Source organism: Scomber scombrus, chromosome 12 (assembly GCF_963691925.1).
Source record: "Scomber scombrus chromosome 12, fScoSco1.1, whole genome shotgun sequence".
Lineage (NCBI taxonomy): Eukaryota > Metazoa > Chordata > Actinopteri > Scombriformes > Scombridae > Scomber > Scomber scombrus.
Window position 1 is genome coordinate 13,116,808 of NC_084981.1, and position 144,179 is coordinate 13,260,986.

Genomic DNA, 144,179 nt, shown 5'->3' on the forward strand with positions numbered 1-144,179 from the left:
TGTCAGTTGATGCGAAGCAGCCTACCACCGAGTACAAACATGATAAAACGTGTTACAGTGGATAAAACTGAGATCTGCCCACTCTACAGATAACAGTTTCTGCATTTCTAACAACTTCCAGCTGTTCCTGCAGAGAAAGGACTGCAGTAGCCTTTTCATACCTTGTTCATTGCTGACTTGTAGAACATGATCTGCTGTCCATTTGGGTGATGAAGTTGAATGAGATTTTAAATGTGGCATAGTGGAGAAATCCAAAAAGCACTTCAGGTTCTGTTGAAGGTACAGTGTACATTATGTGTGTCTCAGTATACTGACCCAGTGCTTGTCCTGCATCCAGAAAACTCCATGTTCTCTGGTTATGCCACTAGCAACCCATACACGATCCAAAACTTAACATTTGGAAGGAGGTTGCTCTCATTACTATTATTTTCCTTTTGGACTGTCAGAGATGGGCTGTCTGTTTCACTATTTCATGCTCTCCTTATCTGCTTCTCTTTCCATCCATGGTAATTGAGGGTGGCTGTAGGCCAGTAAAAGTCCGGAGCGAGGGGGGTGGAGAGGAAGAAGAAGGACAGAAACAGAGGAGAGGGAGCTGCTGGAAAGGGCAGGCTTTCATTCACCAGAGAAACATGTGCACTTCTCCACAAATTCAGTTTCTGTAAACCCAGGGCTGTGAACAGTATTGATTACTGGCTCTCAATGAGAGGATTAACGGAAATTCACTCAAGGGCTTGGACACTTACCGGTAACTTTTTGCTTAATTTGTGTCATTTTTGTGAGTTTACTGTATTTCTGACATTAACACATGCTGTTTTGCAGACACAGATGTTTGGTATTTATATGCATGAAGATACATGTGTCATATGTCGTTTATCATCAGACAGCAAATTTTAGATTGTCAGATTCTATGGAAGATGATTTTGCACATTCAGTTGCAGAAGCTATTGACAGATTTTAGTGCATATCATTTATTTTTCAATGTGCAGTTTGTTATGATGCGGTAACACTGTTGAGGTTTGTAATAATCCAGCACTGCGTCAACATTTACTTTAGTGTCCTTTACTCTGTGCTGCAGCAGTTGCATATTGAAGACATTAAGTTCAGTTATCAGTCCCTTGTTTGCGCTACTGTCATGCAAAGAATGAATGGAATCATCTCAACATTTTTTCCTGGCCATTTCACTTCTCGTAAATGGATTTTTCTTTCGTATTTTTTGACTCTGTGCAGGCATTTGTCTAGTGCACCACAGTACATGTATTGTAGTCATACAATTTTGACAGATGTCAACATTATATGTACAGCATATGAAGAACAATCATTTTTGTGACTAGTGCAAAAAATATTTAAGAATCTAAAAGTGTCTAAAACAAGACCCCTTCGATCTGGTGGTTTACAAGACATTATTTAACCATTTGGGATTAGTTGAACAATTTTCTACGGGGGAACAACTGATAGGGCTTGGCTTTCCCTTGTTGCTTGAAGAATTTGGCAGCAATAAATTCCCCTGATCTTGGCAAGTGCTGTTCATGCTGAACAGCAGTTGTTGTTTCTGGAATGGAGCAACTTCCTTTTGCCAAATTTACAGCAGATAACTATAACTTCAACAGTGCAAGTGGAGTTGAAACCTGCAGTTACATAACACAAACTACAGAATCTAAACATAAGAACATTTTATGTTTTACTTTACTAAGTCCAATAATTCAAACACGATATTACAGTTTCTGCAAATAAAAAAATGTCAAATTTGAATCTGTGGTCGGATACTGTGGACACAATCTGTGTAATAACTCAGTCGCCCACCCTCGAAAACTGAAACATAATCATTTGTTCAGCAGCTTCCTGAACATCATATTCAGCTGGAACCAAACTGCTACTAAACCATAACTCACATAAATCTTAAGTTTGCAAAGTATTGCAGCAAAAAGTTGAGTACAGGCTTTACAATACTCAACACAGAGTTCATGTCATGTTTTAGTTAGTTTTAGTTTAGTTAGTTAGTATTCAGGGCAAGGATGTCTTTTTTTAAACTTCTGAAGTAGGTATTCTTTAATAGTTTGCATTTGGACATTGCAGATCTTCCATTCCATCACCATGACCAACTTGTAGCTACACAGTGTTTGCCTAAGAACATCTGAGATTAGTGGGGTCTAGTACTAACATGCAAGACAAGCGCACCTGTTAGTTTTGCTACATTATGCATGCAGTTCGTCTCTAGGCATTATAGCACAGCATGTGTAATGTTGCGTTTTTATTCCTGGATGAAGGTTGCTTCCCTTCATCATGACTACATGTGTTTGGTCACTGTCCATAGCCGGAATTTCACTGTCTGATGGTGTAAATGAATTCCATGTGGCTCAAGCAGAGGTGTAGAAATACTCAGTTTGGGGAAAGTCAGTCGAGGGGAAAGTCATCCTGGCTGGACCCTTCCAGTGAGGGGGTTTTCCAACAACCTCCTCCAGCTCTCTAGTGGGGAAAATTCTGAAGAAAATGGCTTGCACAACTGCAGCAGCTTAATGCCTCGTTCAACTGTATTACTTCAATGCAGTGTTAACATGGTGGAAAAATGCTGTCATGTTAAAGTCGTGACCCCTCTTTGGCTGCACAAGAATAAAGGCATTTGGGGGGGGGGCCAAGGGTTACATCCTGGCCACTGTTTTGTTGACCTTTACGTGTCCTGAAAGAGCTAAGAATAAGGTGTATGGTCAAATTCCTTCCACAAGTCCTGCTTCTTACAGTATATGAGTAATATCTGGTCCTCATTTGCAACTGCTTCCTTTCAGGACGTCAGCAGTTTCTTTCACGTGCTTGAAACCACTGTAAAAAATAATTTAATAGAGCAGCCACAGAAACAACATACAATCAAATGTCTGCCGTCGGCTCAAATGGAGCTCTAGCTCATTATCACCAAGTGTAAATATGACTCTCATTGTTTAAGCCACTACTTAAAATCCCATTTCATCTCTAATTTCATGAGCATGGACATGCAACCATTATTAAACTGCACTATACTGCTACATGTTGTTTGCAGCACTTGCAATAATATTAGTTAAAAATTTTCAGAACTTAATTTGATGATACCGCATGCATTTATGTAACATGCCTTTTTATTTTTTTTACTTGACATTAGTTGATGTTAAAGGACAAATCCAGCATTGTGTCATGTGTTGCACTTGCCTTGACATTGCTTCATTGGGATTTGTTTGCCATTTCTGAGTGGGTGGAAAATTTAACATCTTGATAACCAAGAGTATCTGAGTCTTCACCAGAAAAACAGCAGCATTCATTGATTAAAATGACCCATGACTTTTTTGTTTTGCTGATAAGTGATGTATTGGTAATACAAAAAATCTTCCGAACAGGACTTAAGAGGCTGCAGCCACACTAGCAACACCATGTGGCTAAACATAGGTACAACAGAGCTAAATGCTAACAGCCATATGCTAACATGGTCACGATGATAGTGTTCAGGAGGTAATGCCATGCTCACCATCCCAGTTTAATGTGTTAACGTGCTAAAGTTTGCAAACTGACACAAAAAATGTGGTCATAAACCAAAGTACTGTAGAAAGTCAAATTGTGTTATTAAATTCTGATGTTATTATAGTTAAAATATTTCAGTCTGGACCAAGTGATTAATTAACCAGCATTGACATTTAGCTACACTGCTAATGTGGCTAAAACTAAGGACATTTGTAATTTTCTCAAATCCATGCAACGCATGACTTTTTCAAAACACTATGAAAAGAGGAACATGAAATGTATCTGACTTTGAAACTATACCAACTTGTTTCAGAGTCTAAATTTACAAAAATAAAGTTTGCCTTCACTTCACCCCACTAGTGGAGTACTAGGTCAGGAATATGTGGGTTGTTTTGGAGTGTACAAAAGACCTGCTGTGTTGTTTCTGTGTGTGAACTTGTTGTAAGATCTAGATCAGATAGATCATTTAGGCTACATGTGGGAATTCTATCATTCAAATCTGGCAACCACCTTAAGTAAAGGTTAGATTGGGACACAAACTCATATATTTGGAAATCTGTTTGTTTTGAGTTGAATCCCAGAAGTATAGCTTTGTACAGGAAAGTCATTTTGGACCCACAGGTAAATCTGAAATTGCTTCCCCATTCAAATGTAAAAAATAATAATATTTGAGATGACACTGGCAGTCTAAAAAGAGGAATAGTGCCTTCTGTATTAGCCTCCTAAAACTCAACCCATCGAGAAATATTTCAAAATGCAGCACTCAGCCATACAGTAGTGATGTTGTTGTAGCTGATTGGGAGCCTTAGGCTTGAAATCACTAGGGATTGAGTCAATCAGTAAGGTAAAGGAAAGATGGCTGTAGGGCAAAACATCAGTACAATGGAGGTTGTCTTAGCAGAGCTGACACGGTGGATGACTTAGAAAAATATAAAAGAAGAGCTGGAGGGAATATGGATACAAGCCAAGTGTTTAGCCAGCATTTTTCCAAAATGTCACTTTCCTATCGTGTATGTTCAGGCATGCCTACACTCTGGTGTAAAATAATCCTACTCCAATGACACCACTTGTGACATAACTACAGTAAATGATGTAGCAGCATTTGAAACTGGTTAAAATTACTTCATCTGTTGATGGGAAGGAAGATATTACAATTGGTTTTATCCATGAGAGGGAAAAGTGTGGGAGTGAATCTTTCCTGGGCAGCCATTTTGTTGCTAGGCCAGAGGTGGCCAGAGATTGGCAAATTGCAACAGATTTGAGGAAACAGTTGATAATCCCACAGGAAATAGTGAGCACTAGTTTAAGTGTAGTTGTGGTCAGAGGTCCAGTGAATTGTTTACTTAGTAAAGCTGACAGTGCCATGTGAGGATGTGGTAGATGAGGCTTAAAAGGAAAATGCTTTGGTGTACTAAGGCGGTAGAAGCTGAGCAGCAGGACTGGAAAGATGGAAGATGGGCGTACTTAGTGGTGCAAGTAAGTAAATTATGGATTTGTAGGGAGTGACATCTGAGGCAGCAGTGGGAGGTAGATGGTGGCTGTTACTGGGAATTGCACTGGATAACTCCAGTGACATACCCACACTCGCAATCAACCAATATCAATGTAAGGTTTGCACAGATAATATAGTATATACTGCACTATGTGTATGCTTGTATTTGAAAATTGGAATTCAAGGAAGAAATTCACATTTTATATCCAAATTGTCTTAAAAAAAAAGAAAGAAGGAAAACTGTATTATATCTTTCTCCATTTTTTGGTACTTGGAGGCCTTTTTCAGGATTGTCTTTTATCTTTAATATTCACATCAGTTACTATGGTCGCAAATAATCAATGTACTGTCCTGTATGTCTTGTGCTTGGCTTGCCAAGTGCATTGATTTACAATGATGTACCAAATCAGTTTGTATGTGCACACTTCTCTGCATTGATTCCAAACTTATAGATACTTTCTGCCATCTAAAAAAATGACATTTGAAGGTGAATGTCCCCCAGCAACAAGTATTTCTAAGACACTTCTATCCATTCCCACTGTAAAACAACTAATCTCCACTAAATAATTAATTGAAATCAGTATCAAATACCTCAATCTGGACATACTTTGTTCAGTGGTAAAATGTAACCAACAAAATCGAATAACTAACCTGAATGCTGAAAAGGTCACAAAGTTAAAATAAATCAATCTTACTTTGTGCATGCATGTATGGACTTCCTGCTGTCATGCCATGAGTCATTAACAAAGTTTCATCAGATCAGCTTCATCTCACACTTTGTTCATCTTTGATGCATCATTTAAAGAGACAGCTTGACCAGGGTCTGAGATTTCTACAGAATCATACTCGAATTGTTGTTTGAACTAATGTATAGGTTGAAGAGTCTGATTAAGAGCATGGTCACAGACAGTAGACGTAGAAAATACATGTTGCTCAAGGTAACATTTCAAAATGATCAGTAGCAGGATAGATTTGTGATGTTTTTTTATTTCAAAGTGGAAGGAATTAGAATGGCAAGCAAATATGGAAAATAAAGTCTGAGGTATTAACTTCTGTCAAGGCAAGAATAACATGGGGTCTACATGTCACAAATGCTTGCATTGTCCTTTTCTTTTTTTACTGAAATACAAAGCATGTTTTTTCCTTTCCCTGTAGGTGTACATTTGGAACTTGGTACTGCTGCATAATGGGTTACAAAGCGACATCCATGCATTTTGTCTTAAGATGCCTGTGCTTCATGCTTCTCCATTTGTTTAGTGCAGCACAAGATGAAGAAATAAGAAGTAAGAGTGCTTCTGTCTTCATTTTTCTCACACTTTGTTATGCATGTTGTCCATACATTAAACTGTCACAGGTGGCAAAGGTGAATTCATGCACTGTAAATATCTTCCACCAAAGTAGATATCATTTATTGAAACATTGAATCATTTATTTTACACTGCTAATATTGTATTTTTTGTCTGCTTCAGGTTGTAGGACTGCACAATGTGATTTGGTCTTTATTCTAGATGGCTCATGGAGTGTCGAGGATGTCAATTTTGAAATAGTAAAGCGATGGCTAGTCAACATAACCACAAGCTTCAATATCGGACAGAAGTTTACCCAGGTTGGAGTTGTCCAATACAGCGATGACCCTAGAGTAGAAATACCTCTGGGGAAGCACTTCTCTAACAAAGACCTCATCAAAGCCATGGAATCCATTGAGTACATGGGGGGAAACACAAGGACAGGGACCGCCATTAAGTTTGCTACAGACAAACTGTTTGGCCTCTCTGAGCGCGGCCCAGCAGGCATTTCCAGAATAGCTGTAGTCCTTACAGATGGGAAGTCTCAAGATGAGGTTTTGAAAGCAGCAGAGGCAGCAAGGAAAAAAGGAGTAATTCTGTTTGCGATTGGTGTTGGGTCAGAAACGGAAGCGGCTGAGTTGAATGACATTGCGAACAGGCCATTTTCAACTTATGTCTTCTCTGTTGAGGACTACAAAGCTATTTCCAGGATCATACAGGTCATACGACAGAAACTTTGTGAAGGTAAGCAACTGCTGATCCCAACTGTTGAAGTGAACTCAAATGTTATGACGTCAAATATAACTTGTTCTATGTTTGTCTTCTGCAGAGACTGTCTGTCCCACAAGAATTCCTGTAGATTCCCGTGATGAGAAGGGCTTTGATATTCTCTTACATTTAAATTTGGCCAAAAAAGCAAAGAAAACACAGGGGACATATCATGGCACTAAGGCCTATGAAGTGACACCTCGTGTTGACTTGAGTGAAGCTACAAGGTAATCAATGCTTTCATTCTTCTTCTTCATCAGTGTATTCAGAGTTGACTAACTTTCATATATGAACATCCAGGACACTTTTTCCTGATGGCCTGCCTCCATCGTATGTGTTTGTGTCCACGCTGAGGTATAAGGGATCAGTGGCAATTGAGAACTGGGACTTGTGGAGAATACAGACAGTTGATGGAAGACCTCAGATGGCAGTGACTTTAAATGGAGTGGACCGCACCGTCATGTTCACCACAACCAGTGATTCACCAAGTGGAACTCAAACTGTCACATTTTCACAACAGACAGCGAGGGTACGTTAATACCCTTTATTATTAGTTTGAGAAAGACTTCAAGGGAAATGTTGTATTAGTATTGTATTTGCATTGTAAGGAATACTACACAACCTACGATAACATTTGCATAATGATTTCTTTACATTTCCAACAGGAACTGAACACAGTTTGGGTTACTTGCTTTGTGGGAAATGTCAGATCCAGGATTCTAGACTAGATTAGACTAGATAAGTAACTAGAGATAACAAAATGTTTTAAACCAATGCACCTTCAAGGTTTAAGCATTTTTCTTCAGCAACACACACACAATACTTGTCATATAACCAATCAGCTATAATCCTCTTATTCTCACATAGCATGTGTAAGCCTGCAGTAACCTTTGCAAGTACAAGTAGGAGCAAATAACAGGTTATATCCCTGCCCTTGAAAGGCAGCACTACCATATAATTGAATGGTTTAAGACAGACTACATAGTCTATCTGCAGTGAAGCTTAATAGCTGCAGCAGGTACATAAAAGGTTGTTCGTAGGAAATAAAATACTTTGACTTTTGTAGCCCCCTTTTAGGCGCTTAAAAGCAAATTGTGTTTCTCCTCATTAACTAAAGGTGCTGTATTTGGATTTAATACTATATTTATTTTAAGGCACAAACTGTGGGAAGAGAGAATGGAAATTCGTCTGGGAAAAGCAGGTGGAAAACTTTCATTCAAGCACCATTCCTTTCCCGACATGCGCAATGCACTTCAAAACAGTCCAGCATCAGCTCTTACTTTGTGGCACTTTTTTGCAAATCAGATGAATTGCGACTGGACTCATTTACGTCAGTAAAATTTGCAATGATGCAAAAGTTTGCTCCCCTGAATGTAATTTGCAACATGCTAGGTATATATTCCCCTTAATGGAATTTATTATTTGTAAGCCTATGGTGACCATATCTCTCAACATTAGGTCACTTCGAGTAGGGACATTTCGCTAATCTCCATTACCAACAAATGTCATATCAAAACTTTTATCTCGCCTCCTTTTCAGTGGAGAGTTTGACTATTCTCTGGTGTCTGTATTCAGCTGAGCATTGTTTGTGAATGAAAAGATACATCACACTGTGAGACCAATGTGTGACCACAAGTACTATAGATGATGTGTTTTTGTATTTCAACAGGGACCAATAGATTGGTGGCACCAGAGAAATGAACTCCCTTATTGCCTCACATCAATTTAAGAACGGAATTAAACCTTTATTCATATTAACATTTTAACTTTATCATCTCAATAGTTCTAAGTCAGTAACTTGTAAGTACCTCATTAAGTACAGTTGTCTCCAGCTCTTGAACATGTGGTATGCACATGATTAACATTTTATATGATTTTCATCTCATTTTCAGGTTATAGGTACAGATTGTGAACATTAAATATGCTGCCAAATTGTTGTATTTCCTCATTCTCAGCCAACAAAAGGTGACGTAGCATCTATAAGTTTTATTTTAGCCTATGGTTAATTGCAGTTGTTGAAAGGTAAACATAATACGATTCAATAAAAGATTAAAAAGAATTCAGATTTGATACTGGATTGGATTTTGACTAAATGCTATCGAACCCCAGCCCTACCAGAAATATAGATAGTAGTATAAATAGTATAAATAGTATATAGATATCCCAAAAACAGGTGAAAAATGAATCAAAGTGGGATTGCATGTTATTACAACATCAAGATTTACTTTTACAGACATCATTTGAGGTTATTTACTGTTGGCTCCCGTGGTAGTTTTTCTATCACTGTTTCCTGACCATCCCAAGCCAAGTATCTCAGATGACTGTACACACACACACACACACACACACACACACACACACACACACACACACACACACACACACACACACACACACACACACACACACACACACACACACACACACACACACACACACACACACACACACACACACACACATTGGTGGTTTACATTAGGAAGTTCATAATATTTGAATAAATGCTTCTGATTCGTTTGTATTGCCCAGGTTCAAACTCATCAGATTGCCCCAGTTACATCCATAGTGTCCATCCTGCTTCCTGCTGTGGAACCAGATATAACCAGATTTACTATACACATTAACTCTTTTCTTGTTCTCTTTGTCTTTTATCAGCACACTGCCAGGATGTACCATTGTTTTAATGACTATTTCCTGTTCTTCTTTTTTTATGGCAAAATAAGCTATTTGATGAGAAATGGCACCAGCTGCGACTGCTGGTCACTGAAGAGGATGTTACTCTTTATGTTGATGACCTGGCAATTGAAACTCTGTCCTTGGAGCCCCCTGTCGGCATTTTCATCAATGGAAAAACCCAAGTTGGAAAATATGTCAGTAAAGAAACAACAGCTCCAGTAAGTTCAAAATCAACGACTCTATTGTCAGAAAGCACACGTTTTTTGGTTACGTCATTTAGTCAGAGTCGAGGGAGGAAAAATACAAAAGTAAGATAACTTAGCTATAGACACAGGGAACAATTTGTTTAATGAGCAGCTGAGCAAATTCATTACTGATATACTGTATTTCTTTAACAGCATCACACAGCAAAATGTAGTTTATTGCTGCCTCCTCAGAGACATGCTTAACTCTGAGGATAATAAATCTTTGGGAAAAATGAGTATTTTCATCCACAAGGTCTTATTAATCTTTGTTTTATTTGTCTCAGTTGGCACTATCTGTGCCAAAAATGCTGTATTTGTAATAAATTATAATTGTGCTACGTTGGAATTTTCTTTGCAGAAGATAATATAGCGTGCTGTTTCTTGAACATTGATGCAAATGCACCCATGCAAACTTAATTAAAGATTTTAATGCAATAAAGTTATGGAAAAGAAAAATAACTGCTTTCTGCACAATACATTCTTTTATACTAATTGCAAATTTGATGTATCACATTTTCTTATGAAACAATAGCACAAATCAACCATTTAAAATGTGTTAGACACATATGTCAGCAATTAGGGCAGGTTGGGCATTGTTACATTTCTGGCCATAAGTATGACCAATGGAATAACATTTATTTTAAATAAAGTATAACAAGTTGTGCATGATAAAGGAAGAAAAGTATAATTTATTCACAAACAGCATTACATGCAATGAGAAACAATATGAGAAGGTCTGTGCAGTGCAGATAATCCTTTAATTGAAGTGAATGTTATGGTGTTTACTGAGCCATTGTTCCAAGAACAAAGTGAATAATACTTGTAAGTATCATCTCTGTATAAAAACTTACAAGTGGAAGCAATTTGTTATACCCTTAAAGCCACAGCAGAATGGGGTGTAATATAATTTTGAATAACATTACAATCATTAGCATGAACCGTCAGACTTTATCATGTTTAAACCTAAATACAAGTCACTGTAATGATTAACAAAATGTAGACGATATTGCTGTAGGTTGATCAGTGCCCCCAGTCACGCAGATGCACAAATTTTTTCACGAGGCTGGAAATAATATAAATCATGTCATTTTTCTGCTCGCATGGTAACTGAAGAAAAACAGTCTTTGGGACATTCTGGAGCCATTTTAACAGCAACATCAACAAAACACCAAATAAAGGCTTTCTAATGGAAGAATAGTGCCATGTCGCTTCAGAACATTTCCAAATACTGAGGGAGGTCTGGCAACATGTAGCTCCATGCCCAATTGGGCACTTATCTTTTCTTTTAGTTTGGCAGTAATACAATAGCAGTTTCAATAAATAAGTGGCAAAGTACTGATAAAACTGAACTAAATGTTACAAATTACCCCCATATTACCATTTGTTTGTTTTGTTAGCTTGCTTGGAATAGACAACAGTGGAAGTTTTCTCTTTAACATGAATTTGATCATTTTTTACATTTTGTTCAGTTTGAAATTCAGAAACTTCGCATCTACTGTGACCCTGAGCAGAATACCAGAGAGACAGCATGTGAAATACCTGGAGTCGTAAGTACAAGATTCTTCTTGGCTCTGGATGGTTTTTTGATGTTTTTAAGTCAAAAGGCAACATAGATAACTTCTTCTCACCTTGTCCAACCACATCTGTTTTCACTTTGAAACACACCGCACTATGTCATCACTAGTTAACTCCATGCCTTATACTACATGGCATTAAATAATTTTTTTGTCGTATACTTCATCAGTAAAGTGAACTGTGGTATTTTGTTGTAGGAGTGTAAACTCAGCAGAAATTCACTTGAAATCACATCTGTTTATGAATAAAATAATATGTTGGAGGAGGACCCATGGCTCTGCTTCAAACATTTTGCACTCAGTGTATTTTTTTTATTATCTGCTGGCTCTAACTGTGTTTGTGAAGCAGTGGCCCATTGTTATGTTGGCTTGGAAAATGCTGTAACTACAAAGCCAGTGCCAAATTACTGTTTTTAATGCAAAGCTGTTGGATAAAAATATCAAAAGAGACAAGATGAGAAGCATAAACGTCTGCCAAGTACCAACTCTCTCTCTCTCTCTCTCTCTCTCTCTCTCTCTCTCTCTCTCTCTCTCTCTCTCTCTCTCTCTCTCTCTCTCTCTCTCTCTCTCTCTCTCTCTCTCTCCTGTCTGCCTTCATTTATGATCAAATAACCAAGTTCAGTTATCAATCTCCTTTTTAATGGAGAATCAGATGATAATAATCTCAATCCAGTTTATTTCAAAGAAAAAGGAAATCCAGTTTACAGGTTATATTTCACCAAAAAGATCTGATCATATTCAGAGCTAAAGACAGATTAAATAACATTAAATTGGTCATTATATTTATTTTTTTAATCTATTAACAGGGTTTCAGATTTCTTATTGGATTTTGTGAAATGAACAAACATTATACTGATACAAATAACAATATTATGAAAGGAGAGACATGATTTACAACTAGTGTTGGATAAGTATATAATTCTGTACACTATGCATAATTCTGTATGTGCAATTAATGTCTTGCCTATTGAGTAAGAGTCTTGTTTTGTTTATACAGTGCTCAAACAGTCCTGATTACACTGAACCAACTCAAGAACCTTGTGTTTGTCCTCCTGGAGCTCCCGGACTTCAAGGCATGAAGGTCAGTTACTCCAAATATTTTTTCTTCTCTTTTTTTCTTTTTCTTTTAATCGAAAAACAATGTCACGAGCAAAGTTTTCCGCCCACACTTTGGCAAATTGATGTTCAAGTGTTACCTAGAGACTTACCTAACCTTAAATAGTAACTACTACATTCCTGCTTAACTGTAAAATTGAATGATTAACTATGGGGGCCACCCTGTTGTGCCCAAATAAGATGGAATGCCCTATAAGGTGATTATTGTCCCCACGCTGTGATTAATAGAAATACACACACAAAAACACACTATGTACTGACAATCGAGTCTGTGTTGTCCAGCTCCCCAGTGTTCAGACAGTTGTTTAAATATTTACTTTAAACAGTGATGGAGATTAAGTATAAGGAGATAACTAACTATGTGTAAACATAGAAATGACAAAGACACTAATCAGCTTCTGTTGGGGGACAGAGAACAAACTTTCTCCCTCTTATGGCATAGCCTTGAAGAAATATGTGCTGAATTCCCAGGTGGTGTCTGAATATTGTTCTCCACGTTGCATAATTATGTGATGAGCGCATGAGGTTGCACTTTAACAATAGGTCAAAACCAAGTGCAGTCATTACAGCCTATAAACAAAGATTTCCTTTGTGCAAGAAACTGAGCTGTGTGGGAAGTTTTAGCACTTTTATCTCTTTTCCAATCCAAATATACACACGTACCTGCTGATCTCTGCTTACTGTTTAACGAATTACGGATGCACCAAATAGGCTCTTTTCTCCAGTAAGTCAAATTGAGGCTTGCCATAGTGCGTAAGTTGTGGTTAGTCCTGTTAGATCCCGTTGGACTACACTGTTTGCTAAAGCAAACCAGACCGCTGTCTGAGATAAATAATGGGTAAAATGGAAATTTACTGAAATAAGGAATAAAACCTACATGTCCGTCTTTATTGATCACAGGGTATTAAACAATGCCGGTCATAAAAGCCTTTCCACAAGTACCTCAGAGAGATATTACCTTAGCAACAAAACTCTTTGTTAATAAAACCTACATGGTTTCGGGCATGTTTGTGTTTATAAGGTCACCAGTACGCTTTTACTACATTTACTAATAGATCCAAAATGCTGGGACTGTTGCTGGCTTGCAGATGGTCCTTGTAACCCCACATAGTGCTCTAAGATTACTGAAACTAGCATACTCGGCACAGTTTATAGATAAATTAAATCAACACTCTACCCCTGAGAAGGCATATTGTTACCATGTTTTTGATTTATTCATTTATGCTGCTCTGAGGTTGGCGCCTGCGTACGACTGACAAAGACGTAAAACAACTTGCTTGACACACATGATTAAATTACCTCATTTTGTTGTCTTTAGGGGGAACAAGGAAACACAGGCAAACCTGGTCAACCTGGACCTGCTGGTGCTGATGGTAAGCCTGTGAGTACTACATAGTTCAATATACAAACATACAGAACATAACCACTACACTGTTACAGCATATTCACAACAGCAGCTCAGAAAATGCCAAAACACACTTCAGTTAATGTATCCATTAAGTCAGAACATTTATGCTTGTTAATTGTGTATGGTAACGGATTGCTTCCGAATGCTCAAACACAGTGCTAAATATACTTGTTTACTCATTTTTCTAAGAGTCTAGACTCATCCGGAGAACATGCACACAGTTGCAGGATGCAGCTGTTTAACCAGGTTTATGTATCTCCCATCTTTTTTTCTTGTTAAAAAAAAAATCAATTTAAGGGTATCCCTGGCATTAGAGGAAGTCCAGGCCTGACAGGTCCTCCAGGAGTAGAGGTAAAATCATTATCATTTCATCTACTGTATCATTAAATCACTAATAAGCATCAAGTGTGGACATTTTCCCCCATCTTCCTTCTGTCAGGGTCCACGTGGGCCAGATGGGTACAAGGGAGAGCAAGGGAGGCCTGGTGTTTCGGTAGGATGGTCAAAAAGCACATTTGTGGCACAATTGGTTTATCATCATGGTGCAGTACTAAATTGTGACCATTATAAAGCCTATTTTTTTAATGCATTTTTTTTCATTCAGGGTGAGAGAGGTATACCTGGATTACCAGGCTCACCTGGACAACCAGGAGAGAAGGTGAGGATATTGATTATTCAACAACGGCACTTGTGTTTTTGCTAGATAAAACAATGTATTTGTCAAAATGTTCATATTTTAGATGCTTTTTCATGATCCTCTGTAACTTCAGTTAAGGCATGGAAGATGAGTCAAAATGAGAATGCATGAAACAGAATGATTTCTGTAGAACAAACGTGTGATAGTCAAAAAATACAAAACCCACATTGAATTACTGAGAGTAAATCTTCTTTTTATGAGATAAAGTGTAGGATTAACAGGAAATCCCTGCTAGACACATCAACTTGAACCGTTTGAACATTGTTGCATCAATCACTCTGGTAACCATATGTTATGAATATAAAGCCAGTTCCCTCGAGAGGGTAAAAAATACAACTTTCTATGCTGCAGGACAAGAGCACTTTGCAAAGAGAGCATGAGGGCCATCAGAGACTTTTAAAAAGTGTTCATAGTTCCTGACTTTAGTTCTGCCCTTTCCTTAAAAAGCTCAAACAGTCTTTATTTTTAAGGAGCCAGAGTTATGGTATGTCTTTTCACTGTTGGTTGTGCTTTAACCCTCACTTGCATCCACCCCTGCTCCTTGGCTTCCCAGTTCAAATATGAGTTGCAGGTCCAAAGAAAAGATGTGAAGGTACAGGAATCAAAGCAACATGTACACATCACTTTTTAGTCGCCACTGCATTTTAATAACCTCAGATACATATAAATTAGTTATCACAGTGAGGATCATATAATATCCAACACTAGAGGCCATCAAATTGAAATAAAATCTCATTCAGTGAGACCAACCTGGATGCAGTGTACACCACCTGCTGCAATATTCTTTTATATAGCAGGCACATAAATACATCTTGGATTAATTTTCTTTTACCATATAAAACCTGTCAACTCAGCCTCACAATAGTAGGACAAAAATCTCTACACAGAAGCCTTCAGTGACAGCAAAACTGATTCAAAGTATCCAGATGTTCTGAAATCAGTACACGATCTGAAGGCCGGCCAGCCCACAGTATGTGTTGCCTTACTCTGGGTGGATGATTGCCTCTTCCACTGTGCAGTCACACAGACTAGAAAATTTACATATGTGATTAGACTCAATACAGTTGGTGCCGCATGTTAGTATTAGCTGTCAGGATATTTAACAATGCTGAAGAAGCCAAACACATGCGAGCCAAAAAGAGAAAGCACCTGTGAGCTGAAACGTGTCGGCTGCTCACATCAGGTCAAACTGATACAATAACCCACACAAAATGGAGACTCTTTAAGGGAATCTGCCAGTATTCCTCGGAAAAATGCAGTGTCAAATAAAAGTAAGCAGTGCCTAAGTGATCCAGCAGTAGTAGAAAGACATCAACCACAGGCACGGCACACAAGCAAAAGCCTGACAGTCCTACAGCTTTGTCTAGAATTTTTTTTTTTCTCTGATCACTTTGATGTTCATCTAAACAACTTTTTGCTATCAGCGTTATTTTGAAGTACAGTGACATAATGCATCTTCTCTAAACTACATCACGTCTGTCATATCATCCTACGTTGCAATCATCATGCTTGGCCAGTTGGCTGAAGTAGAGAACAATTCAAGCAGTTATTGTCATTTTGAAAATTTTCTCAGCTGGACACAGACACGTCTGCACCTGGAGAAAGGTCTGCTATAACATCTGCCCAATTGTTTTACTCACAAGTCCAGGATGTATCAAATTAAGTTTTTACTAGTGCTTGGACTGTCTTTTTAACTTTCTTTGATTAAGTCAAATACTTTGGGTTTTGGCCAGGCAAAAACACGAAGAGCCAAGTATTATTGGCGCCTGTCCTGTTAATGATCAAGAGGATTTACTGTATCTATCTAATTTCCAGTTATACAGCACTTGTGCATAAACTTAGTAACACAAAAAAGTTCATTTAGCTATTTGTGGATCCCATTTGATGTGATCTGGGTACATTAAGTGCTCAATATTTTCCTGAAACTAGTTAAATGTGGTCAAGTTGAGCTCAAAATTACCTGTAATCTAACTATATCTACCTATAAAACCATCATCCTCTAGAGGCCATGTTCCCTCTTGTGCCAACCAAACAAGAGCGGTTTCAAGACATTACGTCAATCAGTAAAATACTTTTACAGTCAGGCGAGACATGTCACACACAGACACTCACAATACACTGAAAAAGTGTTTGATCTCAACATCTACTAAAATGAGTCACTTTTTACACATCACTGTGCCATTAAACCAGCACATCTGATCCAAAAACAACTTGAATAACGGCAATAAATGGATCAATAAAATGACCCCCTACATTTCTAAAACGGTATGTAAAGCACCACTTTTATGTGAAACAGTAAAGGGCTCAGTTGCCTTTTGCTCACATTCAAACTTTATCCATTTGGCATTCAGCTTTTAAATGATTTCTTGTTGACGCCAAGTGAAAAGACTCCAAAACTTTAGACTTAATTACATTTTCCTCAAGTCTGAGTCAAGAGGTGTTAGCTCTCAAGGAAAGTCAAAGGTCCTTCATGCAAAACAAAACAAGGACGAAGATGTCTTCAACCATTAGAAAACAGTAGAAAGCCACTTAAGCTTCACTTTAAGTTAGATATTCACACTACCTTCTCTCCACACATACAAAACACATTTACATTTAACTTTCCAAATTTTTCCAATATTGAAAGACCACCCATGGACATATAGTAGTTTTATTTTCCTGGCACAGGATCTGGTGAACAGAAACATGAGTCTGTTGTATTAAGACAGAAGAACATGATTCAAGGACACATGAGGAAGAAGGACTGTTAGCAACTTCCAATAAAAGTGGCTATGTTTGTGTATTCAGTCTGTGATAGGTGTTCATGACCACAGTCATTAATCATGTTTGACAGGATATTTCATCGCTAATTATGTGGGCGCATCTAGTCTGTGCTATTGATCTACAGTATGTAGTTCATTTACTATATAATTACCTCCTTAGCTTTGATCAACAGAGAAAATTGTTCTTTCTGGCAAACAGGTGTGACTTTGATTTTTTTTTCTTGCTCTTGGGGTGAACATGTTTATACACTGTCGCTCATAAAGTTGAAGAGCACAAACACAAGCTGTTTGGGGCGGCTGTGGCTCAGGAGGTAGAGCGGTCGTCCACCAATTGTAAAATTGGCCGTACGATTCCCAGCTTCTCCAGTCCACATGTCAATATGTCCTTGGGTAACGGTGTGTGTTAGTTTCCCTCTGATGAGCACTGCATGGTAGCCCCTGCCATCAGTGTATGAATGTGTGTGAATGGGTGAATGAGATGTAGTGTAAAAGCACTTTGAGTGGTCATAACGACTAGAAAAGCGATATATAAGTACAGTCCATTTGGCTTCCATGTTAATCCCAGAGGTGTTGCTCTTAACCCTTCTGGCAAACTAAATAGTAGTGTTGACCAGAAGAAGGTGAAGAAAACTCCAAGCCTTTCTTACAGGCTCCATGCTAGCTGCATGACTCTAGGGATTGGTCAGTTCACCACTTTGGTCCAGACTGATATATCTCAACAACTATCAGAAGGATTGCCATAAAATCCTGTAAAGACATTTATGGTCCCAAAATAACTTTGGTGATCCTTGATTTTTCATCATGGCTACCACATATCCTGTTAGATATCTCAGCATCTCAGCCTATTAGATGGAATGGCACAAAATGTTAAAATTCATGGTTTATTCATGATTCCTAAATTTCTCAACGACTATCGGATTGATTATCATGACATTGGTTCAGACACTCATGCCCCAACCTCTATGAATTGTTATAACCTTAGCGACCACCCACCTTTGACTTTTCATTAAATACACTCAAGTAGAGCTCTCATTTTGTCCAATGTTTTGTTTTATGACCCTGCAAAACTGTTTTTATGAGTCGTTGGTACTTGTTTATGCTAATTAGTAAATGTTGTAACATGCTACATTAAGACAATGAACATATTAGACAATATACCTGCTTAACATCAGCATGCCAACATGAGTATTTAACTTAAAGAACTGAGTTGCTTCTCTTTTTAAATACAGTTTTATGGGGGAATGCATCCAAATACAGTCAAGTCCACAGTAAAAATGTCATTCACAAATGTCCCTGAGCCAATCAGTAATAAATGTCATTTAGTTAAGTTGTAAAGTAATTTTTTCCTTCATGAGTTGATTAGTATAATTTTCAATGATAGAGTGCAAAATCTGCGAAAAGCAGATGCAGTAATGTCCCAGCTGTTTCCAAATCTATGTTGTTTTCCCTCCCAAAAATGTGAAAATGCAGTGACGCATCATTCCTCCATGTTTTGGCAAAATTCTGCAGATACAGTACTTAAAAAGCGTTCTGTTTTAGGTCATCCAGTTCAACTCTCAAAATACCAGAATGATGTAATGAAACATGTCACTCCCTTATGTTTCAGTCCAAATATCTAAATTAATTTTCTCTACTCGAAAAAAATACCACTGCTGACTAACACCAAGCACTGACTGCACAGTTGAGAATGGGTAGTGTCTGTGAGGTGCTCTTGTCTCTCCTCATCTGACTGACAGAGACTTGTTTAAGAGTTTAACAAACTATTTTCTCTATATTAGAAACAAGGATATTTCAATGAGTGATGAGATTCTAATACTGTACATATATTGTGATCGTGACTGGAAAGTTGACCTAAGCAAGGCCAGCTTCGAAATAGCATGAAATACAAGAGTTATTTTTACATCACTTCTCACGATCTTTCGAAATCTTTTTTTCTGTTCTCAGGGCTCAGTAGGATCCCCAGGGACGGCAGGGTTGCCAGGAAAAGATGGCCAAATGGTGAGGATGTAGGCAATCCTAATGGTGAAAAACTGACTGAGTCACTGATCATGACACAAGAAAATATAGTAATTTTAATTGGGTTGAATGTTATTTTCAGGGAGAAAAAGGAAGTGTGGGACCTCCTGGGCCATCAGGATATCCAGGAGAACCCGTAGGTGTCAAACAATTTAGAAATATGTCCAGACCTCATGTGTGATTATGATAATGTGTGAAAATCTCTTTCTCTCCTTCCAGGGTCTACCTGGGAGGGATGGAAAGGATGGATTACTGGGGCGGCCTGGTCAAAAGGTCTGTTTGTAGTGACAATACAGAACAGTATGTTACAAAGCTCTTTCAGGGATTAGGGGAATAATAGAGGAATGAGGTTGGATAAGAGGCACATTCTTAAAAGATTTAGCTGTTCCCAAAAGTGCTGTTGTTGATGTTTGGCAAAACATGCAAATGTAGTCATACGGAGCTGGTGTCCCCCTTGTCTTTTTCCAAACCCTATTTGACAACTTTCATAAACATAAAAGTTCTTCAATGTTCTTAGATTGATGACTATTTAATGAACTCCTTATTAAATGTAAAATATATGAGTACTTGTCAGATCTCATAACTATCAATCTGGATGAAAATAAAATGTGTTTATAATCAAAAAGCTGAGCTGTTCTGTTTAGTGTGCTTTTAGTTTAGCTGTTTTTGTATTTGAATAGTATAATTTTATTGCTTTGAGGTCATTATTACTTGTGTCTTCCTGCTCATGTGTGTTTCTCCTATTTATAGCTTGTCATCTGTCCCTTTACCATTATTTTTTTCTCCAATGTATGAAGGGAGAAGTGGGGGCCAGTGGTATCCCTGGTGCTGATGGAAGGCAAGGCCACCCTGTAAGTCATAACACAGACAGTACTCATTAAACATGTTTGATATTTTGTAGATTGCCTGCGCTTCAGGCATTGGCTTAAATCATTACTTGGACTCCAAGAGGTTTCAATGCAAAATATCAAATGAAATGTGCAATCAATTACTACAATATAAGTTCTTGTTAAGATTTTGACTTTTGAGCAAAGCATCTACACATTTGTGTGTGTGTGTGTGTGTGTGTGTGTGTGTGTGTGTGTGTGTGTGTGTGTGTGTGTGTGTGTGTGTGTGTGTGTGTGTGTGTGTGTGTGTGTGTGTGTGTGTGTGTGTGTGTGTGTGTGGTACTTAAAATACAACAGTTTAAGGTTTGTCACAGACAATAATAATCAGCAACAGAAGAGGGAAATTAGACAAATACAATAGTTGGTTTGATAGAACACACAGATTTGCATGCATTATGTTTTTACTGTACTAAGACTGCAGTGTGTTAACATACTGTCACAAGGACAGAGAGCACCCCTGGCAGCCAGAAATGTAGGGGTATTTCCCCTGTAGTTCATCCCAGGGTAACCCTGTTATGTAACAAGCAAGCTAAGGCTATAATTGAAGGCAGTGAAAGTAACTCATCGAGGGAATGTTGTGGTGCTCTGGCAAATCTGTTTTAGGAAGAAAGTGTTTCAACTGGGCAACCACCCCAATGATCATGGTTGTAAGTGTCGTCCAAAAGTTTGTGATGGGTCTACAAAAGATGACTCAGTTGCTCCACAAGGCTGTTAGCTATTTTCCTCCACAAGAACAATAGAGTTAGCAATGTGTCAAAGAAAATACAGGATTAGTACTGCATTTCCTCAAGTTAAACAAGATGCACTTAGCACTTCAGTGCTAGGCTGCAACACAGATTTCTTCACCTATATGTTGGTTGTACATGTTCAGGCAGCTCTAACTGTCTGTCTGCCTGAAAACTTAGCTCATGTGCTACCAAAAACTTAAGTCTGAGGCAACCACTAAGCATCTGCAACCATTTATCTCAGAAGAAAATAAACTCAAACAAAAAAAACTAAAGAGGCTTTCCAGGGTAATTCTGCTGTATGTGTTGACTTCTAATGTATTCAGTATTTTTTTTAATACATTTGTATTTGCTTTCTTTTTTTCCTCAGTGTATTTTAAATATCAATTACTTTCCTTATTGCAAGAACCAGCAAATAAAATATTTGCAAAGCCCTTTTGCAGCATCTAAAGAGCATACCATTTGACATGGTAATGAAAACAGTGCTCTACTATTGTAAAAAGCCTTGTAGTTCAAATGAATAAAATGGAACACTATGTTTTATAGTGATTATATTTAGAAATGTATCATTAGACATAATCTAGCCTCAAAAAATTGAAAACCATGTTTCTCCACTCTTGCTGTCTACAGCTAGCCTAATCTTAGTTCAATCAGTTGCCTTTATAGAACATTTGGCTTCAATTGTCACTGACACAGTGAAGTCATTATGACAGAAATGAAACTGGAACGTCTCGTTCTTCACACTGTTTTTAGATTCAGTTCAGAAGCACCCTATTAAAAATGCGACTTCTGTTATATCATTTTAACCTTTGACAGTAAATGAGTAATGCATACAGTAGACCAAAATATGAAGACATCACACAGACCTTCTTAATAGAAAAGGGAAAACCATTCCAAACAATTCAATTTCCATGATCTTGATTATATAGTGTACCTAAATTTAGCATGCAAGTTTTTTTTTGTTTTTGTTGCCATTCTTAAATATAGTGATGATCTGCACTACAGTGAATCTCTTTTGTTGGTCCTAGGGTATGCCTGGCTTATCAGGAACAGAAGGTGTGAATGGACAAAAGGTGAGCCCCTGCTTTGGTAACAAGCTCCTTAATATGTATAAGAGAAACTGAGCAATGATTTTTGCATCACTCTTTGTGATTATGTTTGACTGATATGTTTCTTCTCTAAGGGGGAGCCTGGTTTGCCTGGACTAAGGGGCTTCAAAGGATTGACTGGACCACCTGTGAGTTGATAACTTATGACCATTTATTAACAGGTTCAATGTGTTAATATTGAACAAAAATGATTTTCTCACTCTCCTGCAGGGTGAGATGGGTTTGCCTGGTGTACCTGGTGTAAAAGGACCAAGTGGACTCAAGGTAATCATTAATGCCTGCATGAAAAGTCACTTCCAGCTTCTTCAAATGGCTGTGTGCAATGCCGTTTGCAGAAACAATGGCTGAATTTCATCTTACCACGAGACATAAATAAGATGCAACACAGCCTCCAAAATGAGCAAACTGTACACTACATAAAAAGTGTTCATTTGTACACTTTCCATCACTGGGGCTGTGAGAGAAAAAATGAATGGCTATGTGACTTATATTATCCAGTTTACTCCTCACATGAGATTGTCCACTCTGTTTAGCTGCACAATTTGAAACTGCAACCCAGAAAAGTCAACTGTACAGATCAGCTCAAAAGCTGGCATGAGCAACCAACAAGTTGCAGGATGAGCCATGTCATAATTTAAGTTGACCACAAGCACAATGTAATACAGTTAACCTGCTGCCAACATTTGCAGGCGGACCTGGACAGCATGACGTCACATGACAGTCCCTTCCAAAGCCATTTCTTACTAAAGAATACATAAAGAAAGCCTCTTGGGTCAGCAGCATTACGTGTTTTGTTTGGTCACTGTTATTCTAAAAGACATTTCAGCAAAAGTGACGATCTCTTGGCCTGGCAGCAGTGCTAAATTAAGCAATGATCCGGTCTTATTGCTTTCGTCAGTGGAATTTTGGTGGAAATGTAAGCAGTGTGTGCTTGTTTGGTCTGGACGCACTGTCTCCTAATCACTTTTCATTAGCTGATCCGCCTTTAACAAGCCAGTGTGTATTGGGTGAATGGCACACAAGTCAAAACCTAGTTTATGGACAGGCAGGCAATACTTTGATTTTATGGCTGAGCTTCAGACTGCAATTACTGAGGCTTGTTCAACTGGATGGAAAAGAAAGCATACGACTAGACATAATCAAACTTTAAGCTTCAATACACCAAAACCTCATGAAAGCATGCTTCAGTGAAAATGAATTACAATAAGAGAGTGAAAATTCCAACTACAATCCAGTCAGTGATATAATGTGGATGCTGATTCATTGTATGTTTTCTGTAATATAAGACGTGTTTTATTTCCTAATCAAGGGGACTAAAGGCGAAAGTGGAAGTCCAGGTACACATGGGACAGCAGGGCCTGCGGTATGTTGATACTGAATTTATCTTAATGTGAACCTGGCGACATTATCCCTAATTTAAAATACTGTCGTCATTTATCATTAAAACTGCAAGTGAATATTCAACAACTGTTTATCGACAATGGTTACAGTGTGTTCCTTTGTTTTCATATTTAACTGAATGCTTTCCCAGGGAAGAGCAGGGGAACCAGGACAAGCAGGTCAGCCAGGGCACCCGGGCATGACAGGCCTGAAGGGCAGCAAGGTATTTCCTCTGTGATTGTCTCTGCCGGTACTGTCTCTTCGTCTCTTCGGCTGTATCCAGTTGACATCTTTAAAGATATATGATTATTGATTATAAGAAAATGTTGTTGACAAGTCAGGGTTAAACAATTATATAATCAATGTGTACTTATATTTATTCAGACTCCTCTCCTCCAATAATGACTCAATGTTTATAAGACAAGAACTGTAGTTGTTTTTCTGGACAATTTAATCGTTGCGTGTCATTTTGAATAAAAGACATTTAAACAAGGTGAGTTTAGTTTTCTCTGTAGCCCCAAGCATCAAGACATGTTATGATGCTATCTTATTTCCAGTAAAGCATTTGGACTCTGTGTTTGAGGTATTATCCATGTCTTTTTCAGGGTCAAAAAGGACATACAGGTGAAAGAGGAGAGATGGTAAGGTTTGAGACAAAATTACACTGCTGCAAACACTTAATTAGTCACACACAGATAATGCTATGATCATGTTGACCTCTGTAATGCCAATATAACATAATAATAATGGACTGAGAGTATATTTGAATCACAGCGAGTGTAATTTATCACCATTACTGAGAGTTATATTTTGGTTTGGCACCAGAAAAGGTAGAAAACACATGAAAACAGAACACATGGAAAAACATAACCAGCTACACACTGACAAAAACTAATCATTATGATTCTGTGAGTCACCTTATGGAATTTATCCAATAATTGTTTAAGATTAAATATTGTAGCTATTCAACACTGTAGTGAGTTTGTAAGTAATGTACCACTGTTGGTGGAGAAATATAGTCTTTATGTAATTTGACTATATATATTTTTTAATCCAGTGACAATACAACTTAATTTATCATTGCATGTTATTGAGCCTTTTGGAAGTATAACTGCATATTTGCTGTTCTATTGACTTCAAACATTGTTCGCCCCATTTCATCAAATTGCATTAATTTCATGCCATGAAAATAAAATCTACTGTGTTATTCAGAGAATTAACCCAGGAAAGGTTTTTATATCATAAAATCACATTAAATTGGTGTTAATATGTTATATTTAATCATGTTTTATAGTGCACTCTGCTTTAAATGCCAGTTATGTCATGCTTTGAATGCATGTTCACATCTAAAACACTGATTGTGTTTGCTTTCATTTGGTTAATCTGATTATTTTCTCACCAGGGAATGAATGGTGAAAAAGGAGAGCATGGTCGGCCAGGGAATCATGTAAGTTTAATTTAATGTGTTCTGTTTTATGTTGAACGTATACAATCAAATCGGCACCAGTAAAAATACACAGTATATCGCTCATGCTTAATATGACACATTTGTATACTAAAAAAACAAAAACAGGCAAATAAATACTGAATCACTAAGATATTGCCAATAAAAAAAGTTGCATTTCTATTTATTCAAATTAAAAATGCACATTTTTTTAATCAAATGCAAGTTTCTAGTTCATGAAAAGAAAAGAAAAGAAAAGAAAAGAAAAAATATATTTTAAAGCACAGGTGTCACATTGTTCAAACATTTTCCAAAGCTAAGATTTAGCTGAACTTATCTGTCTGTTTGTCTGTTAGATATCAGCACAGCTAAGAATAGTTCATGAGACTTCATGAGAAGTCAGGTCATGGGCCAAAGAAGAACTTATTGGTCTTAAATGTGGTTAGCGCCACCATGTGGCTATTTTTGAAGCACTTCAAATTTTCACACATAACTCTTGAACAGTGAGGCTTGATTATACTATTTTCCTCCTGGATTCCTTGGTCCAATACGTTTAATCTATTCTTATAAAGTACAGCCATTTTTATGTATAATGATTTTCTGCCATTTCATTTTTATTGTATTGTAAAACATCTTCGTGCAAATCCAATCTTCACCAGATTTGGTACATATTTATAATTAATCTTCCACACGCTTTTCCATAATTGTGGCCAAGTTCTCAAAGGCATGGCCTATTTGACACAAATTACCATCATTTTTCCAACACATTTAGCCACTGTATGCTGTTTAGCCTATTGCTGGTGTTTAATATTTACAGATGGTCAAAACTCAAGGTCTTGATTTTTGATGGGTGAATTATGTCTGACTCATTTCAAATGTTCCAAGTAGTTTTGATAGTATTTTGCCATTCCTCAAACATCTGTATTGAAATTTTTATATAATCAGAATAACACATTTTGCTTTCTAATTTTTAATTACTTATCCTGATTTTGATTGACAGGGCTCAACTGGTCCAACTGGACTTAAAGGAGAGGTATGTCAAGCTGAATGGGTCATGACCTGCAGCCAAACTGAAATATTGTGTATACTGCTAACACTGGGCTTGTATTTTTGCCAGAAAGGGACAACAGGGGATACGGGTCAGAGAGGTCAACAAGGTCAAGTGGGGCCGCCTGGACAGCCGGGTAACACAGGCCCATCTGGCCCCCAGGGGCTAAGGGGAGGCGCTGGTCCTACTGGCCCACCTGGACCTGAAGGCAGATCTGTATGTGTCATACAGATGACTATTATTCTTTTTAAAGCATTTTTATTATGATGTTATATCTGTTTTTGACTGACATATTGGCATTCAGTGAAAATCCATGCAATCAATCACTTTTTATTACAGGCGAGTGAAATATCTGATGTGCACATTCGTCAAATTTGCAGAGACATTATTCAGTGTGAGTATCTTGTGTCCAACTCTTGACATGTTTATGTGTGTTCTCAACACATATCTGAAATATTTTCATTGTCTATCATCCTAGCTGAGTTGCCTTTGCTAATGCTGAGCCACCAGCAGAGTAGCTGTACCAGATGCCACAGTCGGCCTGGATCACCAGGTGTGCCAGGTTCAGCTGGGCCCCAGGGCATCAGGGGTCTTCCTGGTCTGTCTGGGTCCAGAGGACAGCCAGGTCGTCCTGGTCTGCCGGGGCACCCTGGTATTAATGGGATTAAAGGTAAAACCAGCATCAAATTATCAATATGTTATCAAAGCTATTTTGCAGTATGTTCTCACAAAGGCACTTGTGTTCATAGGAGATCCAGGTTTCAATGGTGAGAAGGGGAGCCCTGGTCGAACCACATTTGGAGACCAAGGGCCACCTGGGCCTCCAGGTGAGCAATTTGAGTATTATCAAAGTTTTTCTTAATTTAAGAAAGTCACATGTACTCTAATTGGCTGAGAGATATAACAGATGTCTCATGTTCAATGTCACCTTTTGAAGTGATCATGGGTTTTATTTCTACAGGTCCAATGGGTCCCCAGGGATACGGTAAGCCAGGTCCTCCAGGTCAGCCTGGAACCTCTGGTCTAAACGGGGCAGAGGGTAAAAGTGGTAATCCTGGCATCCCTGGTCAGCCTGGGGTGTGTGATCCATCCATGTGCTATGGTAGCATGATGAGGCGGGATCCTTACAGCAAAGGGCCAAACTATTGACGTAAAGCAACATCAGTGCAGGCACCAGTCTAGAGCTGATGTGGAACAAACAGCCATTCTCAGGAAGATCTCATCTTTACAATTTCTCTCTGTAGTGGAAACAAAACGGACCTCTTCTAACACATTTTATGTGATCTCAGACAATCAGCAGAGCTAGATCCTATCACATTTTCTCTGTTGTTATGTTGTATTGTTATCCAAATGTCTTTGAACAAGCTCTGAGTGTTTAATGGTGTGAAGAGAATTCATCATTGGTTGCATTTAATACCTCTCATCTGAACACCCTGAACTCATGTACTACAGTGCATGTATGTGGTTTGGATCTTTCTCTGGGCAGTGTGGCTGGTACATTTTCCCATATTGCCCCCTGGTGTTGCTTCGTTGCATGTCGCTCTCTAATTTTTCAGTGCACATTGAGTTCAGTAAAAACACATCATCCATAATCTATAAATTCCATGTTCATTGAATAATTTCACCTTGAATTACATCTGAAATTGGCCTGTTTCAGCACAAAATTCTGTACGAGTTCCTGTAGCTGATTATGAGCTGCTGTAATCCTGTGTTCCTAAAGCATTCAGTTTGACTCTATGAAGGTAATGTTATGTATCACCCAAAATAAATGATTATTTCCCCCTATCACAATACCTATTCATTCACAAATAATTGTATTCCAGCTAGTAAGTAAAATGTTTTACCATCAAGAAACCACTGATATTTTAGTTTTAAATTATGTCCTTTATGCCCCCTAAAAGGCTTATCTTTCATTACTGTAGCAGGTATTTTATTGTTATTTATGAAACTGAGTCATAACTGTGTATTTTAGCATTGACATGTTTTAAACAGCTTTTGTAATTTTATTATTTTTGTCTTAAGGGGACGTGTATGAATCTTTTTCTTTTTCTTTTTTTTTTTTTTTTTTTACTAGAATTAAAACATCTTAATGATTTATCGATTGAAGTTATTTTTGTTATTTGTGCTTCAGACTTTCAAAGTTTCTGATTTATTCCAGGACTCCATCACATCATCTGTCTCCTTCTCTTTCTACTGGAAGTTTTGGATGTGGTGTTTGTGTGCTGTGAACTCTATTTCCAATTTGAATGAAGTGTCAAAAAAAGGAAGATGTTTGATGGCTGTGAAACGAAACAAAAGAGATCACCACTTGGGTCTTCACACAAAAGACACAGCACTAGAAAAGTTGGATAAAAATGCTGAAAAGCATCTGTAGGCGGTGTGCGTGTGTGCGCTAAGTATTTTTCTTACCTCTTGGGGACCTTTTCCAGTGTAAACACCAACGTTGTCTGGACCAGTAGGCCTCATGGAGCCTGGTCCTAATTAGGCAAAACGTCATTTCTGAGGGCCTGGTAATGGGTTAGGGGTAAGGTGTGAATTGAGGTTAGGTTAAGTTTAAGGTTAGGGTTAGGCTGCCCACAATAAATGGAAGTCAATACAACGTTCTAACATGGACTGCTGCTCAAACTTTGTGTGTGTGTGTGTGTGTGTGTGTGTGTGTGTGCGCGAGCGTGCATGTGTGTGTGTGTGTGTGTGTGTGTGTGTGTGTGTGTGTGTGTGTGTAATAAAGAGAGAGAGAGAGAACAGTAAGACCTCTGATATAACAATTTAATCATTGTACACTAGATGGCGCTATGTGGTAACATCACAGCATGTCCAGGAGTTGCTTTACCTGAGGAGGAGGCTTCCTTTTTTTACATTTTGGACAGTAGCCATCCATCACATGGAAACCCTTTGACAATTTATGTTTTTAATTATCTCAGCATACATACTTCAAGATATTGTTTACTTAATGTTCCTTTGAGAATGGAGCTTCCTGCGTTAAGACTATTTGCTTTTAATTCACTTGTCTATACTCAAAGTCAGTTTATGCTCTTAAAGGAATTCAGAAAATTAAACAGATGAAAATCATTGTAGCCTATACATAAGTGTAGTGACTTTGCCATGTGGTTATCAGTCTTGGAATATTTTACAATGTATGTGAAAATGATGGTGTCAGATAGATATCTTTGTTTGTTGGTGTATTTAATGAAATCATTTCACAGCATCCTTGTGGATCGTGTTTAAGTCAATGCTGTGCAAAAACAGGATCCTTTTTGGTGCCGGTGAATGAAGTTGGAGCCCTCTCCTCCAAACACGCAGACTTCAATAACTTGAGGTGATTAAAAGGCTCTGTCATTATTCTTTCACTCGTTAAGACCGGCTCTCGGATTTCAAGTGTCTCCTTTTACACTCCTGAGCCGCCACATTCATCATGGGACCGGGCTGAAGTTTTATTGCGGCCGCTAGAGGTGGATGCAAAAACAAAAAAAGTTTGAGTGTGGGATGGACTCAGAGGGCAACTAGCCCCAATACGCTCTCAGAGGAGGAGAAAAATTGCGCGCCCAGGCATGAGTCGAGTGCTCTTCTCTGCTCTTTTTTGACACAGTTCAACACTTTGCATTGACTGGAAACTCCGGGTTATCCCTCGACGTTAATGGGCGTACCTACGTGTTTTTTTCATCACAGAGGAGTGAGGTGAGGGAAGGGGTCATAACTCCATAAATACTTGGTGGAGCAGAGACTTTGGATGGACCCTGGAGGAGTAAATACTGCTGGAGAAACCAGGACCACTCGCACACAGGAGAGGAGCGCCGACTTTACTGCAAGTTGATACCTCATTTGTAGAAGGGCTGACTGGTTTAAAAAAAAAAAAAAAAAAAAAAAAAGCCTCCTCTGTTACCACCGTGAAAGTTGTGGTGTCTCTGGCTAATATGGAGAGTCTATGAATCCGTATTGGCAGATATATATAGGCTATTATTTTAGTTTTTCTACAGAGTGCGATGTAGTTCATCTTCACACCCCAAAGTGAGCTATTTGTCAAGATGACAGCGCTTACACCTTTGAACCGTGCTGTACTTGGACTTGCGTGGAGCTGCTTGAGCTTTCTGTCCTGCGCTCATTGCGGGTTAAGTGACAACCATGTGCACTCCAGTTTTATTTACAGGAGGTTGCGCAATCACGAACGCAGGGAGATCCAACGAGAGATCCTCTCCATCCTGGGCTTGCCTCACCGTCCGAGGCCCTTCTCTCCCGGGAAGCAGGCATCCTCCGCCCCGCTGTTCATGCTCGACCTGTACAACGCCATGGCCGTGGAGGAGGAGGAAGAGGAAGAGGAGGAGAGAGCGCAGCAGCGGGGCGCAGGGAAGAGCTTCAGTGCCAAGGCTCAAGGGCACTCCAGGAAAGGTTACTACAGTCCCCAGCATGCCGGGTACTCCCATATGGCTCAGCCTTACCGTGCGGCCCCTCTGTTAGGCCACAGCCCCGCTCTCACCACAGCGCACGACACCAACTTTCTCAATGATGCCGACATGGTCATGAGTTTTGTCAATTTAGGTAAGTGGCATTAAAGCAGGCTCATTTAATCAACAGGTTTTTATAAATCGAAAATGATTAATTATGCCTAATCGAAATTAGCCTGCAGGTGCATAAATATAGTTGCAAAATCTACATTTTAAGTTTAAAAATCCCCCTTCAACTCATGTTTTCCTTAAATCTCCTTTCCCTCCACGATGAGGGAAATTAATAAGGGTTTTACCTGGATTCACGTTATCTGTAATGGAAAGCCTAATATTTTCTAAACAATGCAGAGAAAGAAATATATAATAAGACATTTTTAAGGCCTTAGTATGAATGCTTTTAAAATGTATTCTTATTTAAATCCATAATATATGCGACTGTCTGTGGACGTCAAATGTGTTGCAATCATCACGTGCAGTTCATCAATTTTGTATAATTTGACACCTGTATCTCTAAATAATTAGTTAGGTTCCTAAAAACCCTAAATTGTGCGGAGCTTTTAAATTTGTTTTAAGTAGTTTCTTCCTCTTGTTGAACTATTTTTATTGAATAATTCATTTGTCTAAATGTTAATGTCATTTCGACATCAGCCATTACCTTCTGAAGTGTTCAGCAGCTCCTGTGAAACATTTCGTATTTAACAGAATAAAGCCCAACATTTTGACCCCATCAATTTGTGCTGCTTCCCATTAAAAAGCAGCTGATGTGTATAATGATTGTGTTTGTTCAGTAGCCACGACCCTTGACCCAGCAGTTCAGAGCAACTTATCAGATGACTGTCTGACCTTCAGAAAATTGGTCTAAATGATTTCCTGTTGTTTAAGGGGAGTGATATTTCTTGAGGTTGTGTCACTATAAGAGAAAGCAGTAGCCCTGTTCTTCATACTTGTGCTATTTGTAGAATTGATTGTTCTTGATCAAAAATTAAAATACTAAGCATGTCACATGGAAAGTTACTAAAACATTGAATATAGTAATGGTAAATGAATGATAAATACCACCATAAAAGACATTACACAATGTTGGTACTGTAGTGGTTAGAGTTTCCTTTTTGAAATTATGGAGCAAAACATGTAAAAGTGAATTTGTGTGGAGTTGCCTGGAAGTATAATCCCTCACCTTGGCCTGAGCCCATCTGTTTCCACTTACCACTATACCAGGGCATGTACACTGTCAGCCTTGAAAGCTCTACTCTCGTTCTGGGGACTGTCAGTGAAGTGTTCAACGGGGCTCTGTCTTTATTACAGTACACTCAAACACAGCTACTGAACACAACTGTTTAAAGTTTAAAAAACAGCTATGAGGCATTTTGTGCAGCTCAATACGCTTACTGTGGCCATTTTAACTTTCTATATATAATAAGTCAGCTTTTAAAAATCCAAATATCTGAAAGCATAAGAGGAATAAATATGTATAACATGTAATATGTAACACAACAGTTCTGTATTAATCTTGATAACACATTTATGGAAATTTTCCTGGCAGAAGATGATCCAATTAATACATATCACATCAAGAATGCACATGGCTCACCCTAACCAACAAGTAAAGTCATTATTATTTAATCTTTAGCTATTTAAAAGTTAAATGCTCTATGCTGTCAGTAGCACCTCTGCTTCAGATTACTGCCTGTAGCTAGTATAATGGAACATGCTCAGTGGGTAAAAGTCAGACCTGACCTCTGACCTGTTTGTGCTAAGTAACTGCAGGCGCTCTCTCTCGATAAAATATCAGTGAAAATGCACTGTGTGATATCACCGCGGATGTCAGAAAGTCCACTGACCTCAGTCCCATGGCTCTTTTCTGTGGCCGAGCATAGGTGAGAGACAGTTGGCGGTCACTTTTTAGCAGCATCAAAGTTTTGTCAGTTGTTCATATTGTTGATACGGTCAGGGTCTTTGGTGCAAAATTGCTGCAATGAGGGGCTTTATTTTATCCCCAATAATATATGCAACCTCTTTTATTAATTTATATGCAGAAAAAATGATGTTCTAATTTGTTTAACTTTAGAAAAAATGAAATGTTAATCTCATGTAATTATCTCATGTTACTCCTTATATTACTAATACTTATTTTTAAAGGTTAAGGGCCATTAAAAACTCTTAGCATATTATATGAAACCTACAGGAGGTCAGTAAAAGGTCAGAAATGAGGTCAGAGTAGACTCTCACATGACGTTGAAGAATCCTGTCTGGTCTTTTCTCTCACTTGAAGAGCAGACGAAAGTGTCTTTAATTGAAATCAGCCTGTTATTCTTAACTGACAGCCCATTCATCATGGCCAGAGAATGCAGTTAGGCACACAGTAGAGGGCCTGTCTGGGAACTGCTACCTGTATTCAGTTGACTGATTTAATGAACTGGAAAGTGCTTTTGTTGGTAGTCAAAATGTTTGGATTGGACCTGGAATGTAAAAGAAGATGTGATAAATTACTCTTTTTCTGTGCGTGCATGCAGGCATGTTTTCTCTTTTGAGCAACACACGCAGTGGTTCAGGAGGTGAAGTCATATTTTGTGATTGGTGAACGTAAAAATGAAACTGCTGCCAGTAAAAATGAAATTCATCATAAAATATTTTCTTCCCCAGTGGAGAAAGATAAAGATTTTTCTCACCAGCGGAGACACTACAAGGAGTTCCGTTTTGATCTGACTCAGATCCCAGATGGAGAGGCAGTGACTGCAGCAGAGTTTCGCATCTATAAGGATCGCAGTCATGCCCGCTATGACAATATTACTCTGAAGGTTACCATATATCAAGTCATCAAGGAATACCAAAACAAGTAAGTGCCTAATCAACCAAATCCAAACTGTAAAATATATATTACTGCTATTTATTTACGATGCTGATCTTTGACATGCACGCAGTCAAGAGTCATCATCAACACCTTCCTTGTTTGCAATTGCAAATTTATGGGAAGAAAATAAATATAGTTGCTACTTCACTATAATAAAGGTAAAACTAAACAAATGTGTTGTATTTTGATCCTGCAGTAATCTTATAGTATCTACATAGTTTAAAAAGGCAACAGCCATTGTCTTGTGCTGCTGAAACTTTCCACTCGCGCAGAATGTCCTTCTATCGCCGACTCTGTTCTCCTTCATTCGCACCATGTCTGCCTTACAAATATAGTACTTGGATAAAGAGAACTCCATTAGCAAGTTGGCCACTTATGAAGCTTGGAAGGTCCATCAGTTATCACTCGTCTTGTGTTGCTTGCCAAGCTGGCCGCAGCCCAGATGAAACCATGAGGGCCCATATTAGGGGGAGAGGGGGCTCCCTTGGGTGCACCCGTGGTTACTGTTATGCCCACCACCTGCCTGTCTTAACAATATTCCGGAAGTTTAAAGCATGACATAGCTGAATACACAAGGGTGTACTCAGAAGTGGCCCCACATTTGCTTGCCAAAAATGTGTGTGGGTGATTGAAGGGGAGATATGGCCCTCCAGGGCTTTGAAAAGGTCCAAGTCAATGGACTCTGCCATCTTAAAGGGGAAGACTGCTTGACTGCTAGTTTTCACATACTTTTGTGTAAGGAGTATTTTGTTTCAGTTAGTTTTCACAAACAGTTCTTAGTAGTATGTAATTTTATGACAATCGGTGGACCAGCTGACAGTGAAAAAAAGGCATACCCATTTTTTCTGAACTTAAAAAGCCGTAATGAATGAATTCATTTACATATGAGCGCTATTAATTAGTAAACCATAATCTACATACACACCCTTTTATGTTTTTCTTAAACGTATCACACAAAATGCTATTATTAAACGTATCTACAAAATGTTTTTTAGTTGTTCATTCCAAAAAAATCTGTGCGCACCAACTAAAAGAAAAGGTTAGTCAATTCAAACCACTTTTTTAAGGTTCAGCAAATAGTGGAGTCATTGTAAAATAAGTCTCAACGCTCCCTTCTACTATGAAATTGGATTTGAGATGCTGGTGTTGAAGCCGACCTCCAGAGGCTTATGTCTCACTCCACAATATTAATATCACACAGTGTCTTGCACTGGTACTGAACTTTGTCATTGAACATAAATTGCTGATGGAGAATAGTAACATATGAATATAATTTGTAGATAGAAGATAAACTACCTCTATTCCTGGGATTTTCTCTAACTGATTTTCTGTGGAACAGTACATCCTGAAATATCAAAGATTAAGAGGTGGTATAAACATTTTTCCTCTTGGATATGGCTGTGAGAATAGTGAATTCTTACCTACACAAACTGTATTATCACAGGACAGAAGTTTAATACTGTACATTTAAAAGAGGAAGTTCAGCGGTATGTCACTCATAAGGACTAACCTCATGTGGAATTCCACATGTTTAAGTTTTATTACACCTGTAATAAACACTATTGGGGCCACATGGAAAATCTTGTTCCTCTCTGACCAGCACCATGTAACCACATAAGCTGAACAGGCGCTGCCTTATCCGATCTGCCCCTTGAAAAGAATCCAATGCAATTGTGAAGCGGGACTTTTTCAACTTTGGCTAGATTGATGCCTTATCTCAGGCTCATGTTAAAAATATACAAGAGCTGATATACTTGATTCATAACTTTTGAAATGCTTTGCCCATCAAATAGCTGAAGTCTTCGTTTTACCACAAAATCCTGCAGTTTATGAGGTGTCGCAACTTCCTAGCATTGCTGCCTTCTTTTTATTTGCAGCACAATGCATTCAAAAATTACCAAATTACCAAATCACCTGTTTTTAATATTGAAGATCTTTTTGGTTTGTGTGGTTTTCAAAGGATAAAGTACAAGTGGCACAGATAAAGAAACAAATAAAAGTTACTATCCATTAGTGATCAACAATATCTTGTTTATCTCTTCCATTCTAACTGGTTAAGACCTCTTGAATTCAAAATTGAAATGCTGTCGAAGAGCCATATGGTTTCCTTTCTGTGTCCCGTTTCGCAACATTTAGGTGCACAGACAGTTTCTATTTGTTCTACAGCTTAAAGCACCATAATGGTTTGTAATTTGTTTGTAATGTAGCAGCAAAGTGGCCACATTCATTACACTGCCCAAAAAACCTTAGTAATAATCTTGAAAACCAACTCAACCACAGAGACCAAAATTGTAATTAGTTTTCACTGAATTATGTATTTTGAATTATTACAAGACATATTTTTGTGTGCATATTGCATGTGTACAAACTGTATAAAAGCATTTCTTTTTAGCACATTTATTTAATGCAGGTGTTTTTTTCATTGTCTGCTCTTACCTTTAGAGATGCAGAGACATTCTTGCTTGACTCCAAAAAGGTCCAGGCGTCTGATGGTGGTTGGCTAGTGTTTGACATCACGGCCACCAGTAACCACTGGGTGATGAACCCACAGCAGAACTTGGGCCTTCAGCTCTGTGTGGAGACTATAGATGGCAAGTGAAGCTCAGTTTTTCTTACTAATAACTGGGCATTTGCTTTTTGGTTGTAACCTCTCCTGATTTTTTTAGGCGCTCAGAACAAACATGACTTGTATATCCGTAGACTGTAATAAGCCACACAAAAGATTAATGGCTTGAACTAGTCTTTGTATTTGTAAAGATGCCGACCTTCACACTTATCTTAAAATACAATCATAAAAATGATAAATTATCTATTCCTGTCTTCTTTATTTACTTTTTCTTGAAGGACGAAGTATCAACTTAAAATCTGCTGGAATCGTTGGGAGGAATGGGCCCCAGTCCAAGCAGCCGTTCATGGTTGCTTTCTTTAAGGCCAGTGGGGTGTTGCTTCGCTCTGTCAGGGCTGCTGGTGGAAAAAAAAAGAACCACAATCGCAATAAATCTGCTAATCAACAAGAAACATCTCGCGCACCAAAAAGTGGAGGTGAGTGTACTCTTAAGATGTAGCAAAACATTTCAGATCTTTTTGTCCCTCTAACAAACTGGCCTTTGTTTGTGTGTGTGGTCAACTACAACATTTTCTTAAGTGGATATTTAAAAAAAAAAAAAAAAAAACTAGATTTTGTTAAGTTTGTAACTTGAAAACAAAGATCTGTTTCATCATTCAGTTCTGATCTGCATGTCAATTGTATTACATGGGGAAAACCTTCCTGCAAATATATTAGCAGTGATTGAAGGATAGTGACTGTGAGATACAATGGATAAGCGGGTCTGTCATATTCAGTAATGTGTTAATCATAATCATGAATTATTTCAAGGAATAATTGATGATTCAGCAAAGGCTTGCTGGTTGCAGGTTAATTTGCCTGTAATAAAGATTTATGGTCCTCAAAGTGACTCACCCCAATGTGGGAAACTTACTACAACTACAACTACAGCTCAACATCTTTACATCTTTTTATTTATTTATTTATTTTTACCATTTATGTTATTTAATAGTAGAAGACACCTTTAATTTATAGTTAAATATTGTGTTTATCAACAGTACTCGCACAAACAGCATAAAAAAAGAAGAAAAAAACATACTGCATGTATGTACTGCAAATGTTCTCAAGTTCTTTATTACTTTTCAGCAGCAAGCAAACAGTCTGATATGAACAAGAATTATGTTCTACTTTCATAATGAGAACACCCTTTTCCTTTTCAGATTATAACACAAGTGAACAGAAGCAAGCCTGTAAGAAGCATGAACTTTATGTCAGCTTTCGCGATTTGGGTTGGCAGGTAAGACATAAATGATGTCCTACTGAACAAAACATTGATAGAAAGAGCACAATGAATGATATATTTTTAATCAGACTGGTCTGTGACACTTAGAAAACTCATCACCAAGCACTATAAATAAAGGCAATACATTGTCCTCTTTTGGTCAAGGATTGGATCATTGCACCTGAGGGCTATGCTGCTTTTTACTGTGACGGTGAATGCTCGTTTCCACTCAATGCGCACATGAACGCAACAAATCATGCAATTGTGCAAACCCTGGTAAGTACTCGCTGTGTACTGTGTACTGCAATAAAATCATGTTATAAGCTACCATAATGTTCAGAGTGGTTATAATTCATTTGAAACTAGACTTTTGTGCCTCTTTTAAACCAACTTTATGCTCTCATTTATAGGTCCATTTAATGTTTCCTGAAAATGTGCCAAAGCCATGCTGTGCCCCAACCAAGCTGAACGCAATATCAGTACTTTACTTCGATGACAGCTCAAACGTCATCCTCAAGAAATATAGAAATATGGTAGTTCGGTCTTGTGGCTGCCATTAGTGGCGGGGCTAACTTTAATTTATGCTATCTGGTAAAGGAATCGCTGGAAAACACATCTGCTGCAGGTGTGATGTGATGTACAGTATTATGTATATAAAGCTTTATTACCTAATTTATTTTATTTTGTTTTTTAATAGCACTGAATATTGTGATATTTAAATGATTAGGAAAAATGTTGGTTTTACTTTACGTCAGTTATTACTTAACTTTTGTGTCCGTTGGCATATACTCCCTCTTAGTTACGTCTGTATAACTTTTATGAGTAAACTATTCACTGGAGTCATCATGATACATAAGATTGCTTCCCCCTCTGCTTGTTTTTCCCTTTCCAATACACTATAAAATGTGCTATAAATGTTTACTGAACTGTGTTGCATTATATTGGGAACTCAGTGTATTTTTCTCCTCAGTGCTAATTTTGTGATTATTTCTTCGTCATGGACCAACAATTATAAATGACTGATGTACAGGAAGAAGTATATTCCAGTTTCACTTATTAATTGAAAAAGAAAAATGTAGATGTCAAAGTGATGCCATTAAGACTAGCATCACAACTTTTAACAGGATATATTCTAAATCAAGTTGGATCACTGGGAGGAAAGAAATGTGAGTGTTGTTTAATATAAACCAAACTGCACAAAGCTATTTTCAAGCTGTCACTATCTTTCAGCTCTTATACTGTTTCACCTTTTCCATGACAGCTTTTTTACTTTAGTTAGGGGATTATGTCAGTGTGGAATTAAGCTCTTTCAACGTTGAGTGTTCACATATGAATGCTTTGCAAATTATGTCATTTCTACACAATGTTTATGCAAATCTCTCCCATAAACACTATTTCTCATTCCTATGTGGACTTTCTTGTTGCTGCAAACATCTCTCTCCACATTAGTTCTAGTTTACGTTTGGGGAAAGTATATCTTAATGTAGAGTGTTGTGTATTTTAATAAATGTACCACTTGAAAACTCTTATCTTTTGCTTTGCCTTTACTTGACCTTAAAGTTTTTCTTGCTCCATTCATCACCCTAAACTATATGTAGAAATGCATTTAATCTTGGGAGCTTTTTCCCCCTCCCACAGCTGCAAGTCCTCAAACCTTTCAAATTCAAGTTGTCCTTTTGTATTTGTTTTTGGAGAACTACGGATGTTTTACACACTGTTGCTGGACTACCGTCTCAGATTTATAAATGTTTGACAAGTATGATATAAACTAGGGGTCCACCCATGGAGACTGTTGACATGGTCTTGGGGAGTGGTAGTGCTAGTGGTACAATGCATGCAGTAAAGCAGTGCTGTGACCTCCAAAGTCAACCCAAAAGGGTGATTATCATGAGGCTGCCAGTAGAAAAAAGGTATATCATTTTTAAAAAAGTAATCCCTTACAGATTATGTGGGAACAATAACATACATCACATTGATTTATGTGATATATACTGTATGGCGAACCTTTGCTCACTTGCATTTTGTAAAATCATATTTTGGAAGCTGTCATCTGCTCCGAGCTCAGAATTCACCTTTGGAAACAAAGTGGAGACCATAAACTAAACCGAGCTGTTGTTGCATTCCCGTCATGATAAGCAGAACTTCCAGAAAAGTGCAAGGGAACTATTTCCAGAGGAGTACTATGGTTACGCAGGGATTTTCAATGGTCTTGGAAATGTAGGGATTAGGTTAAGGATTAATATTTATTTACACAACTGTGTTGACCTTCACTGAACACAGGATATGTACTGTTGCACTTTTTCTCCTCCCACTCTCCCACTTTTATAACATTTTTTTCTCTGACATGGCAGAACATTGAGTGACTGTATTTCACTTAATTAAAAGCAGTGGCTGGCCTGCCCAGATGTTATGTGGGCTCCATCTAAAAGGAGTGTTGACATTCAGTGAATAGAAGAGGCCACCTGCTAACTTAACTCTTGGCTTGAGGGGTGATTTGCATTCCTGCGGCCTGTTGCCTGGCATGATTACTCCTAGCACTTCACAATCCCATCTACTGTTTAATATCATGGATTCTTTCCAATTCAGCTACATTTCTTCCTTTTTCTGTAACGCAGGAGCTGCTATGAATGAGCTCCTATTTAAGTTCTCCAAAACTACGCAGCCCTCTCGACAGCAACCTCCTGACCACATGAAAGGAAAAGGTAACAATTGCCATACTCAGGGCAGATTAATATAGTGGCCCCTTTTCCTCTGAGACCCCCGCGGTCAAAAGCAGCCTGCAGTGAGTCAGAGGTGCCTTGACATTTATCAGATCAGTGGTCACTTCCAGTTGCCACTTCTGAAACATGTTGGAAAAAGGTCACAACCCACTGCAGTTTACTGTTCATGAAGGTTTTTTTTGTTTTAATTAATCATACATCATGCTGTAAGGTTTATAGGATATGTCACAACATACTGTTGGGTTTACATAAACACAGTTACATAATGTCAAGATGGGTTTCCAGGTGCTGATATTAAGTTTTCTTCTACCACAAACATGTTTATTCCCTTAGCCTGATTGAGAAAACAGACATGTCCACATGAGAGGCCACTAAGAATATGCTCTTTTGTTCAGCAAATGTGATATATTTAGTGGAGGGAGATCATCTTGAAGCTCTTAGCAGGCCAGGACTGGCTGTCTGTCAAAAATTGAAAATGCTTTATGATTCTGGTCATTATTTATCTAATCTAAACCATCACCAGCAGGAAATACTTCATTGACAAATGTTGCAAAACAAAAAATATAACGCTGATGTAACAACTCACTGATTCAGAGAGATATGCACACCACTCAGAGACGGCCTCTAACAATACAAATATCACTGATTCAATTACAGAAGCTGCAAACTGCTGTATGTGAATGCATCTTTTGTTGCCTATTATTGATAAAAGCTCAGACTTAGCCATCCATATTCAACTCTACAATCTACAAATAAACTAAGATAATTAGAAACAGTTTCTAAGTATGTGAAAAGATATATCTTTTAAAAGATTTAGAAACATGGAAAGGAAAAAGTATTGTTTCCTTATTTTGTATGGGCAACCAAAAATAATAACCTCACTTCATATTATTAACAGACTTTGTATTTTTCTATGTCAATCGCTCCTAAACCTCTAAAAAACTCTACAACCTTGTTGGACATGGTTACTTTAATGATTTATTTAAGGGTATTAACTTGTTTGTTTCCAGGATTTGGTGTATAGTTAAATGGTGTATTTAAAGTATTTTGAGTAGTTATCCATTTTGTAAACAAGTGCTCTGACTGAGAACAGAATTTGTGTGCTAATATTTAAATCAAACGTGGTCTGTAGTGCATGAAAGAAAAGTTAGATTTAACACAAACACATCCATGAACTGTGAAACTAAACATTTGTTCAAGTTCTTAGTGGAGTTTAATAAGCCAGGTAGGCTTCACTTTGATTATTACTGGTACAGTCACCTCTAATACAGGCAGTGCCGAACTTGATGCTTATTTTTATCATATTTTGGTCAACCCAATAAAACTGGAAAGCATAATGTTTTCGTTCATATGGTTAAGTAATTCCTGGTTTTATCGATTTACGCTCTGTTAACCAGAGGTCTTTTTCTTTCTGTGGCTCAAAGTTTATTTTCAAAGTGTCACCTTGCAGTCCATCCACAAGGCAAGTGAAATTGTATCTAATAAAAATGTTGTGCAGTTTACCTAATTCATCTCCACACATATGGTTCTCCTTATTTGTGTTCTGTGGGTGGGCTATGACTTCCATACAGCTCAATCAGTCCCTCTTGAAAAGGGAGACCATATGGGTCACATTTTTACATGTTGTTTGGTATGACAAGGCTGCAGCAGGACTAGCGAGGAATGTGTCCTCGCTGAGGGCAACGCAGAAACACAGTTATGTTTGCTTGTTATTCACATATGCACATTAGCTTCCCGAGAAAAGAGGGTTACGAGTTCTCAGAGTTACAACAGACTGTTTGTGAGCTCAACTGTCACTTCCCATTACTATTAAAGGCGGCACCTGTGCATGAAACTGTCTGAGCAGTCTTGTTTTAAGCACATTTAATAAATATACTAGAAACATGAACTTAAATCTGTTTACTTTGCACAACTCTATAAAATAAATTTACACACGGTTGTTTTTATTTTGATCGGGCTTTCCATTCGATTTTTTAAATTATTGTGTCCAGCATTCGTGAAACATATTTTCCATTTGAATCCCAAAAAACATTTTAACATTCTTTTGCGGTTTTGTCTCAGTAGCTATAAAAGCTTCTGACGCGATATGCTAACAATGTCTGTTCTCTTCTTTTTGTCCAGGTCCCATGTTGTTATTCTCTAGTTAAAGAGGTTACTTATGTCCTCCTGTTGCCCATCCATTGTACAATTTATGTCAAAGAACACATAAAATAAAAAAGGGGTTTAAAGGAAAATGCAAACCAGAGCAGATGTGCAGGATATTAACCTGTTTCTTAGGCCAAGGATGTCTCTATCCTTTATTAATCATTCTGATTTACTATATCGCCTAGCTTTCAAACTAACGTTTAATATGCTGCCAAAACAGGGTACAGCAGAATTGCTTATCTGGGCACAATTATGAACTAAAGAAAGAAAGAAACAATTCAAGCAAGAAAGAAAAAACAAAATTCACTCTGTAAAGTTAAATCTCTTCTATGAAAACCTGCTGGTCTGTTGACTCTCAAATGAAAACACTCTCAAAAAAACCTTTTTGTCCAAGTTTTTAAATTCAAGGTATTGACATGCTCTGAGTTAATCATCATCACAGTGGTAGCCAAGACAATTAAAGGTATCTAGTTGTGTTTATACTGTAGATTGGAGGTAATTTGCAGAACAGCAAGTACAAGTGTATCATAGCAACCTCTCTGCATTTGATTACAGAAAAGACAATAGCAGACAAAAGCATCTTTTACTATTTTTTTTCAAGAACGTCTTGATTCAATAGCTCTTGGATGGGTATTTGAAAACTTCTTATGAAGTTCAAGAGTTTAAATATTAAAACCAATCATTCTTTGATTCCCAGGGTCTGAAACTGGGTAAATGTCACACAAAAAGTACTCATAAATTGCTTATGATTAAGAACGCATATGCAAACCATTATTCTGGTTTATCTGAAGGTCGTTTTTTCAGTTCTTGACTTCAGGTTTTTTTTCTCATTTGCACAGTACACAGGACTAAGATCAGGTAAAAGGTGACTGAAGGATGGCACACACACACTGTCCTATATAGCAGGAGGTTGTGTGTCTGATGATGACAGCCATACAGACTTTCATACTTCAGTGTAGGATCATGCTGTTATCTTCAGTCAAGTATTTTCTTAGTGTTTTCTACGTTCTAGATTATTTATTTCATTATTACTTTATTATTATTAATATTGTTGTCAGTATTTTATCATCATCATCATTCTGATTTCTCATCTCCTTTGTTGTGTTTGTTTATTCCTTTGTGTTTCCTGTAGAACACTTTTGTTGAATATTTTTTGGTACCAACTGAAATGTTTCCATAGCTCAGATTCTTTCTTATTTGTTTTGACGCTTTTTTGATGCTTTTTAGACGCTTCCTGATTTGAATAACAAGTTTGCCAATTTTATACTGTTTTATTTAAGCAAATTTCATGCACAGTAGCTTGTGTTGAAACAGCTCTGTACACTTGAGAACACTTTGGTTAAATGAAAAACAGGGTTTTATTGTAAATATGTATTTAAAAAAGTGTAAAAAATAAATAAATCTGTTTTTATACTATAAAAAATAATACTGAACCCTGGTAGTTTCATGATCAAAATTTATTACCAGGCTTGTTTGTCTGTCCTGTCATCTTCTCACACCACCATAAAAAATAATGAACTAAATGTGCTATTATGCCTATTTAGAAAGGAAACAGAGACGTCAACAGCCACCATTTAACCCAATTCAAGTGTATTTTGACTGTTGTAAATTTTACTGTGAAATTCAATTCCTCTCACCGAGGATATGGATATAATTAAGGACATAGCTGGCTGCTTAGAAACATCTGCCTGAAATGTATCCGTACAAAACATGTGTTGAATAGTGCCTTTTTAAAAACAAATTAAGATTGATTGAAATTTTTAGCATGTCAGTATCTATTGTATTGTTATGCTGCAGCCAATTCACTAACAGGAGATAATTTACATGTTTTTGATCACTCTTCGTATCAAATACGGTGCTGTTCTCAATTCTGAACAAACACGGTGCACACCTTATGCTGCATGTGCGGAGCAGGAGGAATTGTATTTTATAAATCAACACTCAGCAGTCCTGTATATGATCATGTGTGGACACAAACCCAACACAGGTCAGTGGCTTTTGTGACTAAAAGCCATGGGGCGCTCTTCAGTGTGATTACTGTGAGGATAATCTGTAACACACATGCTGTCTCTAAGGGGAGCTGTGGAAAGTTGGCTCAGAGCAGCCAGCCTTCCTGAAAGAACTGTAAGGTAGGCTGCTATTTTTATGAAGGCTTTACATTTTAGTCATAAAAGTGTTTGTGGTCATTTTTTTCTTTTGGTATATAGTCGAATATAATGGATATGCAATGTGATGGTGATGCTCTTCCTGACATGAATGGTATATTTATTCTAAATCAATGTTCGCTGTTTTTGTGCAGCATCTCTTATGCATCATTCAAGTTCAATTACACAACAACAAATGGTCTGTTGCGGGTGTTATCATAACTTGTATCCTTCCGTTTTCCTTAGGTATGAAAGTCATGATTATTGCTTCCAGTGTGATCATAATGTGCGCTCAGCACCAGGACTCTCTTGTTGTTACAGTTCAGTTAAATCCATGACGTAGAAATTGAAGACGGATGGAGGATGAAAATTGATTTAATCTGGTTCCTGTTTTTCTTTCTTCCACTTTGTTTTCAGTATATATCTGAGAGCTTAAAACTTCCTTCATGTCATGCCGAAACCTGTACTCTATAAAGTGCTGTTTTTCACATCTGTTTCTTTCTTACTACAAAAAAAGAGAAGTCCCTTTCTCTTTTGTGACTTTTTCCAGTTCAAAAACATGTTGAGACATTTGCACTGTTTGATTTTTATTTAATATTTAGAGCCATTCATGGTCTCCAAAATCCTCATGTGTAAAACATATTGTTCTCAGGAGACAGCTTACAAACTAGCACAGAGACATCCCTTTTCCTGTCAAGGCATATCTGTTTGCCTAATCTAAAAAAGTATTGTCCCTTTGCAGTAGAGTTTAATCTAGTAGTAAATGTCTTAAGTTTGTACAGTTTGTTCAGTTGTTTCTTTGACTGATGATTCAATGGAACGGCCATTTTGTTTGACTTCATTACTCCTCTCTTTGCTATGGAAATCTAAATGTGTGCATCAATTTAGAAGTCTGAAACCTTCATGCTAGATTAATGCTGTGTTAATGCTGTAATCATACAAAACTCTAACATTTGATTGTACAAAATGCCAAACTCTGACACAGATAATCTCCCATCCTGTATCTACTTAAATAACAGGAATTTGCATAATTTAATCAAAATTGCTATATCTCCAGAATTAAAGAGGATTTTGGAAAAGTAAGACCTAATGATTGTAAGCTTTATTTAAAGAATCTGAGCCATTCTAAGAATATTTATACCATATAAATGTATGTTCTACATGAAAAGTTTATTATACTTGTTTACATATCCCTATTATATTACTGACCACGCCCAATTATTAACATTTATCTAATATCTTTAAAATAACCTGTTTTTGGTTTTATTATATGTCAAAACCTCATATTTTCATACCATACTTAAACTTTAAAGTTTGTGCTCACCTGCATGACATTGATTCCTAAAAGCAGGAAGGCCCCTGAAGGCCATTTCTTTTAAGTGACCCTCTGCAGCTGGTATTTGTCAAGATAAACTGTGGCTGCAGTTTCCTTGAAAATAGTGATATTAAAAGGCCAGTTAGGGTTAAGTGATTGATGCAGTTATCATAAACAGAGTCAAAGAAACTTTTCCTTCTAAAGTCAGAAACATTTTCCTGACAATAGAAAGCAAACACAAATGATGGATTACATGTGTTTAGTGTTGATGAAAATAGATTTTTCAACCATACTTTATGTTATTATAAAGATTTATTACAATATATTTAGTTTCATAACATTTATTTATAAGGTTTTACATAAAACAAACATATGTGCTTTGCTTGGGTAGCATAATTATGACAGCAATAATTTGCACTAATTTAGTGCTGCTCTGATATCCTTACTTCCCATCTCTGCTTTAAACCCAGATTTACAGTACATCTGAAAATAATTTAAAACCAAACAAACTAAAACCATGAAATCATTTATTTTGACTTTATTCATATTGGCACAAATAAGAATCAGCACACATTTGGTTTTATGTACAAAGCTAAAATAAAATGTATCATTTTAAGTGTGAAATTTTGATTTTAAAGTCATATACTTCAAAGTATAATCGCTGCCGCTTGTTTTTCTGTGCCTTGGAGCACCATGAATAAGCGGTTAGAGGCAATACACCAAAAAAAAAAGGCATTTTAAATTTTAGGGGGTGGCAACTGATAGACATCAACCTTGAAGTCTGCTACAAAGGGCTGATGATATGAGTCGCCTCCGTCCCCTGAGAGAGAGGTAGAGGTCTCTCATCACAGTGCAGTTTAGCGTGGTGAGATGGTTGAATGCAAGGACTTCATTAAGCCCCTCTATTGTTAACATCTGGGTTCAGAAGAATGGTTCTTTCTCTGGTAAATGTTGCCCTGGCTTAACAAGGGATTTTATTACACCATGCAGTTGACATTGGCAGCAGTGGCACGTCTGGCAATGGAAACCCCTCAACTGTTTAGGTCACAGGAGATCAATCAAAGCAGCCTGTTTCCCTGAAGCCTTCAATTCTCACTTGAAGAGGGAGGTGAATATTCATCTAATCTGGTTGCTGAATCTAAAAAATATCAGCTGTGAGATTTTTTTTGTAAATACTGTCAAATGCTTCCAGTATTGCTCAGTATTCAGCCTGTGAATAAACAATTTGGAGCGGATTTGGAGCTGTACAAACTCTATTCCCTTTATTGTTCCTATGTGTCTTTCTCTGCACCTCAATTCGCTTTTTTGGATGCACACATTATATTTTTCCTCAAAATGCTTCCACAAGAATTCCCTGTAGGAAGCGCAGCACTAATCTCCCATATCGCTCCATTTCCCACTTTGCTTCACACCATTTCCTTGCGCAGTCTCCATCCTCCCCATCCGTCTCTGTTTTGATCCCCTCCCTGCCAGGGATGTGGCTGCCATGGCAACTGCTGAGTCATACTCCACCGGCTGCAGCCATCCTCAAATCCCATATCCTCCTGCAACAAGGCCCTCCATCATCCAGGCCTGCATTAGCAGATTGATCTGACGCTTCAATTTGCCACATTTGTTGCAGCAGTCTGAGCAGGTTAGTAACAGAGGACAAAAAGGTGCGGCAGGCTGAACAGCAGCCCTACGGATGGGTAACGCACCCACAACAGTGAAGCATTGCTTAAGCTATGAGCAAGTCATCCAGGACTACCCATGGCTGAGACGCTGGCTGCCGGCGGAGAAGGTGGGCGTCTTTTTTCTTGTTTCTAATCTGCTGCACATGCTCTGCCACATGACTCTCATGACACAGAGGCTGTACAGCAGCCAGCCAGTGAGGACAGTGCTGATGCTACTGGTGCTTATATAATGTTCCTTTTCAATGCAAATGATGTTCCTCTTTCACATATTATAGTCATGTTGAGAATGGAGGCAATTTTCTAAAATTTTTTTTAAATTTTTAAAAAAAATTTCCATCCCTCTGAACTGACTATAAGTAAATATACAGACTAGATTTAGACTAGATTTGTCTGTGTCACTCCACAAGGGAACAAGATTATTTAGTAATTTGATAAGAAGAATTATTGTTTTTTGAAAGTGGACTAATGTGCTGTCTGTAGTGATTATTTACATTCAAATATTGTCCACTGATCAAGTATTAAGCTTTAATAAATAACAGATTTGCTATTCAGTTTAAATCAAATGACTCAAGAATCATCTATATTGGATATTTTTGGCTTCTTATAATTGTCTCCTTTTCTTTTCAATTGCAATCCTCAAATACTAGCAAAAAACACTGTCAAATCATTTTCAAGTAAGAGCCAGCCATGCATTCATCATTTTACATAATACTTTCAGAAACATGTTTATTGCTAACCTGTTTCTGATTCTGAGTATTATGAGCAAAATGTATTTTAACTATCAGAGGTTGAAGTATTATGTTAAATAGCCCATTATGTTATTATATATTATACTAATTAATTTGAACTGTATTACTGATCGAACTTAACTTACATTAACTTTGTAATTAGCAGAATTTAAATGATAGTGTTATATTTGGTGGAGTTAGCTTACAGTAGTCTTAACCACTTTATATATTGTTAGGTAGTTTAATCTGTGACAATAGATGATGTTTTCTAAATTCACGTTGTGCCTTAAAAACTATAATTTTATTCTTAAAATGTAGTGAAGTAAAGTAGAAAATCCCATAAAATGGACCACAACATACAGTAAGTAGCTATCTATGTAACTTGCTAAATGCACTTAATAAAGCTTAGCTGTTAATTAACGTGAGCTACATTCCACCGTTGCTTAACTAACGGGTACTGTCATTTGCTAACAGCTAACTGCTCAGCAGTGATGTCAATGTAATGACTTTGTTGATTTATCACCTTTGAAACCCTTTTAGCTTTTTTTTTCCTTTTTATCAAAAAAGAGTAGAGTGACATATCTAGAAACCCTTTGGATGGACCTTAACTTTTCTCCTTAAAGAACATTTCCAGTATTTCTCAGTGAACAAGCGCTAATGTGGCTCTCTGACTTGACTGTTCAGCAGGTGGATAGAGTAGCAGGATGTTCAGCTAACTTATCATCAGTCAGATTTGTGAATGAGCTGTGAATGTGTGTGCCTAATGACCAATCACTGATACTCAGTACTTTTATGCTAAATGATCTAACTTTACTATCTACGTTTGATTTTGTTTTGTAGACATAGTTAATAATCAAGAAATTTATTCCAGTGCATGCATCATTTCTCTATTCATGATACTTCAGTTAGAATTGATACAACAGTGCAGAAATATTATTATTAAAGGTAGATTTAGATACACCTTCAGGAGCTGCTAGTTTGATTTCACTCAAATTTATTTAAAAAAAAAAAGTATGTATATAATTATATCATGACATCATGGATATGCAAATTAGCATGTGACATCTAACGAAAATAGTTGGCAATGGTTAGCATCCTTTTGGGTGTGGGTTCAGGCTAGGCAACGGGAGAGTGTGTCCTTTCAGAGTAACAAGCCTTCAGAGCAGTGGGCTTTTATTTTTCGGATGATGGATTGTCGTACTAATGGGCTTTCAGTCTAATGTGAAGTTTTTTCGAACTATTGACGTTTCAGAATAATGGGCACGGCACCAGAGGCACATTTTTCTTTCAGTTACGAAGACATCCTTATCCTTAACCAGAGTTGAGGATGAGGGTTTTTATAAATCATACCATCCTTAATCTCTGTGCAGGTTGTACATTAAAATTCAACAAGGATTTTATTCTCCATAATTATTATCTGGTTCAAGCCATAAAAATACCCTGATGGTATTCCCTTGTGGTTCTTGCGGAGTTACCCTTGCCTTCTTTTCCAGTCTTTTCTCTATGACACATCTCTTGGGTTTACATCCTAATTGCATGACAGGCTTATGTTTTGGTTATCAGATATCATCGAGCATTGAGGTATACAGAGTTGCTCATGTTAGAAATAACATGTCCAGACCAAAAGGATGACTGACTGTGTTAAATGTCTTCTTGAGTGGAATTCCTCCATTTATTCTCTGCTCTGTTTATCTTTTCAGACCATTACAGGACATGAGTATCCAGAGTTTGTTAAAATAGTTGAAGTTGGGCCTAGAGATGGACTTCAAAATGAAAAGGTACTGTCATGAATTTCCTTTATATTTAATAAAGTATGTATCCTTCATACATAAAACAACACATACCATATGGGCTGTGTGCCATAATTGCCAGGAGCATATGTTTTACATTTTCTTTGAAATTCAACAAGAAAGATGACACAGCTTCTGGCTTAGTTTACTCTTTTTAGCATTTTGTATCATTTCCTTACTGCACGCCAGTACTTTTACAGACTGCACTGGATGCAGAAATCGTGGTATTTTCCACAATGTGTGATAAGAGATAGTTAATATTTTGAGAGATAAAATGTCCATAAGGTGCAAGGTTCAGCATGTGAATGTAGATAACAATGTGCTTGCAGCAAGATATTTATTTGTTGTACCTCCCATCTTGAGAGGAATCAAATCCAGAAAGAGCTGTTTCAGTTTCATTGTTCCCCAGGAAATTGTTCCGACAGAGGTGAAAATCCAGCTGATAGACATGCTCTCAGGAACAGGCCTGCCTGTGATCGAGGCCACCAGCTTTGTCTCTTCAAAGTGGGTACCGCAGGTAATAACTCTTCTTTGTGCACAGCAAAAGAGTGCTGAGTGATTTATTAAGCCCTCTTTCTTGTCTGCACAACTACTGAGGAAAGTCTGCTCCTCCAGCATCCTTGTTGGTCCCACAGATGTTTTTTTAAGGACTATTTTTAGATATTCTTCATGAAGTCGACCTTTCATTACCTGTCATAAATTGTATTTATTTACTTCACGAGAGGGAGCAAACATGTTCAAGCCCCATGTTTTGTTTATTCTGAAAAAAAACATGGCATGAAAAAGTAATTCTGTCCTTTATGGCTCATGTGCTGCCAACAAGGATGTGAAAACATGGTGGATGATGTATTCTCAGCAACATGTTCAGGCTGATGTTGAAGGTTTATTTTTATACATCATATGTTTTCCTCCTTGACATTTAGATGGCGGACCACACTGACGTGCTCAGAGGAATCCAGAGAGCTCCTCATGTTCAGTACCCGGTTTTGACACCTAACATGCAGGGCTTCCAGGACGCTGTAAGCATTAATTTTCAATTCAGTATAATGATCCCTACTAGAAACCATAATGAGTCATGCTTGTCAATTTAAGTTAATTGTTGTCACCACATTTTCTTTGCCAGAGAATTCCTGCACTTACGTATGTGTGACTCCGACACAGTGTTCAAAGCAGTTTTACAAGTTCATTTTTCTTTCCTGTGTAAGGTTGCAGCTGGGGCTACAGAAGTGGCAGTGTTTGGGTCAGCGTCTGAAAGTTTCAGTAAAAAAAATATTAACTGCTCTATTGATGAAAGCATGCTGAGGTTTGAGGAAGTCATTAGCGCTGCCAAAGAACGACAAATTCCAGTCCGTGGGTTAGTATTCAGTATATTAAATTGTCACTTAGAGTGAGTGAAAACACAAAGCATTTTATTCACAGTCTTTTGTCAGATTTACTTTTTCACTAAAGGTTATGATAGCTTTACATAAAAGCTCCAGATGGTCACCAGGTTATATCAGTGCATAAGTAAACCACAAGTCCACATGTGTACATTACAGCAAACAAAACAGTTTAAGATACTGGATATACAGTGTTGCCTTTTATCATATACAGTGCATGGAAGTAAAAGCCACTGCAATGGTTATGCATGTTTACTTAAATTAGATTAGATCAGCATTTCACTGTACATAATGGTTTAAATGTGGTTAACACAAACACAGAACATCAGTGGATTAGTGGAAACATTGGCAAATTCCGTGTGACAAATACTGTTTGATAATGATTATCAAATGACTTACACACCACCAAAATCGAATCACCCATCTGTTAACAAAATCTTCTGTGGACCTTTCTGGAGGACTTTGAGATATCGCGCTGACAAAGAACATAGATGAACAGCCAAAACAGCAAATGTCAGAATTGTCCTCATGTTATCTATACACTTGTCCATTGAGTAGCAACAAAAGCAGTGTGGCTTTTCATTGAATAAGTCCTACATATAAAGCATTATCAAGAGCTTAGACACCACAGGACCAAAATTTGACAGTGAATCTCCTCTACATGCACAACAGCTCAGTTTTGTCTTCAACATCCAAAACAATCTAATTTCATGAACACATTAAAACAGAATTGTCCTTTTACAGATATGTTTCTTGTGCTCTTGGATGCCCCCACGAGGGACATATTGAACCTTCCAAAGTTGCTGAGGTAAGATAAATCTTATTGTTACTTCTACTGAAGATGCTAATACTGTCATTGACATAGTTTACATAAACATTTACTTAATATAGGTTTTCTTGACATAAACAATGGAAGCTTACATCAATTAAAGTTAAGCAACTACCACTGTCAGTTTCTCTTCTTTTTTTCACATATTTTCTGACCTTCATGAATATATGAGATTATGCTTATTTAAAAAATAAGATAAAAAAAAATAAAAACAGGATGCTGTATCAGCAGCATGTTTAATTGCCTGGGGATTAGACGGTTGTTTTCAGTTTTTTCAAGCATTAATAAATCTTAAATTTTGATACAAAAGCTGTAGATAAATATTATTATGCTCAGAAATCCACTTGTTATTGTCAGTTGACAGCCCAGCTTCTTATGTGCACAGAGCTGAGTTGAAGCCTTTTGGTTTTTACACATTATGCTGACTGTAGCAACAGATTGGACTGTTATTTAATATAAACAATAAGGATGAAAGAATTGTCAAATTGAAAAGTCTTTGCTATTTCAATGCTGAACAAAACTTGCAATGATTCTTGCATATTTGATTAAGTAGAAAGTAACAGTCCCTATTCTCTGTGTCTTTCTCTGTGTGTCACCAGCTCATTTTACTGTATATTTCACTATTCTTCAGGTGGCAAAGAGGTTATATGATATGGGCTGCTATGAGATCTCTCTCGGGGACACCATCGGCATTGGCAATCCAGGTTCCATGTTTAAGATGCTGCAGAGTGTGATGAAGGAGGTGCCCACCAGCGCTCTCGCAGTTCACTGCCATGACACCTACGGGCAAGCACTGCCTAACATCCTTACTGCACTTCAGGTAAGAACTGACCAGTCATCCCAAGACTACCTTATTATTACCATGACTTGCTCTAATGAATGATTATGTTATAACCATTATTATTACTATGATTGTTATCACCATGAGTAGAGAAAATCATGCCTTTCATTAGTATTGTAGTATTAGATGTAGCAGCAAAAATATCTTCCACCAGTTTTATTGAATAGTTTTGACAACAAAAATAACATTGAAATTGATGTTTCTTATTCACAGTACAACAAATCAACTTGTTCATCTTTGACCTTCTAAACCCTGTGTGTATGCAGTTTTACAATACAAAAGACGATAGTTTAAACAAAGATGAACACACACAAAAATATAATTTACCAATGTACTTTAAAATTCAAGGATACACTGCTGGTGATTCTCCACTTCATTTTTTAGTTTTCTTGGACACAAAATACATTAACATTAAGAAAATAAGCAAAAGAAAAACTCAAGGACAAAAGCAATGAATGAAATATATCTATTTTTCTACAAGAAACTATTGTAAAGGTTTATGATCGCTCCTCTCCGTGGCTGGAGTATGCTGTTTTATTCTGGGTGGGCATCTCTGAAGGCTCATTGCATTTCTGCAAGTTCATAAAAATGAAGGAGAATGACTCCAAGATCACTTCAAAAAGAGACCTGTAGATTCTGGGATGGAGCTTGAGAATTGTCTAAACCTGGTGAGCTTTAAATGGACATCTTTGAAAACAGAGCGATAGGAAGCACTGACGTCTCTGCAAATTTGATGTAGCAGTGTGATATGCCTGAAAAGGCAGGGATATTGAGAAAACTCTTAGGCGTCTCAGAGGAAACGGATAAAAGACAGCTCTGATAAAGAGTAGAATGCACTCCCCATTCACACTTGTCTTCCAGGGGAGGAAGGTATTAAAACAATCTGATATTTGTGTGATGGATGTAAAAATTACCTCTTGCAAAAATCTGTAGATGGTTTGCCAGTACTGGTAAAGCCCATTTATCTCAGAATAGGAAATGTTGAATCTCCTCTGTACAAGCAGAAGATGGGGATGCATCATCCTCTGGCTCTGTACTTTCTGTTTTCCCGCTGTCTTGGCAAGGATTGTTTTGGGCACCTTCGCCTTCACATGCACATCCTTCTCCTTATGATGAATAGGAATATTCTTGTGGAAACTGAAGGTCTAATGTGGATATATGCCCAACCTTTGCATAAATCAGCATTGTTACTCATAATGACATGAAGAGGAGCAACCAGATGTGCTAGCAAAGTTGAGGTGGCAATACTTGTTCCAGGATATCTTTCAACTTCCTCGAGTGACTGCCAACACTGTGGAGATCACAAGTCTTTTCTGAGGCTTTAAATCATTATTCCTGCTGAGGATAATCATATGTTAAGCCTCTCTCAATCCATCTTTTTAGACAATTTTCAAGGCACTCTGAGTTACATTCAACTATATTTTCCTCAGTTTTCACAATGAACAAAGGTAATGTTTATTTTCCACTGGAGTCAGGCAAAAGCAGGTTCTCATCATTCCCAAATCTAGGTCTATGGCTTCTAAGGTAGTTTAAAATCACGTTCAAGCTATTTTTGACCTTAATGGAATATAATCACATGAAATAAGTGTCTATGTAATATAAATCTCAAGTTACAGCTGACAGTCCCCTCTTAAACATGTTATATCCAAAAAAGTCAGTGTGGAACGTTGGTATAAAACAAATGTTGTCTAAATGTTTATGAAATTCACTGTAAACCTGAATGTTCAATGATAATGTGTCAGTTTACCACGTTATGAATGTATCCTCTGTTTGGTGAGTATTGAGAAGGCACAAAACAAATGTGTAGGTTACAATGGGACACTCAGAAAACTAGGAACCGTCAGTCAACAAGGAAGAGGGGCATTAAGAAACATGATCTAAGCCTCCCCACAAAGCGAGATGATTCACAAACTGCCCACTGAAAAAAAATCCCAGAATCTTAATGAACACAAGATATTTCCAGTGGGCCCTCCCTTCAGAGTACACATGCATTGTAGTGAAGAAGAAAAAAAGCTCCATGTACTATTACAGTAAAATACTCTATTTCTACACAGCTAACAAAAAATCTAATTAGCTTGTAATCCCCTGTGCAGGAACTTTGGTCAGGGTGTTTTTCAACACTTGCCAGTAGCAAAAGTTAAACTGACATGAATCCAAACATAAAACAGAGGTAATGCAGATATGGCTGTATCGGTTCTCTGGAGCACATTGTCATTGCAGAGGAGGAAGCTCATTGGGGGCTGGGTGGGTCAACAGATGTGAGGGGGTCAGCACAAAGGCTCACCTATTCAGTGTCTGTTGGACAAAGCAACTGAGAGCTAGGTGGATAGAAGGGCCCTGGGGGGCTCCTAACTCATCTGTCGCTTGGCTGTTGAACTCTCTGACAATGCTGCGCTTAAAGGCCAGTGGAAAACGATCCTCTCAGTCGCTCTCTGCCGTGCATGTGATGAACGGCAGTGCAGCTGCAGACCCAACTTTGAAGCTAGAAACTTCATTAGCGCTTTGTTTTACAGGATAAACATGCATAGATCATTATTCCTTGTGACTCTTAGTTTGTCTAAGATGACTGTAAAGTAATGGTGTTCTCACAGTATTTTGCTGTCAATCACACAAACTAAAAGTAGCAGAGAGCAGTACACACACACTAAATAGTAAAACATCTTAAATTAGGTATCACATACAGTAGGTACCTGGTCGATTTTCAGTGATATTTAAGTTTAAAAATTATTCTCACTCACACACACACACACACACACACACACACACACACACACACACACACACACACACACACACACACACACACACACACACACACACACACACACACACACACACACACACACACACACACACACACACACACATTTGCTTTCTCACTTCAGTGTAAAACATTGATCAGATATCAATATGAACTGCACTAAAATGTCTCTAAACTAAGAAAAACTTAAACATAGTCTAATATTGATGTTTTTGTCAGCTTTGTCTTCTGTGCTGTTCACCTGTATCCACAACACGTCAGCACTGTGCTGCAGAAACAGCTCAATGATATCCATGTGTAAAGTAGCAAATACTTTTAAAGTTAACCTTGATTTTGGATGCCGTAGTGAAAAAGTGCAGAGGGATGGTGGAATTCCTCTGTGGATTATATTTAGAATGATTCATCACAGCTGCCCTGTGGCCACAGAAAATAATAGCAGTCGGGGATATTTAGCCTACCATTTGCTCACCCATAAACAAGATGGAAATGAAAGATTTTATCATAGTTTTTCATTACTGTGTGCCAGAAGTCCACACCACCAACTGGGAGAGAAATGAATTCCCCCAACGCTGTCAGCCCTGAGTCACCTCTTTTGTTCTTGATAAAGACATTCCTCCGTCTTTGTACCTTTTCTTTTTTTCCCCAGGAGGTCTGGGGGGGCTTTGTTACAAACCTACTCCTGGCAGGTCACACAATGACAACGTATGTACTTAGATTTCACAGGTTTGGCAAGGAAAATTATTTATTCTTACCCGCAATTTCAGTGTATTGTGTACTGCTGTAGCTGGGGAATACAGTGTAACCTGTATGTGCTCACACTTGAGCTCTCCACTAACAATTACATTCATTTGCACTTTTTTTGTGTCTTTCCATGAAGAGCTTTTTTGTAGTTGAACAGCAGATACTCTGTTTGACCAGGACGATAACTGTGTAACTAATATGTGGAGATCTTCTCTAATGTGCACTAGAGTATTGATCATTTCATTGTAAATGACCCTTTGTCAGATTTCATGCAATTTCTTGATTTATAATTGGTGTTGATGATGATGATATATTGATTTGATGAAGTTATCATTTCAATTTATGACATTATCATATCATCACCATCATGATCTACACCATCACTATCACCATGCTTGTCACTATAATCATCATTAAAATCGTCACTTTTTGGTCAGTGGTGAAGTTCTGTCCTTCAGAAGAAAAACCAGTACTATCTGAGCTGAACAAAATAATCACAATACTTAAACAATGATTGAATAAAGTGACATATTAATAGTAATTTAAAAAAGCAATTTCTAGATACTCTACTACTATACTTCTAGATTCTATATTTTCTAGATACTCAAAGATGCTTTTACATGACGAATGCAAAAGTTAAAACAATGCAAGCGCTGAATGCTTGAATAAAACAGGATAACAATATAATATTAAAAGCTGTTTTAAAAGGATGAATACACACATACAGGACAAGTCAGAAGTTCACACACACTTTCATATTCAAGATTTGTCCCTAACATTTGACATGCACAGTATATTATATATCAGATTGTTAGATTATTATGAGATTATCAAAAATATGTGCTATTTTTAAGATTTAAAATCTTTCTGTTTTTTTTCTTTTACAGTAGAAAAATTGTGGTGGTTTAGTAGGTGTATGAATAATTACTGTTGCTGGCAATATGACAATGTTATGAATCAGGCCCCCGTTTTGTGGGTATTTTATACTAAGTAAAAATAAGCATACAGTATAAACACGTGCATTCAGCATGGTCTGTGCTGTCTTTGTCAGCCGATTAGTATTTATTATACATATATTTTGAAATAAATAGTCCATGGATAGTTATTTTTATATATTTGCGTATATTGCCACCTCCTACCCAATGAAAGATTTTTTTGTTTTTATGGGCAACATAAACTTAAACTTTATTTCAGACAGTCAGTAGAGAGATGTCCGGAAATGAGAGAGAGAGAGATGCAGAGGGCAAGTGAACTGATTATATTGTTCGGAATTTCTACTTGAATAAATCTTGAAATAAAAATGTCATTTATTTATTCTTTATATGTTTGTTTTGTCTATCACCCAACTGCCCACCAATATCTAGGGATTGCTTTCCTGTGGTGTATTTGTGTGTTCTTGGAAAGAGGTGATATATGTGTCAGCAGTGGATCTGTGACAGTTTCTGTCAGCTTCCTAGTTTATGTAGCAGTGGGTAAAGCATCACTGCTTCATATCCTTCACTGAATACACTCTCTCTCTTTCTCTCTCTCTCTGACGCAGTTATAAAACCGAAATGGGAGCATGTCCATCTTCAGCCTCGTCCACTAAGAGTGTAGAATGTCAACAAGCTTATCCCAAATCATGCAAGTTTCAAAATGCACTGTGTCTTTATACAGGAATGTATTGTTTTTATATGGCCACAGCTCACTGAATATGGCTTTTTAACACTGAGTGCACATCTGGTTTCTGGGCAGTGTGAACCTAACTGAGCGCTGGCAAGCTCAAGCTGCTGACCACCAATTCCTGCGTGATTAGTGTCCAGAGAAACAGGGCATGCTGCTCAACGGTTCGTTTTGTTTCACTCAGAAACAGTATGCTGAAGACCCCCGGCCTTACACGGTTAGCAGCTGAAAGCGAGAGGATTGGCATGGTAGATTACAACTCTGTGTTTATACAACCAAAAAATTCTGCCTAGTACAATATCCTGCTCTGGCTTTGACCAAGGTCTGGAAATCTCGTGCACTGCACACACCGGAGTAGATCTCCTCCTTCTACCCCACCTCCTCCTCTTGCCTTGCCAACACAAACAGCAATTACGGCTGGCTCAGACAGCCCCTGAAAGAAGTAGGTTCTTGTCTGGAGGAAAAGCAACCAATTAGCAGCATTGTTAAAAGAAGAAAAAAAAAAGCAGTAGAGATTCTTTCAATTTTGCTTGCTTGGTCCTGCTCCACAGGGTGAAAGTCCTTCATGACCCAACGCCACTGAGAAGATCAGTGTGTTAATTTTCTCTCACTGTGGGATCCTCTGACATCTGGCTCTGCCACGGAAGCTGGAAAACATCTTTAATATTCTCATGACAATCCCAGGGACATGTGGAAAACATCCTGAGACCTTCATCAGTAATGACTTTGAAAACTGAAGGTCTGGCTTCGTCATTTTTTGGTGTGAAGACAAAGGGTATAGTCATGGTCAACTTATACACATACACAGCAAGTAGTGAAGGTTTGTCTCTTTGTGTAATATATGCATTCTTAGAATCTGTAAAATACTATATATTACTATGAATCAATTCTTCATGCAACATCAAAAAAAAATCAGTGTCCTAATATTTGCTAAGCAGTATTTCCGGATGTTTGTAAGCTGTCCAAAATATTTGGAAAAATAACTGAAAACGCATCATTCATTTTCACATGGAGGCCAGACACATTTTTCTTTTATTGTAGGCAATAAAAAAAAAGAACATTTTCCCACTAAATATAACAATTATGTTGACTGTAAACAGCCATGTGGGCCAAACATTCACAAAGTAAACACACTTAAAATTTATCTCTCGCAGGTGTAAATATTACATGAGTTTGCATGTCTGTATACAAAGACAGCCTGGTACAAAGACCACCATAAAACTGGAATGTTTAACCAAAGACATCAGTGAAATAGTTTATGACACTAATGATAATAGTTTGCAGCAAATGCCAATAGTGCATTAATGTTACAATTCCTGTATTGTTGGCACAGTGAAAAAAGACACCATCCAGCCAAGGAAAAAATGTCTTCTCAATGTGGCAAGAAAGTGAATCCCCATGGTTAAGGGCAGAGTAGTACTGTAAAAACATGAGTAACCAGGACAATCAGAAACATATGAAATGTTCTGTTCATCATTTATAATGTTCCTCTCATATGAACAAGGCCGTAATTATGTGGTGCTGGTGGTTTAAGCTGACAAAGAGGATGACTAAGCCATATTGTGGGACATTCTGTGCCCACTCATCTTCAAGACATAAGCCCACAGTTCTCCTAAACAGCTGTAAAACATGACCGCAGGCCTGGCAAGGCACACTGCACCAGGCAGAACAATCTATCAGAACAAGGATCTTTGTTCTTAGATTTTACCTGAGGTTAAAGCATGTGTGGAGGCGCTGAATGTCTATGTGTATTGTGTCCTTGCAGATGGGGGTCTGTGTGGTGGATTCTGCAGTAGCTGGCCTGGGAGGGTGCCCATACGCTCAGGGTTCATCTGGCAATGTTTCAACAGAGGATGTACTCTACATGCTCCACGGCATGGGCATAGAAACTGTAAGTATGTCTTCATAGTGCACTTGGACAGACCTGCTGTAGTTTATGTCTTTATAATCCCATCTCATCAACCCAACTCATACAATCTTTCAGAGCTCATTTACATAAACAGATCGTTCTGCAAACATACTGCTCTGTGAATGTTTATTTTATAATAACGGTGGATTTACACAGCTTGCCTGAGCCCACATTATTGCATGTCCTGAGCTAGGAACAATTTATTTAACAATCCTTACCCCTGCTGGAGGAATAGTTTCACTACATCACCTGTTGCACACATCTATTTCTGACACCCTGAGGATCCTACTTTTTGATCCTCATTATATTATTAATATACATATATATGTGTGTGTGTGTGTTTGTGTATGTATATATGTATATGTATATATATATATATATATATATATATATATATATATATATATATATATATATATATATATATATATATATATATATACATATACACAGTACCAGTCACAAGTTTGGACACACTTTGCCATTCACATCAATGAGAAAGTGTGTCCAAACTTTTGACTGGTACTATATATATATATATATACTAGGGCTGTCAAACACACACACGCTCATACATACACCTTTGGCGAGCAGGAGGAGGTCTCTCTGTATAACTGTATGTTTGGTATCTGAAACTCTGCTTGTTATCCAAAACGTTACTGCTGCATTATTTCCAAACTACAGGCCAGGACAAGGGTCAAACACAACTTGTGCATAAAAAATTTATGGCGTTAAAATTAATTTGCGTTAACGCGTTAACTTTGACAGCCCTCATATATATACATATACATACATACATACATACATACATACATACATACATACATACATACATACATACATACATACATACATACATACATACATACATACATACATACATACATACAGTATATACATATGACCACTCCCTTCAGGATAGAAATGTTTGTTCATCATAAAATAAAGGTGATCACTCAGAAGAACCATGTATTGATTTGCAGTGATGCTTACCTCTAAAGGGAGAAGTGGACCCAAGCCATACCAGCAAACTGCCCCCCAAACCATAACAGAGCCATTGGATCCCCTCACTTTAGGGGTCAAGGATTCAGGCCTGTAACATTCTCTTGGTGTACACCACACAGGCACCCGCCCACTTATTGAGAATGAGGTGAAGGATGACTCATCTGACCTCATCACTTTTTTCCACTGTAGATCAGTGCCTGCAGTTTTTGCTCCACTGAACACTCAAATGTGTATTCATCTTTTTATTGAGGGTTTTTTGCACTGCAAGCCTATTATAATATCCCTCTCTATGTAACTGTCGATGGACTGTTCTTGCCGACACAGTCTGATTGTGTCCTGCATTGACATTCTGTCTGTCACCAGGGCAATAATGCATGTGCATCACAGTCATCAAATGAGTGTTGCCGACCACAATTTACAACATTATTTACAGATGTCTTTTCCATAGATCTAAATGCAGATGTCACTTTAGTCACTGTACCTGTTATAAAACAGCAGTCATCTAAGCAGTCTTTGTGTCTGAAGCTCCAGACAATAAGCCCCAACAATCAGCCCTCTTTCACTTAGTTCACTTAGATCACTTCCTCTTGGCATCTTGATACAAAATCAGCATATTTATACCAACCACAGAGCATGATTGGATCTTTATTGCTTGACTGCACCATGCAGTGCACCTGTGTGGAAGCATTTGCAGTTGTTATGTTTCTCCGCACATTTATTCAGGTTTTTTGTTTAATTCCTCCCCTCTCTGTATATATATTTTTGTTGTGTTGTTTTTTTTTCAGGGAGTGAACCTTGCCAAAGTTATAGAGGTTGGTGACTTCATCTGCAGTGCTTTATGTCGCAAGACAAACTCCAGGGTTGCCCAGGCAAGTAGCAGGACACTGTGACGTGTTTCTGCAAATAAATATATTTAAATATTTGACTCTGTTCCCTTTAAAGCAACAGTCTCAAAGATCTCTGTATATTATTCTCCTTGACATACCTATGGCGATAAGCAATAATTGCAGGTGTGTTTTTGGAGTTTACTTCCCCACAGATCCAAACAGTGTCGCCTGTGTGCCGTCAACAACTGTTTACTCTGCTTACCCTCTGCAGCGGACCAACCACTGCTGGGCAATGGAAAAAGATAAGATAGTAAAAACTTTGAGATTATTCCTTTAAAGTGCTTCCCCTGTTGTTGCTGCCTTTAGATTTGTTGCCTATGCTACTGTATCTGAAGTACATTTTTCCTTGTTTATATTTCTTGTTCATATCTCAGCTAAATAATATCATGAGAAAAATTATGTTCTCAAACCATCTCTTTCAATGTCATTTTCCCACTTTTGAGGCTGTCTGGGTTCAAATGACCATTACAATCCACTGAATATTGTAATTCAGGTGTAATATTCTGTTTTTGTATTTTTTTGGTCAGTTAGGTTGGATACTACAGAAGGGCAAGGACAGGCTAGTTAGAAAATGATTAGAAGTAAATGACTTATTCTTTGAAGATGAGTATTCATCCGTTTCTATATTACAACTTTATCACATTCATTGGGCTCTGACAAATAAACCCTGCAAAGGTCAGCAGCTCTTTTTATTTTGTGACTTTGCGTAGCTCAGTGGCCTTATAAAAAATGAAGTAGAATGAACCGAGCAGAATAAGAATTTAGTCAATTCATTATCACCACTGGTATTTGATTTGTATAGAGAAGACAAACTGCAAAAGGAAAAGCTTCCTCCTCCTGCCCTAGAAATAGTCTTTATGCATTTATTTCTCCAAAGACCTCTCAGCTTTTCCTACTTGAGAAGACTGTGTATGAAATAGGAATGCAAAGGAGGTTCTATTCATAAACCCACACAAATAATAAAGCAGTTGTTTACCCTCAGGATTGCCAAAGATGGTTTAAAAAGTGTCCCTTGATAGTTTTTTCCCATGAAAAAAAACCCTTCACCATTACATAAGCTACTGATTCAGTGTCTATATACTGAAGTTGTCTGGGAGGATGATCTGTGTGAGTGTAATGTCAAATGTGGTTGCTTTTGTCTCCTGCCTCTCCTGTTTACATTCTACTATGCTGTAAATGTCAAATAAAAACATTGAAATTGGTTTGTGTCCCTGTTTTTTATTTTATCTGGAGCAAATAAGCATAGAAATTGTGGTAGGATTAAGCAAATCCAATGCCGAAATTTATAAAATCACGCCTGTTTAATTCTCTCAGTTGCTGATTGCTATACTTTATCAGGAAATAGTGATTCAATTTTGAGTCACTTTGTGGACTCAAAGTGTTTTGATTTCCTCTCTGCTGTATTGGGAAGGTTGTGTTAAAGTTCATGCATTTTATCTGTTATTCAAAGATGCAACGATTAGCATTTTGAGTGTTTAGATTGATATGGAAATGAAGAATCTATTTCCTCACTGGAATAAAACAGATCACTGGAGGTGTGATTTAGGAGGTATTTGATCATAAACCAAAGGTATGGATGAATTTAAAATTTACCCTGAAGATGGCCCTATATACACCAACGTTATTACAGTTCATACTGAGGGAACATCTGTACCAAATCTTGGTACCAGTTTATCTATAGATTTTGAAATATTTCACTGCATGTGTGACAACTTTGACCTGCTGGTTGCACTGGATTAAAGGTCAGGATGTGGATATCTGTCCCAAATTCCATGTCAACGCATCCAATATTAAAAATTCAAAAATATTTCCATTTCAGTGATTGAAACAACTAACCACCATTGCCATCATTAGAGGCACTCCACTATTATGGCTGAAAAGCTACATTTCATTCACTTGTGTAAATGTGCAAAGTTGCCAACTGTAACAATTATATCAATTGTCCAAGCTGGACTAGCAAAAGATCACTGGATCACTTTCTGTTTTTCTGCCTGAAGGCCATGAAATAAAGGTGGACACACAAGCTGCCAGTAGCAGTCATGGCAGAAAACAAAGTGTTTCAGGATAGTGTGAGTGAATGCCACTTGGACACTTCCAGCTCAGCCCTATAAGAACTTAATAAAAACACTTTTTCAGCTAAAGCTGAGAGAACAATAACGTGGCCTCTCTGAACATGACCCTGTGGGAGTAAACTGTGGGGCAAAGCAACAAAGAGCTCAGTAGTACCTCTGAAGCCCTCTGAACAAACTCTAGTGTCTCTGAGAGTGTCAAGAAGTACCAGGAGAAGGCCACTTTTTCTCTGGCAGGGTTCAACATGTCAGATAAACGAAAGAAGGCAAAGTTGTTCAGAGATCACAAGGATATTTTAAAAATGTGAGAAGGCTGTGAAGAATGACTAACCTTAAAATCACCTGTCTTCTTCATGTGGAGGAAGAGAGGTTGACAGAAAGGAAACTTCCTGACTTACACACAGCTTTAGGTGCAATACCTTAAGATTTTTTTTTTTGCTTTTAATTGTTGGTTTGTTTGACTCAAATATAAAAACAGGGACTTCCTCAGAAGCAGTCAAGAGCTCACCTAACAAAGACGAAGAAGAAAAGGAAAAAGTTTCAACAGCAAAGCAACTACCCCTCTTCCTCTCCTATATTTACATCTTTTTCTCTCATCACCATGCTCAGCCCAGTGTTTAGCACTGCGGCAGCCACACAGCAGGAATGTTTTGGCTTCCAACCATTGCAGGTCTTTTTGTGTGCATATAGCATGTGTGTTTGTATGTGGTGTGTGTTCACTTATAGTCACAGTCTCTCTCTGTGTCTGTGTGGGTTTCCTGTGCTGCAGCTGCCTCCCACAGTCCAGACAAGCTGCTCAGGTCATACGCTGAATCTAAACAGACCATTTAAAGCAGTTGTGAAGTCTTTTCAGCTTCATCTGCATTCTTGATAATATTGCTAATAGATTGTTCGAATTAAGGTTGTCCATATTTTTTTCAGATACGATACAATAATCTATCTAAGTATCTGATAACTGCTCATTTACTTTTTAAAGAAATTATAGCAGTGACCTGTTCTGATGACCTTTTTTTAACACATACTACGATAAACGTCACTTATTTGGCTAACAGGCACAAACCTAAATGTGCCACACTTGGTGTATACTTAATATGAGGGCAATTTTCCGAGCTACTTAAAAATATAATATAACATAATGGTGATATATGAATACTGAATGCGTTACAGTTGTATTTTTACAATGTAGTGGTACCGTTATCTGCTGATGTAACGCAACAACACCCAGATTTACCTACCATTAGAGGCTAATGATCACAATAAGCTAACAGTCAGTCAAACAATGGCTGAGAATGAATCCAAAGTTATATTATTTGGATCAAAGCATGCATGCAGGAGAAAGTCATGTAAGCCCTTATATGTACCTGTTTTATACTGCAACCCCTTATACCAGGGGTCTGCAAATTTGCTTGGAGCCGCAAAACATATTTGACCCTTAAAATTAAGGTAACACATCCAATAAAGTTTTTTATATAGTTACAATATATACACAAACTATAGTTTATGTTGCATTTAATAAAACTAAAGAACTACAATAAAGAAAACTGTTGACATTTTATTGCTAACATACCTGTTATAACAAAGAAAAACACTTTTAGAGAGAGTAAAAAAATCCACTGGGATGTGCAGGCCTGCTTTGAAATAAATGAAACACAGAACTACATACAGGCCTATTTGAGTCCTCCCCATATATGTGGAGAATGAATAAAATAAAAAGTAAATGGACTGTACTTATAGTGCTTTTCTTTGAGTCGTCTTTTGACCACTCAAAGCTCTTTTACACTACGTCACATTCATCCATTCACACACATTCATACACTGATGACAGGATGACAGCAGATACCACACAGGAACCTGCTCATCAGATGGAGACTAACATTCACTCACTGAAAAAAAAAAAATTCACTCACTGTTGGCGCCATCAGGTAATTCAGGGTTAAGTATCTTGCCCAAGGACACATCAACATGTGGACTGGAGGAGCCGGGAATTGAACTGCTGCCACCCACTTATAATTTAATAAAAAATATAGCTGCAGCCTGATAGTTTAAGAGTAAACATACAAGATATGCTAGTTGTTTTTTAAACTTAATTATGACAAAAGTCCATTTCAATATTAATATTAGGCTAAGTGTTTTAAGTATCCCATTTGTGCTCAGCTTCCTGCAGCAAAATCACTCTTTTTCGCTCATCTCAGCTTGATACTTTTCAGCAAGTGTTGTGTGTTCTGGATTGAGTAGGGGTGTGGGTTTGATTATTTGTACTGTTGAACATAACAGCTGTGAAAATCAGAAAATAATGTTTTAATGATCTGATCCTGAGAGAGGAGGAGAGCAACATGACGAATAATGACAGCAAACTATAGCAGAGGCTCATGTTTGCTGCTCCTCTCGTCCTTTCTTCTCTGTCTCACCGGGGGTGGGTCTGAGCCGTCCGTGTGCAGCAGAGACAGACTATTAATCCTATGCCCTGCAAGCTCCATCTGACTCAACAATCAGTCATGTTTGATGAAGAGAAGGGTATAAAACCAGTGTGGCTAGATACTCTTTCAGTGCCGCGACAGAAAAACCTTTATGTGGCGTTCCAGCACTGTGGACAGGGACTGAATCTGTCCTTGGGGTACATAAAATCCATATGAGGTTATTGGCAGTCTTAATGTGCTGAGTAGTCGTTATTGTGTGTTTGGCACTAGGGCTGGGCTATATGACCAAAATCCCATATCCCGATACACAGCACATTTAAGTTGTTGAAATAGTTAGTCCATGCCCGCCCACTTACAGTATCATAACCTGTGTAGCTCTCACCTCAAGTACTATATCTGGTTCACTGTCTCTCCTATGTGCAGCACACACGGAGGGTTCAGCTCTGCCCCCAGTGAACCATGAGGCTCTTTTATTCAGAGATCCTGCATTATATTGGTAAAGACAATCCGTCATTAAGCCGCCTTTGCTTTTTTACACTGAACAAACCAAAGCCAGCACAATGCAGTTCCTGTGTGTGCTTTTACACAGCACGCCAGCATTTCAGGTTCAGAGGGTTGATGCGTAGGATCATATTCATACCAAATCAGGTGGTGCATTAGTGGAAGTGTGTCTGGGGGTGTGGGCATGTTTATTTGTGCTGTATAATTGAAAGACTGTGAAACAATCAGAAAATAACGTTTTATTTATCTGATTCACTGTCTTTAGCTGGCAGCGCTCCCTCTCTTTATACAGTGTCCAGCTCACTCAACCACAGCTGCTAACACAACAGCATCAGCTCCCTGCCCCGACGCACCATTGTCAACCCAACTCTGTGACTACTTCTGTATCTGGCTTATTGGCAGAACAACTCTACCCCTCCATCCCATGTGTGTACCTTTTATAGACTTGGAGATGGTACCAGACCTGGAGAATTATACACTTTAAATTAAGTTATCATAATAATGCTTTCATGTGAGTTTTCATCAAAACTAGTTGGTGTTTGAGGTCTGTCTATGTTATCAATGCACACTTTACCTAAACCACTCTATACAAACATGTACAATCACTTGTCACTTATCACCTGTGTTGGTGAGTCATATATTTCATTTGTATGTGGCACATCCAAGTTTTTAACAAAGAACAGTCTGCTTAGATCATTCTTCAAGATAAAGTCTTTGAATGCTGGAGTACAACAGTGTTGCTGGATCACTGGGCACAGCAGATAAACAAATAGGCTCTTTCCCAGAGCCCGGAGCATTTGTCTCTGATCAGTTATGAAGCACTGACGTGCTCTAAGCATCTCTCTTCAAGTCATATCATGTCTCCTTCTTGTTGTGATCATGTACTGCTGGCAAGAAGTTGTCTCGTCCCTGGGATGTGGCTCTATGCAGGTTTTGGAACAACATCCTTTCTCTGACATGAGGCAGCTGCTGGCTCTTGATACTGTAGGTTTTAAAACCTTTGTGAGAGTGGCCTTCTTCATTTATTTCTCTTCCTTGTCTTTGAGCAGACTGGGACATTCTACCTCTTTGCAATATAATCCTCCCTGCAATGGGTCCAGCTCTCTGTCTTCCACCTTAATCACTGTAGGTGTGATAAGGAGCACCTGGTAGGGCCCTGTTCATGTCTTTTATTAGCACCCAGTCTCCTGGTCTAAGATTGTGTGGCTGGCCCTCCGTTGCCTGTGGGAGTGCTGCTTTCACCTGTGTGTGAATTGAGTTCAACATTTTGGTTGAGTGCACACAGTAATTAAGCATTACATCTCCCACTGGGTCTGAGCTGAGGATGTGACTTCTTTTTTTTCGGAGAGTGTCAATCCTGTATTTATAGGACTTCCACTGAGAATTTCAAATGTTGACAGACCTGTTTTGGCCCTCCCCTCATGGCCATGAACACTGGTGGCAGTGCCTTGACCCATGTAAGTCCTGTGTCACTACAACATTTGAGCAGTTTGTTCTTATTTGTCCTGCTCCACCACTCTGTGGGTGATAGGCATAATGCTGTTTCAGATTGATTCCTAGAAATGTTGAAAGTTGATTAGTAGCATTATTTTTTTTAAATGGTTCCATTGTCAATGCTGATCTTTTGTGGAACATCCTATCCGGGGACTATTTCTTTAACTTTGCCACTGCTGAGGCATCTGCTTTGTCCGTAGAGGAAAACTTCTACCCATTTGTAAATCATGTAGCTGGAGGCTTGTGGCGTTCTTTGTAAAACAAATTAAGCATTTTTAACAACATTTTGTGAGTTATTTGTAAATCCTCCAGTGAATTAGTGTTTGTTTACTAGGTTCACCATGTCCCTTTTGACACATGTTCTTTTCAATGTGATAATGTTGCATAGAAAGGACAGGCAGAGATGTCCGTTGTCGTACCTGGTTACTGATTTGCTCATCCATGCCTTCCTGGAAATAGTTCTTCAGTTGTTTCTCATATGGGGAGTCATCTAGTGCATTAGCTGGTGGTGTCGATAAGATGTTAATTGGAAAAGCCACTTTATGTCTGTCACACAGTTCGTCCACATGTTTACGATACCCAACACCTCTTATCCAGTCATAACACATGCATCTGGTGTCCAGGCTCTGTAGACATAAATCACTGCATCTCCTTCTGCTCTCTGGTTAGGCATCTTAATCATTGGGAGAGTATAGACGTCCAGTTATCTCGTATTCTGGGGGATGTGGGTGAATGTGTCTGAATCTGTCTTGTCTCTGCTTCAGTTTTCCACATCATAAATGCTTTCCAGTCTATTTCACCTTCACCTTTCTTTTTCTTACATTTTCCCAATGTATAGCCTTTGTATCTGACTCAGACTCAAAGTACCATTTTCAGGAAAATTACATTTCTTTACCCATCCCCATGCTTCTCACACATCATTTTGCACATCCCACAAGATAAGACTTGTCAGTTTGAGGTTTGGTTTGACTTTTTTCCATTTTGTTGTTATTTTGCAGTCACTCAATTACCCATCAAACAGAGATCTCTGAGACCTGACATTCATTCATTTTATTCATTATTTCATTTATTAATGAATTGTCACTCTTTAATTGATGGTGCCTTTTATGGTCTACAATACTGAATCCAGTGGGAATGCCTTATCACACAGTCTCCCCCATGTTCCCAACAGCAGTCATCTCTCACCTCAGGAATCAATTTCGAGTCCTCCTCAGGAGAGGTAGACTTTTCTGGGTTGGGCAATCTTGGATCCACTCACCAGATGCATGCAGATCAACTTGTGTGGAAGGTGGATTGAGGTAAGTATGAGCTAGGCATTCTGGGACGAGCCACCAAATGTGGATATTTTACAATTCCACTCTGACAAAGTGGAATGAGACAACGATCCCTTGCAATATTGTGACACTTTAATAATGCTCGGAGCAATCATATGGATATATATTTAATGTCTGTGTTCAGTCAAGAGTGGCAGAGTGAAACACATTAAATAGCCACCTAACATGAAAGCTGCAAAGCATGTCATCATTCTCATCATTCTCGTCTGCCTTATCTCTCAATTCAGTTCTCATTTCAATACGCTTTATTAGCATGAAAGGTTTTAAAGAAATGTTGCCAAAGCATCAAAATACAATTTGTCCAAATATTTGAATAACGCAAAATAACAATTATATTAACTGTGGAATGTAAATCATAACCAGCAGCAACAAAACTTCAGGAGGGTGTGCTGTAAACTGTGGCAAAAAAGGCAAGGGACTGTGGGTTCTGGGAGTGGATGAGTGACTGTATGGTGTGTGAGCTTTGTATTGTGAAATAAAGGAAAATGAATCAAAAAACAACACAGGAGTGTGTGGGGAAGAGAAGAGAGTCTGACAGCTTCTTTGGCTTTATTTTTTGGTTCAAACACCAGACAAACTCTTGATTTCATTTTCTTCCTGTGCATTTTTCCTTTTCATTCATTTATTATTTCCAACTCATGCAGCAGTGAATACATATAGTAACAGGACAAATCTGTGTTGGTTCTATGGTGATGGTATTTCAAATCTGATGCTTGCTATGCGTCATAGGATCCTCGAATGATGCACGTCAAGTGAGGCGCATCAGTTATCTGTGCTGTCTGTGTGTTTGGGGCTTTCAACTCCAACAAGAAAGAAGACATCAGATAAAGAGAGTTAAATACAACTCTCTCTCTCTCTCTCTCTCTCTCTCTCTCTCTCTCTCTCTCTCTCTCTCTCTCTCTCTCTCTCTCTCTCTCTCTAATACTTCCCTGATGGTTTAATGTTGCTATGTGGCTGTTGAGTAACATTTAATGTGCTGCAGGTAGTTTGCCTGGACACTGAAGCTGTTGAAGATTACAGTGAGCTGTCTGGACACACATGAGAAGATCCTGATTCAATTGGAACTCATCCAGTGGTTGTTCAGTCACATGTTGGTGTTGTGTTATTTGTCAATGAGTGTGCAGCAGGTCTGGCTGCTTGCTTATGAGAATTTCTCCAATCTTGTTTGTTTTAAGCTGAGCTGTATATTCAGTAAGTGACTCAAATTAAAACTTTTTAAATACTAAAAGAAACAAGAATAACAACAGTGTTAACACTCAACTGTGCAGGCTTTTTTTTGTGAGTACAGTCAGTACTCCATGCAGGTCCTGATTTCCACAGAGCCTGGAAATGAGCGAAGGGGTGACACACACACGCATCACCACCAAAGTTCAGCCGACCTTTCCTTGGGGCATGCCAGAGGTGACTGTCCTTCTGCCCTACTGTTGCTATCTGGATGGGCATTATCTGCTCCACTGACATATTCATAACCTCCAGTATTGCAGCACTGCCCAGGTATCTGTGGGTGACTATGATGCAGTCAGTGGAGAGGTGAAGCAGAGGTCCCTAATGGGTTTTAGGCTCAGGAATGAGAAGCCCAGAAATCCCAGTAAACTAGTTGTGAAATTGATTGAGCAGCCACTTACTGTCATCTGGGGTTGCTGCACAAGTTAGAGACTTGTACTCCCGCTCTGGAAAAAGCTCCTCCAATGCCTTGACCTTATCTGATGGCACATTGGGCTTTTTCCACTGGCACTAAACATCTGTGGGGCTGAGGTTGTGGATTGCCTAGATCATCAAAGCAGCAGAGTGGCTGCACTTGTACTCCCCACATAGGGACAACCACAGAAGATAGAGTGGATGACTCCAGAGTCACCAGTGGAAACATGTTAAGAGGAAGAAAAATACTTTTGAAAAAGCACATCCACAGCCTTTTTAACACAATGAATGGCATTCGATGTGATTGGACTTATAAACACTTACATACCTAAAGGGGAATACTGTTCTTCCTAATTACTTTTCTTATTATAATAGTTTACTATAATGGTTTTCATATTAATTTATAAAAACAATTTAAATTGAATATTATTTATACTTTTCTTATTATTCACTCCGTTTTAAACACCTAAATTAGCTAAAGTTAGCTATCCTCTCTTACACCATTTCATCTTTTTCACCATTCACCTTCTTATTTCATCTAAAATTCACTTCTTATATTCACTGTGGCATGATAACAATATGATTAATGTGACTCATGTAGTTTAATGTAGATTCATGTTAGCTACCAATGTTTGCACTCACCACAACCTTATATGTCCTGTCTTTCATACTGGAACTCTCACAAGCTGGCCCTCAAACACATTACACTCCAGTACTTGGCCTGACTTGTAGTTATTTAAACCCCTTTGGCCGCTCTTGTTCTCATCTCTAAAAAAAATGCAGCATGTCAGATAGGGAAATCATGGTTGCTCTGAGATAAACGTGTTGTAAATCAACATACAGTTCAGTGGTAGCAGTAACTCAATAGCTGACCTGACGTTTGCAGGTTTTAAACATTTCCATGGCAACAACACACTCCACCAATCAGAGATGTCACTGTTACACTTTGGGGTTGTTGGTAGTGCAGTACTTCTCCATGACATTGGAAATAAAACTATTTCTTTAAATAAGGTTGATATCATACAAACTTGTGGCTTCTATGGGAGAATATACCATCATGTTATAATGTCGTGGCGAGTCGATCTTGGATGAACATTGTGGCTCATAATCAGATTCTCAATTCAGAATATAAATGGGATTTTCACTTCTGGAACTTCAAAGTTGAGCTCTATTGCTCTGTTGAATTACATTCAGCCCATCTCATAGTTGCTGAAGAGCTCTGGTTCAATACTGGACGAATTTCAAACATTAGTGGCCCCATTAAATATTTGGACACAAAAATATGGAGCAAAGGGTCTAGGCTGAAACATTTTGAAGTTTACCTTTAAAATAAATTCAAAGATCCACCCAAAGCAGTGTACAGATGTTCCCCTAACTTGAGACATATGTATGTTGGTAAAATCATTTCTTATCCCAGCCAAAAATGCAGCTTTCCTTGATCCTTCATCAGCATACTATCTGTGTGGTTCATGCACCCAGTGCAGTTTTACAGTAAGTATATGTACTGTATGCCAATGACAGGAAAAATAATGAATGAAAAAAGGAACAATATTTTGTTATAGAAGAAATGAAATCTATCTGATGAAATGCCCACGTTGTCCAGCATATTTAGGAAAACACAGATCTCTACAACAGGATAGCACAACACAGGAGCTGCATTTGAACCCAGGATCAGTGTTACCCGGTGGCGGTACATTTCAGAGGCGCAAATCACCCAGTAGCTTCTCTACATATATTTGCATGAAACATGTTAGATCTCTGCAAGAGGATACAATTTGAATACCTTCCTACTTCAAAGACAGAGTTTTTGTATTTTCACTCTTCAGACTCTCACACATAGAGTTCTGAATCAAGAATATGATATTAAACATTTTCTCTAAAGTATAAAAAAAAATCTTGGCAGCTTTCTATTTTTATATTTCTAGACTGACATTACATTACATTTGACTTACATTTGAAAATGTCACAATTTGTAAATGTATCAGGTGTGTCAATTTCCTTAATGTAGAAGCAAATTGTAGAAGGGTGTTAAGACCCCATCTCAGTATAAGATTTTTTCTAATGTACTATAATATATTTTTGAACATATGTGATGTTGATTTTGTCATATCAACATTTTGTAATGATGTAATGTTTATATGTAAGATGTTTCTTTTGATATTTGTGATATTTTTAATGTATTGATTTTTGAAGTAGGGCTTTTGTAATCTGGCTTTTTCCATGTACTTTATTGAATTATTAATTGCTTTGAGACGTTTGTCCCCCTTGGTGGTGTGGATGGTTAACCACAGATGTCATCATAGAGCTTCTTAGCCCATTTGTGCGCGTAATTTATAAATATGAGTGTGTTTTCCATCTTTACAAACATTCTGACCTGACGATCGAAGTAGGATGAAAACATTTTCCATATTAAACTTTTGTGGCTTGGAGTAAGTGTGCAGGCCATGAGATCACATCTGAAATAATACAACATTCGTGTTCAGAAGTTTATTAACTGATATAGTGGGGACCTACAGCATCAATAAAACAACACAAAAAGACAATGGATGACAAAAATAGAAAGCAATCTAAAATGCTTCAGATGTGTTGTCTGAAAGTTACATTTAAAGAGATTAGTAGCTCAAGACTTTCATTCAATACTGGTGATTTATCTTTTACTTTAGAAAGAGAAAGGTGTTGTCATTGTTCAAAAAGAAAACCATTGTCATACAAACTCTCTGATATGATGAATATCTTGTCAAACATTACATCATCTCACATGCAGGGTCTTTATTACACCAGAAATGAAATGTTTTATCAAACCTCCACAATAGATTTCCTTTAATGAAGTACTGTACCACTATTCAGACTGGGTAAGCAACATTATCATCTGTTACACAAGTCATAAATAATGTCTTGAAGAAATCATGCACAATGCTGCCATAGTAATGTATCTGTGCTACATTTGATTCAAAAACTAGAAACATCAAAGAATAACAACACAATTGTTTTTCTGAGGAGGATGAAATATTTTTCTATCTCTTCTTCTCAACACCCTACAAGACAAAAAAGAATGGAAAATAAACGCTTAGTATTTTCCTTAAATATCAGAGAATTTCACTGACTTACTGTTAATGCACTTACCATATTGTACTGATAACAGCCAAAGGCATTAATACAACAATTCCAACAAGCAGCACTGTTGAAAAACCATACAGCAGATAATCTGAAAAGACAAATAAATTAACATCTGTATTCAAAGCTGCAGTGATAAGACTCCACATTTGTTTAAACAACCCATTAAGTATGTTCATTTTGTAGAGTGTCAGCAATAAGTGGAATTTTACCGGTTATCTGTGTTTGACCTTTCTCTGACTCATTGATTTCAGGAGGTTTAGAAGGACCATCATTACTTTTCCAAGGTCTCACTAAAATAAACACAAAAAAGCATTTAATTACTTCCAATAAAGACATTTAGTAATGAATTCATCTTGTATATCGAAAACCCTACTCACTGAAGTGTGATCTATTATGAAGTGCATCATGAATCAGGTTGCACGTCAGAAGAGCAGCATTGTGTACTCCTTTGCACGTGCAAGGATAGTGGAGTGTTGTGCCTGAAGTGGCAAAGAAGGCTGTTTTACATTCAGAATCTCCACCAAGGATGAGAGTTGGATCCATCTGCGTGAAACATTCATTTTGGAGGTCAAAGCTGCTGCATTGTGCTTCCTCAGAGCTCCAGCATTTAGCTTGGAAAGTTTTTAACAGGTTTCTGGAAAAATAAAAGAAAGCATGTGCAAGTGGAGATGTTGTCTGCTTTGCTTTTTGAACGTTTAGGAAAAGTAGATACAGTACATCATCAATTTTTGATGCCCTGTAATAAGCAATAATGTCTATATCAATTATGTTACTAATTTAAAATTGTAGGCAAAATGGCTTTTTGGAAATAAGATTAAAAAGAAGTTGATGTTTAGTTATGACACTATATATTAGACTACATAAGAATGTATTACTTTCTCATTTAACATTTTTAATCAAATGCTGTCATGTCAGACAGTGTATCTACATACCTGCAGCGCCTGTCTTTAATACACAGGCTGACTGTTTCCTGGCAGATCCAGGTCTCCTCTCCACATGTGCCACTTTGCAGAGCAGTTTTCATATGCAGGCAGCTTTGATCTGCAGCCCTGCAGTCACACATGAACAACATCTCTGCAATATTGTGTGGCATGCTGCCATAGAATTGCTGAGTTGCTTGCAGACAGTATTCACGGTTGCACCCCTCTGCCCTGCATGCCTGGAGAACAGGTACCAGATACCTGTTGCAAACTGCATCACTGACACAAACTCGTATTTGCTCCAAGCAGGATCCAGTACCATCATACACTATAGAAAGAAATATAGGATGGGATTTGAGAAACATCATTTTTTTATTGACTGAATTCAGAACATCATTTTATCTTCTCATTATCTTTCACTTCAACTTTAACCATAACAAAATAATTACCATAGTTTATTAAACTGCTCGACTGCCAGTCTACCACTGTGCTCCTCTTCTGTTGAGCTGCTGTACAAACAACAGGAAACATGATTAGCTCCAATCTAACAAATGCCCATTAAAGCCAATCTGTTGTTCTTCACACTCATTCTGAAACACAATAGTCCTCATTCATGCATCAGATCGCCTTTGGTAAACAAAAATGTAATTTGCCTATAAATGCTTTATCTTAGACAATACTGAGAATACTGCACCTGGCTTTCGGTGGCATTGTGTGGCCAGGACTTGTATAGAGCCACAAAGCTCCTCTTCCCAGGCACACACACAGCCTTGCAGTGAGGGAAATTGGTCCAATATTGTCCGGATGGTCATGTCACAGACCTCTGAGCCTTTTATGTGGCACCTTTCATCTTTAATAACACAAACACATGAAGGGGCAGAACAGGATTTTCCATGTGAGCAGGGTCTTGTGCAACAGGTGCTTTCCAATGTGCTTGCTGCTCTGATTGTCTCTCTCGTGATGGCCGTTATATTTATTATTATATTTAGATATACGCAAACAAAATCATAATACTGGATTTTAACGCTACAACAGACATATATTTAAAGGTAGGCGAACACTCTCATGTATTTATTTAGTTATGTAGACTTTGCTTCAGGCTATTGCCTGAGTTATTACATTTAAGCCATACTCCAAGAGATGCAATCCAATTGAATGACCCTTATGTCCCAAGCTTTCAGAGAAAATGTAATCATTACTTTAGTAACGTCACTAAAAAACATAAAGATAACACCATGTTACGATGCCCCGCAGCAGATATTGTCAATTGTGTCATTCTTACCGTCACAGGTCCCGCCATAAAATGCCTTTTCAATCTTGCATAAATCTGACATGCAGGTATCCACAGTAGCCAAACAGTCAGAGGGTGTAGATGAAATGGTGAGGCTGGAAATCTGAGGAATAACAAATCCTGAAAAGTAAAAGTACAATGCAAACATTTTTAAAAATTGATTGTTATTTCAAATCTGTACATTGTCAGGTTCAGTTCAGCAAACACCACGGGTCGTAGACAGACTTACAGTGCGGTACATGCATCAGAGGGTGCAACAATTACAGCCATACTTTAAAGCCCTACTTCTAGTAACATTTCATTACAACACAGTGCTATGTTAAGATGAAATCAATAGGCTGCTATATTTCACTGACCAAGATGATTTATCATTCTGTATCTAGAAGAGACAGTTGACTTTGACTCACCAAGTATGACTGCAGCTTCCAGGTGTAGTTGCATGATAGCTGTTTTAAAGGCTGTGAGTGGACAAACTCTGCTGTAGCCGAATTGTCCCTCCGGTGCTTAAGCAGGGATACACCCCCACAGTCAACAGGATGTAACACATTTACGGGAGGCTACACCTTACACAGTATAATGAAATGACAGATGCAATTCATGAACCACACAACCCTAAAACAAGAACAAAAATGAAAGTGAAGTCACAGTATTTCTTTATACAAGAGTGACATTTCAGTGTATTTAAGGATCCTGTTTTTTTTTTTAAATCTTCTAGGGTATCACTGTATTTCTATACGTTTATGAAGTGTCTACCAGATTGAATTTGCAATGAAAATGTTTTTGCAGCTACAACAAATACTGACATGACACATTTTACATAGTTGATGTGTGATTGGAATTGCAAACATGCATGTACACGTACACGTACACGTACATGTACACGTACACACACACACACACACACACACACACACACACACACACACACACACATACAAGGGAAGGGGGTTGTTATTGACTGTAAGTGAGTGATTGCACTGTATACATTTGTATGCTGCATTAGAACTGTTGAATGAGGCCAAATGGCAATTTAACTCGTCAACTTGCTTTTTTGTTATTCTTTTCAGTCTTTCCATCGTAATGTGTTCAGATAATAAAAGTTTTACAGTCACTGGTCGACATGTCAAAACCAGTTACTTAAATTGAAATCTGTGTGCTAGTCATGCTGAAAATGTGTGTTTTTGAGCTGGGGACATCAAAAGAAAACAAGCAACAGCAACATCAGAAAAACAGTGTGTTACTCCATTAAATAGAAGTGTCACAATTTTGAATGAAAAATTCAAAAACTATTAATGGGATATTTCTGTTGGAGATTAATAGTTTGACTCTCATTTAACTGCATTTGACTATCAAAAATATGTAAATATGTGTCATATATCACAATAAAACAGCAACATGGGAAAAAATCATCACAAAATAGTGACAAAAAGGTGAAATTATACCTGAATCTTCACGAAATACAGAATCACACACTGCAGTTCTGTTACTGGAGCTGCAGTACTTGCAGATTTCCATCATGAATAAACGGCATTTCATAAGGTAGTCATGACATCAATTGTTTGATTTGTGATATTGGGTTATATGAATAAAAATTGACTGTAATTGATTATTGGTAGCAGTCAAGCACCTGAAACTCACATTTTGGTTTTGGTGATATGAAACCTACAAGTTTGGGCATATTACTTTTTCAGAATGTTTTTCCACACAATGTGAAATGTAACAAAGATGCCAGACTGATTGAAAAAGATTCAGGATGCTGACACAATGACAAACATGCTAATGACAATGTAGACGTAACTACACTTTAATTTCCATTTTTAAGTTTAAATACAAGAGAGAATAGATTAATAAGTACAACTGATTCAAACTGGCCATGATCAAAACAATTCAACAAGGGCTGCGTGTATTGTAAGAAGTGATTCATAAAAAACATACCTTGATCTTTAATCAAGACTGAACGATACTCATAATACACCCTGGATGATATGTGAGATTTTGAAACTTAAAAAAATGAAAGCAATAATTGGGGCTTCATTAAATATCCACCAACAGTTAGAAATCAATACAATAACTACCTCTAGAGATCTAAAAACTGTATAATAACAGAAAACTGTAGTCTGCTCTCAATATCTAAATATGACTAGCTGACAAAACTCAGACAGGGCTGATATTTTATTAAAGTCTTACTTGTCAACAGCCACAACAATTGAGTGTTTGAGCAGAAATCAAGCTTAATAAAGGCCTGCATGTCATTTTTAAAAATGTTTTTGTTGTCTGTTATTGTCACATTGCATTCTTTATCTTTATATTCTTCTTTGTGTAATTCTTTTATAACATGATCATTTTCTCCTGACTGCTGATTTTATTAACTTAATTCATTTGACTTGACAAAGGACTTAATTCTTCGTACATTCATTCATTATTTTTTCACTCTTTGAAGTCGCAAAACACAACATTCAGCCACTAGATGTCGCACTACAGCATTAACGTCTCAGACCAAAGCAAATGTCTGTGTCAATTACTTTAATAAAGTTGGGGGGGGTGGGCAACTCACAACACTCAGGTCAAACTGTCAAGCTAAGCAGTGCTGATCAAATATGGATCAAGATTCTGTTAGGGAGAATTTGTGATGCGGTCGCCATCTTGGAAGGACTCAGACGCACTAACATGGACCTACCAAACCAAAGAACAGAAAAGCTCAGATAACAACACACAGAGGTAGTGTGGCTTAATTCTCTGTTTTGGTCACCATTACGCCACTATAACTTTACATAGCAAATAGTAATTTGCTGATATCCAGTGAGACTCTGTGTCCTTTATGCACCTTTAACAAAGGAATAATGGCACAGTTGATGACTGATTGATTAATACTTGTTTTGTCTTTGTTTATGTCCATTATGCTTAGTTGTAGGTCTTTTACTTGTCTGAACATTGTATTACTCTTTTGCTTTGTTTAGCTGATGTGGTATCTGTGAGGGTAAGCAGATTCTAGGACTACAAGTTGTGATCATGTATACAACAACATTTCCTATGCACAGTAGTGCATTATAATCGCCTGATTGTACTCTCTGTGATTTTAATTGATTTACCTTATTGTCTTAATGATTTCCTTAAATGGAAACAGCAGACTTTTGTTATGTGCACTGAACCATGCGCAGAAGTCTCTCATTAAGTTGGGTCTAATTTCTGTCAACAAACACCGGAGCTTCAGTGCTGTGCATGCATACCTTTTTTTAGATTCATGTGTGACACTTTAAGTTTTTTGTCACTTCAGATGCTTCAAAATTACTTCAGTTACATTTTACAATAATCTAAATATTAGAAGAATAATATACAATGGACCGCATGCTAAAAGTCATTTATGAACAAATTCCCTTATTTTTGTTCATATACGTTTTTTTCTTATTTCGTTTTGATTTTTTGAGATTCACCAATGTCTTCTTCTTTTTTGCGGTAAGGTAAGGGAAGATTTTATGAGTGGTTGAGAGAACTCGTTCCAAGAAAAGCAATCTCGTTTTCACGGTTCACAAATTGTTTGTCCAATGCAAGGAAACAAGTTTTAAATTTGAGCAGCATAAAAAATGTGTAAATAACATTTAATCCAAGTTAGATTATGTTTCAGAATAATTATAATAATTGGATTATTGAATTTGTTGGCTATGAAAAGTATTCGTCGATCAATCCCAATCAGAACTACAATAAGTTTATTTGTTGATTCATCATTTGTGTGCAGATTTGTGTGGTTAAGAATGTTTCATGCACCTGGAGCTGACTTCTCTTATTTTTTCTCTAAACAGAAATTTAAGAGAAAATATAGGAGAAATTTAAGAGAATGATGCTGCATGAGGCCCAATGGTCCCAATCACTGGAATTTCAGGCTTTTATCCTCTCCAAGGGAACTATTATACAGCGGAGAATGATTTTAAAATAAGATTGGGCTTGCGACCAGAAGGTTGTCAGATTGTTCTCTCCACAACTAGGATGAATCTGGGTGGGAAAGTGAAATAACAGGGCCTGTGCTGTAACTGCCCCATTATGACCACTGGGATGCCCTAGAGGAAAGCACTTGGCTGCCTGTAGCTGCTCCAGTTTCCAGCAGACTAATACTGGTTGTACTGGACAGTGTGAATGTCTTTAACTGTTTGACTGAGCTGGAAGGCCTTGCTCTTGTAGTACACTCAAAATATATGATAACTGTGGTGTTTTATTTTAAAACTGTTTATATATCATTTTAAGTTGCACTTTACTTTTGCTTATTATAATAATACAAAAAAAGCAGTATATTGACAGAGGTCCAAGATAATTAATTTCCACATCTGTTGTGAGGAGAAATTTTAGTTTAGTAGGAAAGAGAAGAGCGGAATCAAAGAGCGCAGGTAGTGACACGCCCGGTTTCCCAACGCAGGGGCTTCCGCCCCCTTCCCAGAGAAAAATTGGGAAGAGAAGTGCATGGTTCGTGTCTTCATTCCTCTGAACATTTCACCTGTTTTTTTCAGACTGAAGATTGTCGAACACAAATCATTTGTTAATTTGTGGTAGCCTTGGGACCCGTAACACTCTCAGTAAACATTCCCATGATAAATAAAGACTTGAAAAGGAAGGACGAGGACCCACTCCCTCTGTAGGTATCCATGTAAGATCATGAAAACACAATGATTCCTATTTTCAGGTGATTATACACAAATTAAAACATATTTATGAATATTATATTTAATTTTAACCAAACTAGCTCAACTAGATGCCACTAAATTCTACACACTGCACCTTTAAAACAAAATAACATATAACACAATAAATGGCAACAGGAAACAGTTAAACATTTCTGGTCGTGGTACATTAAGAATTCATCATTAATGCAATTTTTTTTTTGTACCACGTGTCCACCACTTGGTAATAATTTATTTAGATCATCAGTCCAATATAACATTTAATAAATATAAACTTGTATCTAACTCAGGCTTTGTAAAGAGTTAGATGCCTCAAACAAGCAACAGTTCAGGATTTGTACAAAAGGAACAGTTTATGATACTTATGAGGATCAATTCACTAAGCATTGAAGATCTGACACCACATCTCGTTTTTTTTTTAAAATTGCACGTTTTAAAGTTTAGTTTAGAATTAGCATTAAGATATTCAATTCCAATGAAATCCATTGTTTTCCCCACAGGACAGTGTCTCCTGGGCTCTGTGTATGTCAGTGAACTTGACTGAGATAAACATTTCATTGTATGTCAAAATGCAGCTTTGAAAATCTGCTGCGTCTGACTGGATGTCCTCTCAACAACTCTTGAGAACAAGAGTCTTTGTTGTGGTAATTTCTATGATGTTTTAAACTTAATTTGCTTAGCTGCTATACAGTGAACACTGGGGAAAATGGGCAGCAGTAAGTCCACTTGAATGATGTTGCTTAATGCAGACTTCTGTGTACCAAGTAACAAGGTCCATCAGGATACATTCATGTTGAATATCTAGCAGTTTGAAGGATGTTTATGATGCACATAACAACCAATTCATGGTAATTTACACAGCAGATCTAAGTCAATACTGCTGGACATATAAATGTAAAATTACAAATCCTAGCAACTCTGTGGGACTTTTCTTTTTGTTCTCCACAGCACCTGTTTCTCTATCGCCATAAAAGTTCATAAAACCAACCAACCAACCAACAAACAAGCAAATAAATAAATATTGATAAATACTCTCTTTTAACAGTTAATTAATTAATTAATTATAATCTGTAATATTGAAGTGAAATAAAGTTTTACATTCAAAATAGTACATTTACAGTACAATACAATAAAAATATCCACGTGTAATTAAATAATTTCATGTAATCTTCATCATACAGTACAATTCAGATGTTATGAGTTATTACATACTGTACATCCAAGTGGTGTCCAATGATAATGAATAGAGTCTTTGTGAACTGCAAGTGTCCTATGGTGTCAAAAGGTCTTCAGAAAACAGCACTCAGTTTTCTAAGTGTCTTGATAAAGGTTGTGTGAAACTTACCAAACATACCATCAATCATTCTTGTCCATTCAGATGCCTGTTTTTATAATCAGGTTTTCACATTTGGATTTCAACCTTAGTGATGTGCTTTGTTGCATGGATTAGTCATAAGAACTCCCTACCTGCATAATTAGACTACACTATCTGATCTGATATGCGTGATACATTGTCCATGTTGTTAACTTGAGTTGACAGGGATTTTCGGCTCTCTGTGCTAGCTCTGGTCCTTATCTTCTTTGTCCGATTTTGGCCTTGACCATAACAATGGCAAGAAAAGGCTGCTTTGAACTCCTCACGGAACTTACCTGAGAAAAGAGAAAGAGAAATTAAATCCACTCAGTACCCATTCAGTTTTAGGCTTTTTTCAGTCCTCTAGTCATTATGACTTACAGATAGTAACAATGTTGCTAATGAAAAGAAGATTTAATTGAATGTATTCAGTATCATACATATATGTTCTGTTACTTTTTCAATACAGTACATCATGACTAAAAGCTTAGATGTGTATGCCAATGATAATTTTCAACCTTATCTCAGTTTGATATTAGTAAATGCAGAACAGATATTTAAAGCAGTGAGTTATTTTGTGGTTGTCAAACTGTCCATTGGGGGGCAGTAATGAACTCATAAAACTGGTCTAAGGGATTAGGCAGGTTACATACTTACCACTGAGGAAATTGTAGATGATGGGATTTGCTGCACTGTTTGCATATATTAGCCAGTGTGAGAAAGTAAACCATGCATACACTGTCTCTCTGTCATTTGTCTTCTTGAAAGCACCAAAGACCCTGCAGGTGAAGTATGGCATTGTATCAGTAAGAGATTAATTTGTGCATGATTTCAACACTAATCACCATACAAGTCACTATAAAACTTTAAAGAACCAGAATGAAAAAAGAAAATCATCATGTGAGTGCTGGTTTATCACAGTCTCTTGTTTATCTCTCTCTGCTTGAGTGGCTTATCATCCTCGAAACAGCAGGGCTCGAGGGATAATTACCTTTTCATGACATTGAGCACGCTGATTGGCAGGTAGCACAGAGCAAAAACAAATAGCACCACCATCAGCATGCGAGCTGTCTTGCGCCTGGCTCGGACCTGTTTGATCTCAGCACAAACTGTGCTGGTCCTGACCCTCACAGACTCTCCCAGCCCTGGAGTCCGAGCTGAGCACTTAATTGACCTCCACTTCCTCTGCAACACTGATGTGCTTCCAGGAATCTGTTGATAAAATATGAGCATACATCAGACACTGTAAGGTTGCCAGAGGAAGGTCAGTTAACAGTGAGATTTATTATTTGAGCCTGGCATTTTAAGAGCTAATTCATCACTTTAAAATAGAAAAAAAAACAATACAAAAAAACATAAAAGGCTGTATATACCTGTTGACACCACAGCTTGTGACATATCTGAATGTATGCCAGGACCATCAGACATAAGGGTGCCAAGTATGTGACAATAAAGAAACAGATGTGATACATCTTGGGGTAGATCTCAGCTGTGGAAAGAACATAATCATAATTTCACTTTATTTTTTACTTCACTTTAATGGCCACGCAAACAGAGTTTGCAACAGTGCTCAGTACACAGTATCAACAACACAACATGGGGACACACAACAGGCAATTTGACTAAAAAGTGCTGGAAATTACTCTTGTAAATAATGTAAATAATGTCACAATTATTTTTTATTATATATTTTTACTATTATTTTTCCTATTGTTTTTTGTACTTATTATTTCTTGTTCTTCATACTTTTTCTTATTGCTGCTCTTCTATTTTACTTTCCACTTGCTGTTGTAATAATGCAAATTTCCAAATTGTGGGACTAATAAAGGAATATCTTATCTTATCTTATCTTATCTTATAAAAAAGGCTATTTCTTAAAGGAATAGTCACATTTTGGCAGATGCTAAGAGTTTTTTGTTAAATCCAAAGATTGATACCACTCTCTTGACTACAGTAATTATGAAGCAACAGGCATCAGCTGATTAGCTTAACTTAGCACAAAGAGAGGGAAAACTGGGAGCCTGTGTCCACAGGTAATTTATCTTGTTTGTTTATTGCACAAGAAATAGTCTGTCATATACAGCAACCCACTATAAAACCACAATTTCTGTTTCTACACTGCACATTTTACTCTAATTAAACAAACAAGACAAAGCATATCCTTTAGTGAGTTTTAGAGGTGCGAGCAGATTTATGTTACCTAAAAAAACACGTCAGTCAGTCACACCGTGGCACTGGGTAACATGTTCCTTCACCCCAGAGAGTATGGGTACCTTAGTCTGCTTAGAAACTGCTCCAGGAGCACCCCAGAAGCTGAAGGGTTACTAAGCATGCCACATAACTACAATGTCCCTGGTTAGATTTCAGCCAGAAACAATTGTTGGTCATCATACCCATCCTTCTCTGTCCTCTACTTAACTCTCCAATACTGCAACCTCAAAGCTAATTACAATACTGTCAAATAAAAGCAAAAATGTCGCGGAGAGTTGTTCCGTGTAAGGCAGAGACAAGCCTGTTGTGCTACATATCACAACCTCTTGACTTTATACCAAAGTTATTTACAATATACAATATAGTACAAAATGGTTGTGATATATAAAAAAAAAACTAGTGAAGCACCAAAAAAAAGAACCATGATCCTGCACATTTGGAGTGATGTTAGTGTAGTACACGAAAGTACACAGAAACACTGATAAAGTGATTGCTGTTATTAGTCTGAGATTAGTTAACAATAAATATAATATAGAAAATCACCTGCCTTATCATTTAAGATAACTGTCTCCTGGGTGTAGTTTTATTTTTACCATAAAAAGTCAAGAGTGCCATCAATCTTCTCATCCAACGATCAGCAAGAGAGTGTATATGTATTCCCAAATGTCAAACTAGTCCTTTAGTAAAATAAGCCTACAAAGAATATGTATGCTTATCTGACATCAGAGACATTTTCAGTTGATACATTTTTCATTAACTTTCACCTTCATGTGTCTATAAAAGCAAGCAATCAATGTTTCAGAGCTATCATATTGACTTAATTACTGTAGCTTAATGAAGGTGAGTGGTTGAAAAGCTTTTTCTCTGTGCAAGGTTCTCCTCTTCTGAAGACTTTAATTAAGGAGAAACTCTGCACTGTCTTTCTGAAAGAAGCACAGCATATGTAACTATAAATTGTCCTTTGTATAGTCATTTGGTCTCAGTAAATTTGATAGTGTGTAAGATATTTGGCACAATGTTTTCATGTGTTTGAAGGGTATTTGTGTAAACTAACCTCCCCAATGTTCATCACACACTGTGAACAGGCTGGTCTTGTTTGTAAGTTCAGGCAGCAGGCTGCTGCACTCCATCACAATGGCCTGAGGGATCATGATGATACACGACACAACCCAAATGACAACAATACTCTTGCGAGCCCTCTTGGCTGTGCTCTTGAACTTTAGCGGGTGGCAGATAGCGTACCATCGGTCTTGGGCAATGCAACTCAGTGTTAGGACTGATACAGAAACAGATATGGTCTGAGAAAAAAGGGAGAAAAGAAATACCAGTTAGATAGGAACAATATTCTGGCAAAGGTATTTTCACCACTTTCACTATTCTCACTACTAATTAGAAACCAGCACATACATTTAATAGCTTCTCATGTTATTTATGTTTGAGGTCTATTAAGTGTTTGTTTTCTTTGTGCTCTCTCGCCTCACAGGCGGATCCAAAGGCCATCAATTTCCAGGTCCTGATAGACGTCCGGGTCCCAGGGACGTCCATGCGTGTGTGCTGCTGATATCATCATTAATCATACTCGTTATTTTCAGCGTTGTTTACTGTGCCTCTCTTTCCTCTCTCCCTCTCCTCTTTCTCTTTCTTTTCTCCCTCTCTCCCTCTCCCTTCTCTTTTTTCACACACACTCTCTCCATCTCTCTCTCTCAACCCCAACCGGTCAAGGCAGATGGCTGCCCATCTAGCGCCCGGTTCTGCTTGAGGTTTCTTCACGTTAAAGGGGATTAATTGATTGACAAGTAGCACACATAAATGCTCTGCTGAATTTTGAATTCGAACTTGCTGAGGATTTTTAAAAAATCTTTGAGACCTTACATGCCTCTAAAGCAAGTCTTCAGTTAACAGCCTTTCTACTTAACTATCAGCTCTTTTATCAAGCAGTTTGAGAATCCTTTTGAACATGCAGCAACCACTGACCGTAGTTGTCCACATAGGTATTAAAAAATAGAGATACCAAGAATATTAAGTCATTTTGCTTTCTGTGGTATTGGTGAAAGTTCTGAAATGCCCGACCTCCTTTTTATTTTGTGGAAAAAATAAGAACAACGTTCAACAGACAAAAGATATTCAATATTAAATAGTCTGATCCATCATGCAGGAAATGGTCAATTGTTCATTCAATGTTGAAACTAGTCTTGACTGGTGGAGACAGAGTAAACAGTGTTGTGGTGAATGATGCACCATGATGACTGGTTTAGTCAATTTTTAATTTCCAAGGTGAATCAGTATAGCAATCACTTGTATTTACCAAAACACTATGGGTCCAAACATACAAGATTGAATCTTTTAGTCCAGTGTATAAGAGCAATGTTGTGATGGTAACTAAATGTTCCACAAACACAGTAACGTTTCAGATGAGATAGTTTGAGTGCAGATTAGCAGGGTTTAGTTAGTCTGACAGTGCCAGGGGTCAACGACAATCTTCTTCCTCACCATTATCTGAATTAATCACCTGCCTTGCTCTCAAGGATACACTGGGGAAGCCATATCAGATTAATTGAGTATTCAACTATGGAGCCGTGAAATTGAAAAAACTTGTTATGTTAAAGATGCTGTTAACACATTTTCAGGGTATTGCTGATGGTTGTCTCCAGGAGTTTGAGTTTCAAAATTCCAATTTCATGTGGGAGATAAACCTGCAGGTTAATTCCTGTGGGAAATAAATGCTCAGCTTCATCACTTTGAAATGTTTACCTTAAAGATGCCAGTGGTATACTTAATCATCTTTTCTTATTCATTTTGTTGATTTAACCAGTAGGCAGAAAGGATCAAATCCATACATAATTGTCTTCTGCCTGACAGAAAATCAATAGTACACTGAAATCTATATTCAACTTTGTATGGTAACCTTGAATTAGTTCCGGGATTATGACGTTAAATGCTGATAACGATGAATATGATGCAGCCATAGAAACCACGAGGACACCTGTCTTGACACTTTTGGCCTCTTGCAACATGTGAAAGGGCCCACACACACTCGAGGCCACACCCTGGATCTGGTTATCTCTAAAAGTGTTGACATTTCTTCTGTTGATGTCAAGGACTTGGCTCTTTCTGATCATTTCTGTGTGTTCTTTGACTTACAGATCATTCCAAATGTTCAGTTAACCTCTGTGTCTGTTAGGAGAAGGTACATAAATGAGAATACCAGTGCAAAGTTTATGGAGGCTATAGCTATGTCACCAACTGTGAGTGCAGAGTCAGTTGATGAACTCCTGGATAATTTTAACTGGAAAATCTCAAATGTCATGGATGCTGTTGCACCTATTAAAACTAAAACTAAGACGACCTTGATCAGAAAGAAAACACCGTGGAGGAACACTATGATGGTAAAGGCTTTGAAAACAGAATGCAGAAAAGCAGAGCGTAAGTGGAGAAAAACTAAACTTCAAATTCACCTTGACCTCTACAAACAAAGTCTTTGTAATTTTAACTATGAGTTACTCAAAGCTAGACAGCGACACTTTTCTGAAATTATTAATAAGAACATCAACAACACTCGCACTCTGTTTGCTATGGTTGATAAGCTTACAAACCCCCCTAAACAGATAGCTCCAGAACTCCTTTCCACAGATAAATGCAATGAATTTGCTTGCTTTTTCAGTGAAAAAATACAGTCCATAAGGTTAAATATCAACACAAATCAACAAAACAATAAAAAGACGCAACCCCTAAGACCTCCCAGGAATAACTCAACTGCGATGTCAGAATTTAAAACAGTTGACCAAAAAACCATAGAGGAAACAGTTCAGAATTTAAAACCATCAACATGCTGTCTTGACAAAATGCCATCAGAGTCAGTAGATCTCAGAGCTCTACTGGGTTTATATTCTACTAACATGTCATTCATGTATTCTGGACCTAAACCATTCAGTGATTTGTAGACCAGTAGCAGAACTTTAAAATCTATTCTATAGCTGACTGGGAGCCAGTGTAAAGACTTTAGAACTGGAGTAATGTGCTCTGATCTCTTTGTACTGGTTAAAACTCGAGCTGCAGCGTTCTGAATGAGCTGCAGTTGTTTAATGCTTTTTTGTGGGAGTCCAGTCAGAAGACCGTTACAGTAGTCGAGTCTACTGGAGATGAAAGCATGAATCAACTTCTCCTGGTCTGTTTGAGACATAAAACCCTTCACTCTGGATATGTTCTTAAGCTGTTAGAAGGCTGTTTTGGTGATTGATTTGATATGACTGCTGAAGGTCAGATCTGAGTCTATCAGCACGCCAAGGTTTCGGACTTGGTCGCTAGTTTTTAGAGAGAGTGACTCGAGATGTTTACTGATAGCAGTCCTCTTCTCTTTATTGCCAAAAACAATTACCTCAGTTTTATCCTGATTTAATTGAAGGAAATTTTGGTTCATTCAATTTGTTACTTGCTCTAAACAGTGACACAATGACTGTATTGGACTGTAGTCATCCGGGGACAGTGCTAGGTATATCTGCGTGTCATCTGCATAACTGTGATAGTCTACATTAGAGTTCTGCAGAATTTGACCCAAAGGCAGCATATATAGACTGAACAGAAGGGGTCCAAGAACTGACCCCTGAGGAACTCCATATGTCATAGCCACTCGATCGGATTCATAACTTCCAATGGTCACAAAATAACTCCGCTCCTCCGAGTAGGACCTGAACCATTCTAGGACTGTTCCGCTGAGTCCTGCCCAAGTTTCCAACCTGTTCAACAGTATACTGTGATCCACAGTGTCAAACGCAGCACTGAGATCCAACAGGACCAGAACTGACACCTTGCCTGAGTCAGTGTTTAACCTTATGTCATTTAACACTCTAATAAGAGCTGTTTCTGTACTGTGGTGAGGTCGGAAGCCTGATTGAAATTTGTCAAAAAGGCCACTGGAGTTCAAGAAATTGCTGAGTTGATTAAAAACCACTTTCTCAATGATCTTGGCTATAAAAGGAAGATTTGAGATAGGTCTGTAGTTGGTTAACATGGAAGCATCCAGCGTTCTCTTTTTTAAGAGTGGCTTAATGGCAGCTACTTTTAGGGGTTTAGGAAACGTGCCTGATTGAAGTGAGCTATTTATTATTTGTCGCAAATCTGTTTGGACAGAGTTCACAATAGTTTTAAAAAATCCCAGCAAACAAATTTCGGTTCTCAAAACGTTATGAGAACGTTTCTTTTTAGTTGTAGGAACGTTTTTTTAACGTTGCAACACAACGTAGTATACTGGTATAAACGGCAAGTTTTTCTGACGTAACCAGAAGGTTATTTTGATGTTCCCAGAACGTTTTGAGAAGGTTATTAGAACGTTTTAAGAAGGTTACCAGAATGTTTTCTCTCAAACGTTCGTTCTAAGTTAAAACTGCAAGTTTTCCTGACGTTACCAGAAGGTTATTATGATGTTCCCAGAACGTTTTGAGAAGGTTAATAGAACGTTTTAAGAAGGTTACCAGAATGTTTTCTCTCAAACGTTCGTTCTAAGTTAAAACTGCAAGTTTTCCTGACGTTACCAGAAGGTTATTATGATGTTCCCAGAACGTTTTGAGAAGGTTATTAGAACGTCAGGATTTTTATCCTCAAATGGTAAATGGACTGTACTTATATAGCACCTTTCTAGTCTTTTCGACCACTCAAAGCGCTTTACACTACAACTCATTCACACACATTCATACACTGATGGCAGGCAGCTACCACGCAGGGTGCCAACCTGCACATCAGGAGGAATCTAACCATTCACTCGCATTCATACACCATTGGCACAGCAACGGGAGCAACTAGGGGTTAAGTGTCTTGCCCAAGGACACATCGACATGTAGACTGGAGGAGCCGGGAATCGAACCGCTAATCTTCCAATTGGAGGACGACCGCTCTACCTCCTGAGCCACAGCGGCCCCAAGAGTGACCACCTTGCTGTGCATTATCCATTACATGGCAACCTGTCCATTAAAGCTAAAACAAACAAAATATGACCAGAGGGCTGGCAAAAACATTGTTGTGCTGCCCCCATCCACCCTCAGGGATCACGTACAACCCAAATCACATTCATTACATAGAGTATCAGCTGATGCCATTGGGTGGAAGTTACATGTTGCCGTATACTGAATAGGTAACAATTCTCTTTTACTTTTTCAATCAAACTGCTACAATGATGATGTGTGTGTGAGGTGGAGGGGAAGAGGAATTAATAGAATAGAATAGAATAGAATAGAACTTATTGATTCTCGAAGGCAAATTCAATTGCTTTGTAGCTCAACAAAACAAATGATGTATTCTGATGGCAGTTCGTATGAAACATTTCCAGAATCTTTCAGCAACGTAGCTGGATCAGTGGATCTCTGCCTCATCCCTTTCATTCCACTCAGGCGCTATGAAGAGGATGGTCAGAGTTCCGAAAAGATGGTTTCCAACTTCCTTTGTGTGTGCATTGCTCCACCACATCCTGTCCAGCTGTCTTTCATCTTTCTGTTTTATGTTGCCTCCCCTGCAGCATAGAACAGTACAATTGGTAAAAACATCTGCAGCATATTTTTGTAGATGTCTAAGGATATGATGCCTCCTTAAGAAAAAGAGCAGCTCTGTCCTTTTCTGTAGAGTGTATCTATGTTAGGGGACCAGTACAACTTGTTGTCCAGGTGAACTCCCAGATATTTGTAGGTTAGCATTACCTCAATATCCACCCCACGAATTGGCTGAAAAAGGAGCTTGGACTTTTGGAAATCCACTATCATTTCCTTTGTCTTTGTGGTGTTCAGTTGGAGGCAATTGTAAATATGATTATATTGTGGGGAATGGTGCAATATTTGTATTATTATTATTTTTGTATGGCATATGTGCAATAACTTCTCTTGGTGCAGGAACCTCTGGGGAAAGTTATAAAATTACCCTCAAATAACGTTACAACTATCATGTTATTAGAACGTTTTAGGAATGTTATATGAAAACCGTCATTTATAGAACTTTCTTAGAACGTTGTGGGAAGGTTACCCAAAATTCTACCAAATGGGAACTTTAGGGGAACATTCTAAAAATTACTTTATAAAAACGTTATTTCATCTGGTTATTAGAACGTTTTAGGAATGTTATATAAAAACCGTCATTTATAGAACTTTCTTAGAACGTTGTGGGAAGGTTACCCAAAATTCTACCAAATGGGAACTTTAGGGGAACATTCCAAAAAATTACTTTATAAAAACGTTATTTCATCTGGTTATTAGAACGTTTTAGGAATGTTACATAAAAACCGTCATTTATAGAACTGTCTTAGAACGTTGTGGGAAGGTTACCCAAAATTCTACCAAATGGGAACTTTAGGGGAACATTCTAAAAATTACTTTATAAAAACGTTATTTCATCTGGTTATTAGAACGTTTTAGGAATGTTATATAAAAACCGTCATTTATAGAACTTTCTTAGAACGTTGTGGGAAGGTTACCCAAAATTCTACCAAATGGGAACTTTAGGGGAACATTCAAAAAATTACTTTATAAAAACGTTATTTCATCTGGTTATTAGAACGTTTTAGGAATGTTATATAAAAACCGTCATTTATAGAACTTTCTTAGAACGTTGTTGGAAGGTTACCCAAAATTCTACCAAATGGGAACTTTAGGGGAACATTCTAAAAATTACTTTATAAAAACGTTATTTCATCTGGTTATTAGAACGTTTGGGAATGTTACGTTAGACACTAACATTTATACAACGTTCTTAAAATGTTCTTTAGGGAATGTTCAATATAAAACTTGTTGGGAACGTTTTGGGAAGGTCACCGGAACGTTATGTGTTTGCTGGGTCAGGTCAGATAGTGGAGCCCAGAGTTCAGACTAAACATGGTGAAGCAGCTTTTAGCTGTTATGCTGCACACAACTGGAACAAACTACCGGCAGAACTGAAATCAGCCCCAACTGTGAATATTTTTAAATCCAGGTTAAAAACACTTCTTTTCTCCTGTGCTTATGATTGAGCTCTTTCAAAGCACTTTAAATTTTAATCTTTCATTTGCACTCTATGTCCTTTTAATGATTTTAAAGCAAATCATTATTTTATGCTGCAATCTTATTTTTAATGCTCTATTATAGTATTTTATTTCTCTCTCTTTCTATGTTTCTGTACTTTGTTTTTATTATTAGTGTGTGTGTGTGTGGGGTGTGGGGGGGGGGGGGGGGGTATGTATGTGTTTACTATGATTGGGTTGTATTTTTATTTCTCAAATTCCATGTTTTTTTCAATTTTTTCTGTTAAATGTTTCTTTTATGTAAAGCACATTGAGTTGCCACTGTGTATGAAATGCGCTATATAAATAAAACTGCCTTGCCTTGCCTTGCCTTGCCTTGCCTTGCCTTGCCTTGTTCACATCACTCACAGTGCAGAGTGGATCACCTGGTAGGCAAACTGCAGGGCATCTGTACAATTTTAAGATAGGACAATCAAGACACCTCTTTGCATGAATTAAAGGATACATCTGGTGATAAACCCCATGAAAAGACCAAAATCAACAGTGAATTGATCAGATTTGTCTGTGCGGCAAAGTACTGATATGTCTTATTTCTTAGTGTCATAGACCTTCTTTGTTGTATTAAAACATATCAATGAGCCACACAGATGCACTTAAAATATGGGGACTGTTGTTTATTTTAATTCAATTCCACATACAGAAAAAAAAACTACAAATGATGTAATAATCCGCAGCTGAAAATAGTCACTGTCAACTGCACTACTTATTTCTGTTGAGTGAGGTCTGAAAAAACAATAGGAAGTTATTAAGCTTTAAACATTTTCTAATTATGTCATAAAATGTCTTCAGTAGGAGCCAATGGGGCTAACTAGCACAGACAGGTCGGCAAAGTGGAAAGTAGGAGAGAGACTACAGACCTTTAATACAAGCTAAGGTAGCAGCAGTAAGCTTTCATTGACTAATTTACAGTATATTTTTCTTGTGCTGCTTTAATCCCTTTTACAACTACAAACTGGTGACTTAATTTGTGTTCCTGTAATTAGGAATTAGTTATGTCATTGGGTTTATAACATACTGTATTGCAGATGGAAATACAGCAAGTGGCACCATTTCAGTTCTTTGGGGATGATCCCTCCTGAGGACTGCAGCAAAATCCGACATAACATGCAGGGAGCATTGAAATAATACCCAAGTGGGAATTCATTTGGATTTATAGAAGTAGAAGGAAGTAGCTCTTAAGCAGCAGCTGTTATAATACAGCAGCAGCTACACTGCTGAATCAGTGCCATAAGGAGTGATGTGCATGTTGAGCTAAGGGTCAGCACGGCAGAACAATTCACATATTGTTTTGGTTGTCGGGAATAAATTCAATCAATTATAGGACTTCAGGGATTATTGGGATTAGCACTTTATCCACCCAGAACATATGCTGTGGACATCAAAGTTATTCACTACCACACTTTGTGCCATGTTGGAGATGAAAGTCACTTTGATATGTCCATAGAATATAGTTTTGTATGGTATTTAGTTTTGTTTAGTGTATAGGTTTGTGCAGGGTAATATGAGATTTCAATGCAGTCGACAGTGAGAAAACCAAAACAAGAATGATTTTTTCTTCGAGGGATGTGTTGGCATGGTGGAGATGATGCTGCAATAGAATGATTAATTTAGAAAATATAGAAAGCAAAGGACTTGTCCACATCATTACATCACCATGTGATAACATAAAAGGTTTCTCACAGTGCCCATGTCATGGGTTATGAAAAACATAGTTTTTTATATTCATAAATGCAGAGTGAAGAAAATGTAAAGCTTTTAAGAGTGGATCAAATCAACATTTCTAATACCCTGCATGAAACACAGATGTCAAAGTTGACAAACCTGGAGATAAGGCACAACTTTGCAAAGAGTCTTTCCAAAGAACCACGTCTCTGTAATGTCTACCACAAGACTCGCAGGCAGGCAGATGATGGTGACCAAGACATCAGCAAAGGAGAGATTCACTATGAAGTAGTTGGTCACAGTACGCATGTGGCGGTTTTTCCACACTGCAAAACAAACTGAAAAAAAGATGCACAATCAAAGGCTGCCCTACAACACAAACAAGACACAATGTTTATCGTATTAGCTGCAGGGTATTTAATATTAATCACTACTGTCTTGAAGGAACATTTTAAATCAGTGTTCGAGTGTTTGAATTAAAGTTTAATTATTGTCCCATTTATGTGTTTGTTCCTGTTGGCAAAATATTTGTCATTCATAAATAAAATCTAGACATGTGTTAGTGTGGAATTACATGCTGAAACGGTTGCAGTATTAACTAACATATTTCAACATTTATTGACTGAATGTATTTTATTGATACCATATGTGAAAGTTATGTATGTATATTCTGATCTACAGTCAGCTACAGTCAGATAATGATCAGCAGTTTCCCTGTTTATAATACTTACACTAACTGAGAATTTACATTCAAACTGGGAAAGTAAAGAAATTTGACTAAATTTGGAAAATATTCTGGTTTATTAAAACTTGGGTCATATTTTCAGAGTTTTAGTCATAATTTATACTTGTTATTATTATGATGAACAAGATTACTACACACAGTATAGTATGGATTTCAGAAACAGCTGTTTGCTCTGGAATTATGCATGAACTTGTACTCCCACTCGCCTCACTTGTTTTGCAGTATGAGTATTAAAGTTAGAGAGAATTTGGATGGTGGGAGTAAAGTATGCCCACTCTTAAATATATGCTGACTGTATGTGTAGTATAGCAGATATGTAATTTAACCATGAAAGACATACTCAATGGTGAAAATGATTAAATGTGTTTGGATCACACCATCACAGTCAAAACGTTTCATTTAAATTCACATACTAGTAAATGGGCAAAGTAGGCTCAGAATTAGCATTTAAGCTAACTAGAGAACACTCATAACTAATATACACCTAATTATACATTTTTTCTCTTTTAACTACAAATCCCAATTTGACTCATAAACACTGGGTTAGAAATGTCTTCAGCACTAATGTGCAGTGCACAACCACGTCTCCTGATGGAGTGCAGGTTTAGGCAAAGAACTGCTCAGGATTACTTTCCCTCTTGCACATGTTGTGATTTTTACTTTCGGACATGTTTTTTAGCTTATAAAAATAAAGCACTTGACTGTAGGTGGTTTTGATAAAGTACTGCTGGACAGAGATGGAAATCCCCTCACTCTCAGTCTGAGGACAGTTAAGACCACATTGGGTCTCAAGTGTTCCAGTGTATAAGAGCGAGACTAGAGAAGGGCACCCTCTAGCCTTCTTCCACTTTTAGTTTATCTCTGCCACTCTTGTGTCTGCATGCTGCATGATTTATACTTCAGATATTGTCCCATGCTACCCACATCTTACAGCACTTCTTAAAGACCCTAAACACCTAACTTTCTCCAGGGTTTTGACTCCATTAATCTGTGCCGACACAATGAAAAGGGACACCCACTTCTATGTAGTGCAGGTGGCACTGAGCCAGCAGGTATAACGTTGAATGTGTTTCAAATGATATTTGAGCTGCAGCCAGTAGTTGAGAGAATGTGGTAAGCTTTAATTTAATCATTTCACAGTTTTTAATTAAGCTTTGTTCAATAAGTATCAATCTTCTGCATCATTTCTGATTTTCCACACTGTCAAAGTCCTTACATTCACAATGCTCAAGCCAGTCAGTCCATGGATGCCAGAGATGTTTAATTATAATGATTTAATTATAATTATATTTAATCACTGTCATTCTGTCTTTGAGACCTGCTGTTGTGCAACCATCCATCTCCTCATCACCACCATGCCACCATGACCTGCAGGATGTCCATCAACTAGCTGCTGGCTTTACTTCACCAGCGTCTGGACTCCAGGGGATTCTGTCCTACCTCCTGTCTTCACATAGATCTAAGCTTAATGAACATGTTTCACATCAATAGAACTTTATCTCTTAGCCTTTTTTTCTTTTGCTAACCTCATTAAATATTTGTTATGCACTTCCTATTGATCTTGATTGATCTTATTGAAGTGTTGGCAGAGACAGAACAGTATATTTTCCAATAGGATTCAGCTGTGTGTTTGAAAGTAGACATTTTTTCTTTTTTCTTTTTCTTTTTTTTTAACAATGCTGTTGGGATACATGTTATTTAGTTTACCTGTAACACAAGCTGTCGATTCAAGTCTGCATAAGGAGCTTGTGCTGTTTTGTGTGCCTATTTGAATTCACACCAGCACTGAGCCAGGTGGGTTTTAGAGCGCTCCTGCTGTTGTTCTTGTTAATTAGACCTCTGCTCTGGAAATAAGTTATGAGCGCATTATACATATAATCTCTTTTTAAGTTGGTATAATGAACATGTAAGCAAACAGTTACCTATTTACACATGTAACAGTTATAGAGGAAAATGATCATTCATTTGAAGTTATGTTTCTGTCCACCTGATCAGTGTATTGTAAGTCTGGTCCATTAGCTCTTAAATGCTCCACAATGCTCCACAGCTAGTTGCCAATTGTCTGTTTGCCTTTTAGTGGTGAGCAGGTAGTGTACAGTGGGTATTTAGAGGTTTTCTGCTGCGTCCACGTGAGAGTGAAACAAAACTAAAGTTGTAGCTTGCTGCTGAACAATGATCTGAAACTCTCTTTAAAGTTCTGTAAAGCTGAGGGGAGCTGTGGAGTCAGGTGATAATTCTCTGTAAATTCTTAATTCTCACATTAAAAACTTTCATTTAATACATTTCATATCATCTTATAGTGCACTCACAGTGTATTGAGGTGAGACAAAGAGCAGGTGGGACAGAAAATAGCATGGATAGATTGAAAGTATAAACTGCGAGAGCAAGCATGGCCAGCAGGTTTACATAGCACAAGCTGTACATCATACCGTGTCTATTCACAATAAAAATCAATTTCAAAAAATGTAGCTGCTGGACACAATCTCCTACCTCACTAAAAGACTGTTTGTGCACTGGAGGCTTTAAGTTTCCACATCACACTTGTGTAAATTGAAAACTGGACCACAACTGGCTCCAAATTACAAGTACAGAGATACTTCAGCAGATGAAGGTGAAAACAACATTCCAGTGTCAACCTTTGCACAGTTAAGCTCCAACATCCGACCAAAGGTACAAGAAGAAAAACGTCTTTGAGTGGAGGAGGACATTAAAGATGTTTTCATGTCACGTGTCTGTTATGGTTTAACATTCTTAAAATGATATCAACTTCTACTTCACTTAAAAGTTAAGAATATATGAATATGTAAATATTTGTTGTAGTTCTTTAGTTTGCCCCTCTGTGGATTCAATGGTGTTGATTGACCACTGTCAGATTTCATTGGTTTCTTGCTTTTTTTCCATAAGTCTTGAAGTGCAGTAGGGTGATATCATCACTTTGAAATGCAGATGTGATAGACCTGCAGTGGATTATATAAGAAGGATGAACAGTCTAGACTGTGAGTGTAACTACATACAACATCAAAGATATGTCCCAGCCAAGTGAAATGATCTTTCTTTGCATATTTGATGAGAACCCTAAAGAATGTTTCACAAAGCCACATTTATATGTACTCAATCTGCAATGATGCTCTAAAGTAAAATAAAAATATAATAATAATATATTAAAAAGGACACAATGTTAATCATGTCTTAAACACAATTTGTCTGACTTGTTTGAATTAATTAGTCTATTTGATCATTTTTTCACACACTGTTCCTCCTCTTTCCACAACCTTAGTTTACAGGTTAGAAATCTTCAATCTGCATCTTTCAATCCAAGAATGCTGTTCAGCTTTGTGAGCTGTGTCATTGATTTTAGATGCCAGAAGTGCAAATAGTTTCCTTCGTTCTTTACTCAGATCTAAATTATTAAAGTTGAATTTCTCCCCCACATTCCCCAATCCCTGTTGAATTACCCTGTGCAGTTCCCCTCTGCTCATTTTTAATATTTCCCTCTATCCTCACTGATATGGTAAAGAAAATGAAACCTTCAACTTGTCCTTCAGATATTAATCCTATAAAATTTCTGAAGGAAGTGTTAAGCACAGGTAACCCCTCTGTTCTGCGTATTTTAAACTGCTCTCTGTTGACAGGTTAGGATCCTGATTTTTTTTAAACTGCTCTTGTTCAGCCACATATAAAAAAGCTCTTCATTCCTCTGATCTCAAATATTTAAGGCCAATTTCTAAACTCCCAATTTCAAAGTCTTTGGAAAAGGTGGTAGCAGATGAACTGAGTTTCAACTATTTTCATGGAAACAATATTTTTGACAAATTTCAGTCCAGTTTTAGTAAAGAAAACATGTGCTACTTTCATCCCCTGTAGATCTTTTATTGTCCTGTACTGCAGAGTTTCAACTATGAATACAGCAGCTTACATATGCTTTGCAGATGATGTCTCTTTAAATTAGAAACCACATCTCTGGACACATTGATGACCCTAATCGCTGTGTTTTACATATATACTGGTGAAAAAAATGTAGTCTAGCATTTATTGTGTCATATTTTTTTTATTTCAGAAATTGTTTAACTTTTTAATCTCATTATATTTGACAGCAGGCAATATAATGTATTTTAGTCATTTTGTGGCCAGGCACTAAACCTGGCCATAAAACTAACAAAAGTGTAACAAAACAGCGGTTGAACATTAATTGGTGGGGCCACACAGTCCAAAAGTGTAGAGTAGAAAGATGAGAACAACATGAATGTGTGATTATTATGGGTACGCCTCTCCTCCCACTGGGGCAGACAATGAGTTACAAAGATTGCAAGCTAGTTCAGATGAGGAAGTAACCTCAGTACTCTTCAGGAAAATGCCAGTTTGCATCCTACGCCCTGTGCCAACACCAAAATAGAGCTCTAAATTTATGATAAATCAACAACACCAAAATCTTCATCACAATAGGAGGAGTTCAGAGTGATGGAGGGAGCTGTTAGTCAAAGTATAAAGTATTATTAGCTGTAATGGTAGCTCTGGTGGTGTAAATGATTCTTATCCATGAATGAAGCATTTTCAGCTGGTTCAGCTGGGAACGAGTAGGTGCAATACTTGAATTTGGGCATTGAAATGTGGCCAGAAATGGGATTTTAATGACAAGCATGCTTAATTTGAGACCAGGAAAGTAATGGATAGATTCATTCCCCTGGCAACAATAAAACTTTATGGAATGTGTCTCTGGCCTTGAGAATAATAGCCTAAAAATGAAAGCACAGATGAATTGTCCAACAAATAACGACAATACAGTACATAGTATAATACTAATAGATCAGAAAGTCAGAAGTGTTTAAATTCACCTTTGATTGTTAATTCACAAAATATGTCAAAACGCTAGTGTTTGCACAGTTTTTCTGCCAAATATAACTTTTTTTATTAAGTTTACATTTGTGGTGATGATACATTTATTCAGACAGTTTTGGACTTAATCTGTGAAACTGAACACTGGCACTAATCCTGAAGGCAAAAAGAGCTTATTTACATGTTTTATTCAGAATATTGTGTGCTTGTTAAAGTTACACAAGTCGTTAGAAATAATCCCCTCATGTTTCTTCCCCCGCAAAACATTTTTTTTCCATTTTCAAAGTTTGTGTCTTTGATAGGAGCATAATGAAGGCTTGACTTTTTATGCATTGTATGTATTGACAAGTGTTTACATATGTGTTACTGTAGGTGGCAGTGTAACATGTGGATGTAGCATGTTGATGAAGGAAGTCCCAGGAGGCTAAGAGAGCACGGTACTATTAGGCATACAACAAAACTGGCCTAGCTAGTGTGAAATTAAAAACTTTATATGTCTTTATTACTTTAAAATAATAAACATTACCGTAGCCGATACACTCAAGCAAAGTGCTATTTTCTGTACAAGTACTCCAAAACATTCTTTGGTCAGTCTGAATTGGATATCTGTGTCCATTGGAAAAAAGACATCACCAACAACTGATCTCATTGCAGCCTGGTTTGGCTGAGGTCTGGGATTTTTTTTAAAGACAAAAAAACAAACACACCACCATGTCTTTTTTGTCCTCTACCTCTGATGGAGGAGCTGATTGAGCTCACTGACTACTCTTTGCCCTGCCTATTGTTGACCTCTTTAGTCTTCTGATATTAATTCAAATGTAGACAATTACAATATCAAAGCCATTTCATGTCAAGCACAGGACAAGCAGAGCAAAGAGTGTGCATGCAAGTGTTCATTTTTAATGATGAATAATTTTTGTAAATGACATTTTTTCACTGACAAAAAAGAGGCAATAGTTAAAATGAAAAACGAATTCATGATGACAAAAACTATGACAAAATCTACTTGACATCTTTACAGATGAGTCATCTCGAAATTCATAACGGTAAGAAAAAAAATGTAATGATGAACTTAATGTTCAGGTTAATTTTACTTAATGATGTATGACAGGAGAAAGGAGCATAAATGTAATGCAGAGACAACTTGGAGCTTTTTATTTTTAACTTATTCATCTTCACAGATACAGACGACCTCCTATGACAAGGATGATCACTGAGTGCAAATAAAGCTGGTGCATCCCAGCAGAATGTTTCAACAGCTCTCTAAGTGCTTCTAAGTGCAAAAGTCACTCTAAAGAAAAATATACCAAGGAGGAGGGCACAGCAAAATGGACTGGGGGCACAGGATTATTGGTCAAAAAGACTAAGGATGAGGACTTTTTTCTCATGACGGAGTATATCTAAATATTCAAGGAGTTATCGTCTAATTCAGTCTTTTGCAAAAAGCAAGGCCATATTGTTGTTTCTTTTATATGAGACGTATGTAATTGATCTTTCAAAATAAAGACGTGTTTCATATCACAACTGTGTCTATATTGCACGTTCAAATCTTTACATCATATCATTCATTAATAAAAGTTAAATAGATGTTTTCTCCAGGAGTCTATAATGAGTTTGTAGGGTAATCTGTGTATATACAGCAAACTGATTGGAATTTTTAAAGAAACATTTAAATATTCCATAACACTTTAACTTAACAGATTTTAGTCAACGAAATCTAGTCTAGTAGACAAGCACCCTTGCAGTCACTAAGACAAGCACACAACAAGAGCTCCTAATCACTTCATTAAAAAACAAACTTAAAAACAACAGCCCTCCTAATACACCATTCAAGTTTACTGGTACACATCTCCATGTTTTGCAGGAGTCTGTTGGGAATTAGTTATTATTCTAACATGCTGTTGGGTTAAATCACAACACAAGATGTGCTTCTGGCTCAACAAAAGAGACGCTGCCATACACAGAAACAAAGAAGGACCTGTCTGTAAAACTTGAATTATTAAGTAATCCATGCATCACAGTCAAGCAAATAAATGGCCCATTTATCAACTTGAAACTCTTTGTTTGGTGTGTTGAAAGGCTACAACAGAGACAGTCTGTACACTTACTTCAAAGGCATAAACCCTCCTTGATCTCCTGTTATTGTGGTCATAATTAAATGAATGCAATTAAGCACAAAACCCCAAATAAACCCAAAGGCATGCAATTGATGCAGACATGTGCTGCTTATTGGTACTTGGTGATGTCTACCTCTATAAAGTGCAACGTCTTTTTGCAAAAGGCTGTATTAGGATACCTTAAACAATAATAATGATAGTAACAACCCATTACCTACATTGTCATGCTGAGATTCTGGTAGGGGGCACCCAAAGTGCTTTTGCAATGCTGCTCATGCTTTATTGCTAAAACAGTGGGGTTCAATAGCAAAGACCCTGGCATAATGCCCTCCATCATCTTATCATGGACGTAATTGGCTTGTTATTATTGTCACTTGGAGGAAGCAGCAACAAGCTTTAGGGTATTATCTTATTAGGGTAAACCTGCAGTGTGGAACTTTCATGTAAATGAATGTCTGTTACATTCAAGCCCTCGGCTGTGATAGACTTAATGGCTATTAAGCCTATGACCGCCAGATAAATCTCTTTGTATTTCACAGCATACAGAGTTTTTGAATCTCATATTGGGCGTGATATCCATTTGCTCGTCTAGACTTTCCAAATGTTATCGGACTGAATAGATCAAACTTTGTTTTTTCATCTTTTCAACAACTAGTCAATTTGTTCTCACTCCCTAAAGGACTTTTTTTTTGTGATATTTTCAAGTACGGAATTTTGTTCGGAGTTTATTTCCTGATTTTCCAGCTCTTTCTAATAATGTTGATTTTGACATGTTCCTGGAACCACTCTCTTCACTGAAAGGGGAATCTAATTTATTTATTGTAATATTCACAAACTTTTTCTGAACTCATTCAATGCGCTTAAAACTACTTGGGAGGTAGATGTAGGTGAGGAAATCCCATATTATGTCTGGAAAGAGATTCTAAAAAGGGTACACACCTCGTCAATCTGTGCTAAACACAGTTTTATACAATGTAAGATCCTGCACCGAGTCCACTACACTAAAGCCCGGGTGGCTAAAATATTTTAGAAAAGTGTCCAGTATCTGTGATCGGTGTCAGCAAACACCAGCAAACTACACATGTTTTGGAATGTTCTTCTATAAAAAATGTTTTTGTTTTGTTCCTGTCATTGAGGGTGCACATGAGAATGTGCTGCATGCCTGTATCAGATAATCACAGCCAAGCGCCCTCTTTACTCTCACTGCCAGAAAGGGGAGACAAAAGTCCCACAGTGCAGCTTTAAAATAATAATAATAATAACAAGCCATTACCTACAGCGTCATGCTGAGATTTTGGCGGGGGGGCACCAGAGGTGGTTAATAGGGTACCTCTGGGAGCTTTGCCATACTGAACCTGATTAGGCCACCCCCTGATGCCCCCTACCAACTTTACATGGAGGTAAATGGCTTGCTATTATTGTCACTTGGAGGAAGCAGAAAGAAGCTGAAAGTGCAACATTGACATGATATTATCTTACAAACATAATATGGTGAATTTGTTAGAAAGCAGTTGCATTTTTTAAATACACTTTATTACATTTTTGCACTGGGGAAATTTAACACAAGTTATTTAGGGACACATTCAATAAACTGCATCATTGACAACGATAATAATGGCACAATAATCATCATCATCAATCTTAATCATCAGTCATAATAATACATCATTAAATAAAAGTGTTAACAGAAATGCAGCACACAAATGCTGAAGTGAGAGTCTCTTTTGTCTCATGTCCAACATTCTTTGTCTTTTCAGTTGGTTCCTATTTGTTTAAAGACCACCACTTTGAATAGTGACTTGGTGAAAGACCACTGCACACTTCATCTAGTCTGCCAGCTAATATGAACCACATAATATCTAATTTATTTTCTGATAGATTTTTTACTAAAAATGTTTTTAATACATACCTCATACAGTTTGTTACATGTGCCACATTAGACATGAAGTCACTACACACAAGATTATAACACGTTACAGAGCTTCTTCAATGTCCCTTTTTTCTTGGTCCAGCTTAACACTTCACAGATCGCCTGTCTTTTAATGCCTGATGCAATGTTTTTACAGAATATTGTCTTTAATTTTGAACCCAGATCTATGGCGCCAAAGCCTCCGTATCTTTTTTACTTTTGCACAGTAACTTCCTTTCAGTTACTTCCCAAGTTGTTCCCCTTATAAAACTGATGGCTATTTTATCAATTTTCTTTATTGTCTGTTCTTTGGAAGGAAAAATGGTAGCTAAAAACAACAATTTAAGTCAAACAAACACAGTTATTATTCAAATTCTAGTTTAATAACAAATTCAGTTATTTTTCCATATCTGTATTTCCGCATTTATTTCCCTTTCCTTGCTATCACAGTTTTTTCATAACAGTTTTTATAACTTATTTGTACACCTAAAATTGTCATTTCATTTCTATCATGAACATTAATCATAGGTTGTGTATCATCCCTTCAAACCAGACTCCTGTTAGTTTTCAAGATACCTCTTATATGGCTGAAGGTGTTCATTTATCATGTTATGGTTTTGGTGCCACTCAACCTGTCATCATCCTTGATTCTCTTCAATAGTGGATAGAGGGCGCTGTTTGACACCTTTCTTAATTTCCATTTTTTATGTTTAAACTGTATTCACATTAATCTGAATTGTTAATTGTGCACATAACTTCACTACATCAATAAACTCTTACTCAAACCCATAAGCTTTTAACACCGACCACAGATATAAAATCAAAGAATTTCTTTAGACTTATGATGAAGAAGTCAACCCCTGCAGAGTTACTGGTTATATCTCTCAGTATCCCCAAGTTATCCCACATATTCCTTCCCTTAATAATAATTTTTTCCAGGGCATCGTGTAGTATATTCTGTGAGAATCTTAAAAACTACATCCATCAGTGTGATATCACTCCAATGATCTATTTCATGTCCTTTCTTATAAATGAGTTTTATGATTCCATGATAAAAGGAGATGTTATCTTGATTCCAGCATTAAACACTGAGGTGAGCAGGTCTGTGAGCTCATTTATGCATATTTGGTAAAATTCAGTAGAAAGGCCATCTGGTTCTGGTGCTTTACCTTTATTTAATTCTAAAATTGCTTGTTTTACTTCATCTTTAGTAATCTCCTCACCAATTAATTTAGGACAACCTCATGCATTTCAATAGAATCAAGAAATGCACTCACACTATACAACTTACACTAATTTGTATTCGTTTTTTGACACAGTTGCCATTTTGGTTTGCTCATTTTCAACTGCTTGCCCATTATTATTTCAAATTGCAACATATTCAATTTGAGGTTTCTTTTGTGCAGTTTTATCAAGTAATGAGAATTTCCAGGACCTTCGACATTATTGTCTTTATCTGCCTGTAATCATTATTCATTGTCAACTGCAGTATTTTTTTTAAAATGTCATTCTTGACCCAAAATGTTACATTTATATTAAGAGAAGTGCCTTAATATCTCTTTAATGGTCTCCCATATATAACTATTAGATTTGGTTGAAATATATAAATTCTTTATAACTTTGACTCTGATCTTCAATTCTGCGACTATATTCTTCTTCTTCAAACAGTTAACATTTAATTTCCCATAACCTTTTTTCTCAGTCTATCTGTATTTCAACAGCTAGATGATCAGTTGTTTAATACATTTGTTTTATAGCCCAAATGGGTAATGGGTTCTGTCACACATAGCCTAGCCTATATACAATCAGTCGACAATTGTTTTGATGTTGCCATTAAAATGAGTCCATTTTGGTACGATGCAACTTCCTTAACACATCTTTACACATCATTCACTCATCCTTTTGTGCTCTTCCTTCTCTAGTAAACCTCAGGGATTATAAAGGGATTAAATCTTTGACATCTGTACATGTACTGACATCTCCACATAGGATGGTATGATATACCACAGTTAATAGTTTTTGCAGTGTCTTAAAAATCTTAAACAAAGCAATCAACTAATAAAATTCTCCCTGCAATAATGTTTCTACTTTTGATCATTTCAGCTTTGTTTATAAAAATAAAAAAAGCCAACTGTCAGTTTTAGATGTGCCGTTTGTCCTAATAGCAGTTACTTCCATTACATCTTTTGTCTTAATCCTTGTGTAGATATAATTCATTATGTTAATTATAATTCTACTGACTTGAGGCCTATCAAATTACATGTAGTAACTGAAAGTGAAGTCATTGAGGCAAAGGTTTCATATCAAATCTAAAACTTTAATCTTGACCTGGACTTTCCCTCAACAGAAACACTAAATTCTTGTCAGAGTTGATTGTTGTATCTTTTGGCTCACACTCACATGCTCTCCAGGTTCATCTGTAGTTGCAACAGGGGAGTCTACACCTCCACCAGCCTGGAGGAAGAGGAGGGCAGACTGACGTCAGCGGCTAGCACGAGCTCCAGCTCTCAGTCTGCCTCCTGCCGCTGCTGATTGGCTGCCTCTCCAGTGTTCTGTGCTAGTAGATGCCATGGCCGCTGCTGGGTTCCTCCAGCTGTTGAGGGGCTCTCTCTTTATAACTCTTGCAAAGGTGCCTCTCCCTCAGCCTCTGCCTCCTCCAAAAGGTTCTGTTCCAGCAGCTAGCCTTTCAGCTCTGTGCACGCTCTCGGCTCTCGAAGCACTCCGGTCCTATTTTGACTGCGGGACGTCCTGCGTGGGAGCTGCTGTCTGTGGAGCATGAGCACTCTGTTGTGGCATCTGTTGGTTGTTCTGTTGAAACAGCTGCCTCACTTGTCTCTGTTGCTCCTCAGCCTGGGACCTCGTCTGGGCTCCTGCCTTGTTGCTGGAGGAGTTTGAACACTGAAAATACAAATGCCCTTCTCCGCACAGATGCACTCAGCTGAGTTCTTTGCTTCATGGCCAAGGTTTCTGCATCTCCAGCACTCTACTTCCTGACAGTCTTTGACTTGACATTCCATGCTGTTACAGATGAAACAATGTGTCACCTAACTAGATGCAGCCACTGTTTGGACCAATGGAGATTGATATTAGCATGTTCTTTTGTTGTTTTTGTTTTTTTCATAATGCATCACGCTGGATCCTCAATTTGTTCTTTCCAAATACCAAATCCCCAACTGGTCCACTGGCTTAAACAGCTACTTAAGGATGTTACAATAGCGGTTTAGGTATAGCTCCACATCATGATTGGCCTATCCAAAACTTGACCACAATATTAACAATGACAATAACAACAGACGAGTCAACTTGCCAATTTGTATCTTCATATCTTCATCTGCTTTGGAAGCATAATGCACCAGGTAACTTCAGTGGAGTGGAAGAAACACAGATCTAACTCACACCTGATACATACCTGATACCACATAGCAATAAATTAATAAATGTCTCTGACAGTGACAGTTGGATTTAAACATCAGTTCTTTGCCCACAGAGGATTTTCTCTGGATTTTTTTGGGACAAAGGCTGGAGAACATGCATAGTCTGGTGTACACTGTATGTGATCGCAGTCAAGCACTTTTAGAGTGTTGTGCACTTAAGTGAAAAAAAAAAGATTTGACATACAAAATTGTCCATAACAGTATCATTTTTATATCAAGAAGGAACAAAAAGATTAAAAATAAAAGATGTGACATACTTGAATGCCAATTTGATTCAGAATCAATCCTCGATTCAACACTGATTTTTTATGAATTCATAAAAACAAATCATACAAAATCATTTTAATAATATAATAAAAAAGGGGGGCACTATGTTAATTAATTAATTAATTAATTAATTTGTACGCATCTTACAGTCTCCTGCCTGTATGACAATAACAAACTGAGGGGGAGGTAGAGTGCTCCACTGTGTTATTAATATCTCCAGTAGTGGATAGCAGCCTCCCTGCTGCACTGTTAGCTCCAGAGAAAAACATCACTGTCCAACATGCTGAGTTGGTACAGGGTTTTTGAGGAGACTGAGCACCTAGTTATTTCCTTCACCTGTGTTGTTTAATGCTGCAGTGTTTGTTGGTCAACTGGTCTCATTTGTTACTGCTGGAGTTTACCACTCCACTCTGCTAACATTAGTCTCTGAGTAATGGTGTAGAGAGTTACTTCACGCTCATCTGAATTATTATACAGTCCAGAAATAAAAAAAATGCTTGCAACCGATGCAGTTTTTGAAGAAATTCTCCAAGAAAATGCTGTACACTGTCCTGGTGCTACACTGCTCTCACAGTTGAGTTCCACTTTTTTCGTTCTGTCAACATCACCTGTTGGAGTTTTCAACAAATTCAACCTTTGGTGTAGATGTACAGGGAAAACCCTGCCACATAATCACGTTAATGAGGATCTCTTTCAGCTGTGTACTTCAGCCTTGCCAGGCTTTGGGTAAAGTCAATTAATGTTGTTAATTGACTTAGTAAAGAGTTTGATGATTCGTGACTTTGTCAATTAATCAATATTTCCCGGCTTCCTTGCCAGATCCAGATATCTTACTTGAGAGGAGTAATGCATCTGGCCGCTTGATGAATATACTACTAGTCAAATGTTTGGACATGCCTTACCATTCCTTTGAATGAGAAGATGTGTCCAAATGTTGTGTGAAAAATCCAATGTTTACTTTGCTTTGGTAATACAAATACATTGATTAAAGCAGCTTTCAGGAAGGAAGCAAAACCATTAAATCAAGTAGGATTGATTTTGTATGTTCCAGTAAACGAGACTAAAGCTGTGTCTACACAGGACGCATGGTGTGAGCACAAGACCTCTGTTTGTTTTACTACACAGGTGGCTTTCAAGTTCAGTGATAACTGTAGGTCACAACAGTTTTGGGAGCACTCTCTGAGTGGGAGCACTCTCTGAGTACTCCCCAATTCATAATCACAGCAGTTAAGTAAAGTGTAAAGTAGAGGAAAATGGTGGAGACGCAAGCTTGAGACCCCTAGACCAGCAGGATGAATTGGTAGGGAAAGTTAAAAAGCAGCACTTGCCCTTCCTCCCTACCGTCCCTGAGGTGCCCTGAACTGCTGCTGTGTGGATCACACTGTGGTTGTACAGGGTAGCTTCCAGGTGTGAATGTAATTAGGGCGTTCCACTCTGTGAGACTTCCCTGAATAACACCAGGTTGAAAAAAATGAGTGAAACATGAGCTGTAGCCCATGTAGACAGACATTTTGATCAAAATAGAAGCATATATGTTCTGTCAGACATGAGATGGACGACTGAAAAAGCCCTCTGTGTAGAAACAGTGTTAGAGTCTACAACCATGCTAGTTGCTTTGTGATGATGTATGTGAGTTATACACTCATGGAAGCATGTTATTATGCTCACAGTGATATTTCTAGCATGTTGATTTTTGGCAGGTGTAATGTTCACCATGTTCACCTTGTTGTTTTAGCCTCTTAGCATGACAACATTTGCTAATTAGCACACAAAGTACAGCCGAAACTGATGGGAAAGTTTTGAATTTTGCAGCTGGTCATAATGTAGTAAATAAAGTATTGCACAGAATTAAATTTTAGACTAAATGTAAAGTCATGAGATCAAAGTTGTTACAATTAATATCTTCAGGGGACCATACAATGTTGTACCAAATTTTATAATAATTTATCAAATAGTTAGAGTTGTAAAAAGTTTGGAAGTTTTTCTGTTATTTATAAAATACCAAAGCATTTTTGTGTCCGTTTTTAATGAGTTCTGTGTGATTTCCTTTCAGCAACTGAACTGCTGTTATCAGCGGGTGAAGCGTCAACAAAAGCACAAAAAACGCAAAGAAAGAAGCTACGATGATTTTAAAAGCTGTGTGGTTCTGTTTGTACCATGCTTCCTCATTGGAGGGATACAGTTATAATATGAACCGGTTAGTGTTGGCTCCAAAACGAATGGCCTTCCTGATAAAACATGTTAGGAATTCTTGAATACCCCTGTATCTGTTAGACAAACAAATTCAAACTAGAAAGAAGAGTTAGTCTGCTGGACATCTTAATTAATGAAGTAATTACTGTAGCTGCATCTCAGGGCTGCTATGAGTAAGATGTATTGTTAGGCATGCTTTGGTTGTCTTTTTCTGCAAGAGACAAAGACAAGCTGGTATATTTTCTGTGTATTTATGACCGTTACACCATTTTAATGTACAGGACAGGTCTGCAGTATTAATGAAATTAGGGTTTAGAGATTAAATGCAGAACATAGGCCTACTAAATTTAGAGAGTTGATGCAGTCTGATTACTGCAATCACAACATGTGCATGTCCATGTGATGTGTGCCAGTGTGTGTGCTTGTCAGATTGCAAGACCTGTTGAATTGATCATTGAAGCAGCAGTGTACTATAGCAATGTTATAGACTTTTAAAGATATGCTTCTATTTGGTTTATCTGTGTATGGCATTTTCATGTTATATATGTTCTTATATTGTTCAAGGTTGTACGAAAACATTTTTTTTATCATTTAGGACAGGTAATAGTCAATAAGGCTATCTCATGTGCATGTGTAGAAAATAAAGTTGAAGAACAATGTAGTCCTAGTAAGATGTAGAGAAGTCTGCAAAATGACTGCGAAAAGACTGTGATTACGTGTTAAATTGTGTAACGTGGAATTTTTACACAAGATGACTACAACATCTCAGCTGTAGCTCTTGATGTCAAAAAATAAAATAAATAAATCATGCAATATTTCCCTTTCCTCTTGGACATGTGAGGCAAATGTTTAATCCATAAGAAAGTTGTGTTTAATTGAGGGGAACATGAGTCAAAACTGAGGTAAAGACTAAGCTCCACTGAAAATTGTAACATGGCAAAATGGCTACCACAATATTTCTTTGAGTCGTGAGCAAGATTTAACATTTAGTACTCTTAACAGTGGTACTACCATTAGAATTGTATCCGAAATGACCCATAAATCTTCCTGGCCCTCTTATTAAACCTACTCTGGCCACACCACTGCTAAGTAGCAAGAGCGGCATGAGATGAATAAAAGAGACAGAATGAGCTATGCTTCCTCATCAAAATATAATTACCCTCCGTCTTTTTTCTCAACTCAACTCAACTCAACTCAACTCAACTCAACTCAACTCAACTCAACTCAACTCAACTCAACTTTATTTATATAGCACTTTAAAACAACCACAGCTGAAACAAGGTGCTGTACACAAATAAATAAAACAACACAGGAACATAAAACAACTAACAAGAAATAAATACTAAAATAATTGTAAATATTTTTTTTAAATATTGATGTCAATAAAACAATAACTAAAAACAAACCATAAAACACTAAAACAGGAGCAGAGTCTCATGCAGTGTTGAAAGCCAAGGAATAATAATGGATTTTAAGACGAGTTTTAAAAATGGACAGTGAGGAGGCTTGTCTAATTTTTAATGGAAGCTCGTTCCACAATTTAGGAGCAGCAACAATAAAAGCTCTATACCCTCTGAGCTTCCACTTTGAGGAGCGTTTCTGACTTGAGTTAATTCAACTAGAGGAAAGGTCTTTAAATATGTATTCTTTATTTTATTTGAGATGCAAGGTTTCATCCAAATTTTGCATTATATTATAAACCGAATTGTACACAAGAATCATTATTAATCTTTGAACAACCTGTTTGGTTAAAAAATGATTGAACTAGTGAGTGTGGCATAACATTTGGGGGAAATGTTTTCAGTATATTCAGTATATTGACTTAAATTAATTAAATTACTGTTGTTCTCACACTCATTGTTTAATGTTCATGCATTACATGATGCATAGCACCTCTTCTGCCTCACAAGCTGTGGAATAATTGCCAATGAAACACTGCAGTGCTAGCTTTAAAAGAAGGCATTGTAAAAAGTTGTAGTGTCTGCACAAGTCTGTACCAGGGTCCTGCTCTTTAAGTCTATATTGATAAACTAGGTCTGCTTGAGTTTGCTGAGACAGCAGTTGTGACTAAAAACTGATGTTATTAATGAAAATGGTTTCAGTTACCAAAAATCACTTCAGCTGATAAAAGAGAGGAGAACCATATGATATGACAAAGAAGAAACATCTGCACAGATGAGAGCTGAGGTCAAGATGGATCGAACTACAAATATGAATTGGTTGTTCTTCATCCATGTGTGGTGTCATTCTTTGTTACAGTAATGCCATAACACATCATAAGAATCTCAGCTGGGCACTTTCAATAGAGTCCCCGACTGGATATTCTTGATATATATTCAACAGCAGTCTACCAAGAAATTGATATCATGTATTTAAAGCAGTTAATAAAAAATATCTAGGATTTAAACGCTAAAATGTATCCAGCTCATAGCATTGTCCTCTATGCTGATTTTAATGTTGCATGAGAATGAGTGAGAGGTTTTTTCAAACACATAAAAAAACCAAAAAAACTAAAACAGGACAAAATGACCTAGAACATATGAGGAAATTATGTCTGTCAAGGCAACAATGAACATAAAAACAATACGATAATCAGTTTTGATTTAGAGAGCGTTTTCTCTTTCAAAACCCTGCAAATGAGCCCACAGTGTGAAATAGGTGATATTATTTGTACAATATGTATCTTTAAAAAACATCTGTAGGGGTGCAGTTGTGAACATTTTGCTGCACTTTGCTGCCCTGGAGTCGCACTCTGCATCCTCCGTGATGCTTCTCCATCAGCAGATGCGCCACTGAGATCCCACTGAACACCTAATACAAACTTAGTATTTCAGAGTTTTCATCAGTGTGGAGTTAGGTTTTGTTTTCCATGCAGCATTCGTGCTGATCACAACCCCAAAAAGTTGATTCGCTTTGACACTTTTTCAGGACTTGATACGCATGCATGGAGAAAACACTTAAAAGATCACACTTACCGAGCGAGTTTCCAATGAGTGAAACGAAGAACACAATAATGTAAGCCACAATAAAAACCCACTCATACTGTTTGGGGTGCAAATACTCTCTCCAGATGTATCTCAGAAGTTCATCGTCATCATCCACAGTGGAGTGCAGATGTGACTCCGTGCTGTTGGGCACATGTGGAGAGGGTGCACACTCCTCGCAATCCAAATTCCCAGTGATCCCAGACATCCTTCGAGCTGTTTCTGTGTTAGTTGTATCCCTGCTGTTAGTCTTGTGTCTGTAGTGACCGCGGGTCGTTGAGGAGCCTGTCAATAAGACACAGTGGAGCGATAATATCGTGCTCCACAGACCTCGTCAGTGTGACGCTGGTTTCTTTTCTGTCTCCATGCACGAGCACAGCAGGGTCAAACACAACACAGCTGACTGTCGCGAGCAATAAGCTACAAGTCCACATCCCCAAACCCCTTTATCATGAAGCTACATGGAAACAAGCAGGAGTCAGGTAACCAGATGTATTTTAAACAAAAGCTGATCATCTTTAGCCTGCTGCTGATATTTATGAACATTTAACATATCCCCATAGAGAAAAATACTGGCTTTATGGTGATTTTTTCACATTTCCAGTATCTCCCTAGGCATTAAAAAAATCCTTATGTCAAATTTGACCCAGTGAGGTTCAATCTTCCTGGATTGAATCATACCCTGTACCCATGGGTCAAAAAATCATTGGGTCACCAATCAAACACAAGAGACAACATGTTTTTTTGACCCTGTGTTAGTTTCAGTTATGTTTCCATTGGGTCATTCAACCACAGTAATATGTGGTTATGTTGACATGTATACAATGTCATGTTGTTATACAATATTGCCATATTTTAATTACAGTTTTGTCATAAATCAAAACAAATAGGAAAGTTATTTTTACCTGTTGTAATATTATGTTTGATATTTATACTGGGTCATCAGTTAAACCAAAAACTGTAATTTCTGACACAAATGTATTGATAGTTGTGCATAATATTGTGTATACATTACAAAATGCGAAGAACAATAGCAACTAGTGAAGTGTGTGATTTAAAAGAGCTACAGTAGACTGTAAAAGACGGTCTCTGCTCTTCATTCTGAACAAATTTATCATTTTGAACATTTCCAAAACAGACAAAAAGTTGTACCCCAGAACTGCATGGAAAGTACTAAACTATCACAATTAAAACCCTCCTAAAAAGAGGGCTATGACCACTCAAACAGCAGGATGTTTTCAGGAATGTAATGGCATAAGACTTTAGGCATCTGATAGACCACTATAAGCAAGAATTGCCACACTGGGGAACGCTGCTTAGAAATTTGGTATTAAATTCAAGCTTAATTCAAGCTCAGTTTTGTCTGATGGATAATGTAATGTAAATGAAGGGCATCAGGTTAACTGGATATTGAGCTGCAGCAGATTTACCTATTTTGAATTCAGCGCAGAACTCCATTAAGGGCCACTAAACGAGAAATTAGGCATAAATACTCCAAGGACTTTGACTTGAGACCATTTAACACACTTGCATACCCTGCATTATCAAATTGCATTAGCTGACAACACAACGTTGCCTTTCATGAAAATAAATTGTCTAATTAGCATTGAAATGTGGGGAACAATATTGAGATATTGACAGTTGTATAATGGCAGTTTTTTTTTTTAAAGGCATCAATTATAATGGAAATTATGAAAATTACTTGTTTTATGCCATTAAGTTGCATTATTTCAGTTTCTTTTCGTGTCTTCACACTCACTCATATCTTTGTTTTTTATTTTTATTTTCAACATATAGCAGAAACTGTGAACTGTCTGGGTTTGTTGAGGCAGCAGTTCAGAGAAAAATGTTAATGGTGACATTGAAGTACCATTTAGAAAAGAGATGATAAAAGAGGTGCAAACCCGCAGCGATACAAACAGGATGCAACAGCACAAATGGCCGTCATGAGTCAAGGTCAGCATATATCAGACCACAAATGGGAAGGGAGCCGATTGTTGTTCATCAGAGTATAGTGTCATAAATTGTCACAGTGGTGTTCTTTTTAATTTATTTTTATCGGACTACAACAGTGACAGTTACATTTTGGCATCACAAGTAAAATCTGGCATTGAGAACAGAACCTGAACTGAAAAAGGAAACACTAGCATTGAAACAATATTTTTTGTATAATAATGGGTTTTCAATGTCAGTCTTTATATTTTTTTTATGTTTTTTTTTTAGTCTTACTGTTTTTCAATATTTCTGTCATTGTTGTGGCGTAAATAGGAGGGATTAGGAGGGACTACATACCCAACATGCCTTGCATTCCATTTTCCGTTGAGAAATTCCCAATACATGGTCTCATCCAAATAATACTTAATAACACCTGTTTGAAGGTTTTCAGAGTCTAGCATCATCTCAGCTCTTTGGTAATTTACTACTGCCTCTAAAAGCTCCACAGATATTATTCCTGGAGATAAATGTTGGCATCACAGATGAAATCCAACAACTGTAGTTTCTGGACAGAACAAGAGTGCTGCCTCTGGCGTTCTATATCACCACATTTCCAGAAACATAATCATAAACATATCAGCAAATATTAAAAATTTGTTTTATTCTATTAAGCATCTTCCTCCATCCTTCAGAAGTTTGACCTCCCACGCTGAATTTGCCAAGTCTACAACACACCTACCTGACCACAATGTGACAAAAATAATCTCATCATCTCCATCAATACTTCTTTCCTCACAAAAAATAACCTCATTAACAGAGAAATTCAGTAAAGTATGTTATTCAGTCTGTAATGTAGCTATAATAAAAAATGAAAATTTGCACAGAATTGAATCGACCTCACTCACACAGGGTCCCAAAAATAGCAATAAATGGACAAAACTGTAGATGTATTCCCATTACGTAAAATGTCGTATTAAAATAAATGGACCAAAAATGATGTAGCTGTGGGCAGAGAAAAAAAAACTCAGATGACAATGAGGGTTTAAACGTCTATCACATTTATCCTCTACCTCTGGGTACATTTCAGACAGTTTTGATTTAGAAAACTGGACCTTGTGTATAACCTTTATCTGAATGAGTGCAAATCGAGCACAGGACAAAACAGTACATGACCCACCGCCTTCTCCCATAACTCCTCACTAAGTCCCAGCTGTCCTTTCCGAGCAGCCCTTGTTTTAGTTGGACTGAGCACAAATATCCCAAATGTGTTTCTACATCTCTAAAACAATCCCTTTTCGTTGCGTCTTCAAAGTACACAAACCATTGAGTGATTTTGTTAAAAATAGTATCTGAATACAAATCATGGAAACATTCATTTGTCATGTCATACTGTGGAATCTAAATATGAGGAAGGAAAGAGGTGATTCTCATAATGGACCTAACTGAGCTGCAGCTACACATTTCCTAAATTGATACCAAATCTTTAAAGTATTGAGCACATCAGGATTTTTGAAGAAAAAGGACAGCAAGAACAGGCTCCAAGATTGCACCAAATTAAATGAGGAAAATAAACCCAACAACATATTTTATGAATGTTTGCAGTCTAGTAGAATTGAAAGTTTGGTAGGGCGAGAGCATCACTGAACTTACATCTTTGGAGTAATGTTTTAGGAAACCATGGAGACCCTATGCCCCAAATAAAAGAGCTGAAAGTAAGAATAAGGGGATTGATTGAAACAAATACAGATATGTTTTTAGATTAACTTTTTAATTTATAGTTGTTTCCTAATCATCACTGTTGTTCACAAGACCTTGCAGACTGCACCTATTCTATTCTTCTGACAGTGATGCCCTAATATGTCTTTGTTAAGAAACAATAGGGTAAAAATTACATTCATATAAGACAAGAGCAAGTTTGTTCCCAGCTGCATGTTTTAATCACTTTGCCATTTTCTTTTATCTACAGTATATATTTTGAATTGTCTGCTAACTTGCTATTTAGTTTTTATGCATTGCATTTTTATGAGTTAAAGGAATAGTTTGACACATTGTAACATAACATGAGACTGTATATAAAGATGGACAGACCAAGATGTGACATCGCCCAATGGTTTGCATTGTAGCCGGTTTGAAACCCAGAGTTGCAGAATATGGTTGGCGCCATTTTTTGTGTTTGGAGGCAGGACTTTCCAAATAAGGAGTGTGGGGTGTTGCCTTTCACACTCTGGAAGCAAGCCCCACTACCTCAGAATAAAGCAAACATTTGCGAACTAGTAGGAACACTGACTGCCGCACTTGGGTAAACGTTAGCTACTTTACCTGAATTGTGCTAGCACAGCAGGTACTGTAATCAAGTAACATTAAACTGACCAATATAGTTCAACTCAGGGGGAATCCTAGAGACTCAGCAGGGAGAGCAGCAGGGAGAGCAGCAGGGGAGCGAACTGTCAATCACAGCTGTTCAATATAACCACAGGGCAGATATCAAAGTCTGTCATGTGGGTGGAGCAATAATTTCCAAAATGACTACCAACACACTTTAACACACAAGGCAGGCCTCTGTTCCTTCCTATAACAGCTGCTCAGAGATGCATGAAGCAAAAAAACGGTTTGACTTCAGAGTATAAAATTATTAGCTTCCATATCAAGTGCACTTGTATTTCCTTTAACTCTGCCTCCCAATCACACTCTTGCTCACTTACATGGACATCAGTTTGCATGCTCGTAGCATGAGAGGAAGTAGTTCACTAAACCTCACGTTTGCTCATGGTAGCTTTGCCTAGTAGCTGCAGCAGCTAGTGTTTGTTTATGAAGTGGCGGTGCAGTATAAATGATAATGTTAAAGAGAAACCCACTTCCCAACTGGCCAGCTAGCACCCCTCTTTCTGGGTTTGTCTTTGCCGTTATTAAGAGGTAACAAGACCAGCATGATTCCTCTTGACCAATACAGATGCCAGAAAGTCCATATTTGTAGATTATAGTTTGGTGGCCAACTGTACGTTTCACTTTTCCAATCACTTTTGTTATGTAATTTGTTATAGTGATTTGCTAATCCCAGACTTCCATGTCGAACAGTACTACATGCCCATATAACTATTGCATGGTCATGTGTACTCTAATGTTTGTATATGTAATTAACAACCCTAGCAAACTTAAGTTAAGTAACTTACAAGTTTTTTATATGCATGTATGAATTGTCTTGTATGAGTGTGTACTGTAACTGATCTGTCTTGTGTTCCCACTCAAGGCTTGCACCTTGACATGCTGAGTGGGCTTTATACCAAGACAGGTCTTTTATGTTTGAAATATCTCTTAAGCTTATCCATAAACACATTATGCGAACTGCCCTGCAATTACAGAATAAACAGCACAGATTAAAATGGTGAATTTATATGTTTATGTCTTGCTAACAACTTTTTCCCGTCACATGGTTTCCTGTTTCAACTGCTGTCTGTCCACTACCAGCTGGCAGGTTCTCCATATTCAGGAATCCTCTACTGCCATCTCCTGCAAATCAACAGGAAGCCTCTTGCACTGTCCCGACCTCATCCTCAACCTTCCTCAAACCATACCTCACCTTCCCAGTGCTTTTGTGTTGAATATGTTTGATACTGAATTCATGAATAGAATCTTTTTAATCAATGTAAACTTTCTTTATGTGTTTTATCACTAGCTTTTTTCACTTATGGCTCCTATGGCAAGCCAGCCGTCAGATGGATAAAGGTTCACCATCTCTTTGAATGTTCATCTTTTGTTTTTTATTTCTTCACTGAAATGCTCATGTTTTTTGTTGAGTTTTGCTTATTTTCTTAGAGAGCTTTGACTTGTTCATCTCAAGAAATGTTATTTGTCTTGATAATTGTGTTCAGTGTTGCCAGCTTAACTGTTGAGCTTTGTATTTTCCCAGTAATCTCCCATCCTGTGCACAGTTCAGCTCAGAAAATGAAATGAAAACTAAACAAAAAAACACAACAGACTATTTTACCTGTGTTAGAAACACTGCAAATTGTTTGATTGGTTTTGTGTTCTGAAACACATTATTCACAATATTCCTTTTTTATGTCCAGTTTTTGCTATTTCCTAAATAAACCTGTCTATCATGATGTACCGTCTTTGTCTAAACAGTATTAATTATTACTGTTGATGGTAAATTATCTTGTCTCGTTTACCCTTAATACTTCCTCATAGTTATAGAAACAAGTATACATGGCAAACACGCTGTTCATTGCCAAAAATGTTCACTAAACATTGTTATGTTTTCATTGTTCATTATCATTGTTGTTTAAATGCTTGTTAAATAAACTCAATAGACATAATCATTATGTTACTGAAGAAACTCAACTTAAATAGGTGATGAGTGCACCCAATCCTAACCCTGTTACATCAAATAAATAACTTCACCCAGCGACATATAATTAAGATTGGAAAATAACATAAACATGTTGTGCCCATGGATGTATAATAAGAGGCTGTGTTAGTAAATAGCCTACATTAAATTCCATTGATATCGTGCTGCTAGTGACTAGCCGCTAAATCATACATCTGATAGATTTTGCTTTATTATATTTACATCATGCAAAATGAGTAGGCTCACAACAGCAATTTGATCTAAAAGAGTTATTTTACTTACTTACACTACGCAGTCACCATGAAACCACAGTGAGAAGAAGAACAGATCTAATCTTTGTTTATATCGATCTTTTCATCTTGGTTTTCATCTTCATTTGGACACATGACAAGATCGACCTTGTCAGATCGAGCTTGAACCATCACAAATCAGTCTATTTTCTGTTGTTCTCATGTCTCTGTAAACCTTAAACCTTTAAGATTGCCTATCAATTACTACATGTCTTTGTGTATGTGTGTGTCAAACTGGACAAATAATGTGTATAGCCAGTCAAAAATGTTGTTTTTCCACAAAGGAGAAAAGGTTGTCAGTTGTGGGCAGGTTAAAGTTCTTTTTTTTTAAATGACACCATTTAAAATGATGAAAACAAACAAGTAGTTGTGGCTTTTAGTTTATATAATGGAAACATTTCATCCCTTATAGGGACAGAGTACCCATTTTTCAGGTTTATCTTCTATAGAATTGAACTTTCCTGAAGCCTAGATCATTTGTTTTGTGCTGTCGCTACTCACCATTTAATGAATATCTGTGATTGAAGCTCCCTACAAATAGTCATGAAACTAATAACACCAAGGATCCATACTCATTTAACTTTTCCTGCGTGTTTTCAATCGATCAATAAGCCTAGCTAAAGTATCGTGGCAGGTGAGATAACAGAAATTACTCTGCACACAAGTTTAAAGTCAAGCATTCTGCCTTTGGCGCTCTCGGCTGCTAATCCAACCCAGTCTGACAGCAAAACGTATCACAGCTACGTTGGTCCACAGTGCAAAACGTAGCCATCTCACAATTTGGGCTCATAAATTGTGAGATGGCTACGTTTTTTTCTGCCCTACTCTTTTCTATAGGACTGCGTTCACGTCACGTGACATTCAAGTTTTTGTCTGCGAAAACAAATAAAATGGCTGCCATTCATTTAATTCTCAGTGTATAATGTAATATTTTAAGATAGTTTCTGCATTAAAATGTGTTTTGATGACATTTCTAGCGAGAAATGTGCATTTTGTTTTCACAATCTCTGTTCAGTGAATGTATATCATGTCTAGTTTATCATTTATTACGAAGTAGTTTTTAATTCAACAACCTTCTTGTCTTTATTATTTTTCTGTGAATATTCTGAGATGAGAAGTGATTTAGAAGAGCAGTAATATTGGTGACAGGCCGATGAGGTTACATTTAACAAGTGATTTGAGATCTTTAACAACAAATGATCTGTGTGTGTTTCCACGGGAATAGATTCATTTATAATTCCCGTGTATCTTCTAGCTTCACTGATATATCATGCTTTGCGCATCATAACCGCTTTTTGATCAGCTGTCATTGTTGAGAGGAATAAAGACAAAAACAGGACGACCGGGGGAATCCCGAGTGACGTCATGCGCTCCCATAAGGAAACCAGCTAATCAGATGAAGTCCAGCATTAAAGGATAATCACAAATAAGCAGCAATTTACTTCTATCATCACTGACAGTACAGCTTTCAGGCTCACATGGAGCAAGGGCATGACACTCCATACAGACTGATAAACATTCATGATGAGCAATCCTTTTGATTACTGACATCATTTCTTCACATTTATTGATATCAACAGTACGGAAGAGCATTAGGGCCACGGAGTAATATATTAATTCTAAATCTCTGAGAAAAAAAGTCGAAATTTTAAAAAGTCGAAATTTTCGAGAAATAAAGTCAAAAGTTTTGAGAAAAAAAGTCGAAATTTTCGAGAAAAAAGTCGGAAAAGTCAGAAATGTAGGCTACCAGGAAGAACCAGGTCATTCAGAGCCGGAGCTGACAGACTTCGTGTCCTGGCATAGTGCTGCTGAAATGGAGGATTTAATTAAATGTTACTTCGAGATTGGATTATCTAACAAAGAGATCCTTGCAGTCTTAGCACAGAATCACAGTATTGTGATTTCTATTCGGACCTTGAAGAGGCGGTGTCGTGAACTTGGACTGTGTAGGAGGCGAAATCAGTCGGACATAGACAATGTGATAGCCTTCGTGCAGGAGGAACTGCATGGGAATGGACAGATGCAGGGGTATCGTTGGCTACACCTACGAGCTATCCAGAGGGGGTTTGTGGTGTCTCAAAGGACTATAAGGCTGATACTCAGGGCACTTGATCCTCGTGGGTTGGAAATTAGACGGGCACGAAAGTTTTGACTTTTTTCTCGAAAATTTCGACTTTTTTCCTCGAAAATTTCGACTTTTTTCCTCAAAACTTTTGACTTTTTTTCTCGAAAATTTCGACTTTTTAAAATTTTGACTTTTTTTCTCGAAAATTTTGACTTTTTTCTCGAAAATTTTGACTTTTTTTCTCAGAGATTTAGAATTAATATATTACTCCGTGGCCCTAATGCTCTTCCGTACAACAGAGTCAAGAGTGCAAAATATTTATTTCAATTATCTAATTATAGAGGTTGTCATGCCCCAAGAGGAGTAAACTCTCAATTTAAACCAATAAATGTCTGAAAATAATGACAGGAAACAGCTCTTGTAGCTCAATTCTGTGTGAGTGAGTGAAAAAGCAGCACCAAGAAACGTGTGCAGCAGGTATTCCTGTGAAATGTGAGTTCTTGTTTTTTTGCTATACATGATTTGGGTTGGGTGTGATCAAATTATTGTTCATAGGTACACCTTGACAGCATGTATGAGCATGTCTTTGCGTTAGTTGCCCACTGTAAGTGAGAAGGTAACAGTTCCCACACAGAAGCTTATGGAGAAGAGATTATTGTCTAAAGAAAAGTTTCAGAGATACATATGTGATGTTTATAGTATTGTAGGTTACATTGTATTGACTTTAAATATTTGCTGGTAATAAAAGCCCAGCTGTGTTTTACTGATTGTGAGCTCCACTGGAATTATTACTCATTGTTTTTTCAGCATTATCTGCTTTATGCCTCACAAAGTGCAATCTCAGGCATCTAATCACACTGTGGACTCTGACAAAAACTTGTATCTCACTGAACTCTGACTGAATATAAACGTGCATGAAAGACTTGCACTCCATTACAGGAGTGTTGGTTCATCATTTCAAGTTCACGTTATGTGGCCTAGCTTTATCATTATAACAGTATCTCACATCAGCATCGATATACTAACTTCTTTGTATTCTAGTTAACAGTTCATCATACAACATGCACAGTTGTGTTTGAATCTGTAGGACTGATACCATTATTGCATAATGATAATATAAATGTCTAAAAAGTATAGCAAACTGGAGACATCCTGGTTCAAATCATAGTCATACCACTACTGGCTGCACGTCACATGCAGCCAGTAGTCATTAGTCCCAGCCCACTGAAGAAGCTCACGCAGTTGTATGTATGTATGTATACATATGTATGTATGTATGTATGTATGTATGTATGAATGTATGTAATCCAACACGCTGTGGAATCCTAAAAAATATGTACCTCTCTTCATACTCTTCCGGTGTTACTTATTTGTTTTGGCTATCTCACTGTAACTGTCATCTTTATGTATTTTTATCAGCACTTTCTGACACAGTCATGATTCAGACAGTTAATGTGTGTGCCGACTGAAGCAACTGACTAGTCTTTCACTGGAAGGTGGTGCTGTGGAGCAGAGCACTAACTCTTCTGTGTGTCAGTTTGGCTTCTAAAATATGACACTGATGGAGCACTTTATAACACCTGTGCAATCGAATGCAATACAACAGCTCTGCCATAAATACATGAATTCATTAAAAAAAGGTGATGATTGTACTTTATGTTTATTATTGAGGTAATTTGTCATTTGTCCACACCATTAACATAACCTCATATTTCTGACAATGTCTACAAAAGCTGAAAATGTCTAACCTTTGTAAAAGTTGAACTGTTGTGTTGGATTGCATTAGATTGCGCAGGTGTGCGTGGTAAGTTGTCCCCTGTTGTCATTTTTATCAGCATCATTTGTGTGTCTTGTGAGACATTTTGGAAATTCTGTGGGACTGTAACGGTAATGTAATAAATAAATAAATAACATCATGAAAAATGTCTTAAAAGATTGGATCAGCTTTGTGGGTAAAAAAAAAGAAAAAAGAAAATCTGACATAACATTTGAAATGCCAGAGAGAACATCAGAATCAAATACATCTGTGCAATATGTTAATGGAGGGAATCTCAGCAAAGAACAAACTAAAATTGTTTTTCATAGCATCGCAAGTTTAGATTATTTTGTTTGAATAGTTGGAGATTTAAACCCTGTACCCTAATTTTTAATTGTTCTATCATGAAATGGTTATGAATTATGCCGTCTCATCCAGTTTCTAATTTGATTCACTCAACACCTTTAAACTCCATGTGTTTATCAGTAGACATAAAAGAAGGCAAATCCTCTATTAGTTTCCATTCCAATTAATCTCTAGTGTAGAGCAACAGCAACTTTCTAAATTCTCCAAAACCAAATCAGGAGACACTGACCCTGCTGAGTAAATGGGAGCTGTTTTCCTCCTTTCCTTTCTCTTAAACAACAGTGCAATTACTTCATCTTTCCCCCAGTGGTGAATTCATCTGCTGGAAGTGAGTTGCTTTTCCATGAGGCTCATTGGCATGCTAGGAACATCGTCAAGCACAGTAACAGGAGGTGGAAGATGTGCTTGAGGTGTATCCAAATTTTTGCTGTCACATTTGCTACTGTGTACAGCACCACTATCAGAGCGAGAGCATCTGTACCTAACACAGTGATGGTGGTGATGGTGAAGGAGGAGGATGTGTTGTGGCTGCATTGCATCACATAAAATGCCCCTTAAGGTGCCCCCATAAGATAATAAAATGCCCTCTAAGGTGCTCCCACAGTATGACACAATGCACTCTATGTTGCCTTCACAATATGTTTGCAATTGAGGCTTCCTGGCCAGGCAAGCATTGTGCAGGCTGACCCACAGTAGTGACACATGTTTTTCATGTCTGCAAAATATTGTACAGATATACACATGACAATATTAGTGAAAGGTGTAATGTTGCTGGTATCAACAGATCATTTTTACTGCCTATTTTGCTTGGGAATCCTCATGCAGAAAAAATATGCATGACACCGAATAACTAGATGACGCTGCTGGCAGTGTGTCTCAGGCATTCATTTAAACTATGGTCAATCTCCTCAGACATTAGATAAGAGGTTGGATTCAGATTACAACACAAATTTCTGAGGGAAACCAAATTTGTCAGATTAACCAAAGGCGGATGTAGATAGTTTATCTAGAACTCAAAGCAGAGTAGTCCACTTTGCATATCTCTGACAAAGCATGTGGAATAGGAGAGATAAGATAAGGTTGGATTGAGGAAATTTGGTTTTCAAAGAAACTACAAAGATCTGATATAGTATATAAATATGGATGAAGAAAACACAAACTGTACAAAAACACATACACAGTAATGTAGATCAGCGAACCTCAGTTAGAGTGGCAATTTTTATTTTGCAAAATAAATCCAGATAAATTCTTGAGTGAATATATGCATTATAGGGTGCTGAAAACCTGTGTTTAACCACATATCTGAGAAAAGAGAAGAGAAACTCACAGAGAAAATAACTACAAAGAAAATAATCACTGTAATTTTCAAAGCTATACAACCTCACATGACACTCATTGGCAGGTTTTGAACTTTTAATTATTGCTAAATTTGGCTCTTTTTCATTAAAAGCTCATCCTTCTTACTTCATTATATACATTAACAGTAACTCCTAAAAATTCTCTGTAATCACGATTATATTTATTATTGTTTTAACAGTCATCTTGATACAGTATTATTATTTGTGACATATATTCTAAATAATTAATAAATCATAACACATTTTGGCCAGGTTTTTTCTATCTTAGCTCAATTATAATTTGGACAGTTTATTAAGACATTCACTCATTCATTCATTCATTACAGACTAACTAGCCTGCAGTTTTTATTCAAATTGTTTAGGCAGCCTCCTCTCACTAGAGGTTTGCATTTATCATTTGTCTAAAGTGTCTGAATTTGTATAACTTTAAAAAAAAGTTCAAACTTTAAAATGTAAGGTAGCTCTGATTTGAGTATGCAGATACTTTTCTACTGTATTGTCTTTCATCAGACAACATATTTTAGATAAAGTGTTACTCTCTATAATGTTCATCATGTCCCACTCCAGAGAGCTGCAGTAAAACTGGTCAAAAAGCTTATAAAGCTTTTTCCTAGTGCAAAGTGAATGTGGAAAAAAGGCAATTTGCTTCCCAGTTTGAAGAAAATTCTCCAACAAGTCCTCCAAATAAAGCAACAAAATGCATTGTCGGCACATGCCCTCCTGAACATGTATAAGCATTGTCCAATGTGACGCCCCTATCACCAGGACAACAGTGACGTTTCAAAACAAAACCAAAAAAACTGCATCATCCGACAACCCTATGATTAAGGGTTGGTTAGTTTTGGTCACGTTCAGGAAATGATACATACAACAACCTTGTTAAATTTTGGGAAAAAACATGTTCAGGTTTAAAAACAATATTTTGTTAAGGTAAATGTTAGACAAGAGCCGTAGGTGTCACAGTTAAAAGAAATCAATGCTGACTGTCAGCAGGAAACAGGAAATGAACTGTGGTCTCCTGTGGTCAAGTTCAATGTTTTGTTGACTAACCTGAGATCTGTGAATTCCTCATTCTGCTGAGTTAATATTTCCTGGTCCCAGCAGAGAAGAGACATAATTACAAGTGCAAAAAGGCTTTGTCACTTGAACATAAAATCATTTTTAGGAATTTGCTGAAACAACAAAGACAGCATTCAGACTAACAACCTAATTTTGCCCCCTCAGTCATTAGAATGGGGCATTTCATTAATGCAGTGAGGGTGCCAGCAAAAAAGATTAAGCAGGCTTGACTTCTGTCATAACGCAATATGCATTTGGCAAGCTGCTGCAGTGACCAATGAAAGAAATGCAACTGCAGATTCCTAGTGGAGTATATGGTGTGAATTGAAAAGCATTTCTAGAGCTTGCCTTGTGATCCTTGATGAGGCAGCTGTACTACCTTGGCAGAGTTGTAAAATTCGGTCTCATAGTATCATTTAATATGATACAGCGAGCCTTCAAGTTCATGAATATGTTACTCAAATTGGACTTCTTGTACTGTATTCCATGCCCCTAACAGTGTAGCCTCATTGTTTTGGTCTGAACACCTACCAGTGCTTTAATTTTTATTGGGAGGACAGCCTCAGATTTTCTTGAGGTCATTTTTTCTCAGTCTGTCCTCTGATATGATTTTTTGTTTGATTTCTACCAGAATTCATAGACATAATGTGTGAAGTTCATGGCAGATAGAAAGAAACACATTAATCATCATTCATCATTTTCATTACCATTTTATCATCATCATCAAGAGAAAGTACACTAACAGTGGACCTTGTGTTAAAAAAGGAAGGAAGGGAAGCAATGTGGGACTGGCAAGCAAGCAATATAAAATTACAGTTTAAAATACCTCTCAATACTCAGCTGTAATATTTACTTTAACTATCTACCTACCTAACTGTAAGTAATAAATAATGAATCAAAGGGAGGAATTCTTCCTGTCTGCGTGCATATGTTATACACAGGAGGCCATGTTGCTCTCTCATTTCTTACAAGTCTGTTACCTTGAGAAAAGGATGGGGCACCTATTAGGATAAAATCCTTGAAATATTCCTCAGTGGCCACCAAAGGCACGAGCAATTTAATTTAGATGTTTGAATTGATGTCAATTCAAAATGCCTGGAATGATGTCAATCAACACGAAAGCTTCTGTCACTGGTTTTCCAGTCTAATCCTGTTGGGTACATTCACTACTGTATGTTTTCAAATCCAATCACACAGTTTGTGATAGATTAAACAAAAGGCATGCTTGTATGCATGCTTCTTCTCTAGAAAAGGGATGAAAAACGGTTAAAAAAAAACAAACAAACAACCTAAACATGTATTCTACAATATTATAGCAGCCCCTATGTTAGCATTCAAAAAACCTTTTTGACACATGCAGTAAATAACAAGGATACGATGATGTGTCAATCACATCCATAATTAACCATCATTATCGGAGACCCAGTTTTTAGTTGAGAACTGCCCTCCGAATATAGAAACAGTGCTTTGGTATGTGTCTACACCTACATTCATGGAAATAAAATGTTTATATGTCTGACATTTTGACACAACTACTGCTTAGTGCATCTACACTTGTTGACAGGATGTGAATTTATGGCTTCATCTTGACACCTGTAGAGGAAGACATATAGGAGGTCTGCAGCATGTATTCATGTAAAACATATTTTCCTTTCAATAGTATTCATCAGTATGTAAACAGTGTTTGCTAAAAACATTTTTCAAGATAAACACAATGGTAAAGACCAACTATACAAATATAAACATTAGAAATCAAATTATTATTAAGTGACCATGTGTGCACAACATGATGTTTTATGCATTGAGCTAAAGCATTTGTCACTACTTGTTCTTGTGTATGAGATTTCCCACCCTCTGAAAGAATTTCTCCAGCTTATTTTCATGGTGCCCTCTCGCAGCGCGGGTGAGATTATGTTCAATGGCTGTTTCACCTTCAGGAAGGTTTTTGGTTTTCTCCTGAGACCTGAAGCTGTGCGCATAGCGAAGTGGGTGTTTCTTTTCAAATGAGCATAAAGAGTCATATCTGGTGTATAGGCTATTCTCAGCTCCTCTGTCTTTGCTCCAGCTTCCTTCGTCATGTCCAGGTCTTGCACTTTTGTCTGCAGCAGCAGCAGCTTTACTCTGTGCGATTATTTTGGAGTGAGACATTTGCGGTGGATGTTGGTACTCCTCAGTTCTGAATCGAGGTTTTGAATACTTCAGATCATCTTCTAACTGGTTGCGTTCCGAGTAAGACCTTACTGAGCTGGTTGTACTTTGGTGGTGTTTACGTCCTCTATCTGATATCTTCTGCTCATCCTCGGCTGTTATTGTGTCTGTACTGCCCTCTGATGTTACACTTGGTGTTTCCATGGTTCTAATTGAATCCTGGCTTTTCTCTGGTATGTTCAATAAAGATTTTATTTTCTTGGAACTCTTCTTTAAAAAATGCTGAGTGCCCATGCTGTTGGATTTAACTGTCAAATCCCTGTTATTCGCATCCAGAATGGCTGCAGACACAGTCCTGGCTGGTGGCTCTTGCCATTTGGTAGTGGGGTCCTTCGTGTCCTTAATGCTCTTGACATCATAATGAGAGACAGACCTCTGATCTTCCTTCAGATTTAACCCATATACTCCATTCTGTGCATTGATCCCTGCGCCGCTTCTATTAACTTGCAACCTTGCAAAACCTCCATACATGTGACTTGAGGATTCATGTGTGTATTCAGAGTTTGATCTTGGATCTGCCACACTGTGCCTTTTGTTCCAGTTGTCTGTCATGATGTCAGGGTTTTTAATCATCTGCCCACCTTTAGCTCTGCCTAGGCTGGTGTATACAGAGTGGTAAGGGTTTCTCCCTGGACCATAGCTTGTATTATTCCAAGAGTCATCCAATATCTGCAGACTTTGTCTTTTCAACATGAATTCATCATTATTCATCCTACTCTCAGCTGCTGCAGTTGGATTCCACTGCATTGATGAGAAGTGTGCAGGAGTGTTTGGTGCTGCTGAGCCACGAACACCTGTGGACATGTTATTTATGTGTCTATTTGGCTCCATTTGCTCTGGTATGGTGGACCTGAAAACAAGGGAAGACCTCATTCTTCCCTGCATGAAACTACTACCTTTGTCCTGTGGTTCAAACTGGTCTAAATAGTCAGAAGAGTCTCCAAATGGGACATCTGGGTTTTTGAGGTAAGACTCGATCCTCAGTGTGCGCATGAATGACTTGGATGTATTTTCCAGCGTTGGCATGTTCTGCTGCAGGGATAGAAGCTGTTCGTCATTGCCATTGTAAGATTGACGTATGTTTTGACCTCTGTAGATTGGTGACACTTGAGAATAATTGTCTTTTGGGTAGTTGTTTATCCCATTTCCCATATCTCTCGAGATATTCCAGTTGCTTGCTCTGGATCTGATGTCCTGTGGGATACCTCCATCTTGTCTTTCTCCAGCATAGCTGTGCCTTTTCAAGAAGTTTGTCATCTCTGCAGACTGGAAGTGGGGCATCTGGTTTTGAACACCAATCCCATTCTCAACTACAGGCCCAAATTCATTAAGTTCTTCTTCAAAGAGTCTCTCTTGAAGGTCTCTGGTGCCTAGTCTCCTCTCACAGGTCTTTCGATAGACTGTGTCCAGCGTGTGCCTCAACTGGTCCCTCCGCTCGATTTTTTGGGCAGAGTGAGAGGCACATTTTGGCAAAATCTGACATCCATGTGGCCCATTGAATTGGAACAAACCATCCGGGGTGCACAGTTCAGCTGGCACAGTCGAGCGGGCATAGAGTGTTCGAAACTCCTCATCGTAGGACTTCACCAGATGGCCTGTAATGACCTGCACCATGCTCAGATTGATCTTTTCAAATGACCAAGTGAAGCTGTGAACACACAAGATAACAAGAAAATGTATTCATTCAATGTGGAGGAAACAGAAAATGTCCTTGATATGACATCTGCTTTGTTTGTGTTCCTGTTGATACAAAGAACAACAATTCAGTCCAGGTGTGAGAGTGATATATTACAATGAAATTCACTGTGTATTTGTGCTATTCACTATGAAATGCCATGAATATTTTTCCACATTAATTTACAAAGTTAAGTTACAGACTGCTTCTTAAGACACTGATAAGAAAAGATGACAACAATTTCGCTTTATGAGTACTTTAGTGTACACTTCCGTGATCACAACCACAATATCTCAGCTTTATTTACCTGTACGAGCCATAGATTGCTGTGTGGCAGTCGACTAAAAGAAACTTCTGCTCGACTGCACCGTGAAATTTAGCTCCTGATCGACAGAGGTAATCCTGACCTTTCACAGTCCGCAACCTCATGTTCTGTGGTCAGAGTAATGAAAAGAATATGTCAGAAAGGATAGCCACAGTAAAATGTTACAGCCTAAGGTAATACGATTGTCAATCATCAAATAAACATCTGAAAGAGAACATATGGACTGTGCAGATAAACAAGATTCTGAGAATTTGAAATATGTTGAATTTGTTGAGTCCCTGAGTTGTTCTTGGCATGTAATTTCCACGCTATGGGAATTTTAAGGGTGTGTTTAAATCGTTAGTGTCTCCTGCTCAGATAAATTATAAGGACTACACCCAAAAATCAGGAGAGACCAGATTTTGACTTCAGGCATTTCTCTAATAATGAGGCTCTATTATGATAAAGATGGCTGACAAAGCATGTTTTTATGCATCTGATGAGGATCATAAAGATGCAATTGTAAAAAAAAATTAAAATTAAAATTAAAATTAAAATAATAAAAAAGTAGTCCATTTATATCCCCTCAACTTCCCCCACACCCTCCCTATTTAAAGCAGGCACAATAGTTTGATATTTTTGGGAAATATGCATATTTGCTTTTTTTCAAGTCTTAGATGAGAAGATTAATATCACTCTCATGTCCTGTGTTAGCTTAGTTTAGCGTAAGAACGGGAACAGTGGGTAAATGGCGAGCCTTGCTTTTTCCAAAAGTAACAAAATCAGTCCACCAGCACCTCTAATACTCACTAATAAACAAGTTAAATATAGTTTGTGTAATCTGCACAAAAAAGAAAATGTGAAAATGACACGTTATGGTTTTATGAGGGTTTATGCACTGGAGTTTTTTGGGTCTTTTTACATTTTGACAGAGGCAGGGTAGTTGTGTTAAGCTAACTGTCTCCCGGCTTTAGCTTCTTATTTAGCACACAGACATGACAGTGATATGTCATCTTACTCTTTGAAAAAAAAGCTAATAACTTATGTGGTATCCCTTCAAAATGATTGTTTTAGATTGTCAGAATCTTGATATGCTTTGGGTGCAACCACAGCAAATAATATTCATGAACTGCAAACTATGTTACATTAACTGTAATGTATTTCTCATTTGTATGTTTTAAATCATTGAACTTACCCTGAGCTGTTGAATTTTTACATCTTGATTTTCAACCATTGTGAGGAAACTTTTCAAATGAGAATCATCCAACAGCACATAGACTGCAACTCCTCGTATGGAGGCCTCAACTGTTTCTTTGAATATGTCCACATCAGTGAACCTGTCCATCACAATGGCAATGACCTATGAGAAAAAAGTGAATAAATCATGATCAGTTAAATGTGCTAAAGACAAGAGTGGGTAGTGCATTGAACCAGTTTACACCTGTCAAACGTGTGAATGACCGCTTTAAGTGCACATTCACAGTCCACATGAAAAGAGTTGGCTTAAAACCTCTGAGTGATACCAGCAAGGAAAATAGATGTGTTAATGTAAAGAGGAGATAGAATGCAGTGAGAGAAGCCAATGTGACTTTACAGAGATCAATACAGATAAATTGTGAATAAATATTTTTGTATCTATAATTAACACATCATGTATTGATTCCATATCCATTCCTGTCACCTACTGTATTGGAGCATTTTGAGTATTTGAGGATCAGGCTAAAGGCTTTTCTCTCTGCTCTTTAATTTCACTTTAAGTTCAGTGATCCAGCTATTAAAATCAATCAAGATATTGAGTGCTTTGAGAAACACTGAATTTTATGAAGCAGCGATATCATATTGTGTTCCAGTAGCATGTAACAAGCTCTTTAATGAACTCATGTTTGACTATATTACATGCTGAGTAGACTAATTGTGTCCCCTCTTTTAATTTCCTGTCGAGATTCCCCTAAGATGATGTTGATCCCTCAAATGATCTGTGGTAGGGGTTAATCATACATGGAATATCAACAAAGCCAAAAGCATGTTTGTTTAAATAAATATCATTTTGCCATCCAAAACTGCTGTGTTGGCAGAGATAAGACATCACAGCTGTTGCATCCTATGACATAATTTTCCTCATTTATTAGAACTGGTTGTAATTATGGGGAGCAGAGAGGATGGTGTCATTAGCCTTTTGTGAGCTGTGGAAAGAGATGGAGGTGGCTTTTTCTGTTTTTCAGTCAGTCTTGTGGTGTGTGTGCTGGCTTAATTAAGAGCTGGTGCACGTAGTAACAACAGTAACACAGTTGTAGCAAGACAGCAGAATACAAGTTACTAACCGCAACTTTGAAGCTATGGAGCTAGTTTATGACTCATCATGGCACAGTATGAGAAATAAATGAGGCATAATTATTGTGTGGGGATTTTCATGGGAAGAGAGTACGGTTCCCACACTTTCTCCCTATGATGGTAAGTTGCAAAACCTGATTGATAAAAGCAGATATTCCTTTCAACAGAACAGAGAGAGCAACCAAGGTCTATGAAAAACTGCCTTGAGGAGGAAAGGTTCTTGCAACATACTCTACAGGAACACAGTTCACAAATTAAATTCAGCAGAGAAACAATGTGTCTGAACCAATTTACTCTGAAGCAAATCTGTCTGAACACCACATAATAGGCCTGTTTTTTTTTGATCTCCTAGCACACTGTTGCTGGTAGTGTTTATTACCTGTCTTGCATCCTGAATATGCTTCCGAATCACCTCTTTGATCGTGGGGTTGTTTTGTCTTGGTGGATGAAAGAGGAGATCTATATTTGTCTGCAGTTGGTCATGCATGATCTCTGGCCACCCTAAATCTAAATCTGGCGTGTCCACATCCGAGTGGATGGGCCAGTACGTCCCTGAGGATGATTGGCTGTCTGGTGGGCCATCGATTTCCTCTGTTTGATTTTGAGGTGGGAGCAGTTCTGCATTTGTGGTGATGAAGAGAAGCTCGTCTTCAGAGAGGAAGCTCCCGATGCGTTCTCCCTTGAGGAACTCATGGTAACTGTCTCTGCCGTCATTAACCAGGCGATCAATCGCAAGGCGATATGACTCCTTGTAGTGGGGTTGGATGTAATCCTCAGGTTTAAACTCTCCCCTCAAGGAAGACAGTGAAGAAAACTGTGGAGACTCCATTGCTCCAGACTGTTTCAGCTGGACCTGTCATAGTTTAAAATCAATGAGAAAACAAACATTATGACACGATTTACTTTACTTTTACCTTTCTTATTGCCTAAGGTTTTCAAATTATCTCAAAGCTGCACCATTTTTAAAAAAAAACTCAAACATTTTTTGTTCTTTTTTTCAGCACGATGTGTGATCTAAATGTAAACTTAACACGCCTGCTGGCACTTTCTCATTGACTGGAGGGGTATTTCAAAAATCAGTACACAGACTACCAATTGATAACATCTAAATCTTTAATGGTTTCTGATGTTTTTACTATAGAGACTTTTGGAGCAGGCTGACATTTCTGAGGAACAAAGCAGGATTTCCTGAATAGCCCTTTCACAGATTAATGATTTGTTACTTGAGAACAGACTTCTAATTAATATGTTATGGAACCAGTGGCTCATGTTTAGATATCTGTGAATATACACTTTCTTAATGTATTGGCCCATATTAATTATGAATGAGCTGATAAATGGCACAAAATCTGAATAAATCAACTTGTTTGAAGTTATTAAGGAACAACGTATTAACTAGCAGTTTGGTCTGTTTTTTATTTGTTTTTTTAGTAGTTAAACCGGACAATGTGTACCTTTTTGTAAAGGTTCCTTGGTGTGTTTACATTAGGATTGCTTATACAACAGTAATGTAAAGGCATATATGTTTTCCAGTATGTTGGGTTCAAAAAACAGAGCAATGTATGCTTATTTTCATTTATAACACTATCTTTAAGCTTCTTATACATTATTGAATTGTATGCAGTTCTACCTGTTATTTCTAAGGGTTAAACAAATTATTCAACAAGCCGCATCATGAAAACTGACTCATCATATTCAAATGCTGGACCTGTTCAAAGGAGGCAATTAAAAAATGACTATCGGTGCATGCCCAAAGGGGAAAAGATATTATTGCACCTGTAATGCACCTCTAAGTTCAGGTGAGGTCAAAATGCCTTTAGTTAGTGATTCAGTATTTGTCGGAATATAACTCGGAGTTCAGTGAAGCTTTTAAAATTAGCCTATCAAGGAATCCTTCCATGCATATCCCGTCTCTCATCCAGTTAGTGCTGACTTGCAATACTTTTGGGGGACTTTGAAACAGACAGAGAAGTAATGAAGATGGAGCTTCTTGCTTCCTTTATTGCCAACATCAAAAGCTAAATGTATATTAGACTAAGATTAAACTAAGGTAATGAGGACCACTTTTGTCTGAAGAAATGTAATCCTTTTTTGAGCAATTTACAAAACAACAGCACAGGCTTTAAAAAATCCTGTCACTATTTTTATGTTAAACATCTTAATTCAAGAGTTTTAATTTGAAATGAAAGTCTTCCAGGCATTTAAGAAAATTCTATATTTAGGGTCCTCAAACCTGAAAGTCCCCAAATTCCTGAAAATAAGATTTTAAAGATAATATAAAACATTTCACTTAGCAGTAGACATTATTTTGTCATGTCTGATACTGAGCAGTGACCTGAAACTCTGTCTATATATAGAGTGGAGAAGCATGTTTACTCTGGGGTTTTATAGTACTGTAAAACAGTTAACCTGGAGTAGAAAACAAAGCAAGACAGACAGTAAACACTTTATGTTTCTGAAGGTGAGTTTCACTGCCAGTGTTATACAGGAAATGTAACTTTCCCACAAATTAATTAACCCGAGTATAAGCACTCCTTTTGTTTTCCCTTTCATTTTTCAGATTCTATCACAGGCTCTTTGTTTATCAGTATATACCACGCTCATCTATGGCATTCATGAGGTTATACTGTACGTTATATGTGTACTGACTGCTGTTATGCCTATACAATTGTATTTTTAACATGTTGAAATCAGTTTTACATGTTAAAGATCATTTGAAGTCAGCACCGACTCTGCTGTGTCTTATATAGATTTGTCCAAATATATTAAAAAAACATGAAGCAGCTGTTGTTGCAGTATATTTAAATCTAACCTACACTGCACATCATAACCTCTAAAAACGGCATATTAACATATTAACTACCTTTTATCACAAACCTCCCACCGTTCAGGGAGTTCATTTGAAACCGAGGCGTTTGATATGCCCTCTAACAAACAGAGCTGCTTGTTCTTGTTGAAGCACAGCAAATCAGACACAACACCATCATCTTAAAACAACTATAACTTACATTAAGAGTGTGAACTTTGTGAAAATCCTCTTGTCTGCTGCTAGAAAATCCCACTTAGGTTTATGTATATTCAGCTTATGTTGAATGTCTGAGGGAGCTGCTGTGTACCAGCTGCATGAAACAAAGACAAGGTGGTGTCTGAGCATGATAAGCAAGGGTGTGGATTCCAGTTTTGACATGCAAAATGCTCTGGTTCAAAACTTGCTCACAGGCAGTCATAAACCTGTTTGAGACATTTAGCCACTCCCCTCCTCTCCAGAGGAGCAAAGTGCACACTGACGAAAAACAAGATAATGACAGACATGAAGACGCTTTAATCAATGAAAACGCCAGGGTTAGAGGGACTGCACCTCATCAAATTGTTCTTTCCTCTACTGTGAAATTTACACAAACAGAGATAACAATGTATGATTTTCCCTTAGTGTTTATGTGCTTATTATTTCTTTCACTCAATCAGGGGACAAAAGAGGTTTTCAAGACCATTCAAAATGACAGATTTGAGTCGCATGCAGTACCTTTTCAAATATATAATGATCAGACCTGAAATGTCGCTGAAATATCAGGGTGGAGCTATCCAAACTGTGGCGGGGACATAGCTGTTCTTATGTCATATGGGTGGACACAAGCACTTCTGGTCTTCCTGTGAACATAGCAAAGATGTGAGTGTTGTTTCCTTTTCTTTATTATTCAAGAAGAAACTGGCTCATTATGTAACAGCTACATTCTTAGGGGTAAAAGCTGTTACTGTATTACCAGAGCTGAAAAAGTACATTCCCCTCAGGATTAAGTGCACGAAAAAGATCATTGTGACCTTGTTCAATGGCAGTTATCTGTCTTCATACACCAAAATATATATTTTATAATATAAATAAATCTTCAAAATGTGTTGTATGCTATTTTGTGTTGCTGTTTTTTGTTGTTGTTGTTGTTTTTTTACACAAAATAAAGCTTCAAGTGCCTGCTTCACAGAAAGCAAAAATGATCAATCTTTCAGACAGATGGGTGCGTGTGTCACAATATGTCACATTCACAAACTTATTTGTATCTATTTACAGTACTTTTTTTTTGAACATATTTGTGTTAAATATGTTTTAAGCTTTTCCTTTCCGTTTTTCCTTTTGTAACAATTTTAATACTTTTCTATTTTTCTTTACTCTTCATTGTGTTTAAAACTTTATATTCTTATAGTGAACATTTCAACTGCTGACACTTAGACTGCACATATTTACACATACCACTGTAAAGGTTGTACCTGCTGCAGGAAACCCTTTCCACAAAAGCTCCATTTACATCTTATCAGTGGTCAGTGGCTTTTCAGTACTATTCATATACAAAACATACAATTTTCACCTTCAACTTTAATTGTTGCTTCCATGTTAGATTTCCTTTTCATTCAATCAAAAACCAAATAAGATTAACTAGTCAAATTAAACTGAAATGTTGGCTCTGTATGAGAAGCCTATCTGAACTGACTGACACTGAAAAAAATACCACCGCTGCAGGATGAATGTAAAAATGAAGATATCAAGACATTTTTATGAATAACTACCTGGATTTTACTGGGGGTAATTTGGTCTTGCTCAAGGTAGAATTGTTTGACAAATTAAATAATAAAAAGAAATGTGAATTTCGGAACAGCACACAGGTGATATATTATTCAGTGTATAGCTTCTGGGTTTGACTTTTATATTGGCTATATGTTTTTTTAATATGTAGTCCCTGTATGTGTGTGTTTTTCTAATATTGTCTCTTGGGTTGCAGATGATGGTGCTTGAAAAGTAGAACAGTCTGTTTTTTGTCAGACAGTAAGACTCCCTATAAGACATCAGTGTTAAAAAGAGGAATGTTCAGGTAGATAATGTCCTCGTGGTGAGTTCATCCAGTTTCAGTGAATCTCCAGAATCAGCCCCCGAGCACTTCTCAGCTCAGTCTAGGTTTGTATGTCAACTATCTAGAGGCACTAAAAAACATTTGGCTAAGTGACACCAGTCCTCTCACTGGCTGTAACACACACACACACACACACACACACACACACACACACTCACACACACACACATACACACACACACACACACACACACACACACACACAGACCTCATCACTAAATGGACATGCAAATACACACTGACCAGGAGTTTTTCACACACTTTCCCTGTTGCAGCTCCAAACTGTGAAAGTGCCCAAACTGTGAGTCTAATAATGAAGAATATTTGAGCCTCCAACAGAGAAAATGATTCCCAAAAGGCCATCATGTTTTTAATTTAGCTACACAGTAATATGTCAGGGGAGCTTGATTAAACACTGACATAATGAGAGAAGTGTTTTCTAAACAGTCTGCTCGACAGGGTCACTGTGAATCATATGTGTTAAAAGACTAAGAGATTATCAATTCACTTTTTTACTTTCGTGCATGTGTTGTTCTTGTTTTAATCAATAATTAAATCTTTCTATAGCAAGTTACCTTCATTGAATGAATATCAGCAATATAGGAAAGGTCATTTCTTCTTTTCCGGCCCATTCGTTTGTATCATATTTGTATCACAATCAGGAAATGAAATCACCATTGTCATAATATGATGATCATATAAGAGCAGTTAAATAAGATGAAATTAGTTTTCACAAGTAGATAGTTGCTATGATCTAATTGAAATATTTGTTATTGATCCTCTATCTTCCAAGGTTCTATTTTTAATTACAAGGATTCCATCCTGATATTCTTTCATACACTGCTTGATATGTAACATGGATATGTAGACACTCTGTTCCTTTAAGAAGACTGAAACGCCTCCACAGTACTCCACCTGAAAGAGCCACAGAACAAGATATGTGCCCCATTGTTTGGCGGCGTCTTGAATTTGGGTGTGTAGATTCAGTAACATATGCTTTAAGTCATAGGGCGTTTCTTCCGAAAGCAGCCCTCGCTGTGAGTCACCTTTTATGACACCCAAGCATTGCTCGGGGCAGTCGTCTTGATATCAGTTCCTCAGGCTGTTCACGGCTCCTGCTGGCAAGTCTGAGCAAGTGACACGCTGGTGTGTTGCTGTGAAGTGTTTTTTATCAGCTAAACACAGAACTGGCACTTCGATAAACATCAGCATGGCCTGATCATTGAGTAAACTCATAATTACAGGAGTGACCGATCAGTCTCAAAGGCATAGCATAGTTTTGTATTCAAGCTCTTTTTTGTTTTTCAGACTGTAAAACTAATTTTCAATAGTTTTCCCTTGAGTATCCTACAATGACTCAGTAACAAACTGAGTAGTCACAGAATTATAATACTTTTTTTTAATAGCCTATTCAGAATTATTTATACCTATATTATTCAATACTATATTCTAGATGATAATACATAATATCTTGTTCAGATAAAAGGGGAGAGGTTTACCTGTAAATGCTGCTAAATGTGATTTTTCTTCGCTCAAACCTGCATTTAAACACAGGAAGGAACGTTGTTTAACCAGTTTATTACAGATGGCTGACAACACCATGTGCAGTTTTTAAGAGGTGGCGGATTATAGTCTGTTGAACAAGGTAGTAATAATCTATCAGCAAGCAGCTAAATTCTACTGTCAGACTTGTAGACGACAGTACACTTGCATGCAGCTTCTATGCAGGGCTATTATGGATTAACTGCTTGGTAAATAAACTTGCATTCACTACATGCTTCCCTGTTCCCTGCTTCTCCTGTGGCTAGCTCGTGACTGGCATAAAAAGTGCAATCAATTGAGGTTGTAAATGGCAACCTCACTGAATGTTTTTTCCAAATCCCAGGGATGTATTATCTCCCCCATTCCTGATTGCTATCGAGTGGACCATGTAAAAAAACAAACACCTCAGACAAGGCCCAGAGGCATCCAGTGGGCTCTCTTCACCCAGCTAGAAGATCTTGATTAAGTTGATGACATTGCTATCCTCTCCACAAATCACACCCAACTTCAGGAGAAGAAGGATAGGACTGACAGAATTGCCAAACAGATGTATTTGAACAGTAACAGCTCTAAAACCCAAGAGATATGCATGAATTCAACAACACGTGTACCAATGGATAGTACAATATTGGGAAGTCTCCTGAGTAGAGACAATGCATGCAGCAAAGACATCAGCATAAGACTTCGGAAAGTTCACTATCCCTTTATTTGCTGGCAAGATGGTGATATTCGGAGCCTTAGAAGACATTCTCACTGGAAAGGGGAGCCAATACCTTCACCCTGAGCTGTTCTGTCCTTTTCCCACTAAGTTGTTGTTCCTGAGGGCTGATTCTGTGGCTGTGATGAGGCCTACCACTGGCAACGGTTGCTGTGTTTTTGTAAAGTTAAGTCTTAGATAAAACACCCTTCTATGGCCCTAAATCTATAAGCTCCCTGTCTGACAAGTTTTTTGCATACGTGTCATTGATTTCCTGCTGTGGTGAGCTGATCCATTTTGTCTCTGAGTTTGTTCCTCCGTGCTCCTTATCTTGTTGGCCAATGACTGTACAGCTTGGGTTTTTTTTTTTTTTTTTTGTGCTTTGGGGAATGCTGCTGCTCGGTCATGCTGATGGTATGAGCATGCTTGCATATGAGCATAAGCAACAGGATGCTGACTGCAGTTCAATTAATAAAGCAAATCTCAAGTTTGAAAGGCCCTGCAGTGCTGATTAAAGTACACATTGCTGACATGGATCACTTTCTTCTTGTCTTGCAATAATCTCAACAAAAGATAAACTAATTGCTGCTGTTATCAGTTCCCAGAGTTGTAAAATTCTGTATCATGGTATTATGAACCACTGTGCAGGGTTTTGATGTTTGATAATCTTTCCACCTCATGCACCTGTTACTCAAAACGTCCCCCTGGGTCATATTTAAATGTCTCACCTGTTTTTGGTGTAAACACTATCTTAAAGGAACACACTATGGACAGCCTCTTGTCAAAGGTAAAAAAAAAAGTGACAGAAGTAGTTATGCAAGGAATGAAACCCAAAGGGGGGGCATCCTTGTCAGATTGGCAGGTTTAGAAAAACAAAAATTGTCAGATGCAGCTACATTATGACAGGGTCAGACAGGGTTTCAGACCGTTTTAAAATGATCTGACAAACTCTCAGTTTGGAGTACATACATAAATAAATGTGAATACTCAAAAACGGTACTGAAGCCCTAACTGCCCCTAACTGTAGATTATGTACCGTATTTCTTGGACAAAAGACTTTGGGAAATGTATCTGGAATTACTTAGAACCTAATTTAAAAACCCAAGTTATACATCTATTGCTCATCACCTGTTCATTGTGAAAGTTCAGCATGTAATAAATTGTACAGTACAGTGGAAATCATAAAAAATCAAACCGGTTTCTAATTTCCTTTGTGTGCATAATGTATGAGAGAATTAAGATTCAGTAACTGATTGCTCATTCTAATTTCCTTTTTCGAAAATGGATCGTGAATTTTCATATATTTTAATTAGTGAAAACCCAACAACAGCATCCACTCTTTAAAGGTTACAGGTAAAATGAAAATCCAAAGACACAAATACATTCTTACACTTTAACAGCAATAAGCATAGAGTTAACGTTTAGGAAGTGTCAAGCATGATCCCCACAATTACAGTAAATAAAACATGCTTTTGGTTTTGTATTTGTGTTTAAAGAGAGGAATGTATTTTTTTTAATAATTTGTGTCATTTCTTAGGATCAAATGAGATACTATTGATATTTTGGACATCTGTTTTGATAAAATGATCTATAGTGACCCAGTAAAATCCTTTGATTGAATGCTGGATTGGTGAAGGTGAGGGATAATGTAGTAGACTGTCTCCTGCCATCAACACTTGCAGGAGATTTGCAGTCTTAATGTGTCACACTGCCTTCCATGTTGATGTGCTGTAGGGAGTCAGGGTAATACATCTCAAGAAAGAGCCAATGAAATGAATGAGGGATCATCTTGTGTTTTTCTTGGTAGAGGGTTTTGTGCTAACAAGAAGCATGAGCTGCTTAATTTGTATTATTTTACTATTGCATTTTAAACAAGAAACATAATTTACAATGGCCTTTATGTAAAGGAATAGTTTGTTTGAGAGAAGATCAATCCCACTCTCGTTTTTGTACAGTAGCCTAAACTTAATGCTGGAGCCAGAAGGCAGTTAGCCTAGCTTAGCATAAAGACCTGAAGCAGGGGGGAAAAGTCATTGTGTCTCTGATCAAAGCTAAGAAAATACAAATACAATCAGCACCTCTAATGCACACTGCTTAACAAGTTATTATCTGCTTAATTTGTACAAAAACTCAAAAGTAAAAATGGTTTAGACTAAGGAACCTCAAACGGCGGACTCCGGTCCGCATCCGGACCGCGGGACAACTATCTGCGGACCCTGGTCTAATCTTAAAAAAAGAAAAATCTTGCATAAAATATTATTATTATTAAATGCGAGTGTTCGCACGAGTCGGAATTATCCGTTTTATCGCTGGTATGGATGTGTGACTTCAGTCCTTCACCGTGTGTATTTTGGTCTCCATGCCAACAATGCGCTGATAGGCTGTGACTTGTTGGGCAAGCGCAGTTGCAGCGCGACCCACATTTTTACTGCAGCACCACAGTTTTTTCCTCCTTTCTTGTGTCCTTTGTGCTTGTATTTTAAAAGAAAAGTGTTTATTTGAATTTATGTTAAAACGAAAAATAAGTTTTGTTTTTGAGTATTTATTTGATTTTTTTTGTTTTTATGAAAAGGACATTTGGTTTTGTTAAAATTAAAAATAATTTTATAGTTGAGTCATATATTCTATTTTTCTACTATACACCACTGTATTGTTAAGTTGGTTGGTGGTGGATACATTGATTTGTTGTGGCTTGACCGACTAATAAACAGACCTTTGACTCATTGAAAAAATGTTTTGTGGACCTTTAAGATTTGTATTTGAGGAACACTGGTTTAGACTGTTACCAAATGAGCTCCACTGGTTGCCTAGCAACCCCACTGTGATGAAAGTCTCCAGGACATGATAATTAGTGTGTCAGATTCCCATTTGGGGACCACTTCTTGAAATCTATGGCATGCCTAATGGGTGAGATTGCCCTTTTCACACCCAATCAATGCTCTCTCTCTGTTCCTCTCTCCCTCTATTTAGCCTCACATAATTTTTAAAAGCCAACCCTAACCCTACCCTTAATCCCAACCTATTCAAAAATAAGTGAAAGAGTGAGGGGAAAAGTGAAGGACAAGCATGAAAGCAAAACTAATCAGAAACCAAAACAACTTTATTTGGTCTGTATGTCATAGTGGTGACATTGAAAGTCTCACTATGTTAGAAAATAAGAGAGAGACAGTAGCCGATTACCTCACAGCAGGTGATATTGGCAGATTTGATGGTGTCTCTGGGAAGGGAATAGTCCCAGTGAAACAGCTGGTGGCAGGGGCGTGTCTTTAAAGATGCTGGTAGGCACATTTCATTACCCTTTGGACATCACCAAGCTAGCTGTTTCTCCCTGCTTCCAGTCTTTATGCTAAAGTAAGCTAATTGGCTGTTGCCTCTAGCTTTATATTGAGGAAACTGATCTGATCTTCTCATCTAACTATCAGCAAGGAAGTGAATAAAAGCATTTTCCAAAATGTTTAACCCTTCCTTAGAGAGAGGTGACAGATTTGACTCAAAAGTAAAAATAGGGTATTAGAATTTGCCCTTTTCATGCATGAATAATAATGATAATAACAATAACAATGGGATGATGAGGTGATGGCAAATATAAATTCTTGTGGGACTGTAAATTATCCTTTGCCAGCAACCCAGAGGTGGTTCACCCACACCAGAGTGCAGACTCATGGGGAGGCCGCAGGGGTCAGGTCAACTGGGTCACTCCAGAAGTATAATTATAATGTACACTTTTGTTGTTGTTTGTTGTTACTAGAAGGATTTGTGCATATGTGGGAGACACTGAAATAGAAGGAATTTCCACCTGCTGACCTGGATCTGCAGAACACTGACAAGCACTTATATCTAGTTATAAGTGTATTATGTCCACCTGTAATCATCATGTATTGCAATTCAATCCATAAGTCCTGCATAAGTCATGTCTTGGTGCTCTGTCAGAGTTATGGTCCCATTTAACACTGTTGGTAGTGCCGGTGGACTGTATTTTATCCAGAGGTGTAAAATCCTGCTGCTAAAATAGATGGGGAGATGTGGAAAATGCATGTGCTTCCATACAAACTCATGCCCCTCTGTGAAATACTGGTTTCATCTGCAACAGCCTAACCACAGCTCCATTCATTTTGCAATGAGACAGAAACCACTTAAAAGAGAAGAACTCTTTTCAAAAGTCATGTCAGCAGTTATCTGGGGTTGCACAGCATCTCAACCATTTCACTAAAATTATTCTGTTAAACTATTCCAGGGAAATGAAACTCAACTCTGAGCTAACGGCGGGCACCTGCCAAACCACTGGCTACATTACCTGCGAAAATGAAGAGACAGAAGTCAATATCCGACAACCTGCCAAGCCGTGGCTAGCTGCTCTCCTCTGGCTTCAAGCCAAGCTACCGAGAGTAGACCAAAAAGG

The 144,179-nt window shown here is 37.6% G+C and overlaps 6 protein-coding genes across 8 annotated transcripts; 3 read left to right on the forward strand and 3 right to left on the reverse strand.

Annotated features, from left to right (window-relative positions):
* Positions 1 to 576: 576 nt before the first annotated feature.
* col21a1 (collagen, type XXI, alpha 1) lies at positions 577 to 28,183 on the forward strand. 3 transcript variants are annotated; one of them, XM_062430062.1, is made up of 29 exons: positions 577 to 745; positions 6,128 to 6,255; positions 6,442 to 7,002; positions 7,088 to 7,253; positions 7,327 to 7,555; positions 9,750 to 9,920; positions 11,417 to 11,494; positions 12,519 to 12,602; positions 13,956 to 14,018; positions 14,343 to 14,396; positions 14,485 to 14,538; positions 14,650 to 14,703; positions 19,449 to 19,502; positions 19,603 to 19,656; positions 19,740 to 19,793; positions 20,318 to 20,371; positions 22,161 to 22,205; positions 22,316 to 22,369; positions 22,452 to 22,505; positions 23,551 to 23,604; positions 23,773 to 23,844; positions 24,227 to 24,262; positions 25,024 to 25,068; positions 26,066 to 26,098; positions 26,183 to 26,329; positions 26,453 to 26,507; positions 26,592 to 26,783; positions 26,863 to 26,940; positions 27,075 to 28,183. In XM_062430062.1, the coding sequence occupies exons 2-29, from the start codon at positions 6,159 to 6,161 to the stop codon at positions 27,260 to 27,262; spliced, it is 2,880 nt and encodes a 959-aa protein (XP_062286046.1). In that variant the 5' UTR covers positions 577 to 745; positions 6,128 to 6,158; the 3' UTR covers positions 27,263 to 28,183. The 3 variants fall into 3 exon arrangements, 2 of the variants coding, with proteins under 2 accessions (XP_062286046.1, XP_062286047.1); XR_009927011.1 differs by lacking the exons at positions 26,863 to 26,940; positions 27,075 to 28,183 and having other exon boundaries at positions 26,187 to 26,329; positions 26,592 to 26,659; XM_062430063.1 differs by lacking the exons at positions 26,863 to 26,940; positions 27,075 to 28,183 and having other exon boundaries at positions 26,187 to 26,329; positions 26,453 to 26,726.
* A 1,914-nt stretch (positions 28,184 to 30,097) lies between these two features.
* Positions 30,098 to 37,790, forward strand: bmp5 (bone morphogenetic protein 5). The gene is made up of 7 exons (XM_062430064.1): positions 30,098 to 30,646; positions 33,196 to 33,388; positions 35,846 to 35,994; positions 36,248 to 36,445; positions 37,169 to 37,245; positions 37,396 to 37,506; positions 37,641 to 37,790. Exons 1-7 carry the CDS (start codon positions 30,136 to 30,138, stop codon positions 37,788 to 37,790), a joined length of 1,389 nt encoding a protein of 462 aa, XP_062286048.1. The 5' UTR covers positions 30,098 to 30,135.
* Positions 37,791 to 47,238: 9,448 nt separating this feature from the next.
* hmgcll1 (3-hydroxymethyl-3-methylglutaryl-CoA lyase like 1) lies at positions 47,239 to 61,852 on the forward strand. Its single transcript, XM_062430655.1, has 9 exons — positions 47,239 to 47,334; positions 49,656 to 49,733; positions 50,155 to 50,262; positions 50,669 to 50,764; positions 50,951 to 51,099; positions 51,869 to 51,932; positions 52,585 to 52,773; positions 59,724 to 59,849; positions 61,658 to 61,852. Exons 1-9 carry the CDS (start codon positions 47,239 to 47,241, stop codon positions 61,760 to 61,762), a joined length of 1,011 nt encoding a protein of 336 aa, XP_062286639.1. The 3' UTR covers positions 61,763 to 61,852.
* Positions 61,853 to 74,161: 12,309 nt separating this feature from the next.
* Positions 74,162 to 76,981, reverse strand: gfral (GDNF family receptor alpha like). The gene is made up of 9 exons (XM_062431011.1): positions 76,948 to 76,981; positions 76,532 to 76,660; positions 75,944 to 76,099; positions 75,699 to 75,758; positions 75,262 to 75,577; positions 74,707 to 74,963; positions 74,539 to 74,619; positions 74,336 to 74,417; positions 74,162 to 74,168 (listed from the first exon to the last, which is right to left on the reverse strand). Exons 1-9 carry the CDS (start codon positions 76,979 to 76,981, stop codon positions 74,162 to 74,164), a joined length of 1,122 nt encoding a protein of 373 aa, XP_062286995.1.
* Positions 76,982 to 82,687: 5,706 nt separating this feature from the next.
* Positions 82,688 to 113,156, reverse strand: hcrtr2 (hypocretin (orexin) receptor 2). The gene is made up of 7 exons (XM_062430806.1): positions 112,940 to 113,156; positions 94,626 to 94,804; positions 85,827 to 86,070; positions 83,935 to 84,050; positions 83,553 to 83,773; positions 83,219 to 83,340; positions 82,688 to 82,857 (listed from the first exon to the last, which is right to left on the reverse strand). The coding sequence occupies exons 1-7, from the start codon at positions 113,154 to 113,156 to the stop codon at positions 82,688 to 82,690; spliced, it is 1,269 nt and encodes a 422-aa protein (XP_062286790.1).
* A 14,790-nt stretch (positions 113,157 to 127,946) lies between these two features.
* Positions 127,947 to 133,481, reverse strand: fam83b (family with sequence similarity 83 member B). Its single transcript, XM_062430855.1, has 4 exons — positions 133,023 to 133,481; positions 131,508 to 131,672; positions 130,316 to 130,440; positions 127,947 to 129,981 (listed from the first exon to the last, which is right to left on the reverse strand). Exons 1-4 carry the CDS (start codon positions 133,470 to 133,472, stop codon positions 127,947 to 127,949), a joined length of 2,775 nt encoding a protein of 924 aa, XP_062286839.1. The 5' UTR covers positions 133,473 to 133,481.
* Positions 133,482 to 144,179: the final 10,698 nt, after the last annotated feature.

Coding starts and splice junctions, on each gene's coding strand:
- col21a1 (XM_062430062.1), top strand. CDS start 6,159: ATGGGTTACAAAGCGACATCCATGCATTTTGTCTTAAGATGCCTGTGC. Junction 12,603..13,955: donor CCGGACTTCAAGGCATGAAG/GTCAGTTACTCC, acceptor TGTTGTCTTTAG/GGGGAACAAGGAAACACAGG. Junction 14,397..14,484: donor CAGGTCCTCCAGGAGTAGAG/GTAAAATCATTA, acceptor TCCTTCTGTCAG/GGTCCACGTGGGCCAGATGG.
- bmp5 (XM_062430064.1), top strand. CDS start 30,136: ATGACAGCGCTTACACCTTTGAACCGTGCTGTACTTGGACTTGCGTGG. Junction 30,647..33,195: donor CATGAGTTTTGTCAATTTAG/GTAAGTGGCATT, acceptor TTTCTTCCCCAG/TGGAGAAAGATAAAGATTTT. Junction 36,446..37,168: donor TCGCGCACCAAAAAGTGGAG/GTGAGTGTACTC, acceptor TTTCCTTTTCAG/ATTATAACACAAGTGAACAG.
- hmgcll1 (XM_062430655.1), top strand. CDS start 47,239: ATGGGTAACGCACCCACAACAGTGAAGCATTGCTTAAGCTATGAGCAA. Junction 47,335..49,655: donor GCTGGCTGCCGGCGGAGAAG/GTGGGCGTCTTT, acceptor TTATCTTTTCAG/ACCATTACAGGACATGAGTA. Junction 50,263..50,668: donor CTTCAAAGTGGGTACCGCAG/GTAATAACTCTT, acceptor CTTGACATTTAG/ATGGCGGACCACACTGACGT.
- gfral (XM_062431011.1), bottom strand. CDS start 76,981: ATGCAACTACACCTGGAAGCTGCAGTCATACTTG. Junction 76,100..76,531: donor TTATGGCGGGACCTGTGACG/GTAAGAATGACA, acceptor GTGTTATTAAAG/ATGAAAGGTGCCACATAAAA. Junction 74,964..75,261: donor ATTAAAGACAGGCGCTGCAG/GTATGTAGATAC, acceptor TTATTTTTCCAG/AAACCTGTTAAAAACTTTCC.
- hcrtr2 (XM_062430806.1), bottom strand. CDS start 113,156: ATGTCTGGGATCACTGGGAATTTGGATTGCGAGGAGTGTGCACCCTCT. Junction 86,071..94,625: donor AAGTTGTGCCTTATCTCCAG/GTTTGTCAACTT, acceptor CTTTTTTCTCAG/ACCATATCTGTTTCTGTATC. Junction 84,051..85,826: donor GTGTGATGAACATTGGGGAG/GTTAGTTTACAC, acceptor TTCTTTCCACAG/CTGAGATCTACCCCAAGATG.
- fam83b (XM_062430855.1), bottom strand. CDS start 133,472: ATGGAGTCTCCACAGTTTTCTTCACTGTCTTCCTTGAGGGGAGAGTTT. Junction 131,673..133,022: donor ATATTCAGGATGCAAGACAG/GTAATAAACACT, acceptor TTTTTCTCATAG/GTCATTGCCATTGTGATGGA. Junction 130,441..131,507: donor TAAAAATTCAACAGCTCAGG/GTAAGTTCAATG, acceptor CTCTGACCACAG/AACATGAGGTTGCGGACTGT.